Below are 138,892 nucleotides of genomic sequence, written 5' to 3' on the forward strand. Positions count from 1 at the left end.
CAATATGCATCACGACTCACCACGATACAATATGCATCGCGACTCACCATGATACGATATGCATCGCGATTCACCACGATACGATATGTATCGTGATTCTATATGCATCGCGACTCACCATGATACGATATGCATCACGACTCACCATGATACAATATGCATCACGACTCACCACGATACAATATGTATCGCGATTCTATATGCATCACGACTCACCATGATACGATATGTATCGCGATTCTATATGAATCACGACTCACCATGATACGATATGTATCGCGATTCTATATGCATCAGGACTCACCATGATGCGATATGTATCGCGATTCTATATGCATCACGACTCACCATGATACGATATGTATCGCGATTCTATATGAATCACGACTCACCATGATACGATATGTATTGCGATTCTATATGCATCAGGACTCACCATGATACGATATGTATCGTGATTCTATATGCATCGCAACTCACCATGATACAATATGCATCACGACTCACCATGATACAATATGCATCACGACTCACCACGATACAATATGCATCACGACTCACCATGATACAATATGCATCGCGACTCACCATGATACGATATGCATCACGACTCACCATGATACAATATGCATCACGACTCACCATGATACAATATGCATCACGACTCACCATGATACGATATGCATCGCGATTCACCACGATACGATATGTATCGTGATTCTATATGCATCGCGACTCACCATGATACGATATGCATCACGACTCACCATGATACAATATGCATCACGACTCACCACGATACGATATGTATCCCAGATTCTATATGCATCACGACTCACCATGATACGATATGTATCGCGATTCTATATGAAACGACTCACCATGATACGATATGTAACGCGATTCTATATGCATCAGGACTCACCATGATGCGATATGTATCGCGATTCTATATGCATCACGACTCACCATGATATGATATGTATCGCGATTCTATATGCATCAGGACTCACCATGATACGATATGCATCACGACTCACCATGATGCGATATGTATCGCGATTCTATATGCATCACGACTAACCATGATACGATATGCATCGTGATTCTATATGCATCACGACTCACCATGATACGATATGCATCGTGATTCTATATACATCAGGACTCACCATGATACGATATGCATCGTAATTCTATATGCATCACGACTCACCATGATACGATATGCATCGTGATTCTATATGCATCAGGACTCACCATGATACGATATGCATCGTGATTCTATATGCATCAGGACTCACCATGATACGATATGCATCGTGATTCTATATGCATCAGGACTCACCATGATACGATATGCATCACGACTCACCATGATGCGATATGCATCGTGATTCTATATGCATCAGGACTCACCATGATACGATATGCATCACGATTCACCACGATACGATATGTATCGTGATTCTATATGCATCGCGACTCACCATGATACGATATGCATCACGACTCACCATGATGCGATATGCATCGTGATTCTATATGCATCACGACTCACCATGATACGATATGCATCGTGATTCTATATGCATCACGACTCACCATGATACGATATGCATCGTGATTCTATATGCATCACGACTCACCATGATACGATATGCATCGTGATTCTATATGCATCACGACTCACCATGATACGATATGCATCACGACTCACCATGATGCGATATGCATCGCGATTCTATATGCATCACGACTCACCATGATACGATATGCATCGTGATTCTATATGCATCACGACTCACCATGATACATATGCATCGTGATTCTATATGCATCACGACTCACCATGATACGATATGCATCGTGATTCTATATGCATCACGACTCACCATGATACGATATGCATCGTGATTCTATATGCATCACGACTAACCATGATACGATATGCATCGTGATTCTATATGCATCACGACTCACCATGATACGATATGCATCGTGATTCTATATGCATCACGACTCACCATGATACGATATGCATTGCCAGTCTATACTGCGGTTTTATTGAGGTTATCGATGATCCGAACATACTGCTCACTAAATGTCTGCTGCAGAGGGACGAGAGAGAGAGACATAATAAAAACGAGGCTGATCAGTAATGGAAATAAAAGTGCTGGAAAAACATTGGATCTCTATTTAAAAACAGAAGATGGAGGCCAAGCTATAGGAGGAGAATGAAGACCAAGACAAACGCTCCCTAGCAACTAACAGCATTTGAACCGATATATAATATCTTCAAAATAATAAATTGGATACTCTAATGTATCTATTCTAGTCCCATCCCTGGAAGTCAGACCGTGTTCTCCCAGATTCTGCTAGACGGGGTACCTGAAACAGCCAGCTGACAACATGAAAACACTGAATAGGCAGGCACTACTTATGTTTAGGGGCTGAGGTTTCTTGGTAGACTGTTTCCTAATCATTGAAGTAATGATATTATACACACAAACTATGTTACACACACACAAAATATACCACACACACACACAGGAAGTGATCACCTGAGCGGTTGACACTAAGGGCAGGAGGTGTGTTGTACTGTTTCACATCAGTGGAATTCTGAGTATTTCCGTTGATGCAATCTCCAGTCATTGTTTTCAAATGACCTTTGACCTCTAAAGATAGCCGCTAACAAACACCACCGAGGCTCTATCGTCGCCGCCTGCCTCGGCTGTTTGTCACCACCACCATCACCATCCATACCAGAACAAGCCCTGACCCAGCAGGAACACTTGGCTGCAGAGGAAGTAAAGGAGCAGTGGCTCTGCAGGGTACACAGAGGGTTTCTCCTGGCTGGCACACAGCAGTTATTCAATGTTGTGTAGAATGCCAACCGACATTGTTCTCTCTCTACACGACACAGAACGACGTACCAGTTTGCTGTGAAGAAACAATCCCAATGTTCCATAAGAGTCGGAATCACACTTCCTTTCTGGAGTCCCTTAGAGCTGAACAGGCACAGCGTCACACACATACAGTCTCCTAGCGCAGTAGTCATTAAGAGGCTGGTAAACAGGATACAAACAACATGCTGAGACAAGGCAGCAGACTCTGTGGCTCAGAGCAGAGGGCTGAGACAAGGCAGCAGACTGTGGATCAGAGCAGAGAGCTGAGACAAGGCAGCAGACTCTGCGGCTCAGAGCAGAGGGCTGAGACAAGGCAGCAGACTCTGTGGATCGGAGCAGAGGGCTGAGACAAGGCAGCAGACTCTGCGGCTCAGAGCAGAGGGCTGAGACAAGGCAGCAGACTCTGTGGATCGGAGCAGAGGGCTTAGACAAGGCAGCAGACTCTGCGGCTCAGAGCAGAGGGCTGAGACAAGGCAGCAGACTCTGCGGCTCAGAGCAGAGGGCTGAGACAAGGCAGCAGACTCTGCGGCTCAGAGCAGAGGGCTGAGACAAGGCAGCAGACTCTGCGGCTCAGAGCAGAGGGCTGAGACAAGGCAGCAGACTCTGCGGCTCAGAGCAGAGGGCTGAGACAAGGCAGCAGACTCTGCGGCTCAGAGCAGAGGGCTGAGACAAGGCAGCAGACTCTGCGGCTCAGAGCAGAGGGCTGAGACAAGGCAGCAGACTGCGGCTCAGAGCAGAGGGCTGAGACAAGGCAGCAGACTCTGCGGCTCAGAGCAGAGGGCTGAGACAAGGCAGCAGACTCTGCGGCTCAGAGCAGAGAGCTGAGACAAGGCAGCAGACTCTGCGGCTCAGAGCAGAGGGCTGAGACAAGGCAGCAGACTCTGTGGCTCAGAGCAGAGGGCTGAGACAAAGCAGCAGACTCTGTGGCTCAGAGCAGAGGGCTGAGACAAGGCAGCAGACCCTGTGGCTCAGAGCACTGTCTCAAATGGAACCCGATTCCCTACCCTTCTCTTTCCTTGGGCCCTAAACTGGACATTGAATTCAATTAGACAACTAACCATCAAGTCTTAGACTTTGGCACACAGGGCTCTGCTCAAACATAGTGCACAATGCAAGGAATAGGGTGGCATTGGGGACACAGAGGCATCAGCCAGTTAGTCAGAAAGGACTAAATAGATTGACTCCTGGAAACCAACCTGTTCTATCAAACCCAAAGACCATAGACCAGGGTTGCCCAACTCTCTTCCATGAGATCGACCATCCTGTGGGTTTTCAGTCCAACCCTCTTCCTGGAGATCTGTGGGTTTTCAGTCCAACCCTCTTCCTGGAGATCTGTGGGTTTTCAGTCCAACCCTCTTCCTGGAGATCTGTGGGTTTTCAGTCCAACCCTCTTCCTGGAGATCTGTGGGTTTTCAGTCCAACCCTTTTTCTGGAGATCTGTGGGTTTTCAGTCCAACCCTTTTTCTGGAGATCTGTGGGTTTTCAGTCCAACCCTTTTTCTGGAGATCTGTGGGTTTTCAGTCCAACCCTTTTTCTGGAGATCTGTGGGTTTTCAGTCCAACTCTCTTCCATGAGATCTACCGGCCTGTGGGTTTTCAGCCCAACTCTCTTCCATGAGGTCTACCGGCCTGTGGGTTCTCAGCCCAACCCTCTTCCTGGAGATCTACCGGCCTGTGGGTTCTCAGCCCAACCCTCTTCCTGGAGATCTACCGGCCTGTGGGTTCTCAGCCCAACCCTCTTCCTGGAGATCTACCGGCCTGTGGGTTCTCAGTCCAACCCTCTTCCTGGAGATCTACCGTCCTGTGGGTTATCAGTCCAACCCTCTTCCTGGAGATCTACCGTCCTGTGGGTTCAGTCCAACCCTCTTCCTGGAGATCTACCGTCCTGTGGGTTTTCAGTCCAACCCTTTTTCTGGAGATCTGTGGGTTTTCAGTCCAACCCTCTTTTCTGGAGATGTCCTGTGGGTTTTCAGTCCAACCCTTTTCTGGAGATCTGTGGGTTTTCAGTCCAACTCTCTTCCATTAGATCTACCGCCCTGTGGGTTTTCAGCCCAACTCTCTTCCATGAGATCTACCGGCCTGTGGGTTTTCAGTCCAACCCTCTTCCTGGAGATCTACCGTCCTGTGGGTTATCAGTCCAACCCTCTTCCTGGAGATCTACCATCCTGTGCGTTATCAGTCCAACCCTCTTCCTGGAGATCTACCGTCCTGTGGGTTTAGTCCAACCCTCTTCCTGAGATCTACTGTCCTGTGGGTTTTCAGTCCAACCCTCTTCCTGGAAATCTACCATCCTGTGGGTTATCAGTCCAACCCTCTTCCATGAGATCTACCGTCCTGTGGGTTTTCAGCCCAACCCTCTTCCTGGAGAGCTGTGGGTTTTCAGTCCTGTAGGTTCAGTCCAACCCTCTTCCTGGAGAGCTGTGGGTTTTCAGTCCTGTAGGTTCAGTCCAACCCTAATTTAAAACACACCTGATTCTACTAATTAGCTGCTCAACAATACCTTAACTAGCTGAATCAGATATGCTAAATTAGGGTTAGACTGAAAACCTACAGGACAGTAGATCCTCAGGAAGAGGGTTAGGCAACCCTGCCCTAGACTGAACAGGTGTTCATAGCACATACTCACAAAGCAGGATCAGTTCTGCCTATTAGATCAATGAATAACACAGGGGAGGGGGTATCTGATCCTAGATCAGCACTGAGACCCCAGAGGCTTTAAAATAAAGTTGTTCTAACATCTCTGTTTAATAACAAAGAGTTGACTCACGCTGGGAGAGTTCAGCCTAGATCCAACACCACCCGTCCATCCATCTATGACATCACAAGAGGAAGTGCAACACCCGAGGCCCCTGATAGCTCCTCACGAGTCGGCCGGACAAAAAAAAATCTGTCACTGTCATTAATGCTACACAACGCCTGTTGGCTCACACGACACTCTATTCCCCATATAGTGCCCTACTTCTGACCAGACCCCCTATGGGCCCAGGTCAAAAAGCAGTGCACTATGTAGGGAACAGGGTACCACATCTAGACTTAGGCTATACTATCCAGACATGCACTAGGCTGTTCTTCCAGAGATCGTATCACTTCTTAGGGATAAAATACAGTCCAGATAAACAGGCCTGTAGAATGTAAATAAGTACAACAAAATTTAGGAGACAGGGACAGACCATTTATTTAGCTAAAACAACCCCCCCCCCCCCCCCAATCAGGTCAGAACTGAAGACTTAATGGAGGGAGATTTAGCAGAAGGGAGACTTCGTGTTATGATTTAAATTCTTTAATCCATCTCTATGAGCCAAGGCCCTTTGTTTACAAATAGAAGACCGATGAGATAAGGTCCCTAAACACAGGCCTTTCACCACCAGGTCTATAGGCTACATCTATATTTCCTGTCTGAGGGACGCTGAAGATAACAGAGCAGAGTCATCAGGGGGCTTCGTCCCCTAAATGGTGCACTACTTTATACCAGGGTCCATAGGGCGCAGGCCAAAACGTTAGTGCAGTGTATAGGGGGGGCGAACCATTTGGGACGAACCTCAGGACTCCCACCATTCATCTGTCATAGAAGACAAAACACAGCGTTCCTCATTGGGGATCCTGCCCGGGCTTAGCCAATCACCGACAGCCAATCATCCATCTGTCTCTGTGTGTGTGTGTGTGTGTGTGTGTGTCTGTCTGTCTGTGTGTGAATGTGAGGCTGTGTGTAGTGAAGTGTGTGTGAGGCTGTGTGTGAGGCTGTGTGTGTGTGTATATCCCCCCCCCCTATTCATGCATTTCACAGTAAGGATATGACATCATGGTGTGAGGCTGGGAACCCCCTGCACCCACCCACACAGAGCTACCGGGGACATCCTCCATGTCTGTTGATCAAATAACAGTAAAGTTCCCATCTAAAATTAACACAATGATTCAACATGGTTCTTTAATAGGAGTTCTGAGAAACGGTGTGTCTACACGTCAAGAAGAAATTAAATGCACCTGTCAAGAAGAAATTAAATGGAAGAGTTTAGTCTCTGTAGGACAGATCTAAAGATAAATAAGAAGACATTAAATGGAAGAGTTTAGTCTCTGTACGACAGATCTAAGATAAATAAGACATTAAATGGAAGAGTTTAGTCTCTGTACGACAGATCTAAAGATAAATAAGAAGACATTATAATGGAAGAGTTGAGTCTCTGTACGACAGATCTAAGATAAATAAGAAGACATTAAATGGAAGAGTTTAGTCTTTGTACGACAGATCTAAAGATAAATAAGACATTAAATGGAAGAGTTTAGTCTCTGTACGACAGATCTAAGATACATAAGACATTAAATGGAAGAGTTTAGTCTCTGTACGACAGATCTATGATACATAAGACATTAAATGGAAGAGTTTAGTCTCTGTACGACAGATCTAAGATACATAAGACATTATAATGGAAGAGTTTAGTCTTTGTACGACAGATCTAAAGATAAATAGCTTCATTGTGATCAACGACAGATCTAAGATAAATAAGAAGACATTAAATGGAAAAGTCTGACGACAGAAAAAAAAAGACAACATTAAATGGAAGAGTTTAATTGTACGACAGATCTAAAGATAAATGACATTAAATGGAAATTTATTTGTCGACAGACTGATACATAAGACAAAATGGAAGAGTTTAGTCTCTGCGACAGATCTAAAGATACAAAGAAGACATTATAATGGAAGAGGAGTCTCTGGAGATCTAAGATAAATAAGAAGACATTAAATGGGTTTCAGTCCCCCATAAAAGATAAGACATTAAATTGTTTGCATAGGACAGGAGATAAATAAGAAGACATTAAATGGAAGAGTTTATTGCTGTACATCTCTGATAAATAAGAAGACATTAAATGAGTTTAGTGTGTGATCTAAGGGACATTAAATGGAAGAGTTTGTCTCACGACGATCTAAAGACCTGGAAGGTTTATGACGACAGATCTATGATACATAAGACATTAAATGGAGGCAGAAACATCCCATTATAATGTTTTCTCTCTCTTCAGGTTTTATACATAAGACATTAAATGGAAGAGTTTAGCTCTAATGCAGATCTCAGTCCACATTATAATGGAAAACTTTGTGACCCCTAAAGATTAATGTTCATTGTGATCTCTTCAGGTTTTATACACTAACAAACCAGTGTACCTAAATAGTCCTCAGTCCACCAAAACGTGGACCCCCTTTAATGTTCTTTGCATAACTCCATTGGTACATTTTATATCATTGACTTGTGTGTGCAGGGCTGGGTTGTCACGACGACCTGACCAGTCCACCAAAACGTGACCCCTTTCATGTTCTCTCTCTCTTCAGGTTTTATACAGCTCGGCCTAATGCCTCAGTCCACCAAAACGTGACCCCTTTAATGTTCTCTATCTCTTCAGGTTTTATACAGCTCGGTCTAATGCCTCAGTCCACCAAAACGTGACCCCTTTAATGTTTCTCTCTCTCCAGGTTTTATACAGCTCGGCCTAATGCCTCAGTCCACCAAAACGTGACCCCTTTAATGTTCTCTCTCTCTTCAGGTTTTATACAGCTCGGTCTAATGCCTCAGTCCACCAAAACGTGACCCCTTTAATGTTCTCTCTCTCTTCAGATGTTATACAGCTCGGCCTAATGCCTCAGTCCACCAAAACGTGACCCCTTTAATGTTCTCTCTCTCTTCAGATGTTATACAGCTTGGCCTAATGCCTCAGTCCACCAAAACGTGACCGAAATCCACCGGTGTTGAACTTTCAACTAAAAACATTCATGGGAGGATCTGACAAGTAAAGGTTATTTACAGTAAAATAACAAATAGCTAGCTAGGTAAGAAACAAAGTGGCCAATCGATCTAGTGGCCAATCGATCGAGTGGCCAATCGATCTAGTAGCCAATCGATCTAGTAGCCAATACGATCTAGTAGCCAATTCATCTAGTGGCCAATTCATCTAGTAGCCGATCTAGCCAAGTCATCTAGTAGCCAATTCATCTAGTAGCCAATTCATCTAGTGGCCAATCGATCTAGTGGCCAATCGATCTAGTAGCCAATCGATCTAGTAGCCAATTCATCTAGTAGCCAATTCATCTAGTGGCCAATTCATCTAGCTAGCAAGTTTGACAGACTGTCTGGGTGAATAGAAACAATTGGAATACGAGCGATCACATTTTATCGCCTCCTCAAAACAACATGGTTTCCGGTTGTCCTATAAAGGACGTAGGTGGTTAAAATGCTGAGGCCAAAAAAACAACTGCCACATTTTTAAGAGGACGTATTTATTTTTAAATTTTAATACGAAAATCCTGTTAGTGAAGGTTAATAATAATAAACCCAGTGGCTTTTTCCTTGCTTACAGTCATGTGTGCATACATTCTGTATGGGTGGATATCGAACCCACTACCCTGGAAAGCGCCATGTTCTACCAAAACAGAAGGACCACATAACCCGTGGTTCCTTGCCCGTCGGTCCTGATTGCATATGATATCTGATGGACGGTCTGTGCCTTTATGATGTGATCGACAGTGGTAGGCCACGTGGAAGCGTGTCTTGCATGCTGTTACCACGTTTACAGGCAGGTTGTGGCAACCGGCAGAAGGTCTCATAGAGTAGGGCGGTGGGTGCCAAAGCGGAAGTGGCAAGGTTCGTGGTGCTCGACCCCGTGAGCAGAGGCAGCACTGCTGGCTTCAGCACCAGAAGATTAAATTAGCTGAAGTCTTGAGCGGCCGTAGCACATGGTTGACCAATGCACAGAGCCGTAGCACATGGTCGACCAATGCACAGAGCCGTAGCACATGGCTGACCAATGCACAGAGCCGTAGCACATGGTTGACCAATGCACAGAGCCGTAGCACATGGCGACCAATGCACAGAGCCGTAGCACATGGCTGACCAATGTACAGAGCCGTAGCACATGGTCGACCAATGCACAGAGCCGTAGCACATGGCGACCAATGCACAGAGTTCATCTTGCCAACCAATCAAAAACAACATTTTAATGACAATATTCAAGCTGACAACAACCGGGGCCGCTCGTCTCTACACGGTAGACAGATTTTCTTGCGGTTCAACTACCGTTTAGTGCTGATCATGTGTAAACACCTTTATAGTGCAGGTTTGAAGAAACGTTTGGTTCCGAGATTTCCATCAGAGGAGGCTGGTGGAAGGAGCTATAGGAGGACGGGCTCATTGTAATGACTGGAATGGAATAAATGGAACGGTATCGAACATATGGAAACCACAGATTTGACTCTGTTCCATTCCAATGAGCCTGGTCCTCCTATAGCTTCTCCCACCAGCCACCTCAGGTTTCTATAGCTACATATATTCACACATTACACACTGAACAAAAATATACATGCAACATGTAAAGTGTTGGTCCCATGTTTCATGAGCTGAAATAAAAGATCCCAGAAATGTTCCATACGCACAAAAAGCTTATTTCTCTCAATTTTTGAGCACACATGTGTTTACATCCCTGTTAGTGAGCATGTCTTCTCTTCCAAGAATTGAATGTTAATTTCTCTACCATAAGCCGCCTCTGTCATTTAATTTGGGGGGGGGGGCAGTATGTCCAACCCTGCCTCACAACCGCAGACCACATACATGGCGTTGTGTGGGCGAGCAGTGTGCTGATGTCAGCATTGTGAACAGAATGCCCATGGTGGTGGTGGGGTTATGGTATGGGCAGGCATAAGCTACTGGACAAAGAACACAATTGCATTTTACAGATGGCAATTTGAATGCACAGAGATACCGTGACGAATTCCTGAGGCACGTTATCTAAGGCATCTGTGACCAACAGATTAATCTGTATTCCCAGTCGTGAAATCCATAGATTAGGGCCTAATGAATTTATTTCAATTGACTGATGATATTCTATGAACTAACTCTGTGAAATATTTTATTGTTTGCATTTATATTTGTGTTCAGTATACACTCTACACCAAAGAACAAGGAGTTAGTAATGACATATTTACCTTCAGTAATCACCCTAAACATATAACAGTTTATTATCCGTCTCCACGTTTTAACCCCCAAGGATGCCCATCCGAGTCCTCGTATACGGCTTGGTTCCCATAACATGAAAACGTCATGCATCTGACTTTTCTCAAATATGTGCAATGATGGTTAGGATATACTTCATCTAGTTATATCCGCTGTGATTAAAACCATTTTAAGCTTTCTGATTGTCAAACTAGCTACCAAGTTATTTCCCTATGACTGTTCAAGATTCATGTTTTTAAAAACACTCAAATAAGTTTATCAATACGTTAAACTACAGCAACAAAGCTAGCTAGCTAGCGCATTAGTTAGCCAAAGCTTACTGCTAGCTGGGTACATTGCCTGATTTAAAAAAACACAGCTGATAAAGTGTCATACTATTTTCCAACCCCTGAATAATACTGACATGGGACAAACAATAGGCGTGATATCAGGAGATATATTCAGACAACTGAATCATGTTCAAAGGGGGAAACCCCCACCCGGGTCTGTGTGGCTTCATCTCTTCAAATCCCACTGTTGCACAGAAACACTTTCAAATAAACATGGGCGTTTCTTCTAGCTGTGTGTGTGTGTGTGTGTGTGTGTGTGTGTGTGTGTGTGTGTGTGTGTGTGTGTGTGTGTGTGTGTGTGTGTGTGTGTGTGTGTGTGTGTGTGTGTGAGCTAGCTAACAAGGCTAGCGAAGAAAACAGATGTGAGTGCGCCCGTCCTCCCAACATAGCTAGCTAGCATACCAAGTAACGGCTACTGTTAGCATGCTAGCTAGCTGGCTACTTCCCACTCAGACATCAACCCTTGAACAGAGCAAATAAGTCAACAAAGGCCTCGGGGAAACCAAAACAAAACTTAACCAGTGGCGTTATATAAAGTACAACGAACAACCTTTAAAAAAAAGTACCTTACCTTTAATTACATTACTAAAAATCGTGGCCTTGAACTCTTCTTTGGCCTTTTGATCGAAGTCCTGACCGTGGATGATGCGCATCTGCTTCAGGAAAGTGGACTTGCCGCTTTCACCCGCTCCGAGTAGGAGAATCTTCACCAACCGTTTCACGTACGGTTTATCCCGCGAAATACGTTTGTCTATTTCTTTAGATTTCCTTAATTGTTCTGCCTCGTTACTCGTGAGGATACAGTTGGGAAAACATACAGATAAAACGGACCGGGACGGCAGGAAATCCGCCATCTTTGAAACAACTTCATCGATACAGTAGAGAGAGTTGGTTTGAGGTTTAGCGACTGGAGAGTCTTACTCGCGGGCGGGTGGGGCGGGGCGCGATTACGATAACGTTAGTGTGTGTGTGTGTGTGAGCGCGCACAGGGCGAGCACAATGAGGGGATTCGTTTAACTGGCCTGGTTGCCGCGGCGTGTGGAGTTTAAACCGGGTGAAAAGTGATTGCATTCGTTTTGGTACCGGGCTTGCCTCCCGGGCCTGAGCCAGGTAACCCGCTCTGGCCGAAGACGGCGAAGTCGGCTGAAAATATAAAAGTGACGTTTTCAAGCACGTGGATTGATGAGGAGGGTCCTGTATTTTTACATGCGAAAGTGATTGCTTTTGATAAAAACGATTTATCTGCCTTCCCAATGAAAACTAGTATGACAAATCTTATGTTTATTGTATGGAAAAGAGATGTATATGTTTTTGGACGATGCCTTGTTGACAACATGACCGAGCGGTGCAGATTGCTGTTTGATTTGAGAAAGGTGCTCCTCCCTCGCAGTTTTCGCCCGATGATGTGACAGGACATTGCCCGGTTCAACCCGGGCCAGTGTAATATAATTTTCTCAATGTGAATAAACGTTTGGTCGGATGACAAAAGGTCTAGATTGCCCATATCCTCAGATTTTGTTACACTTTGAAGCTCACTCATTGCAATTTCCAGAGTAACTGAAATTCATTGTTTTAGACCAGCCTACAAGTTATTTATGACTAGGGCTATTTTAATATAGGAATTTGTTCAAAAGGTAATTGCGAATAATAATTGATAACACAATTGAAAAATCATACCTTTAATACAGTAACAAACCATAGCCTACACACATTGTGCCTCACTTAGAAAGACGAGTCGCCATCTTGGAGAAACAGCAACAAAATAAACAGTCGGTGGGTGTATTTGATTAACGTTTTATTAAAAAGCATGGATTTCAACAAACAAAGACAGGCACGCAACAACAAGATTCACTCCGAACAGTCTCGTCTGCACTCCACCTTGCGGATGTGGTAACGTGGAGGTGGTGAGGCTTCAGGAGATGAGATATACACTGGTTACAACATGACAACACATCAGAAGGATGCACTGCAATGCAGGTCGTCATAATTTAATATCATGCATTTATCAGCAGTACCACCTGGGTGCGGTAGAGGGCAGTGTATACCCGGGGAGTCATGTCGGTCCGACACCTTCACCTGTGGTATCGTTTTTGGCACCATCTGTGGTTAAGGTAGACTAGCCCTAGTTTACCTGTGAAATTCATAGGCTTAAATGAGAGATCAAATTACAAAAAAATATATATATGTGACAAATTATTATTATTTTATCATCCAGTGAATTGATCGCAAAAAAAGTTGATTGTTTTTATCCTTCCTCTTTCACCACATTCTGGGGCGACAAATATTTCACCTGGATTTAAAAAATATATAGTTCTATATTTCAATAAGCGATAATCCAGCTACTGTTACATTTCAATTCAAGGTTTTACTGTCATAATGCCACCAAATTGATAGTTGCTTGATGGTGTGACGTATGTTGGTGTCACTGTCACACGTAACAGGTTGTTAAACCAGAGTTTAGCCGAGCTGTCATTGGTCGATAAATCCGTCCTCGCGCTTTCTGGCCCCTCTCACGCAATCTCTGACGCGCGGTCAACCGAATAGGCTACGGTCCCAGCCCAGGGTATACCATTATACCTGTGTGATCACTTTTTTTTCCATGAACATTTCATACCTGGATTTTCTTCTTTAGGTCCGCGTATCGACTGACCGTAAACATGACAATTAGGACGCTGAGAGATTATGGTCAGCACTACCGACCACGGATGGCATGCCTAAAACATGTAGGTTAATTACCAATACGTTTATGTCATTTATCAGTACTTTTACATGTTTTGAGAAAAAGGTCATAGACTTTAGATAAACTAAAAGTTCACATCATGTCGATTGATTTGAGGTGTGCTGGTGATGCCTACTTGTTGATAGATTATTATAGTTTACAGTAAATTCACGAGGAGCCCCAAGATTGTTGTTTCAATTTCCCCTTTCATTTCTTAAAAAAAAAACGAATCAATTGGTTTGTAAAAGTTAATTGTATAATGTTGTTTATTTTACAAGAGGTTCTAATTTGGTGGATTTGGCCATAATCCTGTTCCCATCCAATTACAAATGGAAATGGAACAGCTGGGAAGTCATCACGACTTTCAATGTGGTAGTCTGCATAGCGTCATCAAAAGATGCTACTAGACTCACGTTATTGTTTAATTCCCTGTAGGCTACTGTATATTTATTTTGTTCACAGCGAAGAGATTGTAAACCTCTCAGAGATCCAATCTAAATCTAACCTCTAAACAAGGCTTTTTTATACTTGTGGGTCATGTCTCAAAGTGGGCCCTGGGTAAATGTGGAGAGGTGGGTAGTGAGTTATGAGAATACATCTATAATCACCCACTATTTCTTCTTGATTCGGGTCGTTGTTGGACCGTTTGTGTCACAGGAGGACGGTCAATTTCTTATTTGGGTCTCAAGCTAAAAAAGTTTAAGAACCCCTGCTCTAAACCAATTAGCTGCTTGGACAGCAGGGGGAAATGGCTCTGAGCCAATCAGGTCCTCCACATCTCAGAAGTCAGGAGGTATCATACAGAACACATCACTATGACCTTTGACCTGATAGGACTGTTTTCTTCCATTTCGTTGAAACAAACCAAAGTGTATTTTGAGTCTGGGTGTCTCTCCCCCCCCCAACATGTTCCAGGTGGAGGTGTTTGTGGTTGAGATGCAGGATCCTAAGAGTGGGGTAAAGGGTGCCGACCAGAAACTCAATGTAACCATTATTCCACACGTCATCAACGGTGAGTCACAGCACCAGATGGTCGCCCCACTGAGAGACATATCTCCTGTATGACAATGTTTTGTCCTAGATCCTTTTCCTGGTGGAGTGAAATATAACCACTGTAGCCATGTAGCAGGGCTGAAACAACCCAAACGTTCAACTGAAGCCAATAGAGAGCTAGGTAGCGGCGCTGCCCAGTAGGGGAAACAGTAGGGAAACACCTCCCAACAATGCTACATTGTTGTTATTTTAAAAAAAAAAGAATTCTGGGAAGTTGTGGGTAGTTTTTGGACAAGCTAAGATTCTAGAGCTGCGGCAGACTGTTTTGTAGACCGCCTGCTAGGCTTGCTACTGAAGGTTATATAAGACAGCTCTCAATTGGATCAGATCTGTGTGGGGGCTTTGTGCTCCCAAACTGCCCTCTAATCCCGGGCTAAGACCAGGGCCAGAGGGGAAAGGTCACACTTACATCCCAAATGACACTGTGTAGACTTATGGGCGTGGTCTAAACTAGAGCACTATAGAGGGAATAATGTAGCAACATGGTCCTTCCTTCCCTTCATCTCCAGCCCTCCTGTTCATCCCAAATAGCACCCTATTCCCTACATAGTGCACTGTGTAGACTTATGGGTGTGGTCTAAACTAGAGCACTATAGAGGGAACAATGTAGCAACATGGTCCTTCCCTCCCTTCATCTCCAGCCCTCCTGTTCATCCCAAATAGCACCCTATTCCCTACATAGTGCACTACGTAGCCTTATGGGCCCTGGTCCAAACTATATAGGAAATAGGGTGCCGTTTGGGCGAACAGGAGGGCTGGAGATGAAGGGAAGGAAGGACCATGTGACAGACAGGAAATTGTCATCACAGTCATGGTACTTCCTGCTTCAGTGCTGGTTGTTATTGTGATTTGTAGTTTTTCATGACAAACAGGCTTCTAACATAAAGATATAAAACTGTATTTTTTTGTGAAGAATCAACAACAAGTGGGACACAATCATGAAGTGGAACGACATTTATTGGATATTTCAAACTTTTTTAACAAATCAAAAACAGAAAAATTGGGCGTGCAAAATTATTCAGCCCCTTTACTTTCAGTGCAGCAAACTCTCTCCAGAAGTTCAGTGAGGATCTCTGAATGATCCAATGTTGACCTAAATGACTAATGATGATAAATACAATCCACCTGTGTGTAATCAAGTCTCCGTATAAATGCACCTGCACTGTGATAGTCTCAGAGGTCCGTTAAAAGCGCAGAGAGCATCATGAAGAACATGGATCACATCAGGCAGGTCCGAGTTACTGTTGTGAAGAAGTTTAAAGCCGGATTTGGATACAAAAATATTTCCCAAGCTTTAAACATCACAAGGAGCATTGTGCAAGTGATAATATTGAAATGGAAGGAGTATCAGACCACTGCAAATCTACCAAGACCTGGCCGTCCCTCTAAACTTTCAGCTCATACAAGGAGAAGACTGATCAGAGATGCAGCCAAGAGGCCCATGATCACTCTGGATGAACTGCAGAGATCTACAGCTGAGGTGGGACACTCTGTCCATAGGACAACAATCAGTCGTATATTGCACAAGTCTGGCCTTTATGGAAGAGTGGCAAGAAGAAAGCCATTTCTTAAAGATATCCATAAAAAGTGTTGTTTAAAGTTTGCCACAAGCCACCTGGGAGACACACCAAACATGTGGAAGAAGGTGCTCTGGTCAGATGAAACCAAAATTGAACTTTTTGGTAACATTGCAAAACGTTATGTTTGGCGTAAAAGCAACACAGCTCATCACCCTGAACACATCATCCCCACTGTCAAACATGGTGGTGGCAGCATTATGGTTTGGGCCTGCTTTTCTTCAGCAGGGACAGGGAAGATGGTTAAGATGGATGGAGCCAAATACAGGACCATTCTGGAAGAAAACCTGATGGAGTCTGCAAAAGACCTGAGACTGGGATGGAGATTTGTCTTCCAACAAGACAATGATCCAAAACATAAAGCAAAATCTACAATGGAATGGTTCATAAATAAACATATCCAGGTGTTAGAATGGCCAAGTCAAAGACCAGACCTGAATCCAATCGAGAATCTGTGGAAAGAACTGAAAACTGCTGTTCACAAATGCTCTCCATCCAACCTCGCTGAGCTCGAGCTGTTTTGCAAGGAGGAATGGGAAAAAATTTCAGTCTCTCGATGTGCAAAACTGATAGAGACATACCCCAAGCGACTTACAGCTGTAATCGCAGCAAAAGGTGGCGCTACAAAGTATTAACTTAAGGGGGCTGAATAATTTTGCACGCCCAATTATCAGTTTTTGATTTGTTAAAAAAGTTTGAAATATCCAATAAATGTCCTTCCACTTCATGATTGTGTCCCACTTGTTGTTGATTCTTCACAAAAAAATACAGTTTTATATCTTAATGTTTGAAGCCTGAAATGTGGCAAAAGGTCGCAAAGTTCAAGAGAGCCGAATACTTTCGCAAGGCACTGTATATATACTGATCAATCTAATCACAAGTTAAGCTATACGGCATAAACTCCTGCACATTGTTATCAAGTGGATGGATTCTGCACTGTGTCTGAGCCAGGTACTACCTTCAACAGGTAGTCTGTGTATAGACCAGGCCTGTGTCTGAGCCAGGTAGTACCTTCAACAGGTAGTCTGTGTGTAGACCAGGCCTGTGAGAGCCAGGTAGTACCTTCAACAGGTCGTCTGTGCGTAGACCAGGCCTGTGAGAGCCAGGTAGTACCTTCAACAGGTAGTCTGTGTGTAGACCAGGCCTGTGAGAGCCAGGTAGTACCTTCAACAGGTAGTCTGTGTGTAGACCAGGCCTGTGAGAGCCAGCTCACTGATTTCATGCTGTGAAGATCAATATTCACTTGTCATCCATCACACAGGGCAGGACATTCTAGCATGGATTGTCACCAAAATGAAGGTTACCACAGAAGGTAAGCAACTGGATTCTGCTGGGTAATTATATCAATTAATCCAACACAATTAAGGTATATTTTTTAATGTAATTATTACTTCATTACCATGTTATTATGCAAGCAAGTCACTAGTAGTTAAAGGCTGTAAACTAAAGTATAACCAAGAGCTTTGATAATATATGAACTCACCCCCTTCTCTCCTCCCCCCTCTTCTCCCCCTTCCCTCTCCCCCTCCTCTCACCCCCTCTTCTCTTCCCCCTCCCTCCACCAGAGGCCCAGGCGTTTGGGACCATGCTGGTGGCCTACGGGTACATCTACCCCCTCCAGAACCACAGGAAGTTGGTCCTGGTCCCCGACAGCACCCTCTACCGCTTCCAGGTACCTGCCTGTAACTACCTGTGTCTATCTCCCTGTATCTCCCTGTAAATACCTGTGTCTATCTCCCTGTAAATACCTGTGTCTATCTCCCTGTAACTACCTGTGTCTATCTCCCTGTAACTACCTGTGTCTATCTCCCTGTAACTACCTGTGTCTATCTCCCTGTAACTACCTGTGTCTATCTCCCTGTAACTACCTGTGTCTATCTCCCTGTAACTATCTGTGTCTATCTTTACCTGTGTCTATCTCCCTGTAACTACCTGTGTCTATCTCCCTGTAAATACCTGTGTCTATCTTTACCTGTGTCTATCTCCCTGTAAATACCTGTGTCTATCTTTACCTGTGTCTATCTCCCTGTAACTACCTGTGTCTATCTCCCTATAACTACCTGTGTCTATCTCCCTATAACTACCTGTGTCTATCTCCCTGTAACTACCTGTGTCTATCTCCCTGTAACTACCTGTGTCTATCTCCCTATAACTACCTGTGTCTATCTCCCTATAACTACCTGTGTCTATCTCCCTGTAACTACCTGTGTCTATCTCCCTGTAACTACCTGTGTCTATCTTTACCTGTGTCTATCTCCCTGTAACTACCTGTGTCTATCTCCCTGTAACTACCGGTGTCTATCTCCCTATAACTACCTGTGTCTATCTCCCTGTAACTACCTGTGTCTATCTCCCTGTAACTACCTGTGTCTATCTTTACCTGTGTCTATCTCCCTGTAACTACCTGGAACTACCTGTGTCTATCTCCCTGTATCTCCCTGGAACTACCTGTGTCAGAGGCAGAGCAAATGACTAATCTTCATGTCACCGTCTGTCCCAACCTTTCTGCAGACCCCTTATTTCTGGCCTGTGCAGAAGTGGCCCGCTGAGGACATAGACTATGGTGGGTTTATCTTCTGTAGTGGCCCCTCTGAGGACATAGACTATGGTGGGTTTATCTTCTGTAGTGGCCCATCTGAGGACATAGACTATGGTGGGTTTATCTTCTGTAGTGGCCCCTCTGAGGACATAAACCCACCATAGTCTATCTTCTGTAGTGGCCCCTCTGAGGACATAGACTATGGTGGGTTTATCTTCTGTAGTGGCCCCTCTGAGGACATAGACTATGGTGGGTTTATCTTCTGTAGTGGCCCCTCTGAGGACATAGACTATGGTGGGTTTATCTTCTGTAGTGGCCCCTCTGAGGACATAGACTATGGTGGGTTTATCTTCTGTAGTGGCCCCTCTGAGGACATAGACTATGGTGGGTTTATCTTCTGTAGTGGCCCGTCTGAGGACATAGACTATGGTGGGTTTATCTTCTGTAGTGGCCCCTCTGAGGACATAGACTATGGTGGGTTTATCTTCTGTAGTGGCCCGTCTGAGGACATAACAGCTTTTTATTAAAAGAACTGAACACTGATTAACCAAAATAACAAAAAGAATGAACAAAAACACAAAACAACTACCCACAAAACCCATGTTGGAAAAAGCTACCTAAGTATGGTTCTCAATCAGAGACAACGATAGACAGCTGCCTCTGATTGAGAACCACACCCGGCCAAACAACAAAGAAATGCAAAACATAGAAAATGAACATAGTATGCCCACTCTAGTCACACCCTTGCCTAACCAAAATATTTTCAGCAAACTTAACGTGTAAATATTTGTATGAACATAACAAGATTCAACAACTGAGACATAAACTGAACAAGTTCCATAGACATGTGACTAACAGAAATGGAATAATGTGTCCCTGAACAAAGGGGGGGTCAAAATCAAAAGTAACAGCCATCATCTGGTGTGGCCACCAGCTGCATTAAGTACTGCAGTGCATCTCCTCCTCATAAAGACTAAAGGAGTTAATCAGGGCAAACTGGGATATGACTAAAGGAGTTAATCAGGGTAAACTGGGATCTGACTAAAGGAGTTAATCAGGGTAAACTGGGATATGACTAAAGGAGTTAATCAGGGTAAACTGGGATATGACTAAAGGAGTTAATCAGGGTAAACTGGGATATGACTAAAGGAGTTAATCAGGGTAAACTGGGAAACTGGGATAATCTGACTAAAGGAGTTAATCAGGGTAAACTGGGATATGACTAAAGGAGTTAATGACAGGGTTAAAACTGGGATATGACTAAAGGAGTTAATCAGGGTAAACTGGGATATGACTAAAGGAGTTAATCAGGGTAAACTGGGATCTGACTAAAGGAGTTAATCAGGGTAAACTGGGATATGACTAAAGGAGTTAATCAGGGTAAACTGGGATATGACTAAAGAGTTAATCAGGGTAAACTGGGATATGACTAAAGAGTTAATCAGGGTAAACTGGGATATGACTAAAGGAGTTAATCAGGGTAAACTGGGATATGACTAAAGAGTTGATCAGGGAAAACTGGGATATGACTAAAGAGTTGATCATGGTGATTTTTTTCCACAAATAGACAGGTATTTTCCTTTCCATGGTAGCAACATCTTATCTATTTTTTGCTAACTTTCTATTAAAATGTATTATTGTAGTGAGATAACTTCTTTCTTTCGGGATATGAATACTGAGTATGTCAACTTCACAGTCAGACCATTTTATTGGTAAACTACACGATAATGTAAAAGTAATATTTTTTTTGTGTTCAGATAGTGACACAATAAACATTCTGAGTCACATGTTCAGATAGTGACACAAACATTCTGAGTCACATGTTCAGATAGTGACACAATAAACATTCTGAGTCACATGTTCAGATAGTGACACAATAAACATTCTGAGTCACATGTTCAGATAGTGACACAATAAACATTCTGAGTCACATGTTCAGATAGTGACACAAACATTCTGAGTCACATGTTCAGATAGTGACACAATAAACATTCTGAGTCACATGTTCAGATAGTGACACAATAAACATTCTGAGTCACATGTTCAGATAGTGACACAATAAACATTCCGAGTCACATGTTCAGATAGTGACACAATAAACATTCCGAGTCACATGTTCAGATAGTGACACAATAACATTCCGAGTCACATGTTCAGATAGTGACACAATAAACATTCCGAGTCACATGTTCAGATAGTGACACAATAAACATTCCGAGTCACATGTTCAGATAGTGACACAATAACATTCCGAGTCACATGTTCAGATAGTGACACAATAAACATTCCGAGTCACATGTTCAGATAGTGACACAATAAACATTCCGAGTCACATGTTCAGATAGTGACACAATAAACATTCTCAGTCACATGTTCAGATAGTGACACAATAACATTCCGAGTCACATGTTCAGATAGTGACACAATAAACATTCCGAGTCACATGTTCAGATAGTGACACAATAAACATTCTCAGTCACATGTTCAGATAGTGACACAATAAACATTCTCAGTCACATGTTCAGATAGTGACACAATAAACATTCCGAGTCACATGTTCAGATAGTGACACAATAAACATTCCGAGTCACATGTTCAGATAGTGACACAATAAACATTCTCAGTCACATGTTCAGATAGTGACACAATAAACATTCTCAGTCACATGTTCAGATAGTGACACAATAAACATTCTCAGTCACATGTTCAGATAGTGACACAATAAACATTCCGAGTCACATGTTCAGATAGTGACATAATAACATTCCGAGTCACATGTTCAGATAGTGACACAATAAACATTCCGAGTCACATGTTCAGATAGTGACACAATAAACATTCTCAGTCACATGTTCAGATAGTGACACAATAAACATTCTGAGTCACATGTTCAGATAGTGACATAATAACATTCCGAGTCACATGTTCAGATAGTGACATAATAACATTCCGAGTCACATGTTCAGATAGTGACACAATAAACATTCTCAGTCACATGTTCAGATAGTGACACAATAAACACTCTGAGTCACATGTTCAGATAGTGACATAATAACATTCCGAGTCACATGTTCAGATAGTGACACAATAACATTCCGAGTCACATGTTCAGATAGTGACACAATAAACATTCTCAGTCACATGTTCAGATAGTGACACAATAAACATTCTGAGTCACATGTTCAGATAGTGACATAATAACATTCCGAGTCACATGTTCAGATAGTGACATAATAACATTCCGAGTCACATGTTCAGATAGTGACATAATAACATTCCGAGTCACATGTTCAGATAGTGACATAATAACATTCCGAGTCACATGTTCTCACGTAGACAAGCTGATGATGTATTGGCCCAGTTTTCTGCACCAGGATGTGAGGTAAAGATGTGTTACATAACATGTGGTATACTTCCCCTCTCTCTCCCTAAAGCCGTCTACCTGGCCAGGAGAAACATCCGGAAGAAGGGGATGCTGGAGCCCTATGAGCAGGTACTACGGGTGGGGGGGATGCTGGAGCCCTATGAGCAGGTACTACGGGTGAGGGGGGGGTGCTGGAGCCCTATGAGCAGGTACTATGGGTGGGGTGGGTGGGGTGGGGTGGGGGGGGATGCTGGAGCCCTATGAGCAGGTACTATGGGTGGGGTGGGGTGGGGTGGGATGCTGGAGCCCTATGAGCAGGTACTACGGGTGGGGTGGGGGGTGCTGGAGCCCTATGAGCAGGTACTACGGGTGGGGTGGGGTGGGGGGGGGGGATGCTGGAGCCCTATGAGCAGGTACTACGGGTGGGGTGCACACCTTAAATAAATCCCACGTACTACGACAGTGAAAGGCTGTTGTCTCAGCTAGCTATCTCTGGATAAGAGCGTCTGCTAAATGACATGTTAATGTCAGGTACAGTAGCTGTCTCACCCATAGGGCTATAGTGGTGGTTTAAGGGCTGGTGTTGGTTATATTCTGTTTTCTGGGGGTTCTTAAGCAGGATTGAGGAGATATATATTTCTTTACACATGTATCTGTTCTTTCAGCGTCGGGGGATTTTGTCGTCTAACTATTTGACTTTTAGTTATTTTAGCCAAACATCTGTTGTTTTCAACAGCAGCACTACGACAATCTCCACAAATGGATGAACCCCAAGTGGGATTTCATCGTGATGCAGGCTACAGAGCAGTACAAGTAGGTATCCCTGTTGTCTGAAGACTGGATTTGACCGCTGTTTGTGTGTCGGTAGGGACCCACACACTGTGCAGGCTTTTGATCCAGACCAGCATTAACATGTCTGTTTGACCTAATCAAGAGCTGTGTGATTATTTTAATCAGATGTGTTAGTGCTTGGATGAATAAAAGCCTGCACACCTTGTGGGTCCCCAAGACCAGGTGTAATACAATAGTGACCTGTCTCTCTTTGTCTCCGGTATCTACCTCCTTTCCTCTGTCTGTGTTCTGACTGTTTCTGTCTCCTGTCTGTCTGTCTGTTTCTGTCTCCTGTCTCTCCTGTCTGTGTTCTGACTGTTTCTGTCTCCTGTCTGTCTGTCTGTTTCCGTCTCCTGTCTCTCCTGTCTGTGTTCTGACTGTTTCTGTCTCCTGTCTGTCTGTCTGTTTCTGTCTCCTGTCTCTCCTGTCTGTGTTCTGACTGTTTCTGTCTCCTGTCTGTCTGTCTGTTTCTGTCTCCTGTCTCTCCTGTCTGTGTTCTGACTGTTTCTGTCTCCTGTCTGTCTGTCTGTTTCTGTCTCCTGTCTCTCCTGTCTGTGTTCTGACTGTTTCTGTCTCCTGTCTGTCTGTCTGTTTCTGTCTCCTGTCTCTCCTGTCTGTGTTCTGACTGTTTCTGTCTCCTGTCTGTCTGTCTGTTTCTGTCTCCTGTCTCTCCTGTCTGCCTGTCTGTTTCTGTCTCCTGTCTCTCCTGTCTGTGTTCTGACTGTTTCTGTCTCCTGTCTGTCTGTCTGTCTCTGTCTCCTGTCTCTCCTGTCTGTGTTCTGACTGTTTCTGTCTCCTGTCTGTCTGTCTGTTTCTGTCTCCTGTCTCTCCTGTCTGTGTTCTGACTGTTTCTGTCTCCTGTCTGTCTGTCTGTTTCTGTCTCCTGTCTCTCCTGTCTGTGTTCTGACTGTTTCTGTCTCCTGTCTGTGTTCTGACTGTTTCTGTCTCCTGTCTGTGTTCTGACTGTTTCTTTCTTCTGTCTCTCCTGTCTGTCTGTCTCCCCTGTTTCTGTCTCCTGTCTGTCTGTTTCTGTCTCCTGTCTGTCTGTCTCCCCTGTTTCTGTCTCCTGTCTGTCTGTTTCTGTCTCCCGTCTGCCTGTCTCTCCCATGTCTGTCTGTTTCTGTCTCCCGTCTGCCTGTCTCTCCCATGTCTGTCTGTTTCTGTCTCCCGTCTGCCTGTCTCTCCCATGTCTGTCTGTTTCTGTCTCCCGTCTGCCTGTCTCTCCCATGTCTGTCTGTTTCTGTCTCCCGTCTGCCTGTCTCTCCCATGTCTGTCTGTTTCTGTCTCCCGTCTGCCTGTCTCTCCCATGTCTGTCTGTTTCTGTCTCTCCCATGTCTGTCTGTTTCTGTCTGTTTCTGTCTGTTTCTGTCTGTTTCTGTCTGTCTGTCTGTTTCTGTCTGTTTCTGTCTGTTTCTGTCTGTTTCTGTCTGTTTCTGTCTGTTTCTGTCTGTTTCTGTCTGTTTCTGTTTCTGCCTGTCTGTCTGCCTGTCTGTCTGCTGTCTGTCTGTCTGCCTGTCTGTCTGTCTGTCTGTCTGTCTGTCTGTCTGTCTGTCTGTCTGTCTGTCTGTCTGTCTGTCTGTCTGTCTGTCTGTCTGTCTGTCTGTCTGTCTGTCTGTCTGTCTGTCTGTCTGTCTGTCTGTCTGTCTGTCTGTCTGTCTGTCTGTCTGTCTGTCTGTCTGTCTGTCTGTCTGTCTGTCTGTCTGTCTGTCAGGGCTAATAAAGAGAGGAAGAAGCCAGACAGAGTGGTGTTGGACTGTCAGGAGAGAGCCTACTGGATAGTACACAGGCCACCAGTGAGTACAGACCCACCAAAGTGTTTGTGTGACAGGATATTGTTGCTGTCAGCCCATGAGCTCCATAGCGACTAGTCCCGCTCTCTCTCCATTCACCGTGACTCTGTTTCGTGATGGAATTGACTCTGACCCCTCCGTAAAGTCTGATGTGGTAGTAAACAGCTCAGAGGCCAAGTGTATCCTTTTATGTTATTTACTGTGGAACTCACTTGACTAGGGACTACAATGGGGCATCTCTGCTAAACGGCCACATGACTAATGACAAGTTAAGTACGCAGAATACTCCAGTGATAGTTGTATCACCCGCTACTGTTAATACGCATCACATAGGAACTATATCAGGTCACATCTTCCCTCCTCTAAGTCTGTAGACCTCAATAAGACTAATAATCTGAATGAGACCTCTATGAGACCTGAATGAGACCTCTATGAGACTTGAATGAGACCTCTATGAGACCCCTATGAGACCTGAATGAGACCACTATGAGACCTCTATGAGACCTGAATGAGACCTCTATGAGACTTGAATGAGACCTCTATGAGACCTGAATGAGACCCCTATGAGACCTCTATGAGACCTGAATGAGACCTGAATGAGACCTCTAGGAGACCTCTAGGAGACCTCTAGGAGACCTGAATGAGTCCCCTAGGAGACCTCTAGGAGACCTCTAGGAGACCTCTAGGAGACCTGAATGAGACCTGAATGAGACCTGAATGAGACCTGAATGAGACCTGAATGAGACCTCTGAGACCTCTGAGACCTCTGAGACCTCTGAGACCTCTATGAGACCTCTATGAGACTTGAATGAGACCTCTATGAGACCTGAATGAGACCTCTATGAGACCCCTATTAGACCTGAATGAGACCTCTAGGAGACCTCTAGGAGACCTGAATGAGACCTGAATGACACCTCTAGGAGACCTGAATGAGACCTCTAGGAGACCTCTAGGAGACCTCTAGGAGACCTCTAGGAGACCTCTAGGAGACCTCTAGGAGACCTGAATGAGACCTGAATGAGACCTCTATGAGACCTCTATGAGACCTCTATGAGACCTCTATGAGACCCCTATGAGACCTCTATGAGACCTCTATGAGACCTCTATGAGACTTGAATGAGACCTCTATGAGACCTCTATGAGACTTGAATGAGACCTGAATGAGACCTGAATGAGACCTCTATGAGACCTCTATGAGACTTCTATTAGACCTGAATGAGACCTCTACGAGACCTCTACGAGACCTCTACGAGACCTCTACGAGACCTCTACGAGACCTCTACGAGACCTCTACGAGACCTCTATGAGACCTCTATTGACCTCTATTGACCTCTATTGACCTCTATTGACCTGAATGAGACCTCTATTGACCTTTATGAGACCTCTATGAGACCTGAATGAGACCTGAATGAGACCTGAATGAGACCTGAATGAGACCTGAATGAGACCTGTAATGTTATTACATGACCAATAATAACAAGTTTCTCTAGTCTGTCAATGACACAATACTACGTTCCGTTTCAATAACAAAGTCATTTTTCCCCCATCAACGGTTCCTGTTCTTTCTTTCAACATAACAGTCTCATTCTTTTCAGTCTTTCAACTTGAACTAAAGGCTGCTGGGTTGACCAGTTTCCTGCATAGAGATGTTGAATGAGACCTGAATGAGGCCGTGGAAAGACAGAACAGCAAAGAGACCAGAAACAGCCTCATCCAGAACTAGAGGTCTACTGGGATGACCAATAATAACACGGCTCTAGTCAGTCAACCACTACATGAGAACTAACAGGGGTCGTTTCAATAACAAATCATTTTTCCCCCATCAAGGTTCCTGTTGATGTAATAGAACACAGGGGAAAGTCTCATTTTTTCAGACATTTCAAACCTGAACTAAAGGTTCAGGTAGGCCTCCACGCTGCAGTTAGGAAACTAAGAGGGCTGCTTGACAACACTGAGGAAAATCAAACCTGTTACTCAGTTCAGGTAGGCCTCCACGCTGCAGCAGCTAGGAGGGCTCTTGACAACACAGGAAAATCAAACAGTTACTCAGTTCAGGTAGGCCTCACGCTGCAGTAGGAAACTAAGAGGGCTGCTTGACAACAGTCTGAGGAAAATCAAACCTGTTACTCAGTTCAGTCAACCACTGCATGAGAACTAAGGGCTGCTTGACATCACTGAGGAAAATCAAGACCTGTTACTGTTCAGGTAGATGTAATAGAACACAGGGAAAACTAGGAGGGCTTTTGAGGACATGGGGAAAATCAAACCTGTTACTCAGTTCAGGTAGGCCTCCACACTGCAGCAGGAAACTAGGAGGGCTGCTTGACAACACTGAGGAAAATCAAACCTGTTACTCAGTTCAGGTAGGCCTCCACGCTGCAGCAGGAAACTAGGAGGGCTGCTTGACAACACTGAGGAAAATCAAACCTGTTACTCAGTTCAGGTAGGCCTCCACGCTGCAGCAGGAAACTAGGAGGGCTGCTTGACATCACTGAGGAAAATCAAACCTGTTACTCAGTTCAGGTAGGCCTCCACGCTGCAGCAGGAAACTAGGAGGGCTGCTTGACATCACTGAGGAAAATCAAACCTGTTACTCAGTTCAGGTAGGCCTCCACGCTGCAGCAGGAAACTAGGAGGGCTGCTTGACAACACTGAGGGAAATCAAACCTGTTACTCAGTTCAGGTAGGCCTCCACGCTGCAGCAGGAAACTAGGAGGGCTGCTTGACATCACTGAGGAAAATCAAACCTGTTACTCAGTTCAGGTAGGCCTCCACGCTGCAGCAGGAAACTAGGAGGGCTGCTTGACAACACTGAGGAAAATCCAACAAAAAGGTTTACTAGGAAAAACTTCCCAAATGGACTAATTAGCATGTTCAAGTAGCTTCCTATTGGTTCATTCTTCCCCCCTCCTCTCCCCTGTAACTATTCCCCAGGACGTTGCTGTAAATGAGAATGTGTTCTCAGTCAACTTAAGGGTTAAATAAAAAACAATTAAATACAAGTAATACAATGTTCTCATTCAAAATGAACAATGATTGAGGATGTTGGTGCAAGATCTGTTTGGAAAACATTGTTATGCTCATCCAGTTCCTTACCCAGGGGTCTGAGCTCCAGTTCCTTACCCAGGGGTCTGTGCTCCAGAGGGGTCTGTGCTCCAGTTCCTTACCCAGGGGTCTGTGCTCCAGTTCCTTACCCAGGGTCTGTGCTCCAGTTCCTTACCCAGGGTCTGTGCTCCAGTTCCTTACCCAGGGGTCTGTGCTCCAGTTCCTTACCCAGGGGTCTGAGCTCCAGTTCCTTACCCAGGGGTCTGTGCTCCAGTTCCTTACCCAGGGGTCTGTGCTCCAGTTCCTTACCCAGGGGTCTGTGCTCCAGTTCCTTACCCAGGGGTCTGTGCTCCAGTTCCTTACCCAGGGTCTGTGCTCCAGTTCCTTACCCAGGGGTCTGTGCTCCAGTTCCTTACCCAGGGGTCTGAGCTCCAGGGGTCTGTGCTCCAGTTCCTTACCCAGGGGTCTGTGCTCCAGTTCCTTACCCAGGGGTCTGTGCTCCAGTTCCTTACCCAGGGGTCTGTGCTCCAGATAATATGTTGAGTTACAGCACATCATACTGACTAAACAGGTGCTTGTTGTGTCCACAGCGTCGGACACACAGTGCCATGGACTATGGTCTGGACCGCCTCATTGACCCCAATGCAGAGGAGGTAACAGGTGAGTACTGTGCTCTCTGAGACATTTCCCTTGGAAAACAGAGTGGGTCCCAAATGCACCCTGTACATTATACACTGAGTGTACAAAACATAAAGGACACCTCCTGATATTGAGTTGCCCCCCTTCCTTTGCTCTCAGAACAGCTTCAATTCGTCAGGGCATGGACTCTACAAGGTGTTGAAAGGTGGTTCACAGGGATGCTGGCCCATGTTGACTCTACAAGGTGTTGAAAGCGTTCCACAAGGATGCTGGCCCATGTTGACTCTACAAGGTGTTGAAAGCGTTCCACAAGGATGCTGGCCCATGTTGACTCTACAAGGTGTTGAAAGCGTTCCACAGGGATGCTGGCCCATGTTGACTCTACAAGGTGTTGAAAGCGTTCCACAGGGATGCTGGCCCATGTTGACTCTACAAGGTGTTGAAAGCGTTCCACAGGGATGCTGGCCCATGTTGACTCTACGAGGTGTTGAAAGCATTCCACAGGGATGCTGGCCCATGTTGACTCCAATGCTTCCCACAGTTGTGTCCAGTTGGCTGGATGTCCTTTGGGTGGTGGAACATTCTTGATACACACAGGAAACTGTTGAGGGTGAAAAACCCAGCAGCGTTGCAGTTCTTGTCACAAACCGGTGCACCTGGCACCTACTACCACACCCCGTTCAAAGTCACTAATATGTTGTCTTCTCATTCACCCTCTGAATGGCAACACAGACACAATCCATGTCTCTATCGTCTCAAGGCTTAAAAATCCTCCTTTAACCAGGTCTCCTCCCCTTCATCTACACTGCTTGAAGTGGATTTAACAATTGCAAGGGGGGGGTTGTGCCCATGCAGATCGGGGATGGGGGGAGGGGTGGGGGTGTTTGAGGATACATCAGTTTCTAACACCATGAACACAGACATTCACACTGCTGACCAAATTACACAAGATTCTACTTCTGTGTTGCAGAAGTTAGATGTAATGTGCTGAAATTCTTTCCCTTGTCATATATCTCAATTTGACATTTTTGTAATTTACCAGATGTTCTTATCCAGAGAGACTTACAGGCACGATTAGGGTTAAGTGCCTTGCTCAAGGGCAGATTTTCCCCCTAGTTGACTCGGGATTTGAACCAGAAACCTTTCTGTTACTGGCCCAACACTCTTAACCGATAGGCTACCTGCCACCTCATCACCCCACCAGTCTGAGATGAAGAGATGTGGGAGAGTGGAGAGAGTAGAGAGTAGAGAGTAGAGAGTAGAGAGTAGAGAGTAGAGAGTGAGAGAGAGAGAGAGAGAGAGAGAGAGAGAGAGAGAGAGAGAGAGAGAGAGAGAGAGAGAGAGAAGGGAAAGTTGAGAGAGAGAGAGAGAGAGAGAGAGAGAGAGAGAGAGTGAAAACCACCTGCTTCTCAGAGCTCTAAGAACATTACTGAGGATTAGCAGGGAGGCTACTAGACTACAGTTCTCTCTACTAGACTACAGTTCTCTCGATTAGACTACAGTTCTCTCGACTAGACTACAGTTCTCTCGACTAGACTACAGTTCTCTCGACTAGACTACAGTTCTCTCGACTAGACTACAGTTCTCTCGACTAGACTACAGTTCTCTCGACTAGACTACAGTTCTCTCGACTAGACTACAGTTCTCTCGACTAGACTACAGTTCTCTCGACTAGACTACAGTTCTCTCTACTAGACTACAGTTCTCTCTACTAGACTACAGTTCTCTCGACTAGACTACAGTTCTCTCGACTAGACTACAGTTCTCTCGACTAGACTACAGTTCTCTCGACTAGACTACAGTTCTCTCGACTAGACTACAGTTCTCTCGACTAGACTACAGTTCTCTCGACTAGACTACAGTTCTCTCTACTAGACTACAGTTCTCTCTACTAGACTACAGTTCTCTCGACTAGACTACAGTTCTCTCTTACTAGACTACAGTTCTCTCTACTAGACTACAGTTCTCTCTACTAGACTACAGTTCTCTCTACTAGACTACAGTTCTCTCTACTAGACTACAGTTCTCTCTACTAGACTACAGTTCTCTCTACTAGACTACAGTTCTCTCTCTCTCTCTCTACTTCTCTTTTTCAACCTCTCTCTCAATTCAATTCAAGGGGCTTTATTGGCATGGGAAACATATGTTAACATTGCCAAAGCAATGTCTCTCTCTACTAGCCTACAGTTCTCTCTCTCTTCTCTCTCTCTCCCTCTTCTCTCCCTCTTCTCTCTCTCTCCCTCGTCTATCTCTACTTCTCTCTCTCTCTCAATTATATTCAAGGGGCTTTATTGGCAGGGGAAACGTGTTAACATTGCCAAATCAAGTGAAGTAGATGATAAACAGAAGTGGAATAAACAATGAAAATGAACAGTAAACATTACACTCACAAAAGTTCCAAAATAATATAGACATTTCAAATGGCATATTATGTGCAAATTGTTAAAGTACACAAGGGAAAATAAATAAACATAAATATGGGTTGTATTTACAATGTTCTTCACTGGTTAACCTTTTCTCGTGGCAACAGGTCACAAATCTTGCTGCTGTGATGTCACACTGTGGTATTTCACCCAGTAGATATGGGAGTTTATCAAAATTGGATTTGTTTTCTAATTCTTTGTGGATCTGTGTAATCTGAGGGAAATATGTCTCTCTAATATGGTCATACATTAGGCAGGAGGTTAGGAAGTGCAGCTCAGTTTCCACCTCATTTTGTGGGCAGTGAGCACATAGCCTGTCTTCTCTTGAGAGCCATGTCTGCCTACGGCGGCCTTTCTCAATAGCAAGGCTATGCTCACTGAGTCTGTACATAGTCAAAGATTTCAACACCACAGGCCTTTTCTGGTTGGAGGGTTTTGTATTTTCTCTCTTTCTCTGCTCTTCATTTGACTGTTTGTTCTGTTGTCTCTTCCTTCAGATTCCATCACATCCTTCACCTGTTGTCGAGAGGATTGTTTACACACACACACACACACACACACACACACACACACACACACACACACACACACACACACACACACACACACACACACACACACACACACACACACACACACACACACACACACACACACACACACACACACACACACACACACACTTTCTGCCTTACCATGCAGATTTATCTTCTTGTGGTGTAGCCTGTGACTGTGGTGTATGTTGTGACTGTGGTGTATGTTGTGACTGTGGTGTAGTCTGTGACTGTGGTGTAATGTGTGACTGTGGTGTATGTTGTGACTGTGGTGTAGTCTGTGACTGTGGTGTAGTGTGACTGTGGTGTAGCCTGTGACTGTGGTGTAGCCTGTGACTGTGGTGTAGCCTGTGACTGTGGTGTAGTCTGTGACTGTGGTATATGTTGTGACTGTGGTATATGTTGTGACTGTGGTGTAGCCTGTGACTGTGGTGTATGTTGTCTGTGACTGTGCTGTAGCCTGTGACTGTGGTGTAGCCTGTGACTGTGGTATGTGTTGTGACTGTGGTATGTGTTGTGACTGTGGTGTAGCCTGTGACTGTGGTGTAGCCTGTGACTGTGGTGTAGCCTGTGACTGTGGTGTAGCCTGTGACTGTGGTGTAGCCTGTGACTGTGGTGTAGCCTGTGACTGTGGTGTAGCCTGTGACTGTGGTATATGTTGTGACTGTGGTGTAGTGTGACTGTGGTGTAGTGTGACTGTGGTGTAGCCTGTGACTGTGGTGTAGCCTGTGACTGTGGTGTAGCCTGTGACTGTGGTGTAGCCTGTGACTGTGGTATGTGTTGTGACTGTGGTGTAGCCTGTGACTGTGGTGTAGCCTGTGACTGTGGTGTAGCCTGTGCCTGTGGTGTAGTCTGTGACTGTGGTATATGTTGTGACTGTGGTATATGTTGTGACTGTGGTGTAGCCTGTGACTGTGGTGTAGCCTGTGACTGTGGTGTAGCCTGTGACTGTGGTATGTGTTGTGACTGTGGTGTAGCCTGTGACTGTGGTGTAGCCTGTGACTGTGGTGTAGCCTGTGACTGTGGTGTAGCCTGTGACTGTGGTGTATGTTGTCTGTGACTGTGCTGTAGCCTGTGACTGTGGTGTAGCCTGTGACTGTGGTATGTGTTGTGACTGTGGTATGTGTTGTGACTGTGGTGTAGCCTGTGACTGTGGTGTAGTCTGTGACTGTGGTATATGTTGTGACTGTGGTGTAGCCTGTGACTGTGGTGTAGCCTGTGACTGTGGTGTAGTGTGACTGTGGTGTATGTTGTGACTGTGGTGTAGTTGTGACTGTGGTGTAGCCTGTGACTGTGGTGTAGCCTGTGACTGTGGTGTAGCCTGTGACTGTGGTGTAGCCTGTGACTGTGGTGTAGCCTGTGACTGTGGTGTAGTCTGTGACTGCTGTAGCCTGTGACTGTGGTGTAGCCTGTGACTGTGGTGTAGCCTGTGACTGTGGTGTAGCCTGTGACTGTGGTGTAGCCTGTGACTGTGGTGTAGCCTGTGACTGTGCTGTAGCCTGTGAGAGTGCTGTAGCCTGTGAGAGTGCTGTAGCCTGCCTTCGAGAGGGATTGTGTGTGTGAGAGTGCTGTAGCCTGCCTTCGAGAGGGATTGTGTGTGTGAGAGTGCTGTAGCCTGCCTTCGAGAGGGATTGTGTGTGTGAGAGTGCTGTAGCCTGCCTTCGAGAGGGATTGTGTGTGTGAGAGTGCGTTAGTTGTGACTCTAGATAGCAGTGGAACAGAAGAGCTCTGCCTGTAATAACACGCTGTTCTTCTCCCCTGGGTTTTCAGGTGTTGACCTTCGACGTGGTCAGGAGAACCGTAAGACATCAGACATACTTCTGCACTGGAATACCTGAATAACCCAATGCACTCACGTTTATGTGCTGGTGTAGAAAATAGATTAAGTACAGAAATTACAGACATATCATGTATCTCCCCTTCCTCTCCTCTCCCCTTCCTATCCTTCCTCCTCTCCCCTTCCTCTCCTCTCCCCTTCCTATCCTTCCTCCTCTCCCCTTCCTCTCCTCTCCCCTTCCTATCCTTCCTCCTCTCCCCTTCCTATCCTTCCTCCTCTCCCCTTCCTCTCCTCTCCCCTTCCTATCCTTCCTCCTCTCCCCTTCCTATCCTTCCTCCTCTCCCCTTCCTCTCCTCTCCCCTTCCTATCCTTCCTCCTCTCCCCTTCCTCTCCTCTCCCCTTCCTATCCTTCCTCCTCTCCCCTTCCTCTCCTCTCCCCTTCCTATCCTTCCTCCTCTCCCCTTCCTCTCCTCTCCCCTTCCTATCCTTCCTCCTCTCCCCTTCCTCTCCTCTCCCCTTCCTATCCTTCCTCCTCTCCCCTTCCTATCCTCTCCCCTTCCTATCCTTCCTCCTCTCCCCTTCCTCTCCTCTCCCCTTCCTATCCTTCCTCCTCTCCCCTTCCTCTCCTCTCCCCTTCCTATCCTTCCTCCTCTCCCCTTCCTATCCTCTCCCCTTCCTATCCTTCCTCCTCTCCCCTTCCTATCCTCTCCCCTTCCTAACCTTCCTCCTCTCCCCTTCCTCTCATTCTCTCATCTTTCCTTCTTCTCGTCTCTCTTCTCACTCCTCCTCCTTATTTCCACCTCTCCTCCTTATTTATCCCCCTCTATCCTCTCCTCTCCTCCTTATTTATCCCCCTCTATCCTCTCCTCTCCTCCTTATTTATCCCCCTCTATCCTCTCCTCTCCTCCTTATTTATCCCCCTCTATCCTCTCCTGTCCCCCTTATTTATCCCCCTCTATCCTCTCCTCCTCCTTATTTATCCCCCTCTATCCTCTCCTCCTCCTTATTTATCCCCCTCTATCCTCTCCTCCTCCTCCTCCTTATTTATCCCCCTCTATCCTCTCCTCTCCTCCTCCTCCTTATTTATCCCCCTCTATCCTCTCCTCTCCTCCTTATTTATCCCCCTCTATCCTCTCCTCTCCTCCTTATTTATCCCCCTCTATCCTCTCCCCCTCCTTATTTATCCCCCTCTATCCTCTCCTCTCCTCCTCCTTATTTATCCCCCTCTATCCTCTCCTCCTTATTTATCCCCTCTATCCTCTCCTCCTCCTTATTTATCCCCCTCTATCCTCTCCTCCTCCTTATTTATCCCCCTCTATCCTCTCCTCCTCCTTATTTATCCCCCTCTATCCTCTCCTCCTCCTTATTTATCCCCCTCTATCCTCTCCTCCTCCTTATTTATCCCCTCTATCCTCTCCTCCTCCTTATTTATCCCCCTATCCTCTCCTCTCCTCTCCTCCTCCTTATTTATCCCCCTCTATCCTCTCCTCCTTATTTATCCCCCTCTATCCTCTCCTCCTTATTTATCCCCCTCTATCCTCTCCTCCTCCTTATTTATCCCCCTCTATCCTCTCCTCCTCCTCCTCCTTATTTACCCCCCTCTATCCTCTCCTCCTTATTTATCCCCCTCTATCCTCTCCTCTCCTCCTCCTTATTTACCCCCTCTATCCTCTCCCCCTTATTTATCCCCCTCTATCCTCTCCTCTCTCCTCCCCTTTATTTATCCCCCTCTGTCCTCTCCCCCCTTATTTATCCCCCTCTATCCTCTCCTCTCTCCTTCTCCTTATTTATCCCCCTCTATCCTCTCCTCCCCCTCCTTATTTATCCCCCTCTATCCTCTCCTCACCCTCCTTATTTATCCCCCTCTATCCTCTCCTCTCCTCCTCCTTATTTATCCCCCTCTATCCTCTCCTCCTCCTCCTTATTTATCCCCCTCTATCCTCTCCTCTCTCCTGCTCCCCAGAACATTTTCCTTACACAAGCCCTAATGAGGTCAGCTGTCAAATCGTCTGTGTCCCTCACAGCGTAAGTCCTTCTCAAGTCCTTCACACATTCATTGATTGATTGATAGGTTGTGTTTGTGTGTGGTCATTTGATGAATTGATTGACTGACTGATTGATTGATTGATTGACTGACTGATTGACTGACTGATTGACTGACTGAGACCAGCAACATGTTCAGAAATGTAAAACCCGTCCAAAATAAACCCCAACGTTACAATATAACGAGAGAAGTTATTTTATTGTATATATGATTATTTTTGGGATGACAACGTATGATGAAGATTCACAACGTTAATGTCCCCTCTGTTCTCCTTAGCTTTGTCAAGTTTGTGACAACCCACCACAATCACGACCCGTTCCTGACAACCCCTGTCCCCAGCAACCCCTGGATAACGGACAGTGATGAGTTCTGGCAACTCAACTCAAGAAGGTAATTTCTGGCAACTGAACTCAGGTGCACAGTTTTGTTCCGGATCAGTAGAAATACACGATTCTACTGATCAAAGTCTTGATTGAAGATCATGATGATTTAATTAGAATCTCTCCCCCCCCTCTCTCTCTCCTCCCCCTCCCTCTCTCTCTCCTCCCCCTCTCTTTCTCTCTCTCCCCCTCTCTTTCTCCCCCCCTCTCTCTCTCCTCCCCCCTCTTTCTCTCCCCCTCTCTCTCCTCCCCCCTCTCTCTCTCTCTCCCCCCTCTCTTTCTCTCCTCTCCTCTCTCTTTCTCTCCCCCTCTCTTTCTCTCCCCCCCTCTCTCTCTCCTCTCTCCTCCCCCCTCTCTCCCCCCCCTCTCACCTCTCTCCTCTCTCTCTCCTCCCCCCTCTCTTTCTCTCTCCTCACTTTCTCTCCCCCTCTTTCTCTCCCCCTCTCTCTCCCCTCTCTCTCTCCCCCTCTCTTTCTCCCCCTCTCTCTCACCTCTCCCTCTCCTCCCCCTCTCTCTTTCTCCCCTCTCTCTCTCCTCCCCCTCTCTCTCTCTCCTCCCCTCTCTCTTTCTCTTTCCCCCTCCTCACCTCTCACCTCTCCCTCCCTCCCCTCTCTCTCTCTCTTCTCTCACCTCTCTCTCTCCTCACCTCCCCCACCTCTCCCTCTCCTCCCCCCCTCTCTCTTTCTCTCTCCTCACCTCCTCTCTCTCTCCTCCCCCTCTCTTTCTCTCCCCCCCCACTCTCTCTCACCTCTCCCTCTCCTCCCCTCTCTCTTTCTCTCTCCTCACCTCCCCCTCTCTCTCCTCCCCTCTCTGTCTATCCTCCCCTCTCCCTCCTCTCTCTTTCTCTCTCCTCCCCTCTCGCTCTCTCCTCCCCCTCTCGCCCCCCCTCTCCCCCCTCTCTCTCGGCCCCCCCCTCTCGGCCCCCTCTCCCCCTCTCTCTGCCCCCCCTCTTCATCAGTGTGGACATCCCCACTAAGTTGAGTGTGGAGCGTTGGGTCTTGAGCTTCTGGGAGCTGATCAGTGACCCACGAGGCAGAGTCGACTTCAAGCTCTTCCTCAAGAAGGAGCACAGTGGTCAGTACACACACAAGCCCTAATGAGGTCAGAGGTCAAATCGCTCCCGAGTGGCAGAGCGGTCTAAGGCACTGCATCTCAGTGCGAAAGGCGGCGCTACAGACCCTGGTCCAATCCTGGGCTGTATCACTACCGGCCGTGATCGGGAGTTGGGCGGCGCACAATTGGCCCAGGGTTTGGCCGGGTTAGGGCGTTTGGCCGGGGTAGGGTTTGGCGGGGGTAGGGTTTGGCCGGGTTAGGGTTTGAAAGGGTTAGGGTTTGAAAGGGTTAGGGTTTGAAAGGGTTAGGGTTTGAAAGGGTTAGGGTTTGAAAGGGTTAGGGTTTGAAAGGGTTAGGGTTTGGCCGTCATTGTAAATAAGAATGTGTTCTTAACTGACTTGCCTTGTTAAATAAAGCTTCAATATTTATTTTTTTAAACGCAGTTTCCTCAATTTGTTTTTCCTTGATTCCTTGTGTCCTATTTCCTTGCCTCCTCAAAGCATTAATAGCTCCTCCAACAGAGGACGCAAGGGAGGAAAGGTTCATCCCAAATGGTACCCTATGTAGTGCACTAGGGAATAGGGAGCCATTTCATTTAGGAAGCACCCTATGTAGTGCACTAGGGAATAGGGAGCCTACGGTTTACCTTGCATGCTATGCAGCTCATGTGTGTGTGTGTGTGTGTGTGTGTGTGTGTGTGTGTGTGTGTGTGTGTGTGTGTGTGTGTGTGTGTGTGTGTGTGTGTGTGTGTATCTATGTGTGTGTGTATCTGTGCGTGTGTATCTATGTGTGTGTGTGTGTGTGTGTGTGTGTGTGTATCTATGTGTGTGTGTATCTATGTGCGTGTATCTATCTATGTGTGTGCGTGCAGCGGAGAACATGGCGTTCTACGAGGCAGCTGAGGAGATGAGGTGGGGAGCAGCGTCTGCCATACCAGAGAAATCCCAGTTCATCTTCAAGTGAGTTACACTGGAGAATGTGTGAGACAGAGAGAACCTTAACCTCTGTGTGTGAGACAGAGAGAACCTTAACCTCTGTGTGTGAGACAGAGAGAACCTTAACCTCTGTGTGTGAGACAGAGAGAACCTTAACCTCTGTGTGTGACAGAGAGAACCTTAACCTCTGTGTGTGACAGAGAGAACCTTAACCTGTGTGTGTGACAGAGAGAACCTTAACCTCTGTGTGTGTGTGTGTCTCTGTGTGTGTGTGTGTCTATGTGTGTGCGGGTGTCTATGTGTGCGGGTGTCTATGTGTGCGGGTGTCTATGTGTGCGGGTGTCTATGTGTGCGGGTGTCTATGTGTGCGGGTGTCTATGTGTGCGGGTGTCTATGTGTGCGGGTGTCTATGTGTGCCTGTGTGTGCCTCTGTGTGCCTCTGTGTGCCTCTGTGTGCCTCTGTGTGCCTCTGTGTGCCTCTGTGTGCCTCTGTGTGCCTCTGTGTGCCTCTGTGTGTGTGTGTGTGTGTGTGTGTGTCTCTGTGTGTGTGTGTGTGTGCGTCTCTGTGTGTCTCTGTGTGCCTCTGTGTGCCTCTGTGTGCCTCTGTGTGTCTGTGTGTGTGTGTGTGTGTGTGTGTGTGTGTGTGTGTGTGTGTGTGTGTGTGTGTGTGTGTGTGTGTGTGTGTGTGTGTGTGTGTGTGTGTGTGTGTGTGTGTGTGTGTGTGTGTGTGTGTGTGTGTGTAGCACCTTCCTGAAGCCTGGAGCTCCTCGATGGATCAACATCGATGGTCGTACCATGGGGCTGACAGTGAAGGGTCTGGTTGTTCCTCACCGCTACGTGCTGGACGCTGCCCAGACACACATCTTCCTGCTCATGAAGAAGGTGTGTGTGTAGAGTTAGTCCCCCCTAACAGAGGGGTCAGGCTTATTAGTCACACCAGTTCCTCTGTAACACAACTAAACACACAGTACACCGAGCAGGATAATATGAAGTTATGTGTCGTGACGCACGTCCGTTTCAGACCGTCAGAATGAGGAATTGTCTCTAAAGTTTGTAACTAAGAAGTATTTGTGTGCCGGGTTCCAAAGGAAATATCTTGCAGAGGTTCTGCAGATAAAATACATTAAAACTACAGGGTTTTATAACGTCCCCTCCTCTGTCCCAGGATACGTTCTACCGGTCCATAAAGACATGTTTTACAATGTCCCCTCCTCTGTCTCTGTCCCAGGATACCTTCTACCGGTCCATAAAGACATGTTTTATAATGTCCCCTCCTCGGTCTCTGTCCCAGGATACCTTCTACCGGTCCATAAAGACATGTTTTATAATGTCCCCTCCTCTGTCTCTGTCCCAGGATACCTTCTACCGGTACCTCAAGTCTCTGGTCCATAAAGACATGTTTTATAATGTCCCCTCCTCTGTCTCTGTCCCAGGATACGTTCTACCGGTACCTGAAGTCTCCGGTCCATAAAGACATGCAGAAGAGGGCTCTGGTCCCGGCGCCCCACGTCTTCACGTAAGACTGCAGGATATTCTGCACCTCCACCATATCATTGTTTATTGGACTGAAACATTCACCTGTCTACCAAGCCGTCTCCACCAAGCCGTCTCCACCAAGCCGTCTCCAGTTTATAGAGCTGGTGTCATGTGTTGTTGTTGCATCACTCTCCTTTTACAAGAGACAGTCAGCTGGTCTTGGGGGGGATCATGGAAATTAAACAACAGCAGTGGTCTTGATGTGCAATATGAGTCTGATCATCTACTCACCTCTTTTCTCCCCCTCTCCTTCCTCCTCTCTCACCACCCCTTCCCCTTCCCTGTCTCTCTCTTCCCCCTCTGTCTCTCTCTTCCCCCTCTGTCTCTCTCTTCCCCCTCTGTCTCTCTCTTCCCCCTCTGTCTCTCTCTTCCCCCTCTGTCTCTCTCTTCCCCTCTGTCTCTCTCTTCCCCCTCTGTCTCTCTCTTCCCCCTCTGTCTCTCTCTTCCCCCTCTGTCTCTCTCTTCCCCCTCTGTCTCTCTCTTCCCCCTCTTCCCCCTCTGTCTCTCTCTTCCCCCTCTCGGTCTCTCTCTTCCCCCTCTCTCTCTCTTCCCCCTCTCTGTCTCTCTCTTCCCCCCTCTGTCTCTCTCTCCCCCTCTCTGTCTCTCTCTCACCCCTTCTCTTTCTCTTCCCTCTCCCTCCTCTCCAGTGATGCCCAGTTGGAGGCCAATGTGAGGAATCGTAACCCAGGCATCAGCCCCATCCTGCAGTGGCAGCAGGAGGAGGAGGAGAAGGCAGCAGCAGCTGTTGCTGCCAGGCCCATTGACGTCAAAGCCATGGTGGCCACCAACAAGCTGGACAGGAAGTAGAGAGAGCCCAGGGCATCATGGGAAATGGAGTTTAATATACATGCGGTTGTTCATCTAATATATATTTGGTTTCCATGGAGATGGTGTTACATAGGAGTACTTTATGTCCTAAATATTGGACTTATTAGCTACTGTTTTAATGGAGATATTGGTATTTTATAGAATCATTTATGTCCTCGACCACTGATGTCAAGCCAGTACGGATTGGTTGAATGAGGGAAATAAACTACTGTCTGTCGAGTACCTGTGTTGTGTTAAGGCCATTTACTGAACTGAGAATGAATCTGCTGATGATTAAAATCTACTTCAGTTCAGATGGACAGAGAACAGGGACTGTCTGTAGGGGCCCTCTGCTACACAACACACTACTACACAACACACAGAGAACAGGGACTGTCTGTAGGGGCCCTCTGCTACACAACATACTACTACACAACACACAGAGAACAGGGACTGTCTGTCGGGGCCCTCTACTACACAACACACTACTACACAACACACAGAGAACAGAGACTGTCTGTAGGGGCCCTCTGCTACACAACACACTACTACACAACACACAGAGAACAGGGACTGTCTGTAGGGGCCCTCTGCTACACAACATACTACTACACAACACACAGAGAACAGGGACTGTCTGTAGGGGCCCTCTGCTACACAACATACTACTACACAACACACAGAGACTGTCTGTAGGGGCCCTCTGCTACACAACATACTACTACATCAACTGATACACAACACACTACTACACAACACACTACTACACAACACACTACTACATCAACTAATACACAACACACTACTACACAACACACTACTACACAACACACTACTACACAACATACTACTATATCAACTGATACACAACATACTACTACACAACACACTACTACATCAACTAATACACAACATACTACTACACAACACACTACTACACAACACACTACTACATCAACTGATACTACATCAACTGATACACAACATACTACTACACAACACACTACTACACAACACACTACTACACAACACACTACTACATCAACTGATACACAACACACTACTACACAACACACTACTACACAACACACTACTACACAACACACTACTACATCAACTGATACACAACACACTACTACACAACATACTACTACACAACATACTACTACACAACATACTACTACACAACACACTACTACACAACACACTACTACACAACACACTACTACATCAACGAATACACAACATACTACTACACAACACACTACTACACAACACACTACTACACAACACACTACTACATCAACGAATACACAACATACTACTACACAACACACTACTACACAACACACTACTACACAACACACTACTACATCAACTGATACACAACACACTACTACACAACACACTACTACACAACACACTACTACATCAACTGATACACAACATACTACTAACCAACACACTACTACACAACACACTACTACACAACACACTACTACACAACACACTACTACACAACACACTACTACACAACACACTACTACACAACACACTACTACACAACACACTACTACACAACACACTACTACACAACATACTACTACACAACACACTACTACACAACACACTACTACACAACACACTAATACACAACATACTACTACACAACACACTACTACACAACACACTACTACACAACACACTACTACACAACACACTACTACACAACATACTACTACACAACACACTACTACACAACATACTACTACACAACATACTACTACATCAACTACTACACAACATACTACTACACAACATACTACTACACAACATACTACTACACAACATACTACTACATCAACGAATACACAACATACTACTACACAACACACTACTACACAACACACTACTACATCAACTAATACACAACACACTACTACACAACACACTACTACACAACACACTACTACACAACATACTACTATATCAACTGATACACAACATACTACTACACAACACACTACTACATCAACTAATACACAACATACTACTACACAACACACTACTACACAACACACTACTACACAACACACTACTACATCAACTGATACACAACATACTACTACACAACACACTACTACACAACACACTACTACACAACACACTACTACACAACACACTACTACACAACACACTACTACATCAACTGATACACAACACACTACTACACAACACACTACTACACAACACACTACTACATCAACTGATACACAACACACTACTACACAACATACTACTACACAACATACTACTACACAACATACTACTACACAACACACTACTACACAACACACTACTACACAACACACTACTACATCAACGAATACACAACATACTACTACACAACACACTACTACACAACACACTACTACACAACACACTACTACATCAACGAATACACAACATACTACTACACAACACACTACTACACAACACACTACTACACAACACACTACTACATCAACTGATACACAACACACTACTACACAACACACTACTACACAACACACTACTACATCAACTGATACACAACATACTACTAACCAACACACTACTACACAACACACTACTACACAACACACTACTACACAACACACTACTACACAACACACTACTACACAACACACTACTACACAACACACTACTACACAACACACTACTACACAACACACTACTACACAACACACTACTACACAACACACTACTACACAACACACTACTACACAACACACTACTACACAACATACTACTACACAACACACTACTACACAACACACTACTACACAACACACTACTACACAACACACTACTACACAACACACTACTACACAACATACTACTACACAACACACTACTACACAACATACTACTACACAACATACTACTACATCAACTACTACACAACATACTACTACACAACATACTACTACACAACATACTACTACACAACATACTACTACATCAACGAATACACAACATACTACTACACAACACACTACTACATCAACTGATACACAACATACTACTACACAACACACTACTACACAACATACTACTACACAACACACTACTACATCAACTGATACACAACACACTACTACACAACATACTACTACACAACATACTACTACACAACATACTACTACACAACACACTACTACACAACACACTACTACACAACACACTACTACATCAACGAATACACAACATACTACTACACAACACACTACTACACAACACACTACTACATCAACGAATACACAACATACTACTACACAACACACTACTACACAACACACTACTACACAACACACTACTACATCAACTGATACACAACACACTACTACACAACACACTACTACACAACACACTACTACATCAACTGATACACAACATACTACTAACCAACACACTACTACACAACACACTACTACACAACACACTACTACACAACACACTACTACATACAACACACTACTACACAACATACTACTACACAACACACTACTACACAACACACTACTACACAACACACTACTACACAACACACTACTACACAACATACTACTACACAACACACTACTACACAACACACTAATACACAACATACTACTACACAACACACTACTACACAACACACTACTACACAACACACTACTACACAACACACTACTACACAACACACTACTACACAACATACTACTACACAACACACTACTACACAACATACTACTACACAACATACTACTACATCAACTACTACACAACATACTACTACACAACATACTACTACACAACATACTACTACACAACACACTACTACATCAACTGATACACAACATACTACTACACAACACACTACTACACAACACACTACTACATCAACTAATACACAACATACTACAACATCAATTGCTGTAGTGGAGAAATATATACATCTGGAAGAGCCACAAATAGAACGTGAAGAGGAATATGACTGTTAGAAGGAAATCGAAAGCCAGAGAGATAACAGTTATCGTTACCAGTCTGCAACTAGAGAGATAACAGTTATCGTTACCAGTCTGCAACTAGAGAGATAACAGTTATCGTTACCAGTCTGCATTAGATAGATAACAGTTATCGTTACCAGTCTGCAACTAGAGAGATAACAGTTATCGTTACCAGTCTGCAACTAGAGAGATAACAGTTATCGTTACCAGTCTGCAACTAGATAGATAACAGTTATCTTTACCAGTCTGCAACTAGATAGATAACAGTTATCGTTACCAGTCTGCATTAGATAGATAACAGTTATCGTTACCAGTCTGCAACTAGATAGATAACAGTTATCGTTACCAGTCTGCATTAGATAGATAACAGTTATCGTTACCAGTCTGCAACTAGAGAGATAACAGTTATCGTTACCAGTCTGCAACTAGATAGATAACAGTTATCTTTACCAGTCTGCAACTAGATAGATAACAGTTATCGTTACCAGTCTGCATTAGATAGATAACAGTTATCGTTACCAGTCTGCAACTAGATAGATAACAGTTATCGTTACCAGTCTGCAACTAGAGAGATAACAGTTATCGTTACCAGTCTGCAACTAGATAGATAACAGTTATCTTTACCAGTCTGCAACTAGATAGATAACAGTTATCGTTACCAGTCTGCAACTAGAGAGATAACAGTTATCGTTACCAGTCTGCATTAGATAGATAACAGTTATCGTTACCAGTCTGCATTAGATAGATAACAGTTATCGTTACCAGTCTGCATTAGATAGATAACAGTTATCGTTACCAGTCTGCATTAGATAGATAACAGTTATCGTTACCAGTCTGCATTAGATAGATAACAGTTATCGTTACCAGTCTGCATTAGATAGATAACAGTTATCGTTACCAGTCTGCATTAGATAGATAACAGTTATCGTTACCAGTCTGCATTAGATAGATAACAGTTATCGTTACCAGTCTGCATTAGATAGATAACAGTTATCGTTACCAGTCTGCATTAGATAGATAACAGTTATCGTTACCAGTCTGCAACTAGATAGATAACAGTTATCGTTACCAGTCTGCAACTAGATAGATAACAGTTGTCTGTCTGTCTGTCTGTCTGTCTGTCTGTCTGTCTGTCTGTCTGTCTGTCTGTCTGTCTGTCTGTCTGTCTGTCTGTCTGTCTGTCTGTCTGTCTGTACTGTCTGGGTGTACTGTCTGGGTGTACTGTCTGTCTGTCTGGGTGTACTGTCTGTCTGTCTGGGTGTACTGTCTGTCTGTCTGGGTGTACTGTCTGTCTGTCTGGGTGTACTGTCTGTCTGTCTGGGTGTACTGTCTGTCTGTCTGTGTCTGGGTGTACTGTCTGTCTGTCTGGGTGTACTGTCTGTCTGTCTGGGTGTACTGGGTGTACTGTCTGTCTGTCTGGGTGTACTGGGTGTACTGTCTGTCTGTCTGGGTGTACTGTCTGTCTGTCTGGGTGTACTGTCTGTCTGTCTGTCTGTCTGTCTGTCTGTCTGTCTGTCTGTCTGTCTGGGTGTACTGTCTGTCTGTCTGTGTGTACTGTCTGTCTGTCTGTCTGGGTGTACTGTCTGTCTGTCTGTCTGGGTGTACTGTCTGTCTGTCTGTCTGGGTGTACTGGGTGTACTGTCTGTCTGGGTGTACTGGGTGTACTGTCTGTCTGTCTGTCTGTCTGTCTGTCTGTCTGTCTGTCTGTCTGTCTGTCTGTCTGTCTGTCTGTCTGTCTGTCTGTCTGTCTGTCTGGGTGTACTGTCTGTCTGTCTGGGTGTACTGTCTGTCTGTCTGGGTGTACTGTCTGTCTGTCTGGGTGTACTGGGTGTACTGTCTGTCTGGGTGTACTGTCTGTCTGTCTGGGTGTACTGGGTGTACTGTCTGTCTGTCTGTCTGTCTGTCTGTCTGTCTGTCTGTCTGTCTGTCTGTCTGTCTGTCTGTCTGTCTGTCTGTCTGTCTGTCTGTCTGTCTGTCTGTCTGTCTGTCTGTCTGTCTGTCTGTCTGTCTGTGTCTGTCTGTGTCTGTCTGTGTGTGTGTACTGTGTGTGTGTACTGTGTGTATGTACTGTGTGTATGTGACTATCAGCAGGACCCAGACAGTGGTCAGGTATATACTAAAACATTATCTCCACTACATTAATGAAATAAATCACACATCAACACAATCTCATGAATAATCTGTTCAAACTGTAATATTGATTCATATCTTCTAACAGTCTCTGTACAGTACAAGGTGTTTAAAGAATACAAACAGTCACACTCCTTATTTGGGTTCAGTGTTAAATGGCACCCTATTCCCTATATAGTGGGAATAGTTCCCATAGGTCCTTGTCAAAAGTAGTGCACTACATAGTGGGAATAGAGAGAAAAGTAGTGCACTACATGCCAGAGAGCCAGCCCAGCTTGAATAGCGACGGTGGCGCCACGGGCTCCTCCTCCTGATTGGCTAGCTGTCTGAACAGGTTGCCAGGGCGGAAGGTGTCGTCATGGGCGGGTTTACAGGTGGGTGAGGCCTATAGGAGGGGAGAGAGAAATGGAGGAGAGGATTTCAAACAACAGATATGGGGTGAATGACTTAACAGTCAGAACTTGTTGATGTTCATTAGGCACTATACAGAAGATAATGGTTTGAAACTGAAATAGAGAGAGACTACCTGGACTGGGAGAAATAGAGAGAGACTACCTGGACTGAGAGACTACCTGAACTGGGAGAAATAGAGACTACCTGAACTGGGAGAAATAGAGAGAGACTACCTGGACTGAGAGACTACCTGAACTGGGAGACTACCTGAACTGGGAGAAATAGAGAGAGACTACCTGAACTGGGAGAAATAGAGAGAGACTACCTGAACTGGGAGAAATAGAGAGAGACTACCTGAACTGGGAGAAATAGAGACTACCTGAACTGGGAGAAATAGAGAGAGACTACCTGGACTGAGAGAAATAGAGAGAGACTACCTGGACTGGGAGAAATAGAGAGAGACTACCTGGACTGAGAGACTACCTGGACTGGGAGAAATAGAGAGAGACTACCTGGACTGAGAGAAATAGAGAGAGACTACCTGGACTGGGAGAAATAGAGAGAGACTACCTGGACTGGGAGAAATAGAGAGAGACTACCTGGACTGGGAGAAATAGAGAGAGACTACCTGGACTGGGAGAAATAGAGAGAGACTACCTGGACTGAGAGACTACCTGGACTGGGAGAAATAGAGAGAGACTACCTGGACTGAGAGACTACCTGGACTGGGAGAAATAGAGAGAGACTACCTGGACTGGGAGAAATAGAGAGAGACTACCTGGACTGAGAGACTACCTGGACTGGGAGAAATAGAGAGACTACCTGGACTGGGAGAAATAGAGAGAGACTACCTGAACTGGGAGAAATAGAGAGAGACTACCTGGACTGGGAGAAATAGAGAGAGACTACCTGGACTGAGAGACTACCTGGACTGGGAGAAATAGAGAGAGACTACCTGGACTGAGAGACTACCTGGACTGGGAGAAATAGAGAGAGACTACCTGGACTGGGAGAAATAGAGAGAGACTACCTGGACTGAGAGACTACCTGGACTGGGAGAAATAGAGAGAGACTACCTGAACTGGGAGAAATAGAGAGAGACTACCTGGACTGAGAGACTACCTGGACTGGGAGAAATAGAGAGAGACTACCTGGACTGGGAGAAATAGAGAGAGACTACCTGGACTGAGAGAAATAGAGAGAGACTACCTGAACTGGGAGAAATAGAGAGAGACTACCTGGACTGAGAGAAATAGAGAGAGACTACCTGGACTGAGAGAAATAGAGAGAGACTACCTGAACTGGGAGAAATAGAGAGAGACTACCTGGACTGAGAGACTACCTGGACTGGGAGAAATAGAGAGAGACTACCTGGACTGGGAGAAATAGAGAGAGACTACCTGAACTGGGAGAAATAGAGAGAGACTACCTGGACTGAGAGACTACCTGGACTGGGAGAAATAGAGAGAGACTACCTGAACTGGGAGAAATAGAGAGAGACCACCTGAACTGGGAGAAATAGAGAGAGACTACCTGAACTGGGAGAAATAGAGAGAGACTACCTGAACTGGGAGAAATAGAGAGACTACCTGAACTGGGAGAAATAGAGAGAGACTACCTGGACTGAGAGAAATAGAGAGAGACTACCTGAACTGGGAGAAATAGAGAGAGACTACCTGGACTGGGAGAAATAGAGAGAGACTACCTGGACTGGGAGAAATAGAGAGAGACTACCTGGACTGGGAGAAATAGAGAGAGACTACCTGGACTGGGAGAAATAGAGAGAGACTACCTGAACTGGGAGAAATAGAGAGACTACCTGAACTGGGAGAAATAGAGAGAGACTACCTGAACTGGGAGAAATAGAGAGAGACTACCTGAACTGGGAGAAATAGAGAGAGACTACCTGAACTGAGAGACTACCTGAACTGAGAGAAATAGAGAGAGACTACCTGGACTGGGAGAAATAGAGAGAGACTACCTGGACTGAGAGACTACCTGAACTGGGAGAAATAGAGAGAGACTACCTGGACTGAGAGACTACCTGGACTGGGAGAAATAGAGAGAGACTACTGACTACCTGAACTGGGAGAAATAGAGAGAGACTACCTGGACTGGGAGAAATAGAGAGAGACTACCTGGACTGGGAGAAATAGAGAGAGACTACCTGAACTGGGAGAAATAGAGAGAGACTACCTGGACTGGGAGAAATAGAGAGAGACTACCTGGACTGAGAGACTACCTGAACTGAGAGAAATAGAGAGAGACTACCTGGACTGGGAGAAATAGAGAGAGACTACCTGAACTGGGAGAAATAGAGAGAGACTACCTGAACTGGGAGAAATAGAGAGAGACTACCTGGACTGGGAGAAATAGAGAGAGACTACCTGAACTGGGAGAAATAGAGAGAGACTACCTGGACTGGGAGAAATAGAGAGAGACTACCTGGACTGGGAGAAATAGAGAGAGACTACCTGAACTGGGAGAAATAGAGAGACTACCTGAACTGGGAGAAATAGAGAGAGACTACCTGAACTGGGAGAAATAGAGAGAGACTACCTGGACTGGGAGAAATAGAGAGAGACTACCTGGACTGGGAGAAATAGAGAGAGACTACCTGAACTGGGAGAAATAGAGACTACCTGGACTGAGAGACTACCTGAACTGAGAGAAATAGAGAGACTACCTGAACTGGGAGAAATAGAGAGAGACTACCTGGACTGGGAGAAATAGAGAGACTACCTGAACTGGGAGAAATAGAGAGAGACTACCTGAACTGGGAGAAATAGAGAGAGACTACCTGAACTGGGAGAAATAGAGAGAGACTACCTGAACTGGGAGAAATAGAGAGAGACTACCTGGACTGAGAGAAATAGAGAGAGACTACCTGAACTGGGAGAAATAGAGAGAGACTACCTGAACTGGGAGAAATAGAGAGAGACTACCTGAACTGGGAGAAATAGAGAGAGACTACCTGAACTGGGAGAAATAGAGAGAGACTACCTGGACTGGGAGAAATAGAGAGAGACTACCTGAACTGAGAGACTACCTGGACTGAGAGACTACCTGAACTGAGAGAAATAGAGAGAGACTACCTGAACTGGGAGAAATAGAGAGACTACCTGAACTGGGAGAAATAGAGAGAGACTACCTGGACTGGGAGAAATAGAGAGAGACTACCTGGACTGAGAGAAATAGAGACTACCTGAACTGAGAGAAATAGAGAGAGACTACCTGAACTGAGAGAAATAGAGAGAGACTACCTGGACTGAGAGAAATAGAGAGAGACTACCTGAACTGAGAGAAATAGAGAGAGACTACCTGGACTGAGAGAAATAGAGACTACCTGAACTGGGAGAAATAGAGACTACCTGAACTGAGAGAAATAGAGAGAGACTACCTGAACTGAGAGAAATAGAGAGAGACTACCTGGACTGAGAGAAATAGAGACTACCTGAACTGGGAGAAATAGAGACTACCTGAACTGGGAGAAATAGAGAGAGACTACCTGAACTGGGAGAAATAGAGAGAGACTACCTGAACTGGGAGAAATAGAGAGAGACTACCTGAACTGGGAGAAATAGAGACTACCTGGACTGAGAGACTACCTGAACTGAGAGAAATAGAGAGAGACTACCTGGACTGGGAGAAATAGAGAGAGACTACCTGAACTGAGAGAAATAGAGAGAGACTACCTGAACTGAGAGAAATAGAGAGAGACTACCTGGACTGAGAGAAATAGAGAGAGACTACCTGGACTGGGAGAAATAGAGAGAGACTACCTGGACTGAGAGACTACCTGAACTGAGAGAAATAGAGAGAGACTACCTGGACTGGGAGAAATAGAGAGAGACTACCTGGACTGGGAGAAATAGAGAGAGACTACCTGAACTGGGAGAAATAGAGACTACCTGAACTGAGAGAAATAGAGAGAGACTACCTGAACTGAGAGAAATAGAGAGAGACTACCTGGACTGAGAGACTACCTGAACTGAGAGAAATAGAGAGAGACTACCTGGACTGGGAGAAATAGAGAGAGACTACCTGGACTGGGAGAAATAGAGAGAGACTACCTGAACTGGGAGAAATAGAGAGAGACTACCTGAACTGGGAGAAATAGAGAGAGACTACCTGAACTGAGAGACTACCTGGACTGGGAGAAATAGAGAGACTACCTGAACTGAGAGAAATAGAGAGACTACCTGAACTGGGAGAAATAGAGAGAGACTACCTGGACTGAGAGAAATAGAGACTACCTGAACTGAGAGAAATAGAGAGAGACTACCTGGACTGGGAGAAATAGAGAGAGACTACCTGAACTGGGAGAAATAGAGAGAGACTACCTGGACTGGGAGAAATAGAGAGAGACTACCTGGACTGGGAGAAATAGAGAGAGACTACCTGAACTGGGAGAAATAGAGAGAGACTACCTGAACTGGGAGAAATAGAGAGAGACTACCTGAACTGGGAGAAATAGAGAGAGACTACCTGAACTGAGAGACTACCTGGACTGGGAGAAATAGAGAGAGACTACCTGGACTGGAGAAATAGAGAGAGACCACCTGAACTGAGAGAAATAGAGAGAGACTACCTGAACTGGGAGAAATAGAGAGACTACCTGAACTGGGAGAAATAGAGAGAGACTACCTGGACTGGGAGAAATAGAGAGACTACCTGAACTGGGAGAAATAGAGAGAGACTACCTGGACTGGGAGAAATAGAGAGAGACTACCTGGACTGAGAGAAATAGAGAGACTACCTGGACTGGGAGAAATAGAGAGAGACTACCTGAACTGGGAGAAATAGAGAGAGACTACCTGGACTGGGAGAAATAGAGAGAGACTACCTGGACTGGGAGAAATAGAGAGAGACTACCTGAACTGGGAGAAATAGAGAGAGACTACCTGGACTGGGAGAAATAGAGAGAGACTACCTGAACTGGGAGAAATAGAGAGAGACTACCTGGACTGGAGAAATAGAGAGAGACTACCTGAACTGAGAGACTACCTGAACTGAGAGAAATAGAGAGAGACTACCTGAACTGGGAGAAATAGAGAGAGACTACCTGAACTGAGAGACTACCTGAACTGAGAGAAATAGAGAGAGACTACCTGGACTGGGAGAAATAGAGAGAGACTACCTGAACTGGGAGAAATAGAGAGAGACTACCTGAACTGGGAGAAATAGAGAGAGACTACCTGAACTGGGAGAAATAGAGAGAGACTACCTGGACTGAGAGAAATAGAGAGAGACTACCTGAACTGGGAGAAATAGAGAGAGACTACCTGAACTGGGAGAAATAGAGAGAGACTACCTGAACTGGGAGAAATAGAGAGAGACTACCTGAACTGGGAGAAATAGAGAGAGACTACCTGGACTGGGAGAAATAGAGAGAGACTACCTGAACTGAGAGACTACCTGGACTGAGAGACTACCTGAACTGAGAGAAATAGAGAGAGACTACCTGAACTGGGAGAAATAGAGAGACTACCTGAACTGGGAGAAATAGAGAGAGACTACCTGGACTGGGAGAAATAGAGAGAGACTACCTGGACTGAGAGAAATAGAGACTACCTGAACTGGGAGAAATAGAGACTACCTGAACTGAGAGAAATAGAGAGAGACTACCTGAACTGAGAGAAATAGAGAGAGACTACCTGGACTGAGAGAAATAGAGACTACCTGAACTGGGAGAAATAGAGACTACCTGAACTGGGAGAAATAGAGAGAGACTACCTGAACTGGGAGAAATAGAGAGAGACTACCTGAACTGGGAGAAATAGAGAGAGACTACCTGAACTGGGAGAAATAGAGACTACCTGGACTGAGAGACTACCTGAACTGAGAGAAATAGAGAGAGACTACCTGGACTGGGAGAAATAGAGAGAGACTACCTGAACTGAGAGAAATAGAGAGAGACTACCTGGACTGGGAGAAATAGAGAGAGACTACCTGAACTGGGAGAAATAGAGAGAGACTACCTGAACTGAGAGAAATAGAGAGAGACTACCTGGACTGGGAGAAATAGAGAGAGACTACCTGGACTGAGAGAAATAGAGAGACTACCTGGACTGAGAGACTACCTGAACTGAGAGAAATAGAGAGAGACTACCTGGACTGGGAGAAATAGAGAGAGACTACCTGGACTGGGAGAAATAGAGAGAGACTACCTGGACTGGGAGAAATAGAGAGAGACTACCTGGACTGAGAGACTACCTGAACTGAGAGAAATAGAGAGAGACTACCTGGACTGGGAGAAATAGAGAGAGACTACCTGGACTGGGAGAAATAGAGAGAGACTACCTGAACTGGGAGAAATAGAGAGACTACCTGAACTGAGAGAAATAGAGAGAGACTACCTGGACTGGGAGAAATAGAGAGAGACTACCTGGACTGAGAGACTACCTGAACTGAGAGAAATAGAGAGAGACTACCTGGACTGGGAGAAATAGAGAGAGACTACCTGGACTGGGAGAAATAGAGAGAGACTACCTGGACTGGGAGAAATAGAGAGAGACTACCTGGACTGAGAGACTACCTGAACTGAGAGAAATAGAGAGAGACTACCTGGACTGGGAGAAATAGAGAGAGACTACCTGGACTGGGAGAAATAGAGAGAGACTACCTGAACTGGGAGAAATAGAGAGAGACTACCTGAACTGGGAGAAATAGAGAGAGACTACCTGAACTGAGAGACTACCTGGACTGGGAGAAATAGAGAGACTACCTGAACTGAGAGAAATAGAGAGACTACCTGAACTGGGAGAAATAGAGAGAGACTACCTGGACTGGGAGAAATAGAGAGAGACTACCTGGACTGGGAGAAATAGAGACTACCTGAACTGAGAGAAATAGAGAGAGACTACCTGGACTGGGAGAAATAGAGACTACCTGAACTGAGAGAAATAGAGAGAGACTACCTGGACTGGGAGAAATAGAGAGAGACTACCTGGACTGGGAGAAATAGAGAGAGACTACCTGGACTGGGAGAAATAGAGAGAGACTACCTGAACTGGGAGAAATAGAGAGAGACTACCTGAACTGGGAGAAATAGAGAGAGACTACCTGAACTGGGAGAAATAGAGAGAGACTACCTGAACTGGGAGAAATAGAGAGAGACTACCTGAACTGAGAGACTACCTGGACTGGGAGAAATAGAGAGAGACTACCTGGACTGGAGAAATAGAGAGAGACCACCTGAACTGAGAGAAATAGAGAGAGACTACCTGAACTGGGAGAAATAGAGAGACTACCTGAACTGGGAGAAATAGAGAGAGACTACCTGGACTGGGAGAAATAGAGAGAGACTACCTGGACTGGGAGAAATAGAGAGAGACTACCTGGACTGGGAGAAATAGAGAGAGACTACCTGAACTGGGAGAAATAGAGAGAGACTACCTGAACTGGGAGAAATAGAGAGAGACTACCTGAACTGGGAGAAATAGAGAGAGACTACCTGAACTGGGAGAAATAGAGAGAGACTACCTGAACTGAGAGACTACCTGGACTGGGAGAAATAGAGAGAGACTACCTGGACTGGAGAAATAGAGAGAGACCACCTGAACTGAGAGAAATAGAGAGAGACTACCTGAACTGGGAGAAATAGAGAGACTACCTGAACTGGGAGAAATAGAGAGAGACTACCTGGACTGGGAGAAATAGAGAGAGACTACCTGAACTGAGAGAAATAGAGAGAGACTACCTGGACTGGGAGAAATAGAGAGAGACTACCTGAACTGGGAGAAATAGAGAGAGACTACCTGGACTGGAGGAGAGAGACTACCTGAACTGAGAGACTACCTGAACTGAGAGAAATAGAGAGAGACTACCTGAACTGGGAGAAATAGAGAGAGACTACCTGAACTGAGAGACTACCTGAACTGAGAGAAATAGAGAGAGACTACCTGGACTGGGAGAAATAGAGAGAGACTACCTGGACTGAGAGACTACCTGAACTGAGAGAAATAGAGAGAGACTACCTGGACTGGGAGAAATAGAGAGAGACTACCTGGACTGAGAGACTACCTGAACTGAGAGAAATAGAGAGAGACTACCTGGACTGGGAGACTACCTGGACTGGGAGAAATAGAGAGAGACTACCTGAACTGGGAGAAATAGAGAGACTACCTGGACTGAGAGACTACCTGAACTGAGAGAAATAGAGAGACTACCTGGACTGGGAGAAATAGAGAGAGACTACCTGAACTGAGAGAAATAGAGAGAGACTACCTGGACTGGGAGAAATAGAGAGAGACTACCTGGACTGAGAGACTACCTGAACTGAGAGAAATAGAGAGAGACTACCTGGACTGGGAGAAATAGAGAGAGACTACCTGAACTGGGAGAAATAGAGAGAGACTACCTGAACTGGGAGAAATAGAGAGAGACTACCTGGACTGAGAGACTACCTGAACTGAGAGAAATAGAGAGAGACTACCTGGACTGGGAGAAATAGAGAGAGACTACCTGGACTGAGAGACTACCTGAACTGAGAGAAATAGAGAGACTACCTGGACTGGGAGAAATAGAGAGAGACTACCTGAACTGAGAGAAATAGAGAGAGACTACCTGGACTGAGAGACTACCTGAACTGAGAGAAATAGAGAGAGACTACCTGGACTGGGAGAAATAGAGAGAGACTACCTGGACTGAGAGACTACCTGAACTGAGAGAAATAGAGAGAGACTACCTGGACTGGGAGAAATAGAGAGAGACTACCTGGACTGGGAGAAATAGAGAGAGACTACCTGAACTGGGAGAAATAGAGAGAGACTACCTGGACTGAGAGAAATAGAGAGAGACTACCTGAACTGGGAGAAATAGAGAGAGACTACCTGAACTGGGAGAAATAGAGAGAGACTACCTGGACTGGGAGAAATAGAGAGAGACTACCTGGACTGGGAGAAATAGAGAGAGACCACCTGGACTGAGAGAAATAGAGAGAGACCACCTGAACTGGGAGAAATAGAGAGAGACTACCTGAACTGGGAGAAATAGAGAGACTACCTGAACTGGGAGAAATAGAGAGAGACTACCTGGACTGGGAGAAATAGAGACTACCTGAACTGGGAGAAATAGAGAGAGACTACCTGAACTGGGAGAAATAGAGAGAGACTACCTGGACTGAGAGACTACCTGAACTGGGAGAAATAGAGAGAGACTACCTGGACTGAGAGACTACCTGAACTGAGAGAAATAGAGAGACTACCTGGACTGGGAGAAATAGAGAGAGACTACCTGAACTGGGAGAAATAGAGAGAGACTACCTGGACTGGGAGAAATAGAGAGAGACTACCTGGACTGGGAGAAATAGAGAGAGACTACCTGGACTGGGAGAAATAGAGAGAGACTACCTGGACTGAGAGAAATAGAGAGAGACTACCTGAACTGGGAGAAATAGAGAGAGACTACCTGAACTGGGAGAAATAGAGAGAGACTACCTGGACTGGGAGAAATAGAGAGAGACTACCTGGACTGGGAGAAATAGAGAGAGACCACCTGAACTGGGAGAAATAGAGAGAGACTACCTGGACTGGGAGAAATAGAGAGAGACCACCTGGACTGAGAGAAATAGAGAGAGACCACCTGAACTGGGAGAAATAGAGAGAGACTACCTGAACTGGGAGAAATAGAGAGACTACCTGGACTGAGAGACTACCTGAACTGAGAGAAATAGAGAGACTACCTGGACTGAGAGAAATAGAGAGAGACCACCTGAACTGGGAGAAATAGAGACTACCTGAACTGGGAGAAATAGAGAGAGACCACCTGAACTGGGAGAAATAGAGAGAGACCACCTGAACTGGGAGAAATAGAGAGACTACCTGAACTGGGAGAAATAGAGAGAGACTACCTGGACTGGGAGAAATAGAGACTACCTGAACTGGGAGAAATAGAGAGAGACTACCTGAACTGGGAGAAATAGAGAGAGACCACCTGAACTGGGAGAAATAGAGAGAGACTACCTGGACTGAGAGAAATAGAGAGAGACTACCTGAACTGGGAGAAATAGAGAGAGACTACCTGGACTGAGAGAAATAGAGAGAGACTACCTGAACTGGGAGAAATAGAGAGAGACCACCTGAACTGGGAGAAATAGAGAGAGACCACCTGAACTGGGAGAAATAGAGAGACTACCTGAACTGGGAGAAATAGAGAGAGACTACCTGGACTGGGAGAAATAGAGACTACCTGAACTGGGAGAAATAGAGAGAGACCACCTGAACTGGGAGAAATAGAGAGAGACCACCTGAACTGGGAGAAATAGAGAGACTACCTGAACTGGGAGAAATAGAGAGAGACTACCTGGACTGGGAGAAATAGAGACTACCTGAACTGGGAGAAATAGAGAGAGACTACCTGAACTGGGAGAAATAGAGAGAGACTACCTGAACTGGGAGAAATAGAGAGAGACCACCTGAACTGAGAGAAATAGAGAGAGACTACCTGGACTGAGAGAAATAGAGAGAGACTACCTGAACTGGGAGAAATAGAGAGAGACTACCTGGACTGAGAGAATAGAGAGAGACTACCTGAACTGAGAGACTACCTGAACTGAGAGAAATAGAGAGAGACTACCTGGACTGAGAGAAATAGAGAGAGACTACCTGGACTGGGAGAAATAGAGAGAGACCACCTGAACTGGGAGAAATAGAGAGAGACCACCTGAACTGGGAGAAATAGAGAGAGACCACCTGAACTGGGAGAAATAGAGAGAGACTACCTGAACTGGGAGAAATAGAGAGAGACCACCTGAACTGGGAGAAATAGAGAGACTACCTGAACTGGGAGAAATAGAGAGAGACTACCTGGACTGGGAGAAATAGAGAGAGACTACCTGGACTGAGAGACTACCTGAACTGAGAGAAATAGAGAGAGACTACCTGGACTGGGAGAAATAGAGAGAGACTACCTGGACTGAGAGACTACCTGAACTGAGAGAAATAGAGAATGACTACCTGGACTGAGAGAAATAGAGAATGACTACCTGAACTAATGTTTTCCATAGTGTGCGTGACATGAACTCGACCCTGGCCTCATGTCCTTGTCTCCTCCCTAATAAGCAAGGAAGCGGGTCGGCTTCCTTTGTTTTGTTCGTTCAGATCAGTGCAGATGAAGGCGAGGAGACAATGAGAGGAAGCCACGTCAGAGTATTGAGAGGCACCCCCATGGAAAATTGATGTGAAAACACTCGCTGTTTGTCTGGTCACAGATACTGTTTGGAACACTCGCTGTTTGGAACACTCGCTGTTTGGAACACTCGCTGTTTGGAACACTCGCTGTTTGTCTGGTCACAGATACGGTTTGGAACACTCGCTGTTTGTCTGGTCACAGATACTGTTTGGAACACTCGCTGTTTGGAACACTCACTGTTTGGAACACTCGCTGTTTGTCTGGTCACAGATACTGTTTGGAACACTCGCTGTTTGGAACACTCACTGTTTGGAACACTCGCTGTTTGGAACACTCGCTGTTTGTCTGGTCACAGATACGGTTTGGAACACTCGCTGTTTGTCTGGTCACAGATACGGTTTGGAACACTCGCTGTTTGTCTGGTCACAGATACGGTTTGGAACACTCGCTGTTTGTCTGGTCACAGATACGGTTTGGAACACTCGCTGTTTGTCTGGTCACAGATACGGTTTGGAACACTCGCTGTTTGTCTGGTCACAGATACGGTTTGGAACACTCGCTGTTTGTCTGGTCACAGATACGGTTTGGAACACTCGCTGTTTGTCTGGTCACAGATACGGTTTGGAACACTCGCTGTTTGTCTGGTCACAGATACGGTTTGGAACACTCGCTGTTTGTCTGGTCACAGATACGGTTTGGAACACTCGCTGTTTGTCTGGTCACTACAAAAATCAGTTGAGGAGAATTGAAAAATCCTCTTAGATAAAAAATAGGAACATTGCCGATTCATGAATCGAATATCAAATTGACTGCAGATCCCGGCAGACAGCGTGAAACCAGGTTAGCCGTCAGCAAAACCCACAGGGCTCAAAAACAGTGTTCTTTACAGGGAATAGGATGGCATTGAGGACACTGATCACATGTTCTCGTTAGTTAGCGATCTGAGGCAACATCAAATCAAACCGAAGCCACGTTAAAAACCAAACGCAGGAAAAATAGAAGTTGGCTTAGCAAACTGCAAACCTCCCCACTGCAAACCTCCCCACTGCAAACCTCCCCACTGCAAAAACACTTCATGGCACATAGAATATAACACATTAAAGATAGATAACTAAAGACACTACACACACTAAAGATACCACCCACACACACACACTAAAGATACCACACACACACTAAAGATACCACCCACACACACACACTAAGATACCACCCACACACACACACACTAAAGATACCACCCACACACACACACACTAAAGATACCACCCACACACACACACTAAAGATACCACCCACACACACACACTAAAGATACCACCCACACACACACTAAAGATACCACCCACACACACACACTAAAGATACCACCCACACACACTAAAGATACCACCCACACACACTAAAGATACCACCCACACACTAAAGATACCACCCACACACTAAAGATACCTCCCACACACACAATGACCTGTTGCTGCTGTCCTGGGTCTGTTGCCCTCAAAACAGCTGGAAAAGCAGACATAAAACATCATGATACACATTGTAGGAAATCAACAGACATGGCCAAGGTTAAAAACAGACTAAAACTTGAGGTGAGGTTGACATTCATACAGGCAGGCTTATATGAAAACCTCAGTTATATGTTCAACCTCAGACCCCGTCCTCCCCTCCCCCCCCGCCAGTCCGTCCGTCCTACCCCTCCCCAAACAGCCCCCCCGCCAGTCCGTCCGTCCTCCCCCAACACCCCCACCGGTCCGTCCGTCCTCCCCAACCCCCCCCACCGGTCCGTCCGTCCTCCCCCAACACCCCCCCCCACCGGTCCGTCCGTCCTCCCCCAACACCCCCCCACCGGTCCGTCCGTCCTCCCCCAACACCCCCCCACCGGTCCGTCCGTCCTCCCCCAACACCCCCACCGGTCCGTCCGCCCTCCCCCAACACCCCCCCACTGGTCCGTCCGTCCTCCCCCAACACCCCCACTGGTCCGTCCGTCCTCCCCCAACACCCCCCACTGGTCCGTCCGTCCTCCCCCAACACCCCCACCGGTCCGTCCGTCCTCCCCCAACACCCCCCCGCTCGTCTGTCCATGTGACTCACCAGTGGGCGTGTGATGTCAGTTCCCTGTGTGGAGGACTTGGTTTTACGGGAGTTGGTCATGCTCAGAGGTAACAGCCCAAACCTGGAGAACAGAGACAGGGTACTGGGTTAAAATAGTTCTGGACATGTAGCCTATAGACAGGGTACTGGGCTGTAATACGAAAGGACCTGTAGCCTACTCATAAGGCATCTCAAGGTAAAAGTGCTGGTCTAGGATCAGGTCCCCCCTGTCCATGTAATCTAATAGGACCAGTATTCACTTTTTATTAATGAATATGTGTCCTGGTGTGTGTAGTCATCTGATCTGGGTGCTGGTGTGTGTAGTCACCTGATCTGGGTGCTGGTGTGTGTAGTCACCTGATCTGGGTGCTGGTGTGTGTAGTCACCTGATCTGGGTGCTGGTGTGTGTAGTCACCTGATCTGGGTGCTGGTGTGTGTAGTCACCTGATCTGGGTGCTGGTGTGTGTAGTCACCTGATCTGGGTGCTGGTGTGTGTAGTCACCTGATCTGGGTGCTGGTGTGTGTAGTCACCTGATCTGGGTGCTGGTGTGTGTGTAGTCACCTGATCTGGGTGCTGGTGTGTGTGTAGTCACCTGATCTGGGTGCTGGTGTGTGTAGTCACCTGATCTGGGTGCTGGTGTGTGTAGTCACCTGATCTGGGTGCTGGTGTGTGTAGTCACCTGATCTGGGTGCTGGTGTGTGTAGTCACCTGATCTGGGTGCTGGTGTGTATAGTCACCTGATCTGGGTGCTGGTGTGTGTAGTCACCTGATCTGGGTGCTGGCCAGCGGCAGGATGTTGTAGGGTTCCTGAGAGGCTGCGCTGTTACCACGGGAAACAAACTGCTTCTCTGTCCCCGTCAACAACCCCAACAACACCTGGAACCACACAACATTAACACGGTGTTTGGAATGGGGACATTTAAAGAGAATTAAGTCATTAACACGGTGTTTGGAATGGGGACATTTAAAGAGAATTAAGTCATTAACACGGTGTTTGGAATGGGGACATTTAAAGAGAATTAAGTCATTAACACTTTTTTTTTTTTTTTTGGGGCTTTAGCATATTGCTACATTTCGCCTGTGTGTAAATCACATGACTTCCGGTGTTGTGGTTGTAGAGGATGTGAGTTGATGGTCACTAGACTCCATGATTTCCAGTGTTGTGGTTGTAGAGGATGTGAGTTGATGGTCACTAGACTCCATGATTTCCAGTGTTGTGGTTGTAGAGGATGTGAGTTGATGGTCACTAGACTCCATGATTTCCAGTGTTGTGGTTGTAGAGGATGTGAGTTGATGGTCACTAGACTCCATGATTTCAAGTGTTGTGGTTTTACAGGATGTGAGTTGATGGTCACTAGACTCCATGATTTCAAGTGTTGTGGTTTTACAGGATGTGAGGAGGGTTGTACAGGATGTGAGGAGGGTTGTACAGGATGTAACACTGTGATCTGTAACACTGATCTGTAACGGCTGTGATCTGTAACGGCTGTGATCTGTAACGGCTGTGATCTGTAACGGCTGTGATCTGTAACGGCTGTGATCTGTAGCGGCTGTGATCTGTAACACTGTGATCTGTAACACTGTGATCTGTAACGGCTGTGATCTGTAGCGGCTGTGATCTGTAACACTGTGATCTGTAACACTGTGATCTGTAACGGCTGTGATCTGTAGCGGCTGTGATCTGTAGCGGCTGTGATCTGTAACGGCTGTGATCTGTAGCGGCTGTGATCTGTAGCGGCTGTGATCTGTAGCGGCTGTGATCTGTAGCGGCTGTGATCCGTAACACTGTGATCCGTAACACTGATCTGTAACACTGATCCGTAACACTGTGATCCGTAACACTGTGATCCGTAACACTGTGATCCGTAACACTGTGATCCGTAACACTGTGACCCGTAACACTGTGACCCGTAACACTGTGATCTGTAACACTGTGATCTGTAACACTGTGATCTGTAACACTGTGATCTGTAACACTGTGATCTGTAACACTGTGATCTGTAACACTGTGATCTGTAACACTGTGATCTGTAACACTGTGATCTGTAACACTGTGATCTGTAACACTGTGATCTGTAACACTGTGATCTGTAACACTGTGATCTGTAACACTGTGATCTGTAACACTGTGATCTGTAACACTGTGATCTGTAACACTGTGATCTGTAACACTGTGATCTGTAACACTGTGATCTGTAACACTGTGATCTGTAGCCTCTGTGATCTGTAGCCGCTGTGAAATCCTACGAGCCTCTCAGCCGGTGTTTACAGAACATTTGGTGCTGTGTCATTATGATATAACAGCCTTCTCAGAGAAGAGGCCGAAGTTGGACATTTTCTCCGTTACTATCAACCATTTCTCTCTTCATTTTTTGTTTTGTTTTGTTGACCTGGAAATTCCCTTTTAAATGTTATGACAACATTATCGCAAAGTTAGCACAACAACCTTAACGCAACCAAAACACCACAATCGTACAATATAAACACACCACATAAATGATCACAACGTCAATACAACATCTGAGTCCCCAACAGCACCTCTGAGAGAAATACAAATTGTGACCAAAGTTACTGAACAATCAATACACAGTGGATAACCCAGGGTAACACAGGGTAACCCAGGATAAATCAGGGTAACCCAGGATAACCCAGGATAAATCAGGGTAACCCAGAATAACCCAGGATAACACAGGATAAATCAGGGTAACCCAGGGTAACCCAGAATAACACAGGATAAATCAGGGTAACACAGGGTAACCCAGGATAAATCAGGGTAACCCAGGATAACCCAGGATAAATCAGGGTAACCCAGGATAACCCAGGATAAATCAGGGTAACCCAGGATAACCCAGGATAAATCAGGGTAACACAGGGTAACCCAGGATAAATCAGGGTAACCCAGGATAACCCAGGATAAATCAGGGTAACACAGGGTAACCCAGGATAAATCAGGGTAACACAGGATAACCCAGGATAAATCAGGGTAACACAGGATAACCCAGGATAAATCAGGATAACCCAGGATAACCCAGGATAACCCAGGGTAACCCAGGGTAACCCAGGATAACCCAGGATAACACAGGATAAATCAGGGTAACCCAGGATAAATCAGGGTAACCCAGGATAAATCAGGGTAACCCAGGATAAATCAGGGTAACCCAGAATAAATCAGGGTAACCCAGGATAAATCAGGGTAACCCAGGATAAATCAGGGTAACCCAGGATAACCCGACTCTACACTGACTATCATGATTTATTTTAGTCTCCAGTCACGTTAGTAGTGTCAGGGGGCGGGGCTATTCGTACCGAACTCCTCTGTGATAGGCGGTTGAGGTTGCTGTTGAATGGCGCCATGAACACATCCAGGTCAAAGGGATCAATGGAGCTCTCCAGCGAATCACACACCTGCTGAACCCTGTAACACACAGAGACCAGGATGTTACTGAACCCTGTAACACACAGAGACCAGGATGTTACTGAACCCTGTAACACACAGAGACCAGGATGTTACTGAACCCTGTAACACACAGAGACCAGGATGTTACTGAACCCTGTAACACACAGAGACCAGGATGTTACTGAACCCTGTAACACACAGAGACCAGGATGTTACTGAACCCTGTAACACACACAGAGACCAGGATGTTACTGAACCCTGTAACACACAGAGACCAGGATGTTACTGAACCCTGTAACACACAGAGACCAGGATGTTACTGAACCCTGTAACACACAGAGACCAGGATGTTACTGAACCCTGTAACACACAGAGACCAGGATGTTACTGAACCCTGTAACACACAGAGAGACCAGGATGTTACTGAACCCTGTAACACACAGAGACCAGGATGTTACTGAACCCTGTAACACACAGAGACCAGGATGTTACTGAACCCTGTAACACACAGAGACCAGGATGTTACTGAACCCTGTAACACACAGAGACCAGGATGTTACTGAACCCTGTAACACACAGAGACCAGGATGTTACTGAACCCTGTAACACACAGAGACCAGGATGTTACTGAACCCTGTAACACACAGAGACCAGGATGTTACTGAACCCTGTAACACACAGAGACCAGGATGTTACTGAACCCTGTAACACACAGAGACCAGGATGTTACTGAACCCTGTAACACACAGAGACCAGGATGTTACTGAACCCTGTAACACACAGAGACCAGGATGTTACTGAACCCTGTAACACACAGAGACCAGGATGTTACTGAACCCTGTAACACACAGAGACCAGGATGTTACTGAACCCTGTAACACACAGAGACCAGGATGTTACTGAACCCTGTAACATAGAGACCAGGATGTTACTGAACCCTGTAACACACAGAGACCAGGATGTTACTGAACCCTGTAACACACAGAGACCAGGATGTTACTGAACCCTGTAACACACAGAGACCAGGATGTTACTGAACCCTGTAACACACAGAGACCAGGATGTTACTGAACCCTGTAACACACAGAGACCAGGATGTTACTGAACCCTGTAACACACAGAGACCAGGATGTTACTGAACCCTGTAACATACAGAGACCAGGATGTTACTGAACCCTGTAACACAGAGACCAGGATGTTACTGAACCCTGTAACATAGAGACCAGGATGTTACTGAACCCTGTAACATAGAGAGAGACCAGGATGTTACTGAACCCTGTAACACACAGAGACCAGGATGTTACTGAACCCTGTAACACACAGAGAGACCAGGATGTTACTGAACCCTGTAACACACAGAGACCAGGATGTTACTGAACCCTGTAACACACAGAGAGACCAGGATGTTACTGAACCCTGTAACACACAGAGACCAGGATGTTACTGAACCCTGTAACATAGAGACCAGGATGTTACTGAACCCTATGTTACTGAACCCTGTAACATACAGAGAGACCAGGATGTTACTGAACCCTGTAACACACAGAGACCAGGATGTTACTGAACCCTGTAACACACAGAGACCAGGATGTTACTGAACCCTGTAACACACAGAGACCAGGATGTTACTGAACCCTGTAACACACAGAGACCAGGATGTTACTGAACCCTGTAACACACAGAGACCAGGATGTTACTGAACCCTGTAACACACAGAGACCAGGATGTTACTGAACCCTGTAACACACAGAGACCAGGATGTTACTGAACCCTGTAACACACAGAGACCAGGATGTTACTGAACCCTGTAACACACAGAGACCAGGATGTTACTGAACCCTGTAACACACAGAGACCAGGATGTTACTGAACCCTGTAACACACAGAGACCAGGATGTTACTGAACCCTGTAACACACAGAGACCAGGATGTTACTGAACCCTGTAACACACAGAGACCAGGATGTTACTGAACCCTGTAACACACAGAGACCAGGATGTTACTGAACCCTGTAACACACAGAGACCAGGATGTTACTGAACCCTGTAACACACAGAGACCAGGATGTTACTGAACCCTGTAACACACAGAGACCAGGATGTTACTGAACCCTGTAACACACAGAGACCAGGATGTTACTGAACCCTGTAACACACAGAGACCAGGATGTTACTGAACCCTGTAACACACAGAGACCAGGATGTTACTGAACCCTGTAACACACAGAGACCAGGATGTTACTGAACCCTGTAACACACAGAGAGACCAGGATGTTACTGAACCCTGTAACACACAGAGACCAGGATGTTACTGAACCCTGTAACACACAGAGAGACCAGGATGTTACTGAACCCTGTAACACACAGAGACCAGGATGTTACTGAACCCTGTAACACAGAGAGACCAGGATGTTACTGAACCCTGTAACACACAGAGAGACCAGGATGTTACTGAACCCTGTAACACACAGAGAGACCAGGATGTTACTGAACCCTGTAACACACAGAGAGACCAGGATGTTACTGAACCCTGTAACACACAGAGACCAGGATGTTACTGAACCCTGTAACACACAGAGACCAGGATGTTACTGAACCCTGTAACACACAGAGACCAGGATGTTACTGAACCCTGTAACACACAGAGACCAGGATGTTACTGAACCCTGTAACACACAGAGAGACCAGGATGTTACTGAACCCTGTAACACACAGAGACCAGGATGTTACTGAACCCTGTAACACACAGAGAGACCAGGATGTTACTGAACCCTGTAACACACAGAGACCAGGATGTTACTGAACCCTGTAACACACAGAGACCAGGATGTTACTGAACCCTGTAACACACAGAGACCAGGATGTTACTGAACCCTGTAACACACAGAGACCAGGATGTTACTGAACCCTGTAACACACAGAGACCAGGATGTTACTGAACCCTGTAACACACAGAGACCAGGATGTTACTGAACCCTGTAACACACAGAGACCAGGATGTTACTGAACCCTGTAAACACAGAGACCAGGATGTTACTGAACCCTGTAACACACAGAGACCAGGATGTTACTGAACCCTGTAACACACAGAGACCAGGATGTTACTGAACCCTGTAACATACAGAGACCAGGATGTTACTGAACCCTGTAACATAGAGAGACCAGGATGTTACTGAACCCTGTAACACACAGAGACCAGGATGTTACTGAACCCTGTAACACACAGAGAGACCAGGATGTTACTGAACCCTGTAACACACAGAGACCAGGATGTTACTGAACCCTGTAACACACAGAGACTAGGATGTTACTGAACCCTGTAACACACAGAGAGACCAGGATGTTACTGAACCCTGTAACACACAGAGACCAGGATGTTACTGAACCCTGTAACACACAGAGACCAGGATGTTACTGAACCCTGTAACATACAGAGACCAGGATGTTACTGAACCCTGTAACACACAGAGACCAGGATGTTACTGAACCCTGTAACACACAGAGAGACCAGGATGTTACTGAACCCTGTAACATAGAGAGACCAGGATGTTACTGAACCCTGTAACACACAGAGACCAGGATGTTACTGAACCCTGTAACACACAGAGACCAGGATGTTACTGAACCCTGTAACATAGAGAGACCAGGTGTGTGTGTGTGTGTGTGTGTGTGTGTGTACCTGGGGTCTTGTTGAGAGCGGAAGCCCCTGCCATCCTCTAGTTTGGTACCCAGGGTAGCAGTGAGATATCTCAGGTCAAATAACAGCTGTAGAGACCTGTTCTGAGTCATAGGGAACAGACAGTCCTGGAGAGAGAGAGGGGGGAGAGAGGGGGGGAAGGGGAGAGAGAGGGGGATGTTCATCTCTTTAGGATGACAACTCATTTCATTGTCCAGGCTCTATGATTACAGTGTCAGCCCTGTGTGTTCCCTTGTCCTGCCCTGTGTGTTCCCTTGTCCTGCGCTGTGTGTGTGTGTGTTACCTTGTCCTGCGCTGTGTGTTCCCTTGTCCTGCGCTGTGTGTGTGTGTGTTACCTTGTCCTGCGCTGTGTGTTCCCTTGTCCTGCGCTGTGTGTGTGTGTGTTCCCTTGTCCTGCGCTGTGTGTTCCCTTGTCCTGCGCTGTGTGTGTGTGTGTGTGTGTTCCCTTGTCCTGTGCTGTGTGTGTGTTCCCTTGTCCTGCGCTGTGTGTGTGTGTTACCTTGTCCTGCGCTGTGTGTGTGTGTGTTACCTTGTCCTGCGCTGTGTGTGTGTGTGTTACCTTGTCCTGCGCTGTGTGTGTGTGTGTTACCTTGTCCTGCGCTGTGTGTGTGTGTGTTACCTTGTCCTGCGCTGTGTGTGTGTGTGTTACCTTGTCCTGCGCTGTGTGTGTGTGTGTTACCTTGTCCTGTGTATGTGTGTGTTACCTTGTCCTGCGCTGTGTATGTGTGTGTTACCTTGTCCTGCACTGTGTATGTGTGTGTTACCTTGTCCTGCGCTGTGTGTGTCTGTGTGTTACCTTGTCCTGCGCTGTGTGTGTGTGTGTGTTACCTTGTCCTGCGCTGTGTGTGTGTGTGTTACCTTGTCCTGTGTATGTGTGTGTTACCTTGTCCTGTGTATGTGTGTGTTACCTTGTCCTGCGCTGTGTATGTGTGTGTTACCTTGTCCTGCGCTGTGTGTGTCTGTGTGTTACCTTGTCCTGCGCTGTGTGTGTGTGTGTGTTACCTTGTCCTGCGCTGTGTGTGTGTGTGTTACCTTGTCCTGCGCTGTGTGTGTGTGTGTTACCTTGTCCTGCGCTGTGTGTGTGTGTGTTACCTTGTCCTGCGCTGTGTGTGTGTGTGTTACCTTGTCCTGCGCTGTGTGTGTGTGTGTTACCTTGTCCTGCGCTGTGTGTGTGTGTGTTACCTTGTCCTGTGTATGTGTGTGTTACCTTGTCCTGCGCTGTGTATGTGTGTGTTACCTTGTCCTGCACTGTGTATGTGTGTGTTACCTTGTCCTGCGTTGTGTGTGTCTGTGTGTTACCTTGTCCTGCGCTGTGTGTGTGTGTGTTACCTTGTCCTGCGCTGTGTGTGTGTGTGTTACCTTGTCCTGTGTATGTGTGTGTTACCTTGTCCTGCGCTGTGTATGTGTGTGTTACCTTGTCCTGCGCTGTGTATGTGTGTGTTACCTTGTCCTGCGCTGTGTGTGTCTGTGTGTTACCTTGTCCTGCGCTGTGTATGTGTGTGTTACCTTGTCCTGCGCTGTGTGTGTGTGTGTTACCTTGTCCTGCGCTGTGTGTGTGTGTGTTACCTTGTCCTGCGCTGTGTGTGTGTGTGTTACCTTGTCCTGCGCTGTGTGTGTGTGTTACCTTGTCCTGCGCTGTGTGTGTGTGTGTTACCTTGTCCTGCGCTGTGTGTGTGTGTTACCTTGTCCTGCGCTGTGTGTGTGTGTGTTACCTTGTCCTGCGCTGTGTGTGTGTGTGTTACCTTGTCCTGCGCTGTGTGTGTGTGTGTTACCTTGTCCTGCGCTGTGTGTGTGTGTGTTACCTTGTCCTGCGCTGTGTGTGTGTGTGTTACCTTGTCCTGCGCTGTGTGTGTGTGTTACCTTGTCCTGCGCTGTGTGTGTGTGTGTTACCTTGTCCTGCGCTGTGTGTGTGTTACCTTGTCCTGCGCTGTGTGTGTGTTGTTACCTTGTCCTGCGCTGTGTGTGTGTGTGTTACCTTGTCCTGCGCTGTGTGTGTGTGTGTTACCTTGTCCTGCGCTGTGTGTGTGTGTGTTACCTTGTCCTGCGCTGTGTGTGTGTGTGTTACCTTGTCCTGCTGTGTGTGTGTTACCTTGTCCTGTGTGTGTGTGTGTTACCTTGTCCTGCGCTGTGTGTGTGTGTGTTACCTTGTCCTGCGCTGTGTGTGTGTGTGTTACCTTGTCCTGCGCTGTGTGTGTGTGTGTTACCTTGTCCTGCGCTGTGTGTGTGTGTGTGTTACCTTGTCCTGCGCTGTGTGTGTGTGTGTGTTACCTTGTCCTGCGCTGTGTGTGTGTGTGTGTTACCTTGTCCTGCGCTGTGTGTGTGTGTTACCTTGTCCTGCGCTGTGTGTGTGTGTGTTACCTTGTCCTGCGCTGTGTGTGTGTGTGTTACCTTGTCCTGCGCTGTGTGTGTGTGTTCCCTTGTCTTGCGCTGTGTGTGTGTGTTCCCTTGTCCTGCGCTGTGTGTGTGTGTTACCTTGTCCTGCGCTGTGTGTGTGTTACCTTGTCCTGCGCTGTGTGTATGAGGTTCTGGTACTGGTGCAGCACCAGGTCCATACAGCCTTGTAGTAATTCCTGTAGGGTGGGGCGGGGCACAGCATGACCCCTACACCATTCACCTCCAGACACAGGTGGAACAGCAGAGACTGGACAAACCACGACGGCTATGGAGGGGGGGGGGGAGGGAGGGGAGAGGTGGTGGGGGGAGACAGAGACACAGAGAGAGATAATATTGCAGCATCTCAGTGTTAATTTTCTATTTGAAAATCCTTTCTCCTCTCTGTGAGACACTACTGGTCAGGTCCTGCTGAGCTGAGCGATGATGTCATAACATCACTCTTACCTGGACGGGAAGTCTGATCCTGGAGGTGACGCTGCTCCCTGACTCCGCCTCTTCCTGGATCTCTAGCTCCTCCCAGTTGGTGGCGTTTGCTAGGATAGCCCCGGCAGACTCTGCGTGCAGCGAGGTCGCAAACCGACCCACCAGCGCCTGGGGGGGGGGGGGAGAAAGAGAGAGACCAGGGGGTAAGGTAATAAAAGACATGACATCAAAGGAAGGATGGCTCGGCCTAAACTGACTGGGTTGTGATTTCATTTCAAAGATTGTTGGAAGTTTGTCTGACATTCTTAGACAACAAAACTCTGTTTGTATCAAGCCTCCCAGAGAGCTGGTCTAGGATCAGGTCCCCCCTGTCCATGTAATCTAATAGGACCAGTATTCAGTTATAGAGCTGGTCTAGGATCAGGTCCCCCTGTCCATGTAATCTAATAGGACCAGTATTCAGTCATAGAGCTGGTCTAGGATCAGGTCCCCCTGTCCATGTAATCTAATAGGACCAGTATTCAGTCATAGAGCTGGTCTAGGATCAGGTCCCCCTGTCCATGCATTTCATTTGAATCTAAAAGGCTAAACTGATCCTAGAGCCCCACTCCAACTCTGAGATGTTTAAACAGCCCCAGAAAATGTCTGACAAACTTTGATTTAGTGGTGAACTATCCCTCCAAGTAACCCCCTCACCTTAGAGAGGGCGGAGCTCCATATCCGATATGCTTCCATACTGACAACCAGAAGATCCTCTTTCAGACACGCCCACTTGGCCTGGGCGGGGCTAACCTCTGTCGCCTTGGCAGCCGCCTTCCCCAACTTCCTGCTTTGGCGGGGTGTTCCCTTGGTAACAGGGTCAGCTGCAGCACAGCCCTGTTTACCCAGGATGCACTGCCTGAGGTTGGGGCAGAGCTTGCTGAGGGACTGACAGAGGCGGGCCATGAAGAGCACCGAGCTGAGACGGGCTGGGCCGGGGGAGGAGCCAACAGGTGAGGCCGCCTCCAGTTTAGAGCGCACGCAGGTGATGATGTCACGTACGCATGCCAGACAGCGTTCACGTAGGGTCTCTTCTACCGCCACGGCGTCTGTGAACCGGTCGAATGATGAGACGGTACCGGAACCAGAACTGGACCCAGAGCCGAGGCCTATAGTGAAGGAGACGGAGGGGACCTGGGGATCTGTGGATGAAGAGGAGGAGAAGGAAGAGGTAGAGGGGGAGGAAGAGAGAGATGGAGGAGATGGAGGAGGTGGTAGAGGGGAGGAGGAGATGGAGGGGGAGGGGAGATGGAGGAGATGGAGGAGGTGGTAGAGGGGAGGAAGTGGAGATGGAGGAGGTGGTAGAGGGGGAGGAAGTGGAGATGGAGGAGGTGGTAGAGGGGGAGGAAGTGGAGATGGAGGAGGTGGTAGAGGGGAGGAAGTGGAGATGGAGGAGGTGGTAGAGGGGAGGAAGTGGAGATGGAGGAGGTGGTAGAGGGGGAGGAAGTGGAGATGGAGGAGGTGGTAGAGGGGGAGGAAGTGGAGATGTAGGAGGTGGTAGAGGGGGAGGAAGTGGAGATGGAGGAGGTGGTAGAGGGGGAGGAAGTGGAGATGGAGGAGGTGGTAGAGGGGAGGAAGTGGAGATGGAGGAGGTGGTAGAGGGGGAGGAGGAGATGGTAGAGGGGGTAGAGGAGATGTTAGAGGGGGTAGAGGGGGAGGAGGAGATGGAGGAGGTGGTAGAGGGGGAGGTAGAGGTAGTAGTAGAGGTGGGAGGTGGAGGAGGAGATAGAGGAGGTGGTAGAGGAGGAAGAGGAGGTTGTAGTAGAGGGGGAGGTGGAAGAGGAGATGGAGGAGGTGGTAGAGAGGGAGGTGGAGGAGGTGGTATAGGGGGAGGTGGAGGAGGAGGTATAGGGGAGGTGGAGGAGGAGATGGTAGAGGAGGAGGAGAAGGAGGTAGAGGGAGAAAAGGAGGAGGTCAGGGAGGGGAGAAGGAATAGGAGGTAGAGAAGGAGGAAGAGGAGATGGAGGTAGTAGAGAGGGAGGAAATAGTAAAGGTGGAGGAGGAGGTATAGGAGGAAGTAGAGGGGGAAGGGGAGGTTGAGGTGGAGATGGAGGAGGTAGAGGAGGAAGTAGAGGGGGAGGAGGAGGTAGAGGTAGAGAAGATGGTATAGGGGGGTTGGAGGAGGAGATGGAGGAGGAAGTAGATGGGGAGGAGGTAGAGTGGAGGAAGGAGACGGAGGAGAACCTCTGGTCAAAAGGAGTCCACTATAATGAGAACAGAGTTTGAGATGCAGTCGATATTGATGACTTCATGTTAAGTATTTCACCTTAATTCACATTACATTATTATTAGACCAGGTCTCCCTGGGACAATATCTTAATGGGACCTCCTGTAGAAATAAAGTCCAAGAATCCATCTGTCTCATCAGAGGACAGGTAATCCATCTGTCTCCCTACCGGTGTTATCAGAGGACAGGTAATCCATCTGTCTCCCTACCTGTGTTACCAGAGGACAGGTAATCCATCTGTCTCCCTACCTGTGTTACCAGAGGACAGGTAATCCATCTGTCTCCCTACCTGTGTTATCAGAGGACAGGTAATCCATCTGTCTCCCTACCTGTGTTATCAGAGGGCAGGTAGTGCTGCAGGTCATCCAGTCTGTCTCTGAGAGCAGCATCCAGTGATGAACAGAAGATCTGGACACAGGGTGTCAGGGCCTGAGTCTTCATGGCCAGGCCGCTCCGGTGCTGTGGCCCCCGTTGGGATACACTGACCCAGGCCGCGTCGCTCAGTAGATCCCCCTGGGCCTCGGACCACAGGAAGGAGGCCACGTCTGCCTCGTAGAGAGCACCTCGGCTGGGGAGGGGAGGGCTGGAGCCCGGTGGACCGGGGCCTGGAGGGGTGGGATGGCCCTCTAGATCTCGAAGGGCAGAGGAGAGGAGCTGTCTGCAGCTGGTGGAGATAGTCTCTGTACCCTCCTGGGTGATCGCCTGAGGGAGAGAATGGAAGAAGAGGGGGAGATGGAGAACGGGAGAATTAAGGGAGCAGAAGATAGAGAGAGAGAAGGAGAGAGAGAGAGAGAGAGAGAGAGAGAGAGAGAGAGAGAGAGAGAGAGAGAGAGAGAGAGAGAGAGAGAGAGAGAGAGAGAGAGAGAGAGAGAGAGAGAGAGAGAGAGAGAGAGAGAGAGAGAGAGAGAATGAGAGAGAGAGAGGAGAGAGAGAGAGAAACCTGTTGTCCTGTTTCTAAAGTTCCCCACTGTCTGAGAGAGAGAGAGCAAACAGAGAATAATATTAACAGACACAGTGAGCAGATTATAACTATTCTGGAGAGGAGAATTAGTTTACTAGATAGCTAGAAGACAGAAGTCAGCTGTAGCTACTAGCTAGTTAAATCGGCAGGTTAAACCTGTTGTCCTGTTTCTAAAAGGTTCCCCACTGTCTGAATGGGAACAGCTCAATGTAATGAGAGGAGCAGGGCGTATGGAATACACACGCCTAGAGAATAATATTAACAACAACAGCTAAACTGTCAGCGCTCCTTTCTATTTTATAACATGGACACAGATTAGTCCTAGATTGAAAAGCCTGGTCAACAGAGATTCTCCATAGAAGGTGCTACTTCCTCCAGGAGGAACTCTAATGTGGTATACCTCACACTTCCTTCCAAGCGTCCACAATCAAAGCCCGGAGGACGAGGCCTGGGTCTCGTTAATCTAAACCTAGATTAAGACTAGCTTTAATCTGTGTTCTGGAAACAGGACCTGAGTGTAGCTAGTTACCTGCAGGCGTTGGAGGAAGAGCTGCTGTAGGAAGTTACTGTACAGACACTGAGCTCTGACGTCATGTATAGCATGTTACTGAACAGACACTGAGCTCTGATGTCATGTTACTGAACAGACACTGAGCTCTGATGTCATGTTACTGAACAGACACTGAGCTCTGATGTCATGTTACTGAACAGACACTGAGCTCTGATGTCATGTTACTGAACAGACACTGAGCTCTGATGTCATGTTACTGAACAGACACTGAGCTCTGATGTCATGTTACTGAACAGACACTGAGCTCTGATGTCATGTATAGCATGTTACTGAACAGACACTGAGCTCTGATGTCATGTTACTGAACAGACACTGAGCTCTGATGTCATGTTACTGAACAGACACTGAGCTCTGATGTCATGTATAGCATGTTACTGAACAGACACTGAGCTCTGATGTCATGTATAGCATGTTACTGAACAGACACTGAGCTCTGATGTCATGTTACTGAACAGACACTGAGCTCTGATGTCATGTTACTGAACAGACACTGAGCTCTGATGTCATGTTACTGAACAGACACTGAGCTCTGATGTCATGTATAGCATGTTACTGAACAGACACTGAGCTCTGATGTCATGTTACTGAACAGACACTGAGCTCTGATGTCATGTATAGCATGTTACTGAACAGACACTGAGCTCTGATGTCATGTTACTGTACAGACACTGAGCTCTGATGTCATGTATAGCATGTTACTGAACAGACACTGAGCTCTGATGTCATGTTACTGAACAGACACTGAGCTCTGATGTCATGTATAGCATGTTACTGTACAGACACTGAGCTCTGATGTCATGTTACTGAACAGACACTGAGCTCTGATGTCATGTATAGCATGTTACTGTACAGACACTGAGCTCTGATGTCATGTTACTGAACAGACACTGAGCTCTGATGTCATGTTACTGAACAGACACTGAGCTCTGATGTCATGTATAGCATGTTACTGTACAGACACTGAGCTCTGATGTCATGTATAGCATGTTACTGTACAGACACTGAGCTCTGATGTCATGTTACTGTACAGACACTGAGCTCTGATGTCATGTTACTGAACAGACACTGAGCTCTGATGTCATGTATAGCATGTTACTGTACAGACACTGAGCTCTGATGTCATGTATAGCATGTTACTGTACAGACACTGAGCTCTGATGTCATGTTACTGAACAGACACTGAGCTCTGATGTCATGTATAGCATGTTACTGAACAGACACTGAGCTCTGATGTCATGTATAGCATGTTACTGTACAGACACTGAGCTCTGACGTCATGTATAGCATGTTACTGTACAGACACTGAGCTCTGATGTCATGTATAGCATGTTACTGTACAGACACTGAGCTCTGATGTCATGTATAGCATGTTACTGTACAGACACTGAGCTCTGATGTCATGTATAGCATGTTACTGTACAGACACTGAGCTCTGATGTCATGTTACTGAACAGACACTGAGCTCTGATGTCATGTATAGCATGTTACTGAACAGCCACTGAGCTCTGATGTCATGTTACTGTACAGACACTGAGCTCTGATGTCATGTATAGCATGTTACTGAACAGACACTGAGCTCTGATGTCATGTATAGCATGTTACTGTACCGACACTGAGCTCTGATGTCATGTTACTGAACAGACACTGAGCTCTGATGTCATGTATAGCATGTTACTGTACCGACACTGAGCTCTGATGTCATGTTACTGAACAGACACTGAGCTCTGATGTCCTGTTACTGTACAGACACTGAGCTCTGATGTCATGTTACTGTACAGACACTGAGCTCTGATGTCATGTTACTGTACAGACACTGAGCTCTGATGTCATGTTACTGTACAGACACTGAGCTCTGACGTCATGTATAGCATGTTACTGAACAGACACTGAGCTCTGATGTCATGTATAGCATGTTACTGTACAGACACTGAGCTCTGATGTCATGTATAGCATGTTACTGAACAGACACTGAGCTCTGATGTCATGTATAGCATGTTACTGTACAGACACTGAGCTCTGATGTCATGTATAGCATGTTACTGAACAGACACTGAGCTCTGATGTCATGTATAGCATGTTACTGAACAGACACTGAGCTCTGATGTCATGTATAGCATGTTACTGAACAGACACTGAGCTCTGATGTCATGTATAGCATGTTACTGTACAGACACTGAGCTCTGATGGCATGTTACTGAACAGACACTGAGCTCTGATGTCATGTATAGCATGTTACTGAACAGACACTGAGCTCTGATGTCATGTATAGCGTGTTACTGAACAGACACTGAGCTCTGATGTCATGTTACTGTACAGACACTGAGCTCTGATGTCATGTATAGCATGTTACTGTACAGACACTGAGCTCTGATGTCATGTATAGCATGTTACTGAACAGCCACCAATTTAGGTGTTTTTCAGTGTTCAAATCTGCCAACCCCCCCCCCCCCCCAGTCAGCATGTGAGAGTTCCAGTTTGGTTGATTTGGTTCCCAGAGTAGATATAGTTCCTGAAGAAGCTGGTTATATTCTGGTCCCAGATCAGACTCTCCTTACTAATCTTATTCTAGTTCTACAGCCGACTATGATCGATATTGAATATCAGTTGTTGAAATTAAAGGGCATAGATTGGCTGAAATATGGCAGCTATTTATATATGCAAAAGTAAAGGGTATTGATTGGCTGAAATATAGCAGCTGTTTCTACATGCAAATGAAGGGTATTGATTGGATGAGGTCTTACGTGTTGATCCACTGCTGTAGGGTGTCTCTGAGCTGCTCTCTCTGGATTGGCTGAGCCAGGGTTCTGAGCGCGGGCTGGAACTCAGCGATGGAAGAGGGGAGGTACTTGAACCAGCTTCCTGTACTCACCTCCTCCTGAAGGACACGCCTCCCTTTACCTGGACAACAGGGGACAACAGGTGAGACCGGAAGGACAGATGACCACAGAGATGTCTACAGTTCTATAATTCAACAATAAGGCCCACAGGGGTGTGGTGTATTGGCCAAATACCACAAACCCCCAAGGTGCCTTAATGCTGTTATAAACTGGTTACCAACAAACATCTAACAGTAAACAAGTATCTTTTGTGTCTTTACAACATACCCATGGTATATTGTTGGATATACACACACAGCTGAAACACTGTTTCAGATCATCAGCATCCAAGACCCAAACTCCTCGGTTTATAATTGGTATTAAAATGATCCATTGTTGAAAGTCAATATCCCTCAGAGAGGATTGGATAGGTGTATGCAACATGGCGAAAATTCTACCCGGCCAATCAAAAGGTCAAGGTAGAGCTGTTACCATGTTGCTTATACAATCTAACATAACCCGCTTATATAATCTAATATCTATATAATCTAAAGTTTATATAATCTAATATCTATAATCTAACGCTTATATAATCTAATATCTATAATCTAACGCGTATATAATCTAATCAAAGTAAGGGGCTCCAGATCAGTTTGGGCCTAAAATGGGATGAAAGTAGGTTAGGCCGTCATTGTAAATAATAATTTGATTTTAACTGACTTGCCTAGTTAAATAAAAGGTTAAATAAAGGTTAAATAAATAAATAAGTATTTTTCTTCTTCAACCATTTCTTGCAAGGTATTATAGGTAATGTACCTGTAGGTGTGGTGGAGGTGACGTTCTCCAGAGTGGTGAAGAGGAGGCCGGAGCTCAGCCATCCGTCCCCCAGCCGAGGACTCCCTTCTGGGGCTACGTAGAAGACAGCGTAGGCCTGGTACAGAGTGGTCACCAGCAGCTCTACCAGGCTACACACCTGGGCCTTAATACCAGCACCTGGTACACACACAGACATGACTGTCAACCTGAACCACACATCAAAACACCACACCGGTCCACTGAACAGAGATGAGGAAGTGAAATGGTTTTCCCAAACAATCCAAGCATGATGGAAGTGTGATAACAGGACATGTTGACTTGGAGAGGAAGTGTGATAACAGGGGAGAGGAAGTGTGATAACAGGGGAGAGGAAGTGTGATAACAGGGCATGTTGACTTGGAGAGGAAGTGTGATAACAGGGGAGAGGAAGTGTGATAACAGGACATGTTGACTTGGGGTGGAAGTGTGATAACAGGGGAGAGGAAGTGTGATAACAGGGGAGAGGAAGTGTGATAACAGGACATGTTGACTTGGAGAGGAAGTGTGATAACAGGGGAGAGGAAGTGTGATAACAGGACATGTTGACTTGGAGAGGAAGTGTGATAACAGGGGAGAGGAAGTGTGATAACAGGGGAGAGGAAGTGTGATAACAGGGGAGAGGAAGTGTGATAACAGGGCATGTTGACTTGGAGAGGAAGTGTGATAACAGGGCATGCTGACTTGGGGAGGAAGTGTGATAACAGGACATGTTGACTTGGGGAGGAAGTGTGATAACATGGCATGTTGACTTGGGAGGAAGTGTGATAACAGGGGAGAGGAAGTGTGATAACAGGGCATGTTGACTTGGAGAGGAAGTGTGATAACAGGGCATGCTGACTTGGGGAGGAAGTGTGATAACAGGACATGTTGACTTGGGGAGGAAGTGTGATAACAGGGCATGTTGACTTGGGGAGGAAGTGTGATAACAGGACATGTTGACTTGGGAGGAAGTGTGATAACATGGCATGTTGACTTGGAGAGGAAGTGTGATAACATGACATGTTGACTTGGAGAGGAAGTGTGATAACAGGACATGTTGACTTGGAGAGGAAGTGTGATAACAGGGGAGAGGAAGTGTGATAACAGGGCATGTTGACTTGGAGAGGAAGTGTGATAACAGGACATGTTGACTTGGGGAGGAAGTGTGATAACAGGGGAGAGGAAGTGTGATAACAGGGCATGTTGACTTGGAGAGGAAGTGTGATAACAGGGCATGTTGACTTGGAGAGGAAGTGTGATAACAGGACATGTTGACTTGGAGAGGAAGTGTCAAGGCTGTAATATGTTGTATTGTGTTTGGTTTAACACCATGTCGGGGCTTCGCCTGTTGACGAGCTGAATAGAGATGGTCTTGTGTTACGTAAGATGAGATGTTGCATTGTGTAGGATGTTGTGTAGGATGTTGTGTTGTATTGTGTTGTGTAGGATGTTGTGTTGCATTGTGTAGGATGTTGTGTAGGATGTTGTGTTGTATTGTGTTGTGTAGGATGTTGTGTTGTATTGTGTAGGATGTTGTGTTGTGTTGTGTAGGATGTTGTGTTGTGTTGTGTTGTGTTGTGTGTTGTATTTGTGTAGTGATGTTGTGTTGTATTGTGTTGTGTTGTGTTGTATTGTGTTGTGTTGTGTTGTGTTGTGTTGTTGTGTTGTATTGTATTGTGTTGTATTGTATTGTATTGTGTGTATTGTATTTGTTGTGTTGTATTGTGTTGTATTATGTATTGTATTTATTGTATTGTGTTGTATTGTGTTGTATTGTGTTGTATTGTGTTTATGTTGTGTTGTTGTATTGTGTTGTATTGTGTTGTATTGTGTGTTGGATGTTGTATTGTGTTGTATTGTGTTGTATTGTGTTGTATTGTGTTGTATTGTGTAGGATGTTGTATTGTGTTGTATTGTGTTGTATTGTGTTGTATTGTGTTGTGTTGTATTGTGTTGTATTGTGTTGTATTGTGTTGTATTGTGTTGTATTGTGTAGGATGTTGTGTAGGATGTTGTGTAGGATGTTGTGTAGGATGTTGTGTTGTGTTGTATTGTATTGTATTGTATTGTATTGTAGTGTGTGTAGTGTAGTGTAGTGTAGTGTAGTGTAGTGTAGTGTAGTGTAGTGTAGTGTAGTGTAGTGTAGTGTAGTGTGTTGTGTTGTGTTGTGTTGTGTTGTGTTGTGTTGTGTTGTGTTGTGTTGTGTTGTGTTGTATTGTGTTGTATTGTGTAGGATGTTGTGTTGTATTGTGTAGGATGTTGTATTGTGTTGTATTGTGTTGTGTTGTATTGTGTTGTGTTGTGTAGGATGTTGTGTTGTGTAGGATGTTGTGTTGTGTTGTGTTGTGTTGTATTGTGTTGTGTGGTATTGTATTGTGGTACAGTGGTATATACTAGTACCATGCTGTGGCTGGTTGTATTGTGTAGGAAGTATGTGTGGTATTGTATTGTGGTACAGTGGTATATACTAGTACCATGCTGTGGCTGGTTGTATTGTGTAGGAAGTATGTGTGGTATTGTATTGTGGTACAGTGGTATATACTAGTACCATGTTGTGGCTGGTTGTATTGTGTAGGAAGTATGTGTGGTATTGTATTGTGGTACAGTGGTATATACTAGTACCATGCTGTGGCTGGTTGTATTGTGTAGGAAGTATGTGTGGTATTGTATTGTGGTACAGTGGTATATACTAGTACCATGCTGTGGCTGGTTGAGTAGCTGTTGGATAGAGGCCTTCCTAGCCAGGAGGAAGTCAGCCAGAGCCTGACGTGGAGAGCTGTCCTCGAGGAGCATGGTGGACACTAGGGCCTCAGCGATGGCTTGGTCAGACACCGCCCGACCACGCAGGACCCACTTACTGTCCAGCAAAATGGTGGACCTGGGAGGGGGGTAGAAGAGAGAGAGAGAGTGCTCCTATATTGAACGTGGTGCTCCTATATTGAACGTGGTGCTCCTATATTGAACGTGGTGCTCCTATATTGAACGTGGTGCTCCTATATTGAACGTACAGTGCTCCTATATTGAACGTGGTGCTCCTATATTGAACGTGGTGCTCCTATATTGAACGTGGTGCTCCTATATTGAACGTGGTGCTCCTATATTGAACGTGGTGCTCCTATATTGAACGTGGTGCTCCTATATTGAACGTAGTGCTCCTATATTGAACGTGGTGCTCCTATATTGAACGTGGTGCTCCTATATTGAACGTGGTGCTCCTATATTGAACGTGGTGCTCCTATATTGAACGTGGTGCTCCTATATTGAACCTGGTGCTCCTATATTGAACCTGGTGCTCCTATATTGAACCTGGTGCTCCTATGTGTGGTATATTGAACGTGGTGCTCCTATATTGAACCTGGTGCTCCTATATTGAACGTGGTGCTCCTATATTGAACGTGGTGCTCCTCGCCCTGCTGAGGTAGGCTCTTCAATTTCACAGAAAATCCAGATTTGATAATAGTCTCCCTCATCCAAAATGACATCACGATGACATTCACCTGAAGTGTCCAGCAGCAGCCACCTGCCTGACCAGGATGGGGAAGCGGGCGAGGACGGGGCTGTACTGTGGTCCTCCAGCCTCCAGGTGGAGCTGTCTGTGCAGGTGGCAGCAGAGCAGGTAGAGCCGTGTGGCCTGCAGCAAAGAGGGTGGTAAAACCAGGGAGAGGCTATAAGGGCTTTTCTGACCAGCATCCCATTGACAGCCCGACTACCCAAACTCTAAAACTGACCGTAACCTAATTTGAACCAATTCTGAAATTAAATATCGGTTGGCTGGTCAGGAGTGTCCATTAAACCAAGAGTTAGCTCGTTAGCATTAGCAGTGCCCTATAATGTGGGTTTACATACATCATTGGCCATGCCCGGCTAGTATTAGCAACGATGGCTAAGTATGCCGTGTCTTCCTATGGGAAATGCTAACAGTCCACTGTCTTAGTAATAAGTGTCTTTGCCTGCAGGTACTGAGAGGCCTCCATGGAACTCCAGATCCTCTCTGGGATCTCCAGCAGCAGCTTGATCTGAGAGGCCATGGTGTAGAACTTCTCCTGGGACTGCCTCTGGACCTGGTGTGAAGAGAGAGAGAGAGAGAGAGAGAGAGAGAGAGAGAGAGAGAGAGAGAGAATCACAGGGATACACAGTGATTGATCTGAGAGGCCATAGTGTAGAACTTCTCCTGGGACTGCCTCTGGACCTGGTGTGAGAGAGAGAGAATCACAGGGATACACAGTGATTGATCTGAGAGGCCATAGTGTAGAACTTCTCCTGGGACTGCCTCTGGACCTGGTGTGAAGAGAGAGAGAATCACAGGGATACACAGTGATTGATCTGAGAGGCCATAGTGTAGAACTTCTCCTGGGACTGCCTCTGGACCTGGTGTGAAGAGAGAGAGAGAATCACAGGGATACACAGTGATTGATCTGAGAGGCCATAGTGTAGAACTTCTCCTGGGACTGCCTCTGGACCTGGTGTGAAGAGAGAGAGAGAATCACAGGGATACACAGTGATTGATCTGAGAGGCCATAGTGTAGAACTTCTCCTGGGACTGCCTCTGGACCTGGTGTGAAGAGAGAGAGAGAATCACAGGGATACACAGTGATTGATCTGAGAGGCCATGGTGTAGAACTTCTCCTGGGACTGCCTCTGGACCTGGTGTGAAGAGAGAGAGAATCACAGGGATACACAGTGATTGATCTGAGAGGCCATGGTGTAGAACTTCTCCTGGGACTGCCTCTGGACCTGGTGTGAAGAGAGAGAGAATCACAGGGATACACAGTGATTGATCTGAGAGGCCAAGGTGTAGAACCACTCCTGGGACTGCCTCTGGACCTGAAAAAAAGAGAGAGAGAGAGAGAGAGCGTGAGAGAGAGAGAGAGAGAGAGAGAGAGAGCGAGAGAGAGAATCACAGGGATACACAGTGATTGATCTGAGAGGCCATGGTGTAGAACCTCTCCTGTGACTTGATGGGAGAGCTGGCCTGAGACAGGCTACATTACATACATAAATAAAGGGACGGGCAGAGAGACAATCACACAGATATATAGGGTGTAGTAGATATTGAAACCCAGATATACCCATCAATGACATATACCATTCATCTCACAGCGGGTGGAACCTGTCGGAGTCTAATCGCACATCACAAACCGTCCAGAAGGGATCGGGGAATGGTATTCTGCAGAACAGTTTGCTATCTAAATCAACAGAACTAGTTAGCCATCACCACCGCTCGTTAGCTTCACAGTGGAGCCACATACCTCTTCTTTGCTGTTGCTTTGGGAACGCTTTTCCCCTGTTTCAGCTTGTGGCAATAGCGGTGCATGTCCTGGATGGACGTAACTACGCTCTCCGAACACTGACGCATCTCTCCGATGGTGTCGGCGGCGTCGATCAAATCGCGGTACCGCTCGCCCACCATCTGACGAAGTTCCTCCTTCTTGTGCTCGATCTCTGCGCGGACTTTCCGCTCGATGCCGCGTATCTCCTCGGTGTTGTACCGCTCGAACAGAACCGTCGGGTCTCGGATATCCGAAACCCGGAGAGATTGAGCAGGAACCACGGCCATCGCAGCTGAGATTCACTGTAAGCGAAATGCCAACCTGAAGGATCTTACAACCCGGAAGACGGAGCGAAACTCACTTCCACGTAAACAATGCATCAGAGGTGAAAAACGGAAAATGAGAAGCCGGGAAAGTAACAGCGCCTCATACGGAACTAATATGTTACTACAACACATCATATGACCGCAACTCAACCTGACACAATATTGCTATTCCTTTGAATAATGTAAATCAGCTGGTTTACTATAGAAAAAAATAAATTTATAATTTACTGCAATGAAAACAGAAATGTAGCTATGACAAATGATAGTTTTATATACATGCGTCACACATATGAATTGTTCTGACTTCATTTCCTCCAGTCACATCATAAACGTTTCGTTTGAAAAGACATGGCCAAGAGCGATGGTGGAAACGACTGGCAGTATCTCTCACATACGGCAAGTCCATGATCACGAGACACCTTTAGATCTATTGGTAGAGCATGGCGCTTGTAACGCCAGGGTAGTGGGTTCGATCCCCGGGACCACCCATACGTAGAATGTATGCACACATGACTGTAAGTCGCTTTGGATAAAAGCGTCTGCCAAATGGCATATATTATTATTATTATCTACTCGGAGGAAATGAAGCAGGATTCAAACGACCTACCCTTGCCCCATGCAAATCAGTGTACAGTGACTCACACGGCGACAGGTGCGTCAGTCGGGCAGGTACCCGGAAGAAGAGAGAACAAAAACAGGAGCTTGTTCGAGTTACAGGTACAATGAACTTCGGAAAAATATGTAGAAACGTGTTTGATTACTACCGAAAATACGAGTTTACTGTAGTTGTTTATGTTCAAGTGAAGTCAGATATATAGGTCATCTTGGAATATTCTTTAAAAGTGAAAGTCTGAGGCTGTAATTCATCAAGATGTCACAGTCAGTCAAACACTAACGATAATGATGTTGGTCTTGTGTTAAAGAAGTTAAAAGCAAATATTGTCATTTTTAGATGTAAAATAGAGTCTGTATTTGGCTAGTTGATCTATATCTCATCATAGTAGTCTATGTGAAAGTACTGTGTCTAGGGCAGCGTACTGTGTCTAGGGCAGCGTACTGTGTCTAGGGCAGCGTACTGTGTCTAGGGCAGCGTACTGTGTCTAGGGCAGCGTACTGTGTCTAGGGCAGAGCAGGTACGCCGAACTCTGATCCAGTTTATGAGGTACATTCAAAATGCAGCATGATCTCCCTTACAATGAAATAACATATTGGTTTGTATATTTTAGGCCTACTTTATAGACCGACATAGTCAGCCAGTCAGGTGCATTGTACTTGTCTATAGAGAATTACCACACGTCTCTTCTCCCAGTGGGTCCTGTACTAACCCTGACTGGTACAGTTATGGACCAGAGAAACCTTGTGGTCTATATCAGAATCACATCTCTTCTCCCAGTGGGTCCTGTATTTTATAATCATAATAAACCCTCTACTGTTCTTCTCCAGAGTGTGAACCCTTACTGAGACTAATTCTAGCCCAGCTGTAGCCATGGACCAGAGGAGCCTACAGGAAGAGTTTAAGGATCAGTTTACAGATGTGGTGTCCAGACTGCAGTCTAAACAGCTGTTCCAGTCTGACTGGGACATCGCCTCCTTCGCTGTCTTCTTTATCTTCATCGGTAGGAATACACACACACACACACACACACACACACACACACACACACACACACACACACACACACACACACACACACACACACACACACACACACACACACACACACACACACACACACACACACACACACACACACACACACACACACGTACACAATTGACTGTCCACCTTCATCCTTTCAGGCATGGTTCTGCTGCTTGTTGTCCTGGTTCTGATCCGATGCTGTTGCTGCTGCTGCTGTGATGAACAGGTAATGTAGCAATCACTCAATAAAATGTAATGGCCTGTTTCTGTGAGAAATGTGTGGTGTATATAGCCTGGTCTCAGATCTGTTGGTATCTATAGCCTGGTCCCAGATCTGTTGATATATATAGCCTGGTCCCAGATCTGTTGGTATCTGGAGCCTGGTCCCAGATCTGTTGGTATCTATAGCCTGGTCCCAGATCTGTTGGTTTCTATAGCCCGGTCTCAGATCTGTTGGTATCTATAGCCCGGTCTCAGATCTGTTGATATCTATAGCCTGGTCCCAGATCTGTTGGTTTCTATAGACTGGTGTCAGATTTGTTGGTTTCTATAGCCCGGTCTCAGATCTGTTGATATCTATAGCCTGGTCCCAGATCTGTTGGTTTCTATAGACTGGTGTCAGATTTGTTGGTTTCTATAGCCCGGTCCCAGATCTGTTGGTATCTATAGCCTGGTCCCAGATCTGTTGGTTTCTATAGCCCGGTCTCAGATCTGTTGGTATCTATAGCCTGGTCTCAGATCTGTTGGTTTCTATAGACTGGTGTCAGATCTGTTGGTTTCTATAGACTGGTGTCAGATCTGTTGGTATCTATAGCCTGGTCTCAGATCTGTTGGTTTCTATAGACTGGTGTCAGATCTGTTGGTTTCTATAGCCTGGTGTCAGATCTGTTGGTATCTATAGCCCGGTCTCAGATCTGTTGGTTTCTATAGCCCGGTCTCAGATCTGTTGGTATCTATAGCCCGGTCTCAGATCTGTTGGTTTCTATAGCCCGGTCTCAGATCTGTTGGTATCTATAGCCCGGTCTCAGATCTGTTGGTTTCTATAGCCCGGTCCCAGATCTGTTGGTATCTATAGCCTGGTCCCAGATCTGTTGGTTTCTATAGCCCGGTCCCAGATCTGTTGGTTTCTATAGCCTGGTCCCAGATCTGTTGGTTTCTATAGCCTGGTCCCAGATCTGTTGGTTTCTATAGACTGGTGTCAGATCTGTTGGTTTCTATAGACTGGTGTCAGATCTGTTGGTTTCTATAGCCTGGTCCCAGATCTGTTGGTTTCTATAGCCCGGTCTCAGATCTGTTGGTATCTATAGCCCGGTCTCAGATCTGTTGGTTTCTATAGACTGGTGTCAGATCTGTTGGTTTCTATAGACTGGTGTCAGATCTGTTGGTTTCTATAGACTGGTGTCAGATCTGTTGGTTTCTATAGCCTGGTCCCAGATCTGTTGGTTTCTATAGACTGGTGTCAGATCTGTTGGTTTCTATAGCCTGGTCCCAGATCTGTTGGTTTCTATAGCCCGGTCTCAGATCTGTTGGTTTCTATAGCCCGGTCCCAGATCTGTTGGTATCTATAGTCTGGTCTCAGATCTGTTGGTTTCTATAGCCCGGTCTCAGATCTGTTGGTATCTATAGCCTGGTCCCAGATCTGTTGGTATCTATAGCCTGGTGTCAGATCTGTTGGTTTCTATAGACTGGTGTCAGATCTGTTGGTTTCTATAGCCCGGTCCCAGATTTAACATGGCTGTATCAAGGAGTCTGTGTCAGACAAGAGGGTCTGTTATAGTGTGACCAGATTTAACATGGCTGTATCAAGGAGTCTGTGTCAGACAAGAGGGTCTGTTATAGTGTGACCAGATTTAACATGGCTGTATCAAGGAGTCTGTGTCAGACAAGAGGGTCTGTTATAGTGTGACCAGATTTAACATGGCTGTATCAAGGAGTCTGTGTCAGACAAGAGGGTCTGTTATAGTGTGACCAGATTTAACATGGCTGTATCAAGGAGTCTGTGTCAGACAAGAGGGTCTGTTATAGTGTGACCAGATTTAACATGGCTGTATCAAGGAGTCTGTGTCAGACAAGAGGGTCTGTTATAGTGTGACCAGATTTAACATGGCTGTATCAAGGAGTCTGTGTCAGACAAGAGGGTCTGTTATAGTGTGACCAGATTTAACATGGCTGTATCAAGGAGTCTGTGTCAGACAAGAGGGTCTGTTTTAGTGTGACCAGATTTAACATAGCTGTATCAAAGAGTCTGTGTCAGACAAGAGGGTCTGTTATAGTGTGACCAGATTGAACATGGCTGTATCAAAGAGTCTGTGTCAGACAAGAGGGTCTGTTATAGTGTGACCAGATTTAACATGGCTGTATCAAGGAGTCTGTGTCAGACAAGAGGGTCTGTTATAGTGTGACCAGATTTAACATGGCTGTATCAAGGAGTCTGTGTCAGACAAGAGGGTCTGTTTTAGTGTGACCAGATTTAACATGGCTGTATCAAAGAGTCTGTGTCAGACAAGAGGGTCTGTTATAGTGTGACCAGATTTAACATGGCTGTATCAAGGAGTCTGTGTCAGACAAGAGGGTCTGTTATAGTGTGACCAGATTTAACATGGCTGTATCAAGGAGTCTGTGTCAGACAAGAGGGTCTGTTATAGTGTGACCAGATTTAACATGGCTGTATCAAGGAGTCTGTGTCAGACAAGAGGGTCTGTTATAGTGTGGCCAGATTTAACATGGCTGTATCAAGGAGTCTGTGTCAGACAAGAGGGTCTGTTTTAGTGTGACCAGATTTAACATGGCTGTATCAAAGAGTCTGTGTCAGACAAGAGGGTCTGTTATAGTGTGACCAGATTTAACATGGCTGTATCAAGGAGTCTGTGTCAGACAAGAGGGTCTGTTATAGTGTGACCAGATTTAACATGGCTGTATCAAGGAGTCTGTGTCAGACAAGAGGGTCTGTTATAGTGTGACCAGATTTAACATGGCTGTATCAAGGAGTCTGTGTCAGACAAGAGGGTCTGTTATAGTGTGGCCAGATTTAACATGGCTGTATCAAGGAGTCTGTGTCAGACAAGAGGGTCTGTTATAGTGTGACCAGATTTAACATGGCTGTATCAAGGAGTCTGTGTCAGACAAGAGGGTCTGTTATAGTGTGACCAGATTTAACATGGCTGTATCAAGGAGTCTGTGTCAGACAAGAGGGTCTGTTATAGTGTGACCAGATTTAACATGGCTGTATCAAGGAGTCTGTGTCAGACAAGAGGGTCTGTTTTAGTGTGACCAGATTTAACATGGCTGTATCAAGGAGTCTGTGTCAGACAAGAGGGTCTGTTTTAGTGTGACCAGATTTAACATAGCTGTATCAAAGAGTCTGTGTCAGACAAGAGGGTCTGTTATAGTGTGACCAGATTGAACATGGCTGTATCAAAGAGTCTGTGTCAGACAAGAGGGTCTGTTATAGTGTGACCAGATTTAACATGGCTGTATCAAGGAGTCTGTGTCAGACAAGAGGGTCTGTTATAGTGTGACCAGATTTAACATGGCTGTATCAAGGAGTCTGTGTCAGACAAGAGGGTCTGTTTTAGTGTGACCAGATTTAACATGGCTGTATCAAAGAGTCTGTGTCAGACAAGAGGGTCTGTTATAGTGTGACCAGATTTAACATGGCTGTATCAAGGAGTCTGTGTCAGACAAGAGGGTCTGTTATAGTGTGACCAGATTTAACATGGCTGTATCAAGGAGTCTGTGTCAGACAAGAGGGTCTGTTATAGTGTGACCAGATTTAACATGGCTGTATCAAGGAGTCTGTGTCAGACAAGAGGGTCTGTTATAGTGTGGCCAGATTTAACATGGCTGTATCAAGGAGTCTGTGTCAGACAAGAGGGTCTGTTTTAGTGTGACCAGATTTAACATGGCTGTATCAAAGAGTCTGTGTCAGACAAGAGGGTCTGTTATAGTGTGACCAGATTTAACATGGCTGTATCAAGGAGTCTGTGTCAGACAAGAGGGTCTGTTATAGTGTGACCAGATTTAACATGGCTGTATCAAGGAGTCTGTGTCAGACAAGAGGGTCTGTTATAGTGTGACCAGATTTAACATGGCTGTATCAAAGGAGTCTGTGTCAGACAAGAGGGTCTGTTATAGTGTGGCCAGATTTAACATGGCTGTATCAAGGAGTCTGTGTCAGACAAGAGGGTCTGTTATAGTGTGACCAGATTTAACATGGCTGTATCAAGGAGTCTGTGTCAGACAAGAGGGTCTGTTATAGTGTGACCAGATTTAACATGGCTGTATCAAGGAGTCTGTGTCAGACAAGAGGGTCTGTTATAGTGTGACCAGATTTAACATGGCTGTATCAAGGAGTCTGTGTCAGACAAGAGGGTCTGTTATAGTGTGACCAGATTTAACATGGCTGTATCAAGGAGTCTGTGTCAGACAAGAGGGTCTGTTTTAGTGTGACCAGATTTAACATGGCTGTATCAAGGAGTCTGTGTCAGACAAGAGGGTCTGTTATAGTGTGACCAGATTTAACATGGCTGTATCAAGGAGTCTGTGTCAGACAAGAGGGTCTGTTATAGTGTGACCAGATTTAACATGGCTGTATCAAGGAGTCTGTGTCAGACAAGAGGGTCTGTTTTAGTGTGGCCAGATTTAACATGGCTGTATCAAGGAGTCTGTGTCAGACAAGAGGGTCTGTTTTAGTGTGGCCAGATTTAACATGGCTGTATCAAGGAGTCTGTGTCAGACAAGAGGGTCTGTTATAGTGTGACCAGATTTAACATGGCTGTATCAAAGGAGTCTGTGTCAGACAAACGTTCACTGCATTTCCTCTGAATAAAGATGTGTTGAAAGATGCATGATTTCCCCTCCTCTCTCTCTCTCTGTGTGTTTCCCAACAGCCGAGAAGACACAAAGTGGGTCATGAAAACTTTGGAATGGAGACCTGAAAGGAACTTGGAACAGAATAGAAGATTCCACAATGACAACACTTAAATTGATTAGTCCTTTTTATAATATTTTTTTTCCGATGCACTTTAAAATCTGCACTTTTAATCTGTGTGCCAAACCAAGAGTTGTGTAACTTGTTTTCATTCTGGTTCCATCTATTTACTTTTGACTGTTGGAAAATGTTGTGGTAACCCGGTTTAGCTGCCGTCTAATGGTGGAAAGTCATTGGAGGTCATATGAATCAGTTTGTTTACGTGTTCCCTGCACGGCTATCGGTTGTTGCTAGGACGCCAGATAGGAGAGCAAGGTGAAAACAGTCACAACCAGAAGATTAAAGGGCTTTCACTAACGGTTCATGAAAAACTAGGCACCAACTCTTTTGTGTAGTGGAATCAACGCTTTGTACTTCATGAGGAACGATAGATAATGTAGTAGTATTGATTCAATGACTTTAATTATATTAACAACATAATTCAATGTTGAAACATGTACATTCCAATGTACTCATTCAAATGATTAAATCATTTTGTATTGAATCTGTCCTGATTGACTGACCGAACACTCCTGTATAACATCTCTTTATTGCACATATAATAGATCATATGGTGCACAACATATACATGTACACATCTCTAAATAGATTTTAAAACACTTGCAGTAATAATTATGTTTGTTCAACATTGGAATGGATCTTCACTTCACAGGGAATCAAAGGCAAAGTAACAAGTGCAAAAATAAAACGATTGAATAAATACAAACATTAACAAAACAGTAAAATTAACTGATACAAAAATGAATAACAGCTTATAAGTGTCGAGGAGGCATGAATGTTTACTCTTCAAAAGCTGGGAATGTCAGTTTCCCTTTACACTTTGACATAAAAGCATTATTCCAAGGAATATATAGAGTCAGAAACCCTACAAGTTCATTTCACTATGAAGAGTCACGGTAACTGTTTCATGTCACACACGTATACTACTGCTGAGTAGTGTAGTCTACACAAAATAACAGTATGGTTTACATGTAAGTCATTTAGCAGACGCTCTTATCCAGGGCGTTTACCACAATCTGCTTGACAAATTTAGTTTCCAATACCTTTTTCACACTGCTGAGCAAACCAAGCTGGCCTGGTTACTCATTAACTGTAGATGCTGGAACCGTGTAGGAGAAGACGATGTGTTTGTATCGGTCCCTACCCAAATAAACCATACATTAAAATTAAAAATAACTGTGTGGAAAGGAGGAACGTTAGTATTCAGTAACAAGAGAAGTGTTTCAGACTAAAACAACACCACATTGATTCATAACGAGGTCCTAGTTAGTACTATACAACAGGGAGGTCCTAGTTAGTTAGTACTATACAACAGGGAGGTCCTAGTTAGTTAGTACTATACAACAGGGAGGTCCTAGTTAGTTAGTACTATACAACAGGGAGGTCCTAGTTAGTTAGTACTATACAACAGGGAGGTCCTAGTTAGTTAGTACTATACAACAGGGAGGTCCTAGTTAGTTAGTACTATACAACAGGGAGGTCCTAGTTAGTTAGTACTATACAACAGGGAGGTCCTAGTTAGTTAGTACTATACAACAGGGAGGTCCTAGTTAGTTAGTACTATACAACAGGGAGGTCCTAGTTAGTTAGTACTATACAACAGGGAGGTCCTAGTTAGTTAGTACTATACAACAGGGAGGTCCTAGTTAGTTAGTACTATACAACAGGGAGGTCCTAGTTAGTTAGTACTATACAACAGGGAGGTCCTAGTTAGTTTGTACTATACAACAGATGACACACCGAGAGATACATGCACCCAATCCTAAATCAACCCCGAGTCCCAACTTGTCTAGATCAGAATGCAGTGTTTCCCCTATATTCATTCCCATAGACTTCTAGTCATGCAGTGTTTCCCCTATATTCATTCCCATAGACTTCTAGTCATGCAGTGTTTCCCCTATATTCATTCCCATAGACTTCTAGTCATGCAGTGTTTCCCCTATATTTATTCCCATAGACTTCTAGTCATGCAGTGTTTCCCCTATATTCATTCCCATAGACTTCTAGTCATGCAGTGTTTCCCCTATATTCATTCCCATAGACTTCTAGTCATTGCGCTAACGACCCCCATCTAGGGGAAACACTGAATGTATTGGATAGATATGGTAGTAGCCCCACCATATTGCTTAGTCCTATACTTTTACAACAGGGAGGTTTCACAAGTAGGGAGTGTAGTCTAGGGGTTAGGGGTTGATTTGGGACTGAATTAAAGCAGCTGTAACACATGGAAGGGTCCTAAACCCTGGAATACTAAACACTGGTAATGTATATGGACTTTGATCCGGCTGTTCTCCTGTAAATTATACAAACAAAACACACTTCAATTCAGACAATATTTTCAAGACATCCCTTTTATCTGGGTTGGTTTGTGTGAAGGATTTGGACAGAACACCGAGGCATTCTGACGGTCAGCTAGCTGCAGGAGGTTAGAACACCTAGGCATTCTGACGGTCAGCTAGCTGCAGGAGTTTAGAACACCGAGGCATTCTGACGGTCAGCTAGCTGCAGGAGGTTAGAACACCTAGGCATTCTGACGGTCAGCTAGCTGCAGGAGGTTAGAACACCGAGGCATTCTGACGGTCAGCTAGCTGCAGGAGGTTAGAACACCTAGGCATTCTGACGGTCAGCTAGCTGCAGGAGGTTAGAACACCTAGGCATTCTGACGGTCAGCTAGCTGCAGGAGGTTAGAACACCTAGGCATTCTGACGGTCAGCTAGCTGCAGGAGGTTAGAACACCTAGGCATTCTGACGGTCAGCTAACACCTAGGCATTCTGACGGTCAGCTAGCTGCAGGAGGTTAGAACACCTAGGCATTCTGACGGTCAGCTAGCTGCAGGAGGTTAGAACACCTAGGCATTCTGACGGTCAGCTAGCTGCAGGAGGTTAGAACACCTAGGCATTCTGACGGTCAGCTAACACCTAGGCATTCTGACGGTCAGCTAGCTGCAGGAGGTTAGAACACCTAGGCATTCTGACGGTCAGCTAGCTGCAGGAGGTTAGAACCCCTAGGCATTCTGACGGTCAGCTAGCTGCAGGAGGTTAGAACCCCTAGGCATTCTGACGGTCAGCTAGCTGCAGGAGGTTTAGAACACCAAGGCATTCTGACGGTCAGCTAGCTGCAGGAGGTTAGAACACCTAAGCATTCTGACGGTCAGCTAGCTGCAGGAGGTTAGAACACCTAGGCATTCTGACGGTCAGCTAGCTGCAGGAGGTTAGAACTCCTAGGCATTCTGATGGTGAGCTAGCTGCAGGAGGTTTAGAACACCTAGGCATTCTGACGGTCAGCTAGCTGCAGGAGGTTAGAACACCTAGGCATTCTGACGGTGAGCTAGCTGCAGGAGGTTTAGAACACCTAGGCATTCTGACGGTGAGCTAGCTGCAGGAGGTTTAGAACTCCTAGGCATTCTGACGGTCAGCTAGCTGCAGGAGGTTTAGAACACCAAGGCATTCTGACGGTCAGCTAGCTGCAGGAGGTTAGTACGGTCGGTAGTTCCAGAAACTAGAGAAGACGGAAATCTAGAAGGAGGAAGAGGAGGAAAATCCAGTTAATGTGAGCCAATATAATAAAGGCTTTATAATATAGATCACTAAAGAAGTGCCTTGGCTTTGTGTTGCACATAAGCTTTCAGTTTGATGGTTTTCTGGGATATACGCCACAACTTCTCTGCTTCTCAGTCGATTTAGATTTGATTTTATTTTAACTAGGCAGGGTAGCCTAGTGGTTAGAGTGTAGAGGCGGAAGGGTAGCCTAGTGGTTAGAGTGTAGAGGCGGCAGGGTAGCCTAGTGGTTAGAGTGTAGAGGCGGCAGGGTAGCCTAGTGGTTAGAGTGTAGAGGCGGCAGGGTAGCCTAGTGGTTAGAGTGTAGAGGTGGCAGGGTAGCCTAGTGGTTAGAGTGTAGAGGTGGCAGGGTAGCCTAGTGGTTAGAGTGTAGAGGTGGCAGGGTAGCCTAGTGGTTAGAGTGTAGAGGCGGCAGGGTAGCTTAGTGGTTAGAATGTAGAGGCGGCAGGGTAGCCTAGTGGTTAGAGTGTAGGGGCGGCAGGTAGCCTAGTGGTTAGAGTGTAGGGGCGGCAGGGTAGTCTAGTGGTTAGAGTGTAGAGGCGGCAGGGTAGCCTAGTGGTTAGAGTGTAGAGGCGGCAGGGTAGCCTAGTGGTTAGACTGTGTAGAGGTGGCAGGGTAGCCTAGTGGTTAGAGCGTTGGACTCGTAACCGGAAGGTTGCAAGTTCAAACCCCTGAGCTGACAAGGTACAAATCTGTCGTTCTGCCCCTGAACAGGCAGTTAACCCACTGTTCCTAGGCCGTCATTGAAAATAAGAATTTGGTTTTTATTTTTTACCTTTATTTAACTAGGCAAGTCAGTTAAGAACAAATTCTTATTTTCAATGACGGCCTAGGAACAGTTGGTTAACTGCCTGTTCAGGAGCAGAACGACAGATTTGTACCATGTCAGCTCGGGGGTTTGAACTTGCAACCTTCCGGTTACGAGTCCAACGCTCTAACCACTAGGCTACACTGCCTAGTTAAAATAAAATAAAATTACAATAATACCATTTAGAACATCTTCACAGAAGCCAAACAGCTCTCCCAGTCTTCTCTTTTCTGAGTCGGACATTTCTTTAGTTTACAGACACACTTGAACAAGGTGAATCAATCTACTTCATACCAACTGACCCACAGCCTGAATCAATCTACTTCATACCAACTGACCCACAGCCTGAATCAATCTACTTCATACCAACTGACCCACAGCCTGAATCAATCTACTTCATACCAACTGACCCACAGCCTGAATCAATCTACTTCATACCAACTGACCCACAGCCTGAATCAATCTACTTCATACCAACTGACCCACAGCCTGAATCAATCTACTTCATACCAACTGACCCACAGCCTGAATCAATCTACTTCATACCAACTGACCCACAGCCTGAATCAATCTACTTCATACCAACTGACCCACAGCCTGAATCAATCTACTTCATACCAACTGACCCACAGCCTGAATCAATCTACTTCATACCAACTGACCCACAGCCTGAATCAATCTACTTCATACCAACTGACCCACAGCCTGAATCAATCTACTTCATACCAACTGACCCACAGCCTGAATCAATCTACTTCATACCAACTGACCCACAGCCTGAATCAATCTACTTCATACCAACTGACCCACAGCCTGAATCAATCTACTTCATACCAACTGACCCACAGCCTGAATCAATCTACTTCATACCAACTGACCCACAGCCTGAATCAATCTACTTCATACCAACTGACCCACAGCCTGAATCAATCTACTTCATACCAACTGACCCACAGCCTGAATCAATCTACTTCATACCAACTGACCCACAGCCTGAATCAATCTACTTCATACCAACTGACCCACAGCCTGAATCAATCTACTTCATACCAACTGACCCACAGCCTGAATCAATCTACTTCATACCAACTGACCCACAGCCTGAATCAATCTACTTCATACCAACTGACCCACAGCCTGAATCAATCTACTTCATACCAACTGACCCACAGCCTGAATCAATCTACTTCATACCAACTGACCCACAGCCTGAATCAATCTACTTCATACCAACTGACCCACAGCCTGAATCAATCTACTTCATACCAACTGACCCACAGCCTGAATCAATCTACTTCATACCAACTGACCCACAGCCTGAATCAATCTACTTCATACCAACTGACCCACAGCCTGAATCAATCTACTTCATACCAACTGACCCACAGCCTGAATCAATCTACTTCATACCAACTGACCCACAGCCTGAATCAATCTACTTCATACCAACTGACCCACAGCCTGAATCAATCTACTTCATATACCAACTGACCCACAGCCTGAATCAATCTACTTCATACCAACTGACCCACAGCCTGAATCAATCTACTTCATATACCAACTGACCCACAGCCTGAATCAATCTACTTCATACCAACTGACCCACAGCCTGAATCAATCTACTTCATACCAACTGACCCACAGCCTGAATCAATCTACTTCATACCAACTGACCCACAGCCTGAATCAATCTACTTCATACCAACTGACCCACAGCCTGAATCAATCTACTTCATACCAACTGACCCACAGCCTGAATCAATCTACTTCATACCAACTGACCCACAGCCTGAATCAATCTACTTCATATACCAACTGACCCACAGCCTGAATCAATCTACTTCATACCAACTGACCCACAGCCTGAATCAATCTACTTCATACCAACTGACCCACAGCCTGAATCAATCTACTTCATATACCAACTGACCCACAGCCTGAATCAATCTACTTCATATACCAACTGACCCACAGCCTGAATCAATCTACTTCATATACCAACTGACCCACAGCCTGAATCAATCTACTTCATATACCAACTGACCCACAGCCTGAATCAATCTACTTCATATACCAACTGACCCACAGCCTGAATCAATCTACTTCATATACCAACTGACCCACAGCCTGAATCAATCTACTTCATACCAACTGACCCACAGCCTGAATCAATCTACTTCATACCAACTGACCCACAGCCTGAATCAATCTACTTCATACCAACTGACCCACAGCCTGAATCAATCTACTTCATACCAACTGACCCACAGCCTGAATCAGCGTTCTGCCCCTGAACAGCCGGTTAACTCTACTTCATACCAACTGACCCACAGCCTGAATCAATCTACTTCATACCAACTGACCCACAGCCTGAATCAATCTACTTCATACCAACTGACCCACAGCCTGAATCAATCTACTTCATACCAACTGACCCACAGCCTGAATCAATCTACTTCATACCAACTGACCCACAGCCTGAATCAATCTACTTCATACCAACTGACCCACAGCCTGAATCAATCTACTTCATACCAACTGACCCACAGCCTGAATCAATCTACAATACCAACTGACCCACAGCCTGAATCAATTACTTCAGCCTGGACCAACTGACCCACAGTGTTGAATCAATCTACATACCAACTGACCCACAGCCTGAATCAATCTACTTCATACCAACTGACCCACAGCCTGAATCAATCTACTTTACCAACTGACCCACAGCCTGAATCAATCTACTTCATACCAACTGACCCACAGCCTGAATCAATCTACTTCATACCAACTGACCCACAGCCTGAATCAATCTACTTCATACCAACTGACCCACAGCCTGAATCAATCTACTTCATACCAACTGACCCACAGCCTGAATCAATCTAGGTTGGGCACAACTGACCCACAGCCTGAATCAATCTACTTCATACCAACTGACCCACAGCCTGAATCAATCTACTTTACCAACTGACCCACAGCCTGAATCAATCTGTTTATACCAACTGACCCACAGCCTGAATCAATCTACTTCATACCAGGTTGACCCACAGCCTGAATCAATCTACTTTAACCAGGTTGACCCACAGCCTGAATCAATCAGGTTCATACCAACTGACCCACAGCCTGAATCAATCTACTTCATACCAACTGACCCACAGCCTGAATCAATCTACTTCATACCAACTGACCCACAGCCTGAATCAATCTACTTCATACCAACTGACCCACAGCCTGAATCAATCTACTTCATTGTTGACCCACAGCCTGAATCAATCTACTTCATACCAACTGACCCACAGCCTGAATCAATCTACTTCATAGCCAACTGACCCACAGCCTGAATCAATCTACTTCATACCAACTGACCCACAGCCTGAATCAATCTACTTCATACCAACTGACCCACAGCCTGAATCAATCTACTTCATACCAACTGACCCACAGCCTGAATCAATTACTTCATACCAACTGACCCACAGCCTGAATCAATCTACTTCATACTTCAACTGACCCACAGCCTGAATCAATCTAGATACCAACTGACCCACAGCCTGAATCAATCTACTTATATACCAACTGACCCACAGCCTGAATCAATCTACTTCATATACCAACTGACCACAGCCTGAATCAATCTACTTCATACCAACTGACCCACAGCCTGAATCAATCTACTTCATATACCAACTGACCCACAGCCTGAATCAATCTACTTCATATACCAACTGACCCACAGCCTGAATCAATCTACTTCATACCAACTGACCCACAGCCTGAATCAATCTACTTCATATACCAACTGACCCACAGCCTGAATCACCAACTGACCCACAGCCTGAATCAACTTCTACTTCATATACCAACTGACCCACAGCCTGAATCAATCTACTTCATATACCAACTGACCCACAGCCTGAATCAATCTACTTCATATACCAACTGACCCACAGCCTGAATCAATCTACTTCATATACCAACTGACCCACAGCCTGAATCAATCTACTTCATATACCAACTGACCCACAGCCTGAATCAATCTACTTCATACCAACTGACCCACAGCCTGAATCAATCTACTTCATACCAACTGACCCACAGCCTGAATCAATCTACTTCATATACCAACTGACCCACAGCCTGAATCAATCTACTTCATATACCAACTGACCCACAGCCTGAATCAATCTACTTCATATACCAACTGACCCACAGCCTGAATCAATCTACTTCATACCAACTGACCCACAGCCTGAATCAATCTACTTCATACCAACTGACCCACAGCCTGAATCAATCTACTTCATACCAACTGACCCACAGCCTGAATCAATCTACTTCATACCAACTGACCCACAGCCTGAATCAATCTACTTCATACCAACTGACCCACAGCCTGAATCAATCTACTTCATACCAACTGACCCACAGCCTGAATCAATCTACTTCATACCAACTGACCCACAGCCTGAATCAATGCCAATACCGCAGCTACTCATTCACTTCAGTTTATTCTGTGGACCAATGGGGAGTGTTGGGGAAAAAAAGTGTCCTGCTGCCCACAGACGTCACCCACCTTGTCCTTGAGCTGCTGACAGAGCTGCAGCGAGATGGTGAAGAAGATGGGTGTTGTTGAGCCATGGGGACAACACACTCCACCTTGTGAACCTGGCTCACCTCAAACTTAGCATTGTTCAGCTCGCTGTGGGGAAGACAGCAGGGAAAGAGGTCAACCAGAAAGCAGTTGGATGTAATTGGTAGGGAACTGTGTGTGTTTAAACAGGTTGGGAACTGTGTGTAGTTTAAACAGGTTGGGAACTGTGTGTGTTTAAACAGGTTGGGAACTGTGTGTGTTTAAACAGGTTGGGAACTGTGTGTGTTTAAACAGGTTGGGAACTGTGTGTGTTTAAACAGGTTGGGAACTGTGTGTGTTTAAACAGGTTGGGAACTGTGTGTGTTTAAACAGGTTGGGAACTGTGTGTGTTTAAACAGGTTGGGAACTGTGTGTGTTTAAACAGGTTGGGAACTGTGTGTGTTTAAACAGGTTGGGAACTGTGTGTGTTTAAACAGGTTGGGAACTGTGTGTGTTTAAATGGTTGGGTGTGTGTGTTTAAACAGGTTGGGAACTGTGTGTGTTTAAACAGGTTGGGAACTGTGTGTGTTTAAACAGGTTGGGAACTGTGTGTGTTTAAACAGGTTGGGCACTGTGTGTGTTTAAACAGGTTGGGAACTGTGTGTGTTTAAACTAAGGTTGGGAACTGTGTGTGTTTAAACAGGTTGGGCACTGTGTGTGTTTAAACAGGTTGGGAACTGTGTGTGTTTAAACAGGTTGGGAACTGTGTGTGTTTAAACAGGTTGGGAACTGTGTGTGTTTAAACAGGTTGGGAACTGTGTGTGTTTAAACAATGGGAACTGTGTGTAGTCTAAACAGGTTGGGAACTGTGTGTGTTTAAACAGGTTGGGAACTGTGTGTGTTTAAACAGGTTGAACTGTGTGTAGTTTAAACAGGTTGGGTGTGTGTAGTTTAAACAGGTTGGGTGTAGTGTGTTTAAACAGGTTGGGCACTGTGTGTGTTTAAACTAAGTTGGTGAACTGTGTGTTTAAACAAGTTGGGAACTGTGTGTTTAAACAAGTTGGGAACTAATGGTGTTTAATCAAGTCTGGGAACTGTGTGTGTTTAGTCTAATGGGTGTGTGTTTAAACAAGTTGGGCACTGTGTGTGTTTAAACAATGTTGGGAACTGTGTGTTTAATCAAGTTGGTGAACTGTGTGTGTTTAATCAAGTTGGGAACTGTGTGTTTAAACAAGTGTGGGAACTGTGTGTGTGAAAGTGTTCAGAAATGAGAGGACTCAGGGTTAGACCCAACAAGCATAATTTACTATGCAGCTGACTAGTGACAATTTTTATTTATTTAATTAAATGGTAGTTAGTATTGTTAGAGACTAATGGAATATCTTCACGTCAACCAGATATGAAATGGACATGAAAAGATCCTGTACTGACCACAGACAGTCCATCTGAACGTGTTAGTGACCTACATGATGTGAAGCCTTAGTGTATCTAATGCAGTGTTACAACATGGCTCCGGGGTGTGTAACACGTGAGCTTCAATGGCTTGAAGTTCTGTCTAAACACCACAGGTAGACAAACTGATGCATCTTCACAATACCACATGTGATTACAGAACTAACAGCTGTGATCTTGTTTTGTGAAAGTCGTCTAAGGGATGGATTCGATCCGCAGACTGTATCTGCATGAGAGTTTGTGATTGTGTACCTAATGGTGGTGTTGGGCTAATTGCGTGCAGTGTAGACAGTCTAACAGGTGTCAGGTTGATATAGAAGTTCACCATGGTGTCGCCTGGCATTGGAGGAGTGAAGTTTTCTGGAGAAGGAGAGAGTGAGAGAAAGAGACAGAGAGCGAGAGAGTCATTGTGATGTAAATTGCTAAGTAGACGGCGAGACCAGTTTCTCTGCTATGACCTATAACCTATGAGAGACTCACCATGAGGCCGCTGGTTGCCAGTCCGGCAGGGTCTAATGGCTGCCGGAGTGGTGAGGCGGTTAGTGTAGCCCTGGTCAGCTGGAGCATCAATGGTCCATCAGCTACAACAACTAATCATCAGTCATCATCAACTGTAGTCATCAACTGGGAACAAATACAACCTGAGATCTAATGGAAATGAAGAGATGTACTCTGGGATGGAAAAGTTGTTCTAGGTAATGAACGGGTACATGGTGGAGCAAAGTTGTAAATCTAATGTGTGTAGTGTAGACTAATGATGTGTAGTCTAATGATGTGTAGTGTAGTCTAATGGTGTGTAGTGTAGTCTAATGGTGTGTAGTGTAGTCTAATAGTGTAGTAATGATGTGTAGTGTAGACTAATGGTGTGTAGTGTAGTCTAATGGTGTGTAGTGTAGTCTAATGGTGTGTAGTGTAGTCTAATGAGTGTGTAGTGTAGTCTAATGACGTGTAGTGTAGTCTAATGGTGTGTAGTGTAGTCTAATGGTGTGTAGTGTAGTCTAATGGTGTGTAGTGTAGTCTAATGGTGTGTAGTGTAGTCTAATGTGTGTAGTGTAGTCTAATGGTGTGTAGTGTAGTCTAATGGTGTGTAGTGTAGTCTAATGGTGTGTGATGTGTAGTGTAGTCTAATGATGTGTAGTCTAATGGTGTGTAGTCTAATGGTGTGTAGTGTAGACTAATGATGTGTAGTGTAGTCTAATGATGTGTAGTGTAGTCTAATGATGTGTAGTGTAGTCTAATGATGTGTAGTGTAGTCTAATGGTGTGTAGTGTAGTCTAATGATGTGTAGTGTAGTCTAATGGTGTGTAGTGTAGTCTAATGGTGTGTAGTGTAGTCTAATGGTGTGTAGTGTAGTCTAATGGTGTGTAGTGTAGTCTAATGGTGTAGTGTAGTCTAATGGTGTGTAGTGTAGTCTAATGGTGTGTAGTGTAGACTAATGATGTGTAGTGTAGTCTAATGATGTGTAGTGTAGTCTAATGATGTGTAGTGTAGTCTAATGGTGTGTAGTGTAGTCTAATGGTGTGTAGTGTAGTCTAATGGTGTGTAGTGTAGTCTAATGGTGTGTAGTGTAGTCTAATGATGTGTAGTGTAGTCTAATGGTGTGTAGTGACATAAAGTGAGTGTAAAACCACTTGTGTGAGTGTAGTCTAATCTGTTATATCTGTTAGCTAATGCTATGACACAGAAAGCAGTTAATTTCTGACATGGTGTGTAATTATCGTGTTTTCTAATGGTGGAAAGTCTAACCTTGTTACCCTCAGCCCCAGTCTTAAAGTGGTAGCTGTGTGTGTGTTCCTACCTTGTTGACCTCAGCCCCAGTCTTAAAGTGGTAGCTCTGTAGTCTACCACTCAGAAGCTGCAGAGCCTGATTCACATGGTTCCTAGCATCCTGGATAGTGAGGGAGAGACAGGGACAGAGTCAGTATTATGTAGAAACAGAGGGACAGAGTCAGTATTATTAGATCTGAGGGAGAGACGGGGACAGAGTCAGTATTATTAGATCTGAGGGAGAGACAGAGTCAGTATTATTAGATCTGAGGGAGGGACAGAGTCAGTATTATTAGATCTGAGGGATGGGGACAGAGTCAGTATTATTAGATCTGAGGGAGGGACAGAGTCAGTATTATTAGATCTGAGACGGGGACAGAGTCAGTATTATTAGATCTGACCTGGGACAGAGTCAGTATTATTAGATCTGAGATGGGGACAGAGTCAGTATTATTAGATCTGAGGGAGGGACAGAGTCAGTATTATTAGATCTTAGACAGAGTCAGTATTATTAGATCTGACAGAGGGACAGAGTCAGTATTATTAGATCTGAGCTGTGTGGGACAGAGTCAGTATTATTAGATCTGAGGGAGCTGACAGAGTCAGTATTATTAGATCTGAGGGAGGGACAGAGTCAGTATTATTAGATCTGAGGGAGAGACAGAGTCAGTATTATTAGATCTGACAGAGGGACAGAGTCAGTATTATTAGATCTGACAGAGGGACAGAGTCAGTATTATTAGATCTGAGGGAGGGACAGGGTCAGTATTATTAGATCTGAGGGAGGGACAGGGTCAGTATTATTAGATCTGAGGGAGGGACAGAGTCAGTATTATTAGATCTGAGATGGGGACAGAGTCAGTATTATTAGATCTGATGGAGGACAGAGTCAGTATTATTAGATCTGAGGGAGGGACAGAGTCAGTATTATTAGATCTGAGGGAGGGACAGAGTCAGTATTATTAGATCTGAGATGGGGACAGAGTCAGTATTATTAGATCTGAGGGAGGGACAGAGTCAGTATTATTAGATCTGAGGGAGGGACAGAGTCAGTATTATTAGATCTGAGATGAGGGACAGAGTCAGTATTATTAGATCTGAGACGGAGACAGAGTCAGTATTATTAGATCTGAGGGAGGGACAGAGTCAGTATTATTAGATCTGAGGGAGGGACAGAGTCAGTATTATTAGATCTGAGGGAGGGACAGAGTCAGTATTATTAGATCTGAGGGAGGGACAGAGTCAGTATTATTAGATCTGAGGGAGGGACAGAGTCAGTATTATTAGATCTGAGGACGGAGACAGAGTCAGTATTATTAGATCTGAGGGAGGGACAGAGTCAGTATTATTAGATCTGAGGGAGGGACAGAGTCAGTATTATTAGATCTGAGGGAGGGACAGAGTCAGTATTATTAGATCTGAGGGAGGGACAGAGTCAGTATTATTAGATCTGAGGGAGGGACAGAGTCAGTATTATTAGATCTGAGAGGAGGGACAGAGTCAGTATTATTAGATCTGAGGGAGGGACAGAGTCAGTATTATTAGATCTGAGGGAGGGACAGAGTCAGTATTATTAGATCTGAGGGAGGGACAGAGTCAGTATTATTAGATCTGAGGAGAGAGACAGAGTCAGTATTATTAGATCTGAGAGGGACAGAGTCAGTATTATTAGATCTGAGGGAGGGACAGAGTCAGTATTATTAGATCTGAGGGAGGGACAGAGTCAGTATTATTAGATCTGAGGGAGGGACAGAGTCAGTATTATTAGATCTGAGGGAGGGACAGAGTCAGTATTATTAGATCTGAGGGAGGGACAGAGTCAGTATTATTAGATCGGAGGAGAGATGGGAATTTAGGAATGTGGCCAGGTTGGGTATTTCACCATGACTCCAGGGTGTACACCTCTACTCTGACATTAAATGCAATGGGATTTTGAATGACCACAGAGAGTCAGGACACCCATTTTAACGTCCCATCTGAAAGACGGCACCCTACGCAGGGCCATGTCCCCAAATGTAATCAGGGTTTGAAATGATTATGATTTTAATCTAATATTATATCTTTTGAGGCTTCTCGCGGTCAATCAATTCGAAATCTTATAAATATTGGTTTTATTTCGTACTGACTCCCGACCATCCTCTCAAGAAAACGTTGTGACTGAATCTAGTTGATGATTCTTGGTTTAGAGGCAACAAAGGCATTTCACTGTACTTGCGCACATGACATTACAACTTGAAACAAGACAGAGAGACACAGAGAGACACAGAGACAGAGAGACAGAGAGACAGAGACACAGAGAGACACAGAGAGACACAGACACAGACAGAGAGACACAGAGACACACAGAGACACACAGAGAGACACAGAGACACACAGAGAGACAGAGAGACAGAGAGAGACAGAGACAGAGAGAGACAGAGAGACAGAGAGACACAGAGAGACAGAGAGACACAGAGAGACACAGAGAGACACAGAGAGACACAGAGAGAGACAGAGACACAGAGAGACACAGAGACAGAGAGACACAGAGACACACAGAGAGACACAGAGACACACAGAGAGACACAGAGAGACACAGAGAGAGACAGAGAGAGACAGAGACACAGAGAGACACAGAGACACAGAGACACAGAGAGACACAGAGACACACAGAGAGACACAGAGAGACACAGAGAGACACAGAGAGACACAGAGAGACACAGTACCTGTTGTAATTTCCAGTGCTTATCATCCCTGAATGTGAAATGCATCACTTGGTTGCTTTTAGCAGTTTTCAGATTGATGTCCTGCGAAGACAAAGCAATCAAACACATTACAGACAGAACCTGACATTGTGACATGTTCTCTACTAAAACATTACAGACATTACAGACAGAACCTGACATGTTCTCTACTAAAACACATTACAGACAGAACCTGACATGTTCTCTACTAAAACACATTACAGACAGAACCTGACATTGTGACATGTTTCTCTACTAAAACACATTACAGACAGAACCTGACATTGTGACATGTTCTCTACTAAAACACATTACAGACAGAACCTGACATTGTGACATGTTCTCTACTAAAACACATTACAGACAGAACCTGACATGTGACATGTCTCTACTAAAACACATTACAGACAGAACCTGACATGTTCTCTACTAAAACACATTACAGACAGAACCTGACATGTTCTCTACTAAAACACATTACAGACAGAACCTGACATTGTGACATGTTCTCTACTAAAACACATTACAGACAGAACCTGACATTGTGACATGTTCTCTACTAAAACACATTACAGACAGAACCTGACATGTTCTCTACTAAAACACATTACAGACAGAACCTGACATTGTGACATGTTCTCTACTAAAACACATTACAGACAGAACCTGACATGTTCTCTACTAAAACACATTACAGACAGAACCTGACATTGTGACATGTTCTCTACTAAAACACATTACAGACAGAACCTGACATTGTGACATGTTCTCTACTAAAACACATTACAGACAGAACCTGACATTGTGACATGTTCTCTACTAAAACACATTACAGACAGAACCTGACATTGTGACATGTTCTCTACTAAAACACATTACAGACAGAACATGTTCTCTACTAAAACACTGACATGTTCTCTACTAAAACACATTACAGACAGAACCTGACATTGTGACATGTTCTCTACTAAAACACATTACAGACAGAACCTGACATTGTGACATGTTCTCTACTAAAACACATTACAGACAGAACCTGACATGTTCTCTACTAAAACACATTACAGACAGAACCTGACATGTTCTCTACTAAAACACATTACAGACAGAACCTGACATTGTGACATGTTCTCTACTAAAACACATTACAGACAGAACCTGACATTGTGACATGTTCTCTACTAAAACACATTACAGACAGAACCTGACATTGTGACATGTTCTCTACTAAAACACATTACAGACAGAACCTGACATTGTGACATGTTCTCTACTAAAACACATTACAGACAGAACCTGACATGTTCTCTACTAAAACACATTACAGACAGAACCTGACATGTTCTCTACTAAAACACATTACAGACAGAACCTGACATTGTGACATGTTCTCTACTAAAACACATTACAGACAGAACCTGACATTGTGACATGTTCTCTACTAAAACACATTACAGACAGAACCTGACATTGTGACATGTTCTCTACTAAAACACATTACAGACAGAACCTGACACTAAAACACATTACAGACAGTGACATGTTCTCTACTAAAACACATTACAGACAGAACCTGACATGTTCTCTACTAAAACACATTACAGACAGAACCTGACATGTTCTCTACTAAAACACATTACAGACAGAACCTGACATTGTGACATGTTCTCTACTAAAACACATTACAGACAGAACCTGACATGTTCTCTACTAAAACACATTACAGACAGAACCTGACATGTTCTCTACTAAAACACATTACAGACAGAACCTGACATTGTGACATGTTCTCTACTAAAACACATTACAGACAGAACCTGACATTGTGACATGTTCTCTACTAAAACACATTACAGACAGAACCTGACATTGTGACATGTTCTCTACTAAAACACATTACAGACAGAACCTGACATTGTGACATGTTCTCTACTAAAACACATTACAGAAAACACATTACAGACAGAACCTGACATTGTGACATGTTCTCTACTAAAACACATTACAGACAGAACCTGACATTGTGACATGTTCTCTACTAAAACACATTACAGACAGAACCTGACATGTTCTCTACTAAAACACATTACAGACAGAACCTGACATGTTCTCTACTAAAACACATTACAGACAGAACCTGACATTGTGACATGTTCTCTACTAAAACACATTACAGACAGAACCTGACATTGTGACATGTTCTCTACTAAAACACATTACAGACAGAACCTGACATGTTCTCTACTAAAACACATTACAGACAGAACCTGACATTGTGACATGTTCTCTACTAAAACACATTACAGACAGAACCTGACATTGTGACATGTTCTCTACTAAAACACATTACAGACAGAACCTGACATGTTCTCTACTAAAACACATTACAGACAGAACCTGACATTGTGACATGTTCTCTACTAAAACACATTACAGACAGAACCTGACATGTTCTCTACTAAAACACATTACAGACAGAACCTGACATTGTGACATGTTCTCTACTAAAACACATTACAGACAGAACCTGACATGTTCTCTACTAAAACACATTACAGACAGAACCTGACATTGTGACATGTTCTCTACTAAAACACATTACAGACAGAACCTGACATGTTCTCTACTAAAACACATTACAGACAGAACCTGACATGTTCTCTACTAAAACACATTACAGACAGAACCTGACATTGTGACATGTTCTCTACTAAAACACATTACAGACAGAACCTGACATGTTCTCTACTAAAACACATTACAGACAGAACCTGACATGTTCTCTACTAAAACACATTACAGACAGAACCTGACATGTTCTCTACTAAAACACATTACAGACAGAACATTGTGACATGTTCTCTACTAAAACACATTACAGACAGTGACATGTTCTCTACTAAAACACATTACAGACAGAACCTGACATTGTGACATGTTCTCTACTAAAACACATTACAGACAGAACCTGACATTGTGACATGTTCTCTACTAAAACACATTACAGACAGAACCTGACTGACATGTTCTCTACTAAAACACATTACAGACAGAACCTGACATGTTCTCTACTAAAACACATTACAGACAGAACCTGACATGTTCTCTACTAAAACACATTACAGACAGAACCTGACATGTTCTCTACTAAAACACATTACAGACAGAACCTGACATGTTCTCTACTAAAACACATTACAGACAGAACCTGACATTGTGACATGTTCTCTACTAAAACACATTACAGACAGAACCTGACATTGTGACATGTTCTCTCTACTAAAACACATTACAGACAGAACCTGACATGTTCTCTACTAAAACACATTACAGACAGAACCTGACATGTTCTCTACTAAAACACATTACAGACAGAACCTGACATGTTCTCTACTAAAACACATTACAGACAGAACCTGACATTGTGACATGTTCTCTACTAAAACACATTACAGACAGAACCTGACATTGTGACATGTTCTCTACTAAAACACATTACAGACAGAACCTGACATGTTCTCTACTAAAACACATTACAGACAGAACCTGACATTGTGACATGTTCTCTACTAAAACACATTACAGACAGAACCTGACATGTTCTCTACTAAAACACATTACAGACAGAACCTGACATGTTCTCTACTAAAACACATTACAGACAGAACCTGACATGTTCTCTACTAAAACACATTACAGACAGAACCTGACATTGTGACATGTTCTCTACTAAAACACATTACAGACAGAACCTGACATTGTGACATGTTCTCTACTAAAACACATTACAGACAGAACCTGACATGTTCTCTACTAAAACACATTACAGACAGAACCTGACATTGTGACATGTTCTCTACTAAAACACATTACAGACAGAACCTGACATTGTGACATGTTCTCTACTAAAACACATTACAGACAGAACCTGACATGTTCTCTACTAAAACACATTACAGACAGAACCTGACATTGTGACATGTTCTCTACTAAAACACATTACAGACAGAACCTGACATTGTGACATGTTCTCTACTAAAACACATTACAGACAGAACCTGACATGTTCTCTACTAAAACACATTACAGACAGAACCTGACATGTTCTCTACTAAAACACATTACAGACAGAACCTGACATGTTCTCTACTAAAACACATTACAGACAGAACCTGACATGTTTCTACTAAAACACATTGACATGTTCTCTACTAAAACACATTACAGACAGAACCTGACATTGTGACATGTTCTCTACTAAAACACATTACAGACAGAACCTGACATGTTCTCTACTAAAACACATTACAGACAGAACCTGACATTGTGACATGTTCTCTACTAAAACACATTACAGACAGAACCTGACATTGTGACATGTTCTCTACTAAAACACATTACAGACAGAACCTGACATTGTGACATGTTCTCTACTAAAACACATTACAGACAGAACCTGACATGTTCTCTACTAAAACACATTACAGACAGAACCTGACATGTTCTCTACTAAAACACATTACAGACAGAACCTGACATTGTGACATGTTCTCTACTAAAACACATTACAGACAGAACCTGACATGTTCTCTACTAAAACACATTACAGACAGAACCTGACATTGTGACATGTTCTCTACTAAAACACATTACAGACAGAACCTGACATGTTCTCTACTAAAACACATTACAGACAGAACCTGACATGTTCTCTACTAAAACACATTACAGACAGAACCTGACATGTTCTCTACTAAAACACATTACAGACAGAACCTGACATTGTGACATGTTCTCTACTAAAACACATTACAGACAGAACCTGACATGTTCTCTACTAAAACACATTACAGACAGAACCTGACATGTTCTCTACTAAAACACATTACAGACAGAACCTGACATTGTGACATGTTCTCTACTAAAACACATTACAGACAGAACCTGACATGTTCTCTACTAAAACACATTACAGACAGAACCTGACATTTGAACATGTTCTCTACTAAAACACATTACAGACAGAACCTGACATGTTCTCTACTAAAACACATTACAGACAGAAGAATGTTCTCTACTAAAACACATTACAGACAGAACCTGACATGTTCTCTACTAAAACACATTACAGACAGAACCTGACATGTTCTCTACTAAAACACATTACAGACAGAACCTGACATTGTGACATGTTCTCTACTAAAACACATTACAGACAGAACCTGACATGTTCTCTACTAAAACACATTACAGACAGAACCTGACATGTTCTCACTACTAAAACACATTACAGACAGAACCTGACATTGTGACATGTTCTCTACTAAAACACATTACAGACAGAACCTGACATGTTCTCTACTAAAACACATTACAGACAGAACCTGACATTGTGACATGTTCTCTACTAAAACACATTACAGACAGAACCTGACATTGTGACATGTTCTCTACTAAAACACATTACAGACAGAACCTGACATGTTCTCTACTAAAACACATTACAGACAGAACCTGACATTGTGACATGTTCTCTACTAAAACACAGTCAAACACTGCCGGTGAGAATGTTTACAGAGAACAGTCTAGAACCAGAGGAAGGAGACACTCACAGCTTGAGTCAGGGCTTCTCCCTGTAGAGTCAGTACTGACATTTCACCTGGTCCATGCTGTGAAGACAAGACAGCAGGACTCACAAGACTCATAACGACACTGAGGAAGTCCCAGATAGAACCCTGTCCCCTAAAACACACTACTGTTGACCTGAGTCCTATGTCATAACGACACTGTGGAAGTCCCAGATAGAACCCTGTCCCCTACACACTACTGTTGACCTGAGTCCTATGTCATAATGACACTGTGGAAGTCCCAGACAGAACCCTGTCCCCTACACACTACTCTACTGTTGACCTGAGTCCTATGTCATAATGACACTGTGGAAGTCCCAGACAGAACCCTGTCCCCTACACACTACACTACTGACAAAACCTGTTGACCTGAGTCCTATGTCATAATGACACTGTGGAAGTCCCAGATAGAACCCTGTCCCCTACACACTACTGTTGACCTGAGTCCTATGTCATAATGTCACCTTGTCATAGACTCAAATCCCGGCAGATTAGAAAGGTGTTGATGTCTGTAAACAGAAGGTTGTGTAATGTATAAACATGTTAACAGAAGGGGGTTAACTGCCTTGTTCAGGGGCAGAACGACAAGATTTTTACCTTGTCAGCTCTGGGATTTTATCAAGCAACCTTTCAGTTACTGGCCCAGCGCTTTTACCGCCCCTCTAACCACTAGGCTACCTGCTCTAACCACTAGGCTACCTGCCTCTAACCACTAGGCTACCTGCCTCTAACCACTAGGCTACCTGCCTCTAACCACTAGGCTACCTGCCTCTAACCACTAGGCTACCTGCCTCTAACCACTAGGCTACCTGCCTCTAACCACTAGGCTACCTGCCTCTAACCACTAGGCTACCTGCTCTACCACTAGGCTACCTGCCTCTAACCACTAGGCTACCTGCCTCTAACCACTAGGCTACCTGCCTCTAAACCACTAGGCTACCTGTTCTCTAACCACTAGGCTACCTGCTCTAACCACAGTTAGGCCACCTGCCCCTCTAACCACTAGGCTACCTGCTCTAACCACTAGGCTACCCTGCTACCTGCTCTAACCACTAGGCTACCTGCTCTAACCACTAGGCTACCTGCTCTAACCACTAGGCTACCTGCTCTAACCACTAGGCTACCTGCTCTAACCACTAGGCTACCTGCTCTAACCACTAGGCTACCTGCTCTGACCACTAGGCTACCTGCTCTGACCACTAGGCTACCTGCTCTGACCACTAGGCTACCTGCTCTGACCACTAGGCTACCTGCTCTGACCACTAGGCTACCTGCTCTAACCACTAGGCTACCTGCTCTAACCACTAGGCTACCTGCTCTAACCACTAGGCTACCTGCTCTAACCACTAGGCTACCTGCTCTAACCACTAGGCTACCTGCTCTAACCACTAGGCTACCTGCTCTGACCACTAGGCTACCTGCTCTAACCACTAGGCAACCTGCTCTAACCACTAGGCTACCTCTAACCACTAGGCAACCTGCTCTAACCACTAGGCTACCTGCTCTGACCACTAGGCTACCTGCTCTGACCACTAGGCTACCTGCTCTAACCACTAGGCTACCTGCTCTGACCACTAGGCTACCTGCTAACCACTAGGCTACCTGCTCTAACCACTAGGCAACCTGCTCTAACCACTAGGCTACCTGCTCTAACCACTAGGCTACCTGCTCTAACCACTAGGCTACCTGCTCTAACCACTAGGCTACCTGCTCTAACCACTAGGCTACCTGCTCTAACCACTAGGCTACCTGCTCTAACCACTAGGCTACCTGCTCTAACCACTAGGCTACCTGCTCTGACCACTAGGCTACCTGCTCTAACCACTAGGCTACCTGCTCTGACCACTAGGCTACCTGCTCTGACCACTAGGCTACCTGCTCTGACCACTAGGCTACCTGTCTTACATTGTGTATTGTATTGCTATGAATCAAGGAGACACATTTTATGTTTTTTAAATGGCTAATAAAAGAATCAAAAGTCACTAACTCAACCAATCAAATCACCCAACTGATCAATTAACCAATCAAATCAACGAATGAATCCCTCCAAGACTTACGTTGAGCTGCCCAGGATGAAGTTCTCCTGTTTCAGTTGGTTCTCCAGTCCTGGGGTGGGAATGGAGAACCTCCTGGATGCCTCCTGGTGACATAAACACAGAACACAATCTAGTTCTACAGAACACAATCTAGTTCTACAGAACACAATCTAGTTCTACAGAACACAATCTAGTTCTACAGAACACAATCTAGTTCTACAGAACACAATCTAGTTCTACAGAACACAATCTAGTTCTACAGAACACAATCTAGTTCTACAGAACACAATCTAGTTCTACAGAACACAATCTAGTTATACAGAACACAATCTACACTGAACAAATATATAAATGCATCATGTAAAGTGTTGGTCCCATGTTTCATGAGCTGAAATAAAAGATCCCAGAAATGTTCTACACGCACAAAAAGCTTATTTCCCTCAAATGTTGTGGTCAAATGTGTTTACATCCCCGTTAGTGAGCATTTCTCCTTTACCAAGATAATCCATCCACCTGACAGGTGTGGCATATCAAGAAGCAGATTAAATTTGGATAAGAGCGTCTGCTAAATGACTTAAATGTAAATGTAAACATAACCATTACACAGGTGCACCTCGTGCTGGGGACAATAAAAGGCCACTCTAAAATTTGCAGTTTTGTCACACAACACAATGCCACGGTGGTCTCCAGTTGAGGGAGTGTACAATTGGCATGCTGACTGCAGGAATGTTTATTTTAAAAATATATATATATATTTTACCATTATTTAACCAGGCAAGTCAGTTAAGAACATATTCTTATTTTCAATGACGGCCTGGGAACAGTGGGTTAACTGCCTGTTCAGGGGCAGAACGACAGATTTGTACCTTGTCAGCTCGGGGGTTTGAACTCGCAACCTTCCGGTTACTAGTCCAACGCTCTAACCACTAGGCTACGCTGCCGCCTCTACACTCTAACCACTAGGCTACCTGTCGCCTCTACGCTCTAACCATTAGGCTACGCTGCCACCTCTACACTCTAACCACTAGGCTACCTGTCGCCTCTACACTCTAACCACTAGGCTACCTGTCGCCTCTACACTCTAACCACTAGGCTACGCTGATGTCCACCAGATGTAGCCAGAAAAGTGAATGTTCATTCCTCTACTATAAGCCACCTCCAACCTCGTTTTCCAACCTCGTCCAACCGGCCTCACAACCGCAGACCACGTGTATGGCGTTGTGTGACCACGTGTATGGCGTTGTGTGGGCACGTGTATGGCGTTGTGTGGGCACGTGTATGGCGTTGTGTGACCACGTGTATGGCGTTGTGTGGCCACGTGTATGGCGTTGTGTGGCCACGTGTATGGCGTTGTGTGGCCACGTGTATGGCGTTGTGTGGCCACGTGTATGGCGTTGTGTGGCCACGTGTATGGCGTTGTGTGACCACGTGTATGGCGTTGTGTGGCCACGTGTATGGTGTTGTGTGGCCACGTGTATGGCGGTGTGTGACCACGTGTATGGCGGTGTGTGACCACGTGTATGGCGGTGTGTGACCACGTGTATGGCGTTGTGTGGCCACGTGTATGGCCACGTGTATGGCGTTGTGTGGCCACGTGTATGGCCACGTGTATGGCGTTGTGTGGCCACGTGTATGGCGTTGTGTGGGCACGTGTATGGCGTTGTGTGGGCACGTGTATGGCGTTGTGTGGGCACGTGTATGGCGTTGTGTGACCATGTATATGGCGTTGTGTGACCACGTGTATGGCGTTGTGTGACCACGTGTATGGCGTTGTGTGACCACGTGTATGGCGTCGTGTGACCACGTGTATGGCGTCGTGTGGCCACGTGTATGGCGTCGTGTGGCCACGTGTATGGCGTTGTGTGGCCACGTGTATGGCGTTGTGTGGCCACGTGTATGGCGTCGTGTGACCACGTGTATGGCGTCGTGTGACCACGTGTATGGCGTTGTGTGGCCACGTGTATGGCGTTGTGTGGCCACGTGTATGGCGTTGTGTGGGCGAGCGGTTTGCTGATATCAATGATGTGAACAGAGGTCCCCATGGTGACAGTGGGGTTATGGTATGGTGTTTGCTGATATCAATGATGTGAACAGAGGTCCCCATGGTGACAGTGGGGTTATGGTATGGTGTTTGCTGATATCAATGATGTGAACAGAGGTCCCCATGGTGACAGTGGGGTTATGGTCTGGGCAGGCATAAGCTACGGACAACAAACACAACTGCATTTTAATCTATGGTAATTTGAACGCACAAAAATACCCTGACGAGATCCTGAGGCCCATTAGAGGTATGTGTGACCAACAGATGCATGTCTGTATTCCCAGTCATGTGAAATCCATAGATTAGGGCCTAATGAATGTATTTAATTTGACTGATTTCATCATATGAACTGTAACTCAGTAAAAATCAATGAAATTGCTGCATGTTGCGATTATATTTTGGTTCAGTATAATAAACCTGTACACAATCTAGTTACAGCACTGTAAATATCTCCATTAATAATTCAATCAAATGTCTTGAGAAGCGCGAGTACAAATAGCAATCAACTCTGACAACAGTACGCCGAAATCACACAACATTTGAAGAATTTAGTTACACAACAAACTAGCCAAAGTTAAAATGTCTTGGAATGCACTTGTTCTACATGGTTTATCCTTAGTCATGATAATCTCCTCTTATCGGATCCTCCTCGATGGCTCTGGGGTCAGTGTACCACAGCTAGGTCCAATACATGGCTATGGGGTCAGTGTACCACAGCTAGGTCCAATACATGGTTTATCCTTAGTCATGACAATCTCCTCTTATAGGATCCTCCTCGATGGCTATGGGGTCAGTGTACCACAGCTAGGTCCAACCCAATATTGACAACTCAGCAGTGTTAAGACACCTCAGTGACAGTCTTGTGTTGGGGTCGGAGCTCTTTGATCCCATGGAGCCAATACTTAGTTGTTGGGTTGATCCTACAGTCGTGGCCAAAAGTTTTGAGAATGACACAAATATTAATTTTATGCTTCAGTGTCTTTAGATATTTTTGTCAGATGTTACTATGGAATACTAAAGTATATTTACAAGCATTTCATAAGTGTCAAAGGCTTTTATTGACAATTACATGAAGTTGATTGATGCAAAGAGTCAATATTTGCAGTGTTGACCCTTCTTTTTCAAGGACTCTAATCCACCCTGGCATGCTGTCAATTAACTTCTGGGCCACATCCTGACTGATGGCATGCTGTCAATTAACTTCTGGGCCACATCCTGACTGATGGCATGCTGTCAATTAACTTCTGGGCCACATCCTGACTGATGGCATGCTGTCAATTAACTTCTGGGCCACATCCTGACTGATGGCATGCTGTCAATTAACTTCTGGGCCACATCCTGACTGATGGTATGCTGTCAATTAACTTCTGGGCCACATCCTGACTGATGGTATGCTGTCAATTAACTTCTGGGCCACATCCTGACTGATGGCATGCTGTCAATTAACTTCTGGACCACATCCTGACTGATGGCATGCTGCCAATTAACTTCTGGGCCACATCCTGACTGATGGCATGCTGTCAATTAACTTCTGGGCCACATCCTGACTGATGGCATGCTGTCAATTAACTTCTGGGCCACATCCTGACTGATGGCAGCCCATTCTTTCATAATCAATGCTTGGAGTTTGTCAGAATTTGTGGGTTTTTGTTTGTCCACCCGCCTCTTGAGGATTGACCACAAGTTCTCAATGGGATTAAGGTCTGGGGAGTTTCCTGGCCATGGACCCAAAATATCAATGTTTTGTTCCCGAGCCACTTAGTTATTTAGTTAGTTAGTTATGACTTTTGCCTTATGGCAAAGTGCTCCATCATGCTGGAAAAGGCCTTGTTCGTCACCAAACTGTTCCTGGATGGTTGGGAGAAGTTGCTCTCAGGAGGATGCGTTGGTACCATTCTTTATTCATGGCTGTGTTATTATGCAAAATTGTGAGTGAGCCCACTCCCTTGGCTGAGAAGCAACCCCACACATGAATGGTCTCAGGATGCTTTACTGTTGGCATGACACAGGACTGATGGTAGCGCTCACCTTGTCTTCTCCAGACAAGCTTTTTTCCGGAAGCCCCAAACAACCGGAAAGGGGATTCATCAGAGAAAATGACTTTATCCCAGTCCTCAGCAGTCCAATCCCTGTACCTTTTGCAGAATATCAGTCTGTCCCTGATGTTTTTCCTGGAGAGAAATGGCTTCTTTGCTGCCCTTCCTGACACCAGGCCATCCTCCAAAAGTCTTCGCCTCACTGTCCGTGCAGATGCACTCACACCTGCCTGCTGCCATTCCTGAGCAAGCTCTATACTGGTGGTGCCCCGATCCCACAGCTGAATCAACTTTAGGAGATGGTCCTGGCACTTGCTGGACTTTCTTGGGCGCCCTGAAGCCTTCTTCACAACAATTGAACCGCTCTCCTTGAAGTTCTTGATGATCCGATAAATGGTTGTTTAAGTGCAATTTTACTGGCAGCAATATCCTTGCCTGTGAAGCCAATTTTGTGCAAAGCAATGATGATGGCACGTGTTTCCTTCCCTGTCTCAGCCTCCAGTATTTATGCTGCAGTAGTTTATGTGTCGGGGGGCTAGGGTCAGTTTGTTATATCTGGAGTACTTCTCCTGTCCTATTCGGTGTCCTGTGTGAATCTAAGTGAGCGTTCTCTAATTATCTCCTTCTCTCTTTCCCTCTCTCGGAGGACCTGAGCCCTAGGACTATCTGACATGATGACTCCTTGCTGTCCCCAGTCCACCTGACCGTGCTGCTGCTCCAGTTTCAACTGTTCTGCCTTATTATTATACGACCATGCTGGTCATTTATGAACATTTGAACATCTTGGCCATGTTCTGTTATAATCTCCACCCGGCATAGCCAGAAGAGGACTGGCCACCCCACATAGCCTGGTTCCTCTCTCGGTTTCTTCCTAGGTTTTGGCCTTTCTAGTGAGTTTTTCCTAGCCACCGTGCTTCTACACCTGCATCACTTGCTGTTTGGGGTTTTAGGCTGGGTTTCTGTACAGCACTTTGAGATATCAGCTGATGTACGAAGGGCTATATAAATACATTTGATTTGAGGTAGTCATAATATATAATAATATAATAATAATAATAATAAATGCCATTTAGCAGACGCTTTTATCCAAAGCGACTTACAGTCATGTGTGCATACATTCTACGTATGGGTGGTCCACGTATGGTTGACAGAGGAAAAACAATGATTCCAAGCACCACCCTCCTTTTGAAGCTTCCAGTCTGTTATTCGAACTCAATCTGCATGACAGAGTGATCTCCAGCCTTGTCCTCGTCAACACTCACACCTGTGTTAACGAGAGAATCACTGACATGATGTCAGCTGGTCCTTTTGTGGCAGGGCTGAAATGCAGTGGAAATGTTTTTGGGGGATTCAGTTCATTTGCATGGCAAAGAGGGAGTTCGATCAGATGAATTACAATTCATCTGATCACTCTTCATAACATTCTGGAGTATATGCAAATTGCCATCATACAAACTGAGGCAGCAGACTTTGTGAAAATTAATATTTGTGTCATTCTCAAAACTTTTGGCCACGACTGTAGACGCTGATCTTGGATCAGTTTGGGATTTTCCCCCACTAACGGTAAGGTGAGGATAGGGAGAGAGGAAGCTGATCTTAGATCTGTACAAAAGAGAAACTTCACCCCAGAACTAATATTTACCTTCAGTATATCCTGGAGCTGCTTCAAAACAGCATGGACCTCCTCTTTCAGCAACCAGTTAAACTCCTCCTCCTGAGGGGAGGGAAGGGAGGGAGGGAGAGAACGAGAGAGGGGTGGGGTGAATGAGAGAGGGGTGAAAGAGAGAGAGAGAGGAGACAAACAAGATAGTTATTGTGGTGGTCAGCAGAGATAAGGATAGATAGGCTTATTCTGTTCTAGAATGATCACATTATCGTGGTTCCAATTAGAATTCCACGGGTGTTCTGAGAATGCCGTGGTTCTACTTCCCTGAATGCACGAATCATAGAATTAGAGTGAATCATTCTAAAGCTATGGTAGAAATGTCATCTGACAGGAAGCAACAGAGACATGTTGCTCTTGTGCCTGTGTATCTACATACATACCAGTACCTTTAAGAGACCTGCTTCTGTATACTAGCTGTATAGAAAGCCCTGCATAGATCTTCTCTCTTGGATGAAGCCCACCCCTGAGGACTGAATGTGACGCTTGACACCTATGGATCTATAGGTGGAGCTGTGTACAGAAGGCTAGATATATGGGGTTGGCAGGGCAGCAGTGACCTCACCCATCGAAGGCTGTAAATGTGACAATCATTCAATGTGACTATTATGAGGACTTGGATCATACTGTACATCACGTTGTCATTGACAACCAGCAGAACAGAGCTTGCCGACGCAAGGCAGCAGAGCAGTTATATTCAGGCGCTACGGCATTGAGTGTACAAGACATTAAGGACGCCTTCCTAATATTGAGTCGTACAGGGATGCTGACTCCCATGTTGACTCCAATGCTTCCCACAGTTGTGTCCAGTTGGCTGGATGTCCCTTGGATGGTGGACCATTCTTGATACACACAGGAAACTGTTGAACGTGGAAAAACCCAGTAGCTTTGCAGTTCTTGACACAAATCGGTGCACCAGGCACCTACTACCCTACCCCGTTCAAAAGGCACTTCAATATTTTGTCTTGACCGTTCACCCTCTGAATGGCATACATACACAATCCATCTCTCAAGTCTAAAAGTCCTTATTAACCGGTCTCAGTCCTCCCCTTCGTCTACACCGGTTGAAGAGGATTTAACAAGTGACAAGAGATCATAGCTTTCACCTGGTCAGTCTATATCAAGGACAGAGCAGGTGTCCTTAATGTCCCTTTTAAATCACGCAAGAAGATCGCATGAGAAAATATACACTCATAATAACAATCAATAGTTGGCTAGAAAAATAGCTAGCTAGACGTCAGTGAATAACTAGCGAGCCAAGATTAACCCATTTATGTTGTTAGCTAGCTTGTCATGATCCCGACCCTTCCAGTTTTGCTTACCAAAACAGCCCTCTCGGCTTGGCTTGGACCCGACATCTTTGGTAGTTCAGATAAAGATCTTTGAGGACATTAACAATTAATCTTGGCCCCGCCCCCTAATCCCTTCTTTGGGAATGCACTTCCGGTTTGCGTCACATTAAAACATTTTCCGCAGCGGCCAGGAAAAGCGGAAAAGAGATTGGTTGGAGCAGGCAGTTCTTACTATACCTCAGTGAAAGGCAGCAGGCCCCTAAGCTTTTCTCCCTCGGTCGACCTCAAAACGCAACAGTACCGTTAAATCAAGTACCGATTGCAATCTATATCAACTGAATTAGATCTGTGTTCTCTTGTGAAAAAAATATGTTCACTACTGTGTGTGTGTGTGTGTGTGTGTGTGTGTGTGTGTGTGTGAGAGTTTCATGATAACACACAATTTAAATCAGGAGAGGATTTAATAAACTGCACAAAAAGCCTTGATGTTTCACATAAATATCCCAAATCCATACAGTTTCACCGTCCCTGCACAAAAAAAAGGGCCCAACAGTAATTTCAACATCACCTGTATAAGCCACACAAAGACCATGTTTACAAGAGATTAATTTAAAACAGCAAACACTGAACAGAACAATCTACAGTATTAATACGACAGTGTTTCATATGGTACCCTATTCCCTATGTAGTGCACTACTTTAGACCAGGGTCCATAGGGTAGTGCACTACTTTAGACCAGGGTCCATAGGGTAGTGCACTACTTTAGACCAGGGTCCATAGGGTAGTGCACTACTTTAGACCAGGGTCCATAGGGTAGTGCACTACTTTAGACCAGGGTCCATAGGGTAGTGCACTACTTTAGACCTGCGTCCATAGGGTAGTGCACTACTTTAGACCAGGGTCCATAGGGTAGTACACTACTTTAGACCAGTGTCCAGAAGGTAGTGTACTACATTAGACCAGGGTCCATAGGGTAGTGCACTACTTTAGACCAGGGTCCATAGGGTAGTGCACTACTTTAGACCAGGGTCCATAGGGTAGTGCACTACTTTAGACCAGGGTCCATAGGGTAGTGCACTACTTTAGACCAGGGTCCATAGGGTAGTACACTACTTTAGACCAGGGTCCAGAAGGTAGTGTACTACATTAGACCGCGGACCATAGGGTAGTGCACTACTCCAGGGTCACTATATAGGGAATATGATGCCATTTGGGACACAGATGACAGTCAGTAGAGGAGTCTAACCAGAAGGTAGTGTACTACATTAGACCGCAGACCATAGGGTAGTGCACTACTCCAGGGTCACTATTTAGGGAATATGATGCCATTTGGGACACAGAAGATGATTGACAGTCAGTAGAGGAGTCTAACCAGAAGTAGTTTATATGACCCTTTATTTATAAAGCCTCCACTCAACCAAGACGGGCTATTTACAAGTCATTTGTTAGAATGGTTCCTACTAAAAACATAATTCTTAAATCTTTATAAACTATTTCCGTGTTTTAAACAAATTAAAACCTAAAAACTTAATTTACATCTTGTTTGGCAAAAAAGGAAAAATCGACTTCTACAAAATGGGATGATCAAGTCGTTGCGAAGTGAAAATTATATTTAACCAAAAATCTAATGTTATACATGTTGAATAGTTTCACATTTTTTCAAATCAAAATGAACTAAAACAGAAAAGCCTAAATCCCCCCCTGCCATTCTGGTAACAATCGCCTGTCTTCTCACGGCCCTGTCAGGTATTCCTTAAGGAGAACGTAAAAGGTTATAGTTTGGGCCTTGAATCTCAGGGAGTGGTTATGAGTCAACTGAAGTTCACATTCTGTAGTTAAGACGGTTTCCTATATGGTGATTGATCTGGTAATAAATACATCTTTCCTCCTTAGTCTGATCCCAGATCTGTTTGTGGTCTTGGCCAACTTTCCTTGCTGTACTTGTCAAGCCCAACATGTTTGATACGACAGTGAGTGACAAGGAGTTGGTATGACGGCACAAACAGACCGGGAACCAGGCTAAATCTATCCCCCCCACTGCAAAGGGGAACTGTTGTGGAGCAATCACCCAAAGTCATCAAGCCAAGCGATCTATAAGTCATGTTAAAATAAAAACAGGTCGCTAAGCAACGTGGTTCCTAAACATACATGTACAATAAAAACAGGTCGCTAAGCAACGTGGTTCCTAAACATACATGTACAATAAAAACAGGTCGCTAAGCAACGTGGTTCCTAAACATACATGTACAGTAAAAACAGGTCGCTAAGCAAGGTGGTTCCTAAACATACATGTACAATAAAAACAGGTCGCTAAGCAACGTGGTTCCTAAACATACATGTACAATAAAAACAGGTCGCTAAGCAACGTGGTTCCTAAACATACATGTACAATAAAAACAGGTCGCTAAGCAACGTGGTTCCTAAACATACATGTACAATAAAAACAGGTCGCTAAGCAACGTGGTTCCTAAACATACATGTACAATAAAAAGTGATCAACTTGCCTGTCGTTAATAATGTTAAGACCACTGCATGGGTTTAAACACCATCACATTAATGTCCCGGGATTCATCACAAATGGCACCCTATTCCCTATCTAGAGCACTACTTTTGACCAGAGTTCTGGTCTAAAGTAGTTCACTATAAAAGGGGAGTAGGGTGCCATTTGGGATGAATCTCGGTTAGAAGAAGGATGAAGTCATTACTGTATTACAAAGCATCAGAATAACCTTAATTAATATAACCTTAAGGGGGCAGGTTCTCTAACAGGCTAGAACACAACAAAACAAAAAACACTGTTCCGATTCAGACAACTACGGAAACAACTCCAGGCCAAACTGCACCAAAAGAGAAGTAGAATAGAGGAGCTCTAGAGCGTCTAAAAATAAATAAATACATGTCAGAAGATTGAATGGATCCAATGTTAAGGCAATGCAGTGGCATTATTCCTCTTGGTGCTTTTATCAAGTCTCTACCCTCCTTTTAAAAGATCATATCAACAGCTTTATACGTTTAGATTAAATCCTGGACATTCTAATTAAAGACGACATTTTCACACACAGAATTAAATAAAAATGCAAAGAAAGAGGTGATAAAGAGGTGATAAATGAATCCCTGCCCCGTGCAGCTTCAAAACCCACCCGACAGCAAACAGGCAATGTGTCGCGTTCCACTAGTGAACATCTTACCATGGGGTCAGCAATGGAGACGCTTCCCAAAATCTGTTCCCGAACACCCTGCACAGTGCTTCACCATCATTGACCAACACCAACGACAACAAAACCAAGATGTGGGGGAGGAGGGAAGCTACCTTCTGTGGACCATTCTTCTAGAATTATTACAACCCTCAGTCAGTGCAGTGTTCCAGGTGAACTAGTTAGAGGTTCCCATCACGTTACCGGGAAGGAATAGCTGCCTCCCAGATGACATACTATTCCCCGTGTAGGCGCACTACTTCTGACCTGAGCCCTTATGTGCCCTGATTCTGCAGAGTTGGGTATTCAGCTTCATTCACGAGGAAATCGTGGACCCTGGTCAAAAGTAGTGTACCATGTAGGAAATAGGATGGCATTTGGGAAGTACACCAATATCTCTGGTGCAAAAATAATGAATAAAACGGGAATAAAAATGTATAAAAAGATAAGTGTGGTCCAGAGAGGAGGACAGGGGGAGAGGAGAGGAGGACAGGGGGAAGAGGAGGACAGGGGGAAGAAGGACAGGGGGAGAGGAGGAGGACAGGGGGAGGAGGACAGGGGGAAGAGGAGGACAGGGGGAAGAGGAGGACAGGGGGAAGAGGGACAGGGGGAAGAGGAGGACAGGGGGAAGAGGAGAGAAGGACAGGGGGAGAGGAGAGAAGGACAGGGGAGAGGAGAGAAGGACAGGGGGAGAGGAGAGAAGGACAGGGGGAGAGGAGAGAAGGACAGGGGGAGAGGAGAGAAGGACAGCGGGAGAGGAGAGAAGGACAGCGGGAGAGGAGAGAAGGACAGCGGGAGAGGACGGGTCGGGGTGAGAGGACGGGTCGGGGGAGAGGACGGGTCGGGGGAGAGGACGGGACAGGGGGAGAGGACAGGACAGGGGGAGAGGACGGGACATGGGGAGAGGACGGGACAGGGGAGAGGACGGGACAGGGGAGAGGACGGGACAGGGGAGAGGACGGGTCGGGGGAGAGGACTGGTCGGGGGAGAGGCTCTTCAGGAGGTTTAGTGAATGTAGGCTCTGTAGACAGCTGACATGTCGTTGTCTGACTGGTCCAGCGCTTTAGCCCTCTTGTAGACCTACAGACAGAGAGAAAACCATGGTAAATATGTATAAAGAAGTAACGTTGTCGTAAAGTGAGACAAAACATACAACTTTATTGTTCACGGAAACAGAATTTGGTCCAAAGAATAGGAGAGGTGTTCCAGAAGAAACCATCTCACTGGATGAGAAAACAGATGGTCTTGTAGCAGGTCTGGTTCTGCTCTGGGAAACATGAGGTTTTGATCAGTGTCTGAGTCCCAGGGCTTCGTGTCCCTCAGTAAGAGTGAACAGAGAATCAATACCAGAAGTACTGGATGCCTGACACTCTGGTGTTCCCACAGCGCCAGGTTAGGAACCCGTGTTCCCACAGCGCCAGGTTAGGAACCCGTGTTCCCACAGCGCCAGGTTAGGAACCCGTGTTCCCACAGCGCCAGGTTAGGAACCCGTGTTCCCACAGCGCCAGGTTAGGAACCCGTGTTAGGTTAGGAACCCGTGTTCCCACAGCGCCAGGTTAGGAACCCGTGTTCCCACAGCGCCAGGTTATTATATATCAGTTAGTAATGTTGACATATGTTCACCTTATGCAGGTTAACAATATGGGTAAAATGTCTGTGGACATTCATTCCATCTGAAACAGCGAACACTGAACCCAACGGCTGCCCGTGCGCCAGCAGGCATACGTTTATTATGTCCCCCTACACCAAACCTGATCACGACACGCAGGTTCAAATATCAAAACAAACTCTGAACCAATGATATTAATTTGGGGACAGGTCGAAAAGCATTAAACATGTATGGCTATTTAGCGAGATGGGAGACGCAGGACTGCCTCCCCCATCTCCTCATTGGTTTATAGAAGCAGGACTGCCTCCCCCATCTCCTCATTGGTTTATAGCTAAATAGGACAAATTAGCTAGCAACAGCAAGCTATCTAAATAGGACAAATTAGCTAGCAACAGCAAAACTAAATAGGACAAATTAGCTAGCAACAGCAAGCTAACTAAATAGGACAAATTAGCTAGCAACAGCAAGCTAACTAAATAGGACAAATTAGCTAGCAACAGCAAGCTAACAAGCTAAATTGCCAAATTAATGCTACATGTCCCCAAATTAACTTCATTGGTTCAGAGTTTGTTTTGATATTTTAACCTACCATGTCGTGATCAGCTTTGGTGTAGGGGGACAAATTAAATGTTTGCCGCTGCCCACATGGTGGAACAAACTCCCTCACGACGCCAGTGACAGCGGCAGTCGCAGACGCACCTTCCGGGACACGAAACCCCAGTGTTTAATTGAATAACATGGATTTCAAAACGTAATCTTCACCCCGTGTCCGGTCCGCATTTAAGATCTACTCCAATGCCATTTGAAATCTGATTGTCCCATTTGGATGTCATGTCAATCCAACAATTTACCTCATTGGCTGCTGCAGCCTAGGAGTCTGGTGATTGGCTGTAAATGTAAATGGAAATGTAACAGCAAGCTAACTAAATGTGTTTCAAATTAGCTAGCAACAGTTTAAGCTAGGAACAAGCTAAATTACCAGTGGAGATTTAATGAAACAAATGAACCATGTTGAATAGTTTAAATCATTGTTTCAGAGTTTGAAGGGATATTTTAACCAACATGTAACGTGATCAGGGGAACTTCTGTAGGGGGACAATACTGGGACATGTTTTACTAAACGAGTGAATTTTTAGGGGTAACACTGGCCCAAACAGGACACGTTTTAACAGGCAAGTCAGTTAAGAAAAACATGGATTTTCAATGACGGTCTTGCCTCCCCTCCCCTAACCCGGACTACCCATCCCCTAAGATCTACCCCTCCCCAATGCCATTTGAAACTCTCCCTCCCCATTTTGACTGTGTGTCAACCCGGACAACCCCTCCCCTCACCCGGCTGCTGCAGCCATAACCCGGATTGGCCCCTCCCCTAATGGAGATGGCTAGCCTCTGCCCCTTCTGAATGGGTTTCAATCAGTAGTCTGGTTTGAAGTTGCCCTGTAGGATATCTGAGAGAATCGGGGGGGGGGGGGGGGGGGGCTCATCATTACCAGTGGAGATGTAATGAAACAAATGAACCATGTTGAATAGTTTAAATCATAGCTCAGGAAGGGATTTACAATTTGCCACTGGTCTAAAGTAGGGCACTGTAATAGTCAGGAATGGGACATCTTTTACTAAAGTAGGGAATCTTTTAGGGGTAGGGCTCTGGTCCAAACAGGACACTTTAACTAGGAATAGGGCTTAAGAACAAAGTCTTATTGGGAATAGGGCTCTGGTCCAAAGTAGGGCACTATATAGGGAATAGGGCTCCCCTCCAAAGTAGGGCACTATACCCGGAATAGGGCTCTGGTCCAGAGTAGGGCACTATAACCCGGAATACCCCTCCCCAAACCCGGACTACCCCTAGGGAATAACCTGGATTCAGCAGCGCCCCCTCCCCTAACCCGGACTACCCCAGCCCCTAACCCGGACTAGCCCCGCCTTTAACCCGGACTAGCAGCGCCTTTAGTTTCTGACTCAGCAGCTCCCTTTAACCCGGACTAGCCGCCTCCCCTAACCCTGACTCAGCAGCCCCCTTAACCCTGACTCAGCAGCTCCCCTAGTTTCTGACTACCCCGCCCTAACCCGGACTAGCAGCGCCCCTAGTTTCTGACTCAGCAGCGGCCTTAGTTTCTGACCCCACCCTTGGGACTCTCAATCACGGCTTTAGTTGTGATACAGCCCGGTTTTGAACCAGGGTCTTTAGTTCTGCCTCAGCAGCATTGCTTGTGCAAGTTTTGACTCACATGCTCATAGTTTCCAACTCAGCAGCACTGGTTTCTGAAAGTAGGGCACTTTAGGGAATAGGGCTCCGGTCTAAAGCAGCGCACTTTAGGGAATCAGGGCTCCGGTTAAAGTTCTGACTCAGCAGCGCCTTTAGGGTTTCTGACTAAAGCAGCGCACTATTAGGGAATTCCGGTCTAAAGCAGGGCCTATATAGGGAATAGTTCTGACTCAGCAGGGCACTTTAGGGTTTCTGACTCAGCAGCGCCAAAGTAGGGCACTATATAGCCTTTAGGGCTGACTCAGCAGCGCCTTTAGGGAATTTCTGACTAAGTTTCTGAGCAGCGCCTTAGTTTCTGACTCAGCAGCGCCTTTAGTTTCTGACTCAGCAGCGCCTTTAGTTTTTCAGCAGTTTCTGACTCAGCAGCGCCTTTAGTTTCTGACTCAGCAGCGCCTTTAGTTTCTGACTCAGCAGCGCCTTTAGTTTCTGACTCAGCAGCGCCTTTAGTTTCTGACTCAGCAGCGCCTTTAGTTTCTGACTCAGCAGCGCCTTTAGTTTCTGACTCAGCAGCGCCTTTAGTTTCTGACTCAGCAGCGCCTTTAGTTTCTGACTCAGCAGCGCCTTTAGTTTCTGACTCAGCAGCGCCTTTAGTTTCTGACTCAGCAGCGCCTTTAGTTTCTGACTCACTCTGGCATTTTTGGTCCACGAAGGTGCTGGCCATCTGACCCTGAGACAGGATGTCCAGGAAGGTATGCTGTGATTGGCCTGTGGCCTGGGCTAGGGTCAGCCCCCGATGGTTGCCATGAAGCTTCCCTGTACCATGTTGAGGATCAGCATCATCCTCGCTGCGTTACCCACCTCACCTGATAACACACACACACACACACACACACACACACACACACACACACACACACACACACACACACGTTAGCCTGCTTCACCTGATAACACGCAGGAAATTGGATAGCCCTGGGATAAGACACTCTTAAAACTCAAACCATCTACCTAGGAAGAATGAGGTCTTGCCCATGGCCTGGAAACAGGAGCTGCAGTCTTCATAGACCGTCCTGTCTCCGGCCGCTAGGATGACCAGCATGCCCTCGTTAGATACCTGCTGGCTCCCAGCCACAGGAGCCTCCAGGAAGCGGCCGCCCCGCGACGATATCACCTGATGACAGATGGAGACAGGAACCAATCAGACAGTGGTGTGGCAGTAGAGGAGCCAATGAGAGAGCATAGGATAAGACGATTGATGATGTAATGACAGTAGCCAATGGGAGAGTGATGATGACCTAGCGACAGTGGGAGTAGCATACACCTGGAATCACAAGCTGTGTGTGTGTATACCTGCAAGAGCTCTGTGTGTGTATACCTGCGAGAGCTCTGTGTCTGTGTGTGTATACCTGCAAGAGCTCTGTGTGTGTATACCTGCGAGAGCTCTGTGTGTGTATACCTGCGAGAGCTCTGTGTGTGTGTACCTGCGAGAGCTCTGAGAGCTCTGTGTGTGTGTACCTGTGTGAGCTCTGTGTGTGTGTGTGTGTGTGTACCTGTGTGAGCTGTGTGTGTGTGTGTGTGTGTGTGTGAGCTCTGTGTGTGTGTATGCCTGCGTGAGCTCTGTGTGTGTGTGTGTGTATACCTGCGAGAGCTCTATGTGTGTGTGTGTGTGTATACCTGTGAGAGCTCTATGTGTGTGTGTGTGTGTATACCTGTGAGAGCTCTGTGTGTGTGTGTGTGTATGCCTGAGAGCTCTATGTGTGTGTGTGTGTGTGTGTATACCTGTGAGAGCTCCTGAGAGCTCTATGTGTGTGTGTATACCTGAGCTCGAGCTCTGTGTGTGTGTATGAGCTCTGTGTGTGTGTATATGCCTGCGCGAGCTCTGTGTGTGTGTGTGTGTATGCCTGCGCGAGCTCTGTGTGTGTGTGTGTGTATGTATACCTGTGAGAGCTCTGTGTGTGTATACCTGCAAGAGCTCTGTGTGTGTATACCTGCGAGAGCTCTGTGTGCCTGTGTATGCCTGCGCGAGCTCTGTGTGTGTGTATGTATACCTGTGAGAGCTCTGTGCAAGAGTGTGTATACCGAGAGCTCTATGTGTGTGTGTGTGTGTGTGTGTGTAGAGCTCTGTGTGTGTGTGTGTGTGTGTGTGTACCTGCGCGAGCTCTGTGTGTGTGTGTGTGTATGCCTGCGCGAGCTCTGTGTGTGTGTGTGTATGCCTGCGCGAGCTCTGTGTGTGTGTGTACCTGTGCCTGTATACCTGCAAGAGCTCTGTGTGTGTATACCTGTGCGAGCTCTGTGTGTGTATACCTGTGCGAGCTCTGTGTGTGTATACCTGTGTGTGTGTGTGTATGCCTGCGCGAGCTCTGTGTGTGTGTGTGTATGCCTGCGCGAGCTCTGTGTGTGTGTGTGAGAGTGTGTGTGTATGCCTGCAAGAGCTGTGTGTGAGCTCTGTGTGTGTGTGTGTGTGTGTGTATGCCTGCGTGAGCTCTGTGCCTGTGTGTGTGTGTGTGTATGCCTGCGCGAGCTCTGTGTGTGTGTGTGTGTGTGTATGCCTGCGCGAGCTCTGTGTGTGTGTGTGTGTGTGTGCGCGAGTGTGTGTGTGTGTGTGTATGCCTGCGCGAGCTCTGTGTGTGTGTGTGTGTGTGTGCTCTCTGTGTGTGTGTGCCTGCGCGAGCTCTGTGTGTGTGTGTGTATGCCTGCGCGAAGCTCTGTGTGTGTGTGTGTGTGTATGCCTGCGCGAGCTCTGTGCTCTGTGTGTGTGTGTGTGTGTGTATGCCTGCGCGAGCTCTGTGTGTGTGTGTGTGTGTGTATGCCTGCGCGAGCTCTGTGTGTGTGTGTATGCCTGCGCGAGCTCTGTGTGTGTGTGTGTGTGTGTGTGTGTATACCCTGTGTGTGTGTGAGAGCTCTGTGTGTGTGTATGCCTGCGCGAGCCCGTGAGAGCTCTGTGTGTGTGTATAGCCTGTGTGTGTGATGCCTGCGCGAGCTCTGTGTGTGTGTATACCCGTGAGAGCTCTGTGTGTGTGTATACCCGCGAGAGCTCTGTGTGTGTGTATACCCGTGAGAGCTCTGTGTGTGTGTATACCTGCGCAAGCTCTGTGTGTGTGTATACCTGCGCAAGCTCTGTGTGTGTGTATACCTGTGAGAGCTCTGTGTGTGTGTATACCTGCGCAAGCTCTGTGTGTGTGTATACCTGCGCAAGCTCTGTGTGTGTATAGCTCTGTGTGTGTGTATACCTGTGAGAGCTCTGTGATGGTCTCTGGATCCACGGTAGACATCTCTACGTAACATTTCCCTGGCCTGATGCCCTGGAGCACTCCACTGGGACCCAGCACCAACTGGCAGAGAGAGAGAGAACAGAGAGAGAGAACAGAGAGAGAGAACAGAGAGAGAGAACAGAGAGAGAGAACAGAGAGAGAGAACAGAGAGAGAGAACAGAGAGAGAGAACAGAGAGAGAGAACAGAGAGAGAGAACAGAGAGAGAGAACAGAGAGAGAGAACAGAGAGAGAGAGAGAGAGAGAGAGAGAGAGGAGAGAGAGAGAGAGAGAGAGAGAACAGAGAGAGAGAGAGAGAGAGGAGAGAGAGAGAGAGGAGAGAGGAGAGAGAGAGGAGAGAGAGAGAGAGACAGAGAGAGAGGAGGAGAGAGAGAGGAGAGGGAGAGAGGAAGAGAGAGAGAGAGAGAGAGAGAGAGGGAGAGGAGAGAGGAGAGAGAGGAGAGAGGAGAGAGAGAGGAGAGAGAGGAGAGAGAGGAGAGAGAGGAGAGAGGAGAGAGGAGAGAGGAGAGAGAGGGGTATTAACAGTCATACGTTGTGAGATAAATTAGTCACTGCAGTCAGAACTAAAAGGCATTACAATACTTATCACACCAAGCTCAATTACCATCAGCAACATGGCAGCCAGTCTGTTTAGAATATCTCACTCTCTCACCTGCCTGGAAATCCTGGCCTGACTACACACATACAAACATCTCACTCTCTCACCTGCCTGGAAATCTGGCCTGACTACACACATACAAACATCTCACTCTCTCACTGGCCTGACTACACACATACAAACATCTCACTCTCTCACCTGCCTGGAAATCTGGCCTGACTACACACATACAAACATCTCATCTGCCTGGAAATCTGGCCTGACTACACACGTACAAACATCGTCTGTTGAGATGTTTCCTTAGTTACTTACATCCCTGGCAGCCTTGGGGTCTGAGACGCAGGAGAAGGTGATGTCACACATGGAGACCACCTCCGCTGGGGTCCGCCCTAACCTGGCCCCCTCCTGAATGAACAGGTCACACTGCAGCGGGAAGACAACAGGAACAAGGCAGGAAGTGAGCTCACAGGAAGTGATGTCACAACAGGACGTAGGTCAAAATCAGCACCAAACCCAAACGTTGTTACTTTACATTATAAATAAATGATTTTTTTTTTGCATAAAATACTGTACCAAATAACTGTGGTTTAAATAATAATAGTTTTTGACGGAATCACAGGAGTAAATTCTGTATCGTATTTTCTCACATGTTGGTTGTCTTGTGGTACCTTTTCTACTGTGCGATTCCACACTGTGACGATGTGGCCCATCTTTAACAGGTTGGACACGATTCCGCTACCCATAAGCCCCAGCCCCAGGAACCCTATCCTGTAAAGGAAAGACAAGTTTACATTTTTATTCCTTTTCTTAATGGACAAAAACAAACTGGGGCCAGGATTCAGTCATGGAGCTGGTCTAGGATCAGGTCCCCCCTGTCCATGTAATCTAATAGGACCAGTATTCAGTCAGAGCTGGTCTAGGATCAGGTCCCCCTGTCCATGTAATCTAATAGGATCAGTATTCAGTCATAGTGCTGGTCTAGGATCAGGTCCCCCCTGTCCATGTAATCTAATAGGACCAGTATTCAGTCATAGAGCTGGTCTAGGATCAGGTCCCCCTGTCCATGTAATCTAATAGGATCAGTATTCAGTCAGAGAGCTGGTCTAGGATCAGGTCCCCCTGTCCATGTAATCTAATAGGACCAGTATTCAGTCATAGAGCTGGTCTAGGATCAGGTCCCCCCTGTCCATGTAATCTAATAGGACCAGTATTCAGTCATAGAGCTGGTCTAGGATCAGGTCCCCCTGTCCATGTAATCTAATAGGACCAGTATTCAGTCATAGAGCTGATCTAGGATCAGGTCCACCCTGTCCATGTAATCTAATAGGACCAGTATTCAGTCATAGAGCTGGTCTAGGATCAGGTCCCCCCTGTCCATGTAATCTAAAAGGACCAGTATTCAGTCATAGAGCTGGTCTAGGATCAGGTCCCCCTGTCCATGTAATCTAATAGGACCAGTATTCAGTCATAGAGCTGGTCTAGGATCAGGTAATGTAAAAGGGAAATCTGAGGCCCAATCAGCACAGTGTGTAAATACAGATCCTGGTCCACTATCCATGGGTGTAGCAGGTGACCAACACGTATCCATCAGCAGTTACACTGCAGCAGAGTTGACTAGGGGACGGTAACGCCACAACGGCTTGGAAGATCTGAGGAAAACATCACTTGCAGCAGAGTTGACTAGGGGATCCTGGTCCACTATATGGGTGTGGAAGACAGCCGTGAGAAAAACATCACTCCATCAGCAGAGTTGATTTTATTCCATTCCTTGTTAATACACACAGAGTGAACAGCCTGTATTACTGATGGAATATAGGAAGACATGGAGATAATACAGTTAATATATTACTGGGAGTGATAGTTGACACATGCATACATGCATACACACACACACAACACACACACACAGACACACACACACACACAACACACACACACACTACTACAGTATATCCTACCGTTTGTCTGTGGGGAAGACTGCCATTGATGGCAAAACATCACTTGGAGCAGAGTTGACTAGGTGTCCTGTACAGACCAAACAAAAACACCACCGTCATTTTAACAGGCGCATCGAGAGTAGAAACATACTGTATCTACTGGGTCTTACTATCTGATCTAGTACTTGCTGTCTGGATTAAGTTCCAGACCACAGAGGAGAACAAACATACTGTATCTACTGATGGTCTTACTATCTGATCTGGTAGACTGTCTGGATGAAAATAAAGCCATTCAGTATATATTACTGGAAGCACCACAGGGCTACTGTGTTATAAATACCTCAGAGTGAAGACTGAAACAGGACATACATTCATACATTCATAAATATACACACGTCTGAAACACACATGCAAAACCAACACTGGTAGTAGCCAGCTGTACCATACATAACATACACCTCCACCCCTCTACATAACATACACCTCCATACTACATAACATACATCCATCATACATAACATACACCTCCATCATACATAACATACACCTCCACCTGTACCCCTCTACATAACATACACCTCCATCTGTACCCCTCTACATAACATACACCTCCACCTGTACATAACATACACCTCCACCTGTACCCCTCTACATAACATACACCTCCATCTGTACCCCTCTACATAACATACACCTCCACCCCTCTACATAACATACACCTCCATCTGTACCTATCTACATAACATACACCTCCATCTGTCTACATAACATACACCTCCATCTGTACCTCTACATAACAACACCTCCATCTGTACCTCTACATAACATACACCTCCATCTGTACCCCTACATAACATACATTTCCATCTGTACCAGAGGACAACAAACATACACCTCCATCTGGGTCTCTACATAACATACACCTCCAGTCTGTACCCTCTACATAACATACACCTCCATCTGTACCCCTCTACATAACATACACCTCCATCTGTACCCCTCTACATAACATACACCTCCATCTGTACCCCTACATAACATACACATCCATCTGTACATGTATCTCCACTGGGTCTTACATAACATCTCCATCTGTACATAACATACACCTCCATCTGTACATAACATACACCTCCACCTCTACATAACATACACCTCCATCTGTACCCCTACATAACATACACCATACCTCTGATAACATACACCTCCATCTGTACCCCTACATAACATACACCTCCATCTGTACCTCTACATAACATACACCTCCATCTGTACCCCTCTACATAACATACACCTCCACCTCTACATAACATACACCTCCACCTCTACATAACATACACCTCCATCTGTACCCCTACATAACATACACCTCCATCTGCACCCCTCTACATAACATACACCTCCACCTCTACATAACATACACCTCCACCTCTACATAACATACACCTCCACCTCTACATAACATACACCTCCATCTGTACCCCTACATAACATACACCTCCATCTGTACCCCTCTACATAACATACACCTCCATCTGTACCCCTCTACATAACATACACCTCCATCTGTACCCCTCTACATAACATACACCTCCACCCCTACATAACATACACCTCCATCTGTACCCCTCTACATAACATACACACCTCCATCTGTACCTCTACATAACATACACCTCCATCTGTACCCCTCTACATAACATACACCTCCACCCCTCTACATAACATACACCTCCATCTGTACCTCTACATAACATACACCTCCACCTCTACATAACATACACCTCCATCTGTACCCCTCTACATAACATACACCTCCACCTGTACCCCCCTACATAACATACACCTCCACCTGTACCTCTACATAACATACACCTCCATCTGTACCCCTCTACATAACATACACCTCCATCTGTACCCCTCTACATAACATACACCTCCATCTGTACCCCTCTACATAACATACACCTCCACCTGTACCCCTCTACATAACATACACCTCCATCTGCACCCCTCTACATAACATACACCTCCACCTGTACATAACATACACCTCCACCTGTACCCCTCTACATAACATACACCTCCATCTGTACCCCTCTACATAACATACACCTCCACCCCTCTACATAACATACACCTCCCACCCCTACATAACATACACCTCCACCCCTCTACATAACATACACCTCCATCTGTACCCCTCTACATAACATACACCTCCATCACCCCTCTACATAACATACACCTCCACCCCTACATAACATACACCTCCATCCCCCTACATAACATACACCTCCCACCCCTCTACATAACATACACCTCCATCCCCTCTACATAACATACACCTCCATCCCCCTACATAACATACACCTCCATCTGTACCCCTCTACATAACATACACCTCCATCTGTACCCCTCTACATAACATACACCTCCACCCCTCTACATAACATACACCTCCATCTGTACACCTCTACATAACATACACCTCCATCTGTACATAACATACACCTCCATCTGTACCCCTCTACATAACATACACCTCCATCTGTACCCCTACATAACATACACCTCCATCTGTACCTCTACATAACATACACCTCCACCTCTACATAACATACACCTCCATCTGTACCTCTACATAACATACACCTCCATCTGTACCCCTACATAACATACACCTCCACCCCTCTACATAACATACACCTCCATCTGTACCCCTCTACATAACATACACCTCCACCTGTACCTCTACATAACATACACCTCCATCTGTACCCCTCTACATAACATACACCTCCATCTGTACCCCTCTACATAACATACACCTCCACCCCTCTACATAACATACACCTCCATCTGTACCCCTCTACATAACATACACCTCCAGCTGTACCCCTACATAACATACACCTCCATCTGTACCCCTCTACATAACATACACCTCCATCTGTACCCCTCTACATAACATACACCTCCATCTGTACCCCTCTACATAACATACACCTCCACCCCTCTACATAACATACACCTCCATCTGTACACCTCTACATAACATACACCTCCATCTGTACATAACATACACCTCCATCTGTACCCCTACATAACATACACCTCCATCTGTACCCCTCTACATAACATACACCTCCCCCTCTACATAACATACACCTCCACCTGTACCCCTACATAACATACACCTCCACCTGTACCCCTCTACATAACATACACCTCCACCTGTACCCCTCTACATAACATACACCTCCATCTGTACATAACATACACCTCCACCTGTACCCCTCTACATAACATACACCTCCATCTGTACCCCTCTACATAACATACACCTCCATCTGTACCCCTCTACATAACATACACCTCCATCTGTACCCCTCTACATAACATACACCTCCATCTGTACACCCTACATAACATACACCTCCATCTGTACATAACATACACCTCCATCTGTACCCCTACATAACATACACCTCCATCTGTACCCCTCTACATAACATACCTCCCCCTCTACATAACATACACCTCCAACATAACATACACCTCCACCTGCCCTCTACATAACATACACCTCCACCTGTACCCCTCTACATAACATACACCTCCACCTGTACCTCTACATAACATACACCTCCACATTAAGACTGTCACACCTCCATCTGCACCCCTCTACATAACATTCCCCTGTACATAACATACACCTCCATCCTATTCCTATATAGACTGTCATCAATTGGCACTATTCCCTCCATCTGACTGTCACAATTAACACCCTATCCACCTGTACATAGACTGTCACAATTCCATCCCTACCCCCTATATAGACTGTCACACCTCCACCTGTACATAACATACACCTCCATCTGTACCCCCCTACATAACATGAGTGAGTGAGTGAAGAGGTCAAGCATTAAGACATCCTATTCCCCATATAGACGGTCACAATTGGCACCCTATTCCCTATATAGACGGACACAATTGGCACCCTATTCCCCATATAGACGGTCACAATTGGCACCCTATTCCCCATATAGACGGTCACAATTGGCACCCTATTCCCCATATAGACGGACACAATTGGCACCCTATTCCCCATATAGACGGTCACAATTGGCACCCTATTCCCCATATAGACGGTCACAATTGGCACCCTATTCCCCATATAGACGGTCACAATTGGCACCCTATTCCCCATATAGACGGTCACAATTGGCACCCTATTCCCTATATAGACGGTCACAATTGGCACCCTATTCCCTATATAGACGGACACAATTGGCACCCTATTCCCCATATAGACGGTCACAATTGGCACCCTATTCCCCATATAGACGGTCACAATTGGCACCCTATTCCCTATATAGACGGACACAATTGGCACCCTATTCCCTATATAGACGGTCACAATTGGCACCCTATGCCCATATAGACGGACACAATTGGCACCCTATTCCCTATATAGACGGTCACAATTGGCACCCTATTCCCTATATAGACGGTCACAATTGGCACCCTATTCCCTATATAGACGGACACAATTGGCACCCTATTCCCTATATAGACGGTCACAATTGGCACCCTATTCCCTAGGGAAGAACCCAGGGCCCTAATTACAGGAGCCATTTGAGACAGACTGCTTGCTCACCTCCTCAACGATCTTCAGGCGTTTACTGATCGGCTCCATAGACGAGGCAGGCTGAGGAGGGGAGAGGAAAAGGTTCAACGGACAGACATTAGTTTACACACAAACAAACAGTGGTGCTAATGCTAACATCCCCTTAAAACCAGCACACTGGATGCATCCCAAAACAGCACTGCGTTCCCTTTATAGTGCACTACTGGTGACCAGGGCCCAGACGGGGCTTTGGCCAAACGTAGCCATTCACTCACTGACTAAACAGAGACACTTTTTATTCCCAGTTCTGGTGGTGTCGTTGAACGGCTAAGCTAATGCTAGCTAGGGTTTGTAGCAGGCTGCTAGGCCTGCTTTGGTAACACAGACGAGGACGGTGTGATTTCACTAATTCAGTTTTCGAGTTGATTCATCCAATTCAAGGAGGAAGTAGAAAACGAGAGGGGGATTTATATTTTTAAAATATATATTTTTAAATAGTTTTATACACATACAGAGTTGCTAACTTTCCACCCGAGCTGTGTTATGGAGCGTCTTCTTGAGTTTGTGTAAATTCACTCTGAATCTCCCTCAGACAATATACATAGTCTGTGTGTGTGTGTGTGTGTGTGTGTGTGTGTGTGTGTGTGTGTGTGTGTGTGTGTGTGTGTGTGTGTGTGTGTGTGTGTGTGTGTGTGTGTGTGTGTGTGTGACTATAGCGGAGGTGTCAAACCCACTTTCCCCAGGAGCCGCATTCAATCTCCCACCAGTTCCGGAGGGCCGCAATGAAAATGTAGAAATGATCCTCTGTCAAAATAATATAATAATAATAATAATATATGCCATTTAGCAGACGCTTTTAAAATGTCATGTGTGAAATGATCCTCTGTCAAAAATGTGCCAAAATAGTCCTCTATCCATCATTTTTGGGGAAATTTGATGCTTCCTGACTGTCTAGACGTTGGAGGTTTGTGCTGTACTAGTAGTTTCTGGTGTACTAGTAGTTTCTGGTGTACTAGTAGTTTCTGCTGTGTGACTAGTAGTTTGTGCTGTACTAAAATAAGGCAAGGCATTATGGAACTCAAGAGTGCATAGTGTTGCCTGAGGGGAGATTCAGAGTGCATAGTGTTGCCCGAGGAGGGGAGATCCGGAGTGCATAGTGTTGCCTGAGGAGGGGAGATCCAGAGTGCATAGTGTTGCCTGAGGAGGGGGAGATCCAGAGTGCATAGTGTTGCCTGAGGAGGGGAGATCCAGAGTGCATAGTGTTGCCTGAGGAGGGGGAGATCCAGAGTGCATAGTGTTGCCTGAGGAGGGGAGATCCAGAGTGCATAGTGTTGCCTGAGGGGAGATTCAGAGTGCATAGTGTTGCCCGAGGAGGGGGAGGGAGTGCATAGTGTTGCCTGAGGAGGGGAGATCCAGAGTGCATAGTGTTGCCTGAGGAGGGGGAGATCCAGAGTGCATAGTGTTGCCTGAGGAGGGGGAGATCCAGAGTGCATAGTGTTGCCTGAGGAGGGGGAGATCCAGAGTGCATAGTGTTGCCTGAGGAGGGGGAGATCCAGAGTGCATAGTGTTGCCTGAGGAGGGGGGATCCAGAGTGCATAGTGTTGCCTGAGGAGGGGAGATCCAGAGTGCATAGTGTTGCCTGAGGAGGGGGAGATCCAGAGTGCATAGTGTTGCCTGAGGAGGGGAGATCCAGAGTGCATAGTGTTGCCTGAGGAGGGGAGATCCAGAGTGCATAGTGTTGCCTGAGGAGGGGGAGATTCAGAGTGCATAGTGTTGCCTGAGGGGGAGATCCAGAGTGCATAGTGTTGCCTGAGGAAGGGGAGATCCAGAGTGCATAGTGTTGCCTGAGGAAGGGGAGATTCAGAGTGCATAGTGTTGCCCGAGGAAGTAGTGAATTATATAGGGAATAGGGTTTTGGACTCTGGTCAAAAGTAGTGCACTATACAGGGAATAGGGTTTTGGATTCTGGTCAAAAGTAGTGCACTATACAGGGAATAGGGTTTTGGATTCTGGTCAAAAGTAGTGAACTATATAGGGAATAGGGTTTTGGATTCTGGTCAAAAGTAGTGCACTATACAGGGAATAGGGTTTTGGATTCTGGTCAAAAGTAGTGCACTATACAGGGAATAGGGTGCCACCTGGGATGCAGGAAGGATTCAGAGAGAAATCCATGCAAGAGCAGC

General features: G+C 45.6%; 2 protein-coding genes and 3 pseudogenes across 4 annotated transcripts; 2 read left to right on the forward strand and 3 right to left on the reverse strand.

The window, feature by feature from the left end:
* Nucleotides 1-13,736: 13,736 nt before the first annotated feature.
* LOC124020576 (regulator of G-protein signaling 9-like) lies at nucleotides 13,737-40,540 on the forward strand. 3 transcript variants are annotated; one of them, XM_046335815.1, is made up of 17 exons: nucleotides 13,738-13,954; nucleotides 14,866-14,962; nucleotides 17,842-17,892; nucleotides 18,146-18,252; nucleotides 19,092-19,143; nucleotides 22,554-22,612; nucleotides 23,223-23,296; nucleotides 25,026-25,107; nucleotides 28,740-28,802; nucleotides 33,536-33,565; nucleotides 35,506-35,567; nucleotides 35,863-35,976; nucleotides 36,925-37,040; nucleotides 37,891-37,978; nucleotides 38,698-38,836; nucleotides 39,388-39,470; nucleotides 40,138-40,540. In XM_046335815.1, exons 1-17 carry the CDS (start codon nucleotides 13,889-13,891, stop codon nucleotides 40,295-40,297), a joined length of 1,443 nt encoding a protein of 480 aa, XP_046191771.1. In that variant the 5' UTR covers nucleotides 13,738-13,888; the 3' UTR covers nucleotides 40,298-40,540. The 3 variants fall into 3 exon arrangements, with proteins under 3 accessions (XP_046191772.1, XP_046191771.1, XP_046191770.1); XM_046335814.1 differs by having other exon boundaries at nucleotides 13,740-13,954; nucleotides 23,220-23,296; XM_046335816.1 differs by lacking the exons at nucleotides 23,223-23,296; nucleotides 25,026-25,107 and having other exon boundaries at nucleotides 13,737-13,954.
* Nucleotides 40,541-46,518: 5,978 nt separating this feature from the next.
* Nucleotides 46,519-83,394, reverse strand: LOC124020580 (annotated as a pseudogene).
* Nucleotides 83,395-83,675: 281 nt separating this feature from the next.
* LOC124020583 (small integral membrane protein 22-like) lies at nucleotides 83,676-90,173 on the forward strand. Its single transcript, XM_046335820.1, has 4 exons — nucleotides 83,676-83,774; nucleotides 84,501-84,673; nucleotides 84,858-84,925; nucleotides 89,589-90,173. Exons 2-4 carry the CDS (start codon nucleotides 84,544-84,546, stop codon nucleotides 89,634-89,636), a joined length of 246 nt encoding a protein of 81 aa, XP_046191776.1. The 5' UTR covers nucleotides 83,676-83,774; nucleotides 84,501-84,543; the 3' UTR covers nucleotides 89,637-90,173.
* Nucleotides 90,174-92,813: 2,640 nt separating this feature from the next.
* On the reverse strand, nucleotides 92,814-119,353 carry LOC124020581 (annotated as a pseudogene).
* Nucleotides 119,354-127,054: 7,701 nt separating this feature from the next.
* The window catches only part of LOC124020582, a 32,743-nt pseudogene continuing 20,905 nt past the window's right edge, over nucleotides 127,055-138,892 (reverse strand).

The sequence above is a fragment of the Oncorhynchus gorbuscha genome, unplaced genomic scaffold, assembly GCF_021184085.1.
Source record: "Oncorhynchus gorbuscha isolate QuinsamMale2020 ecotype Even-year unplaced genomic scaffold, OgorEven_v1.0 Un_scaffold_859, whole genome shotgun sequence".
NCBI classification, from domain to species: domain Eukaryota; kingdom Metazoa; phylum Chordata; class Actinopteri; order Salmoniformes; family Salmonidae; genus Oncorhynchus; species Oncorhynchus gorbuscha.

Excerpts from the sequence above, each read along its gene's own strand:
- LOC124020576 (XM_046335814.1), top strand. The coding sequence starts at position 13,889 with ATGACAATTAGGACGCTGAGAGATTATGGTCAGCACTACCGACCACGG. Across the intron at positions 17,893-18,145 it reads AATGAAGGTTACCACAGAAG|AGGCCCAGGCGTTTGGGACC; the intron begins GTAAGCAACTGG and ends TCCCTCCACCAG. Across the intron at positions 23,297-25,025 it reads CAGGCTACAGAGCAGTACAA|GGCTAATAAAGAGAGGAAGA; the intron begins GTAGGTATCCCT and ends TCTGTCTGTCAG.
- LOC124020583 (XM_046335820.1), top strand. The coding sequence starts at position 84,544 with ATGGACCAGAGGAGCCTACAGGAAGAGTTTAAGGATCAGTTTACAGAT. Across the intron at positions 84,674-84,857 it reads TGTCTTCTTTATCTTCATCG|GCATGGTTCTGCTGCTTGTT; the intron begins GTAGGAATACAC and ends TCATCCTTTCAG. Across the intron at positions 84,926-89,588 it reads GCTGCTGCTGTGATGAACAG|CCGAGAAGACACAAAGTGGG; the intron begins GTAATGTAGCAA and ends GTTTCCCAACAG.